Source organism: Ahaetulla prasina, chromosome 1 (genome assembly GCF_028640845.1).
Source record: "Ahaetulla prasina isolate Xishuangbanna chromosome 1, ASM2864084v1, whole genome shotgun sequence".
Lineage (NCBI taxonomy): Eukaryota > Metazoa > Chordata > Lepidosauria > Squamata > Colubridae > Ahaetulla > Ahaetulla prasina.
Genome location: NC_080539.1, coordinates 367634194 through 367777830, shown reverse-complemented (window position 1 = coordinate 367777830; position 143637 = coordinate 367634194). Strand labels below are relative to the sequence as shown.

Genomic DNA, 143637 nt, shown 5'->3' with positions numbered 1-143637 from the left:
TTAGTGCCCAATTAGCCAAGGTTAGGAAAGCCAGGGACATTTAAGAACTAAAACGATACTCAGCTTCTCTCCGTGCAAAATGCCATCTCCAAGTTTCCCAAACTTTCTCCAAGAATTCTCCTTCCCTCTCTGTATGACCAATAAAGTTTGCAGGAAAAACCGGGATCGGGACGCCAGGATTGGGGTTGTGAATTATGTGCAAAAGAGAAACTGGAATGTATAAACATCCTGTTACCTGTTATATTGTAGGAATTTAGCACCCACCCCCCTCCTAGAAGAATGAAATATTTTAGAAAATATTTAAAAAGGCAGAATATATTTCCCTGGATGAGAAATGGAGAAACATGTTTCAAAGACAAAGCAGCTCCCTGCAACTTCCTGCCACCCCCCCCACCTTTGTCAATGGGCAATTAAGGCTTCAGCCAAGCTCACTCAATCCCCCCACCTTCATCAATGGACCATCATTTGCAACACAATAGAACAGAAACTCACCACATGGCAAGGCTCAGGCAAGCTTGAAGGACAACCTACAATGTTAGCTAAGACCCCTAGACCACCCCCTGGGAGTCTGACAACCAATCAGGATACTCTTCCTGTGCCCCAGGAAATTCAAAGCTCAGAGAAAGCATAAAGCCAGGGAGCGCACAGGATCTCAGCCCTTTTCTGTTCAGGAACTCAAGCCATGTGATCCTGACCACCATTAAACCATCTTTCCAAGCAGCCTCCATGTTTCCAGTGTCTTTGTCCCCACTTGGAACTGAACCCAGATGGATATTTCTTCCAACAACATAAAATCCGGTTACCTTCTCCTCTTACACACACACACACACACACAGACATTGGTGTGATCTCTGTGTCTGTGAAATAATGTTAATTCACAACCTATTCCCCATGCATTAAGGGCGCTGAAGGGGAAAAGGAAGGGTTTGACCTATGGAACTGCTGCCTGCCAGAGCTGCTGTGAAGGACATCTGGAGAGAAATCCAGGTGGGGAAAACCTGGAAGGGGGGGCCCTCAGAAGCGGATACCCAATTCGATCCCCTCCTTCCTATCCTTCCTGCTTGACCTTCCCTGAGTTTGGAACTTGGGGGGGGGGGAAGGGGCCATCCCAACCGAGGGAAATCAATTCATTCATCTGCAATTCATTCATCCACACTTCAGAAACCCCACCCCCTCCGTTGCCATAGGAACAACTTCATTTTAAAGGGAGCTGCAATTGCAGCTGCCTTGGCCTGAAACAGGAAAGGAGGAGGGGGTCCGGATTTCCGGGGGTGGGTTGTCCTGCACTCCTCTTGATACCCCCACCCCTCTTTTAACTACATTGTGGTAGGCAGGAAACCCAACAAGGACAATCTCTGGGGGCAGAATTCTGCAGGGAAGGCACATCCAGATGGAAATGTTTGCCCAGAGGGATATTTGTCAACCTTAACATGTGGGGATTTCAACTCCCAGAATTCCCCAGCCAGCATTTACTAGCAAAGGCTGTTAAAAAGAGCCTCTATTTTCATGGCACCTGCCTTTAATTAAAGTGGGGGGGGAAAATCAATAGGCATTGAATCGTTTTCCGTTTAGCTTGTGTTCAAACATCACCTTGCAATCATTTGAGGTTTCCAATATTGGCACCTGGTTTTCAGAGGATCTCGTAACTTTCTTTTGTTAACTTACCTGCCTGAAAGCAATTGTTTTTTTTTATTATTATTACACTGTTATTGGCAATGGGAGTCAGTTTGCCTAATGCAGGGGTGTCAAACTGGGTTTCTTTGAGGGCTGGAACAGCATTGTAATTGGGGGAGACCACCTGAATGGCCTCCTGCAGGCATGCACTCTTCAGTGTCCCATTTAACAGAGTTGGAAGGGACCTTGAAGGTCTTCTAGTCCTGCTTAGGCAGGAAATCCTATGCTACTTCAGACAAATGGTTATCCAACGTCTTCTTAAAAACCTCCAGTGTTGGGAGCATTCACAACTTCTGGAGGGAAGTTGTTCCACTGATCGATTGTTCTAACTGTCAGAAAATTTCTCCTTAGTTCCAGGTTGCTTCTCTCCTTGATTAGTTTCCACCCATTGCTTCTTGTCCTGCGCTCAGGTGCTTTGGAGAATAGTCCACAACTTCCTCAGATGTCATTCCCTTGGGAATCATGATTTTGGCCCAGATTTGGGGCACATTCTGACCCAAAGGTAAGACAAGGACCAGGGCCTGGAAGCTTTATGGATCAAGATCCAAATTTAAAAGAAGGAATTTCCTAACCACCAGAGTTACACCACCAAGAAACAGCCTACGATGGTTTGAGGATTATTGCTTGGGCGGGGTGGGGGAGGGTAGACTAGAAGGTCTTTAAGGTCCCTTCTAGTGATTTTGTCAGACCTGAATTCTAGTTGTGCTGTCGGCCCGAAAGCCAACTGGCTCACTTGGGACCAGTTATTATTTTTAGCAGTGACAACCCTCAAGCTGAAAACTGTAGCCAAGAAAAACTGCATGGACAAACAACTGACAGACCACAAAGAAAATTCTTTCAGTTGGCCTGTGTCGTATTTTTTATTGCAAGGAGATACTGAAGCAGAATTTTTTTTTTAAGCACTCCTAATTAATCAGTGCCTGGCCTTGTTCTGTCTCTCTGCTCTGCAGGACACTAAGCGTTGCAGACTTTAAAAAAAAAAAGGAATTAAAAGGCATTTTATCAAATTGTGTCTGAGTTGAGCTGCGGCTGATGCCTTTTAATAAAGTTGGGAAAAAAGATTCTAACAGGGACACCCCCTGATGCTTGGCTCCTAAGAGGCTACCTAGCTCTATCCTTTGGCTAATAGTGGCTAAATGTTGCACAGGGTCTCTTACCCCTTATACAGGTAGTCCTCGACTTACCACCACAACCAGAGTTTCCATTCCTACAGGCAGGACAGTTGTTAACTGAATCGCACCTGATTTTACAAGCTATTTTGCCATGGTTTTTAAGCAAATCACTGCAAGTTAAGTGAATCACAGCAGGGGTTTCCAACCTTGGTAACTTTAAGGCTGGAGGAATTCAACTCCCAGAATTGTTAAGTGACTGTTGTGGTCCGCCAGCAGCCTGCGGAGCTGACAAGGAGTCGGACAGCGATGAGGTTGAGGAAGAACATGGGCCAGTCCTGGAGGCTGGGGAAGGCCCGGATGAGGGCTCTGCGTCGGAGGCAGAGGTGGGGCCAGGGCCATCGCGAAGTGAGGTGCGGACTCCAGAGCCTCCAGAGACTGATAGTAGTGAGGCAGAGGAACAGGAGGAGCCTGTTCCTAATGCATGCATGAGAAGAGCTGCCAGAAGGCAAGAGCAGCTCAAGCAAAGAGGACGACTTGGGAATAGGGTCAAGAGATGATTGGCCCCTCCCATAAGGCTTAAAAGACCAGCAACAGCGTTTGGGCTCTTTGCCAGAAAACAACATTGACAGCCTTGTCTTGCTGCATTTATTTCTTGTCGGTGTCTTCTGCTTTTGAACTTTTGCCAAGAAAAGCCTTTGGCAGTTTGCTTAATTAGACCAAGGTTGATGATAAGACTGAAGAATTGTGTTAGGAAGAATTTGCTTTGATTTACTTTGGACTACGCTGAGAATGAGTTAATTCTCAGCTGTTCTAATAAAGTTTGTTTTTAAACTGAGTTTACTACTACCTACTTAGGCCTGGGTCACAACAATGACTGTTTAAAATACTATTTAACTTTGAACAGTTGCTAAGCAAATGGTTGTAAGTGAAGGGTCCTTGGTGTTGCTTGTTTTCTTGGAGACGTTTCATTACCCAACTAGGTAACATCATCAGGGCTAGTCGGTTTGAAGACTAGATTAGATTAGATTAACAGAGTTGGAAGGGACCTTGTAGGTGTCAAAGGGAACATTAGGACAGGAACGGTAGGCACACTGCTGCTCTTATGCGCGCCCCTTATAGACCACTTAGGAATGGGGTGAGATCAATAGTAGATAGTCTTTGGTTAAAGATTTGGGGATTTTGGGAAGAGACCACCGAGTCAGGTAGTGCATTCCAGGCATTAATAACACTGTTACTGAAGTCGTATTTTTCTACATTCAAGATCAGAGCCGTTCACTTTAAGTTTAAATCTATTGTGTGCTCGTGTATTGTTGCGATAGAAGCTGAAATAGTCTTCAACAGGAAGGACATTGTAGCAGATGATTCTATGAGTTAAACTCAGGTCATGCCGAAGGCGGCGGAGTTCTAAATTTTCTAAACCCAGGATTTCAAGTCTGGTGGCATAAGGTATTTTGTTGTGATCATCTGCTCCAACCTCCTGCCCGCCCAAGCAGGAGATCCTACACCATATCTGACAAATGGCAGTCCAATCTATTCTTGAAAGCCTCCAGTGATGAAGCACCCACAACTTCCAAAGGCAACTTCTGTTGCCTTTGGTTCCATTAGTTGATTGTTCTCACTGTCAGAAAATTTCTCCTTATTCTTAAATTGAATCTCTCCTTGATCAGCTTCCATCCATTATTCCTTGCCTGGCCTTCAGGTGCTTTGGAAAATAGGTTGACCCCCCCTTCCTCTCTGTGGCAGCCCCTCAAATATTGGAAGACTGCTATCATGTCTCCCCTGGTCCTTCCCTTCACTAGACTAGCCATGCCCAGTTCCTGCAACTGTTCTAGTCTCCAGTCCCCTCATCATCCTGGTTGCTCTTCTCTGCACTCTTTCCAGAGTCTCAACATCTTTTTTTATAGTGGGGTAACCAAAACTGGATGCAGTACTCTAGTCCTGATGATGTTACTTAGTTAGGGTCATGAAATGTCTGCAAGAAAACGAGCACGCTCAGCTAAGCACCAAGGAACCCCTCATTTCAACCCTGAGTTACAAAATTCTCCTTTAAACGGTTGTAAGTCGAGGACTACCTGTACACGTTTCACACATACCACCTCCCGATGGGAAAGCTGCGGGCAATGGGTGGGTGAGATCCTGGTCCTTTCGGAAATAAACCGTGTTTGCTTTCCAGCTGTTGGTTCAGCTGCTGGGTGGAGGTCAGGGGATCTTCTTCCCAGCAGAGCTGGGTGGGGCCCCAATCTTGAGCGTCCCATTCCCAGGCTGGAGGGTGGGGGTGGTGTACAACCCAGCTCTAGTCTCCCCCTCCCACAAGGCGTTTCCACAGAGGAATAACGTCATAGCCACAGAGGTAGGGGGAAGAGCATGAGTCAACAGCCCTTCATGTTTTATTTATTTTATTTATTTATTTATTTTGTCACAACAATATATGTAGGTATCATATAAAAAGATTATATAGTATATAAACACATATATGAGTAAATATAAGGAGGTATAAGCATATATATATATATAGGAAGAAGAAAAGAAAAACAATAGGACAGGAACGGTAGGCACGTTTGTGCGCTTATGCACGCCCCTTATGGTCCTCTTAGGAATGGGGTGAGGTCATTAGTAGAAAGTTTTTGGTTAAAGCTTTTAGGATTATGGGAAGAGACCACAGTCAGGTAAAGTATTCCAAGCACTGATGATTCTGTTACAGAAGTCATATTTTCTGCAATCAAGATTGAAGCGGTTGACATTAAGTTTAAATCTATTAGTTGCTCTAGTATTATTGCAATTAAAACTGAAGTAGTCTTTAACAGGAAGGACATTACAATAGATGATTCTGTGAGTTAAACTTAGGTCTTGTCGAAGGCGACGGAGTTCCAAGTTTTCTAAGCCTAGGATTTCAAGTCTGGTGGGATAAGGTATTTTGTTGTTTTCAGAGGAATGGAGAACTCTTCTTGTGAAATATTTCTGGACACGTTCAATTGTATTGATGTCAGAGATGTGGTGAGGGTTCCAAACAGGCGAGCTGTATTCTAGAATTGGTCTAGCAAATGTTTTATATGCTCTGGTTAGTAGTGTGGTGCTTTTGCGGAAAGGATAGGATTAGGGGTTCTAGGCAGGATCTAAAGTTTGGCTGGAGGGCGATTGGAGACACCTAGCAGCTGTTTTGCCGACTGAGGTACCGCCCTCCGTTCGGGGGCGCTACTATGCTTTGAAGGGATACTTTGCCTCAAGACCCAATGAGGGATGAGTTTGAAGACATGGAGAAGAGCTATGGTGATCAGTTAAGGGCGGGGGGGTCACCAAACGTGGCAACTTTTAAAGACTTGTGGACTTCAGCTCCCCAGAATTCCTCAGCCAGCATGCTTGGACTAAAACTAAGCAAGGTGATCCACCGTAAACTGGTTAATCTTTAAGCCTTTTGACATGCATCTGTCTATATCAGTGTTTTTCAACCTCGGGCACTTTAAGATGGGTGGACTTCAACTCCCAGAATTCCCCAGCCAACATGGCTGGCCTGGCTGAGGAATTCTGGGAGTTGAAGTCCACCCATCTTAAAGCGGCCAAGGTTGAAAAACACTTGTCTAGATAGATAAAATCATGGAGAGGTTTCTGTCTTTGTTTAACTTGTGTGTTGCTTTTCAGAGGAATCTACAAAGGAGTCATAAAACTCCAAATAGCATCTCTATGAAAGGTGGTCACCATCCTGGCTTTTTTGACCTGCCCGATGCCCCTGTGACACAGCTGGCACTTCTTTCAATGAAAATGAACTATGTAAAATAGTTTAAAGCAGGGGCCTCCAACCTTGGTCCCTTTAAGACTTGTGGACTTCAACTCCAAAGCTGGCTGAGGGGACTCTGGGAGTTGAAGTCCACAAGTCTTAAAGGGACCAAGAATGGAGAGCCCTGCTTTAAAGCTAATGGAGATGGAGAGAAGTGATCCACTTGGAGGGGGAAATTGTGAATGAAAATGCTATTCTCAAGTTTCTCAGCTGATTCCACTTTGCCCCAAAACTCCTCAAAATCCCTCTGCAATTCAACAAACCACAGGAGATCCAAGGGGGAAAAAAAACAACTTCTGCATTTGTTCAGTTGACACTTGCTCCAATTGTGTTGCTGTTCAGCTGGTAAGTCATGTGTGACTCTCCGTGACCCCATGGACCACAGCATGCCAGCCCTCCCCACCCCTTCTCCTTTACTGTGTCCTATCTTTGTTGTGTTGGTGACACTATCAAATCATCGATGGCTGCCGTTCCCCTTCTCCTTTTAACCTTCCATCTTTCCCAACATTAGGGTCTTTTCCAAGGAGTCCTTTCTTCTCATTTGGTGGCCAAAATATTTAACAGAATAACAAGAGTTGGAAGGGACCTTGGAGGTCTTCTAGTCCAGCGGTCACCAACTGGTGGTCCATGGACCACTGGTGGTCCATGAGAAAATTTTGGTGGTCCACAAAAAAATGATCTGCAATTTTTTATATGGCCCTAAAGCAGGGGTCCTCAAATTACAGCCCCCTGGGACAGATATGTGCAATGAGCGTTTGTGTTGCTGCAGAGAGTCTCCCCCTTCGGGGTCTTTTTGTGAGGGTTGGAGGGGGGCAGAAATTCCAACTTGGGGTCTGCTTTGACCTCCTGGTCAAAGGCTGGAGGGAAGTGCTGCTGGTGGTGAAGAGCCAGAGGGCCTCGTTCCAGTGGGACTGCATCATGGCCTGGAACTGGCTGACCATCTCAGCCCACTGAGCCTCCAGGCACAGGTACTGGCCTTGCATTCCCGCAGGTCTTCCCTCTGCTTGGAAAGCCTATGCTCCTAGTCCTCAGTGACGTGCTTCTGCTGAGCTTCCTTCTCGATCAGATCCAGTTTGAACTGAGCTGTTTTGCCAACTCTTTCTCCTGGTGGCTGCTTAGCTCCAACAACTGCTTCGGGTTGGGGCCCTAAGGAACCCAGGCGGGGAGGTGAGGAATGGCTGGGAGAGGAGGGGCGAGTAGAGGCTGGCAAGGTGACCCTCGGCGTGAGTGACATGCCCACCTAGTCACATGACCACCTAGCCCCGCCCCACCGGTCATTAGGCAGATCATATTAGTGGTCTGCGGTATTTAAAATTATGAATTTAGTGGTCCCTGAGCTCCAAAAGGTTGGTGACCCGTGTTCTAGTCCAACCCCCTGCTCAGGCAGGAAATTATACCATTTCAAACAAATGGCTATCCGATCTCTTCTTAAAAACCTGCAGTGGTGGAGCACCTACAACTGATTACCGTAATTCTTCTCACTGTCAGGAAATTTCTCCTTAGTTCTAGGTTGCTTCTCTCCCTGATACGTTTCCATCCATTTTATCCTCCAGGTGCTTTGGGGAACAGGTTGACCCTCTCTCCTTTGTGGCAGCTTTTGGAACATTTGAACTTCAGCTTCAGTTTCTATCCTTCCAAAGGACAGCCAAAGTTGATTTCCTTCATTTACTCCAAGCGCCTCCAAAAATTCCAGCAGACTTGATAAGAATCCAGAATCTTTTTTTCCCCCCTCCGTATAGGGGGAAAAAAATACAATTATGGGTTCCTGTCAAACTGGCCAGCTCAGCGAGAAACATCTGGCAAGGCAGCTGTTTTAAAGCTTCCAGGAATCTGCTCCAAATTTAAAGCTTCTGGTTTTAGACTCAGAAGCTGGAGCTTCTCTCTCTTTCACTCTTTCTCTCCCTCCCTGCTAGTATGTCTTTTTCTTTCTCTTTCTCTGCTAGTATCTCTCTCTATATATATATTCTGCTAGTAAGTCTCTCTCTCTCTCTCTCTGCTAGTATGTCTCTTTCTCACTGTTAGTCTCTTTCTCTCTCTTTACTAGTATCTCTCTCTCTATTATCTTTCTGCTAGTATGTCTCTCTTTCTGCTAGTAAGTCTCTCTCTCTCTGCTAGTATGTCTCTTTTTTCTCTACTAGTATCTCTCTCTCTCTCTCTGCTAGTATGTCTCTTTCTCTCTAGTATCTCTTTCTGCTAGTAATCATTTTTATATATATATATTTTCTTCAAGACATGTTGTTTTATCTATGACAATTGTTTGTGTATACTGTTGTGACAAAAAGAAATTTAAAAAAAAGTCTCTCTCTGCTAGCATCTCTCTGCTAGTATCTCTTTCTCTCTATTCTCTTTCTGCTAGTAAGTCTCTCTCTCTCTCTAGTAGTATCTCTCTGCTAGTTACGTCTCTCTATTATCCCTCTTTCTCCTAGTAAGTCTCTCTCTCTCTGCTAGTATCTTTCTATTATCTCTTTCTCTGCTAGTATGTCTCTTTTTTTCTCTGCTAGTCTCTCTCTCTCTGTGCTAGTATGTCTCTTTCTCTCTAGTATCTCTTTCTGCTAGTTAGTATCTCTCTCTCTATTCTCTCTTTCTGCTAGTAAGTCTCTCTCTCTACTAGTATCTCTCTCTCTGCTAGTATGTCTCTTTTTTTCTCTGCTAGTCTCTCTCTCTCTCTCTCTCTCCCCCTCTCTGCTAGTATGTCTCTCTTTCTCTCTAGTCTCTCTTTCTGCTAGTATCTCTTTCTCTCTATTCTCTCTCTCTCTGCTAGTATGTCTTTTTTTCTCTGCTAGTCTCTCTCTCTCTCTCTGCTAGTATGTCTCTCTGCTAGTCTCTCTCTCTCTCTCTCTCCCCCTCTCTGCTAGTATGTCTCTCTTTCTCTCTAGTCTCTCTTTCTGCTAGTATCTCTTTCTCTCTATTCTCTCTCTCTCTGCTAGTATGTCTTTTTTTCTCTGCTAGTCTCTCTCTCTCTCTCTGCTAGTATGTCTCTTTTTTTCTCTGCTAGTCTCTCTCTCTCTCTCTCTCTCTCCCTCTCTGCTAGTATGTCTCTCTTTCTCTCTAGTCTCTCTTTCTGCTAGTATCTTTCTCTCTATTCTCTCTCTCTCTCTGCTAGTATGTCTTTTTTTCTCTGCTAGTCTCTCTCTCTCTCTCTCTCTCTGCTAGTATGTCTCTTTTTTTCTCTGCTAGTCTCTCTCTCTCTCTCTCTCTCTCCCCCTCTCTGCTAGTATGTCTCTCTTTCTCTCTAGTCTCTCTTTCTGCTAGTATCTCTTTCTCTCTATTCTCTCTCTCTCTGCTAGTATGTCTTTTTTTCTCTGCTAGTCTCTCTCTCTCTCTCTCTCTCTCTGCTAGTATGTCTCTTTTTTTCTCTGCGTCTCTCTCTCTCTCTCTCTCCCCCTCTCTGCTAGTATGTCTCTCTTTCTCTCTAGTCTCTCTTTCTGCTAGTATCTCTTTCTCTCTTTTCTCTCTCTGCTAGTATGTCTCTTTTTTTCTCTGCGTCTCTCTCTCTCTCTCTCTCCCCCTCTCTGCTAGTATGTCTCTCTTTCTCTCTAGTCTCTCTTTCTGCTAGTATCTCTTTCTCTCTATTCTCTCTCTCTCTGCTAGTATGTCTTTTTTTCTCTGCTAGTCTCTCTCTCTCTCTCTCTCTCCCTCTCTCTGCTAGTATGTCTCTCTTTCTCTCTAGTCTCTCTTTCTGCTAGTATCTCTTTCTCTCTATTCTCTCTCTCTCTGCTAGTATGTCTCTTTTTTTCTCTGCTAGTCTCTCTCTCTCTCTCTCTCCCCCTCTCTGCTAGTATGTCTCTCTTTCTCTCTAGTCTCTCTTTCTGCTAGTATCTCTTTCTCTCTATTCTCTCTCTCTCTGCTAGTATGTCTTTTTTTCTCTGCTAGTCTCTCTCTCTCTCTCTCTCTCTCTCTGCTAGTATGTCTCTTTTTTTCTCTGCTAGTCTCTCTCTCTCTCTCTCTCTCTCTGCTAGTATGTCTCTTTCTCTCTAGTCTCTTTCTGCTAGTATCTCTTTCTCTCTATTCTCTCTCTCTCTGCTAGTATGTCTTTTTTCTCTGCTAGTCTCTCTCTCTCTCTCTCTCTCTCTGCTAGTATGTCTCTTTTTTTCTCTGCTAGTCTCTCTCTCTCTCTGCTAGTATGTCTCTTTTTTTCTCTGCTAGTCTCTCTCTCTCTCTCTCTCTCCCCCTCTCTGCTAGTATGTCTCTCTTTCTCTCTAGTCCCTCTTTCTGCTAGTATCTCTTTCTCTCTCTCTCTCTGCTAGTATGTCTTTTTTCTCTGCTAGTCTCTCTCTCTCTCTCTCTCTGCTAGTATGTCTCTTTTTTTCTCTGCTAGTCTCTCTCTCTCTCTCCCCCTCTCTGCTAGTATGTCTCTCTTTCTCTCTAGTCTCTCTTTCTGCTAGTATCTCTTTCTCTCTATTCTCTCTCTCTCTGCTAGTATGTCTTTTTTTCTCTGCTAGTCTCTCTCTCTCTCTCTCTCTCTGCTAGTATGTCTCTTTTTTTCTCTGCTAGTCTCTCTCTCTCTCTCTCTCTAGTATGTCTTTTTCTCTAGTCTCTCTTCTGCTAGTCTCTCTCTCTTCTCTCTCTCTGCTAGTATGTCTTTTTCTCTCTGCTAGTCTCTCTCTCTCTCTCTCTCTCTGCTAGTATCTCTCTTCTCTAGTCTCTCTCTCTCTCTCTCTCTCCCCTCTGCTAGTATGTCTCTCTCTTCTCTAGTCTCTTTCTGCTAGTATCTCTTTCTCTATTCTCTCTCTCTCTGCTAGTATGTCTTTTTCTCTCTAGTCTCTCTCTCTCTCTCTCTGCTAGTATGTCTCTTTTCTCTCTCTCTCTCTCTCTCTCCTCTGCTAGTATGTCTCTCTTTCTCTCTAGTCTCTTTCTGCTAGTCTCTCTCTCTATTCTCTCTCTCTGCTAGTATGTCTTTTTCTCTGCTAGTCTCTCTCTCTCTCTCTCTCCCCTCTGCTAGTATGTCTCTTTCTCTAGTCTCTCTTTCTCTATCTCTCTCTCTCTCTATCTCTCTCTCTCTCTCTCTAGTATGTCTTTTCTCTCTCTCTCTCCTCTCTCTGCTAGTATGTCTCTCTCTCTCTCTCTCTTTCTGCTAGTATCTCTTTCTCTCTCTCTCTCTCTGCTAGTATCTCTTCTCTAGTCTCTCTGCTAGTCTCTCTCTCTCTCTCCCTCTCTGCTAGTATGTCTCTCTCTTCTCTCTAGTCTCTTCTCTCTCTCTCTCTCTCTGCTAGTATCTTTCTCTCTTCTCTAGTCTCTCTCTCTCTCTCTCTCTCTCTCTGCTAGTATGTCTCTTTCTCTGCTAGTCTCTCTCTCTCTCTCTCTCCTCTCTGCTAGTATGTCTCTTCTCTCTAGTCTCTTCTGCTAGTATCTCTTCTCTCTCTCTCTCTCTGCTAGTATGTCTTTTTCTCTAGTCTCTCTTCTCTCTCTCTCTGCTAGTATGTCTCTCTCTCTGCTAGTCTCTCTCTCTCTCTCTCCCTCTCTGCTAGTGTCTCTCTTTCTCTCTATCTCTCTCTATCTCTCTCTCTATTCTCTCTCTCTCTGCTAGTATGTCTTTTTTCTGCTAGTCTCTCTCTCTCTCTCTCTGCTAGTATGTCTCTTTTTTTGTCTGCTAGTCTCTCTCTCTCTCTCTCTCTCTCCCTCTCTGCTAGTATGTCTCTCTTTCTCTCTAGTCTCTCTTTCTGCTAGTATCTCTTTCTCTCTATTCTCTCTCTCTCTGCTAGTATGTCTTTTTTTCTCTGCTAGTCTCTCTCTCTGCTACCGGTAGTCTGTCTGTCTGTCTGTCTCTCTCGCCCTCATTCTGTGCGTGTTTGTGTCGTGGGGGGCGGGGGGAGTCAACTCTCCAAGGAAGGAGGTGCCCATGCGCGCGCCCGCACCCCAAACTCCCCCCCCCGCCCCGCACGCGCACACAAAGCATTCCGGGCTCTTGCGTTGCCAGCTGCGTCAACCGAGCAAGCCCTTGACGCACGTACCTGTGGGTCGAGGCTATATATAGACGGCCGGCCTCCCACTCCTCTCTCCCACTTCCCCCCCCCCCCACCACCCCACGGCTGACTAAACAGAACTACCTCAAAGTCAAGGACGGGCGGCTGTCACGTGAGCCCGGCCTGTGTATTTCTCCCGGGTGGGAAGGCAAGAGCCTTCGTTGGCTTGTGGCAGCTGCCTCCCACCTTCCCGGCTTCTTGGAAATGGGGGCGCTTCCCCCCCACCCCACCTTTCCCTCCCCCAGCGCCGCGGCTGGCAAAGCAAAGCAAAGCTTTGGCTAAGGCAGCTGCGGCCAAGGGAAGGGCGCAGTAAGCTGGAGCCTCCCCGGCAGAAGAAGAAGAAGAAGAAGAGGAGGAGGAAAAAATAAATAAAAAAGGGGGAGCTGAAAAGAAGAACTAGGGACAGCTAAAAGAAAAAAGAAAAAAAAAAGAAAAGGAGGCGGGCTGGGTGTGGAAGCTAAGCAGGGTTAGGCGGGGTGAGCGTTTGGATGAGATCCCTGGGGGGAGGCACTTCTGCAGCTGGAAGTCCAAAATCCTCTGGTGAGGACCAGCCAGATCCGAGTTTTGTTGTTGTTGTTAGTTGCGAAGTCGTGTCTGACCCATCGTGACCCCACGAACAATGTTCCTCCAGGCCTTCCTGTCCTCTACCATCCTCTGGAGTCCATCCAAGCTCACGCCCACTGCTTCAGTGACTCCATCCAGCCACCTTGTTCTCTGCCGTCCCCTTCTTCTTTTGCCCTCCATCATTTCCAGCATTCGGCTTTTCTCCAGGGAGTCCTTCCTTTTATTAGGTGGCCAAAGTATTTCAGTTTCATCTTCAGGATCTGGCCTTCTAAAGAGCAGTCAGGGTTGATCTCCTCTAGGACTGACTGGTTGGATCGCCTTGCAGTCCAAGGGATTCGCAGGAGTCTTCTCCAGCACCAGAGTTCAAAGGCCTCCATTCTTTGGTGCTCAGCCTTTTTTATGGTCCAACTTTCAAATCCGATTTAGGAGCTGGAATTGAACTCCAGGGAGAGTTTGCAGCTGGGAATCAACCTTCTAGGATGGGAGGAGAGAAGGAAGGGAGGGAGGTCCTGCTGGACTGGACACTGGTCCTTGTAATCCCCTGCCCCACATGGATGCCAACCAAACTGGGCTTTTTGCAGGGGTTCCTGTGGGAGCGTCATCACTTGAGGCTTTCAAGAAGAGGCTGGGCTGCCGCTTGTCAGAAATGGGGTAGGGTCTCCTGCTTGGGTGGGGGGGTTAGACTAGATGACCTCCAAGGTCCCTTCCAACTGCAGAAAAAATAATTGCTGCCAACCTGCCGTCCATTGAGGACCTGTATATTACACCAATCAAAAAGAGGGCTGTGAAAATATTTATAGACCCCTCACATCCTGGACACAAACTGTAATTCAAGGTGGTGAATAGAATAGAATAGAATAGAATAGAATAGAATAGAATAGAGCTGGAAGGGACCTTGGAGCAGTGGTGGGTTTCAAAATTTTTTACTACCGGTTCTGTGGGTGTGGCTTAGTGGGTGTGGCATGGCTTGGTGGGTGTGGCTTGGTGGGCGTGGCAGGGGAAGGATACTGTAAAAATCTCCATTCCCTCCCTACTCCAGGGGAAGGATACTGTAAAATCCCCATTCCCTCCCTACTCCAGGGTAAGGTTACTGCAAAATCCCCATTTCCTCCCTATCAGCTGGGACTTGGGAGGCAGAGAATCGATGGGGGCGGGGCCAGTCAGAATTTTTACTACCGGTTCTCCGAACCACTCAAAATTTCCGCTACCGGTTCTCCAGAACTGGTCAGAACCTGCTGAAACCCACCTCTGCCTTGGAGCACTGGTGAATCTGAACCCATTTACTACCAGTTTGCTGGCCGCGCATGAGCCAATTGCGCCCTGCATGCTCACATGCACAGTGCGCATCAAATGCAAGCTGTATGCAGTGTGCAGCAAAAGGAGGCTTGGGAAGGTAAGTAGAACAGTTCACGGGGTGTGTGTGTAGTCAGCTGTAGCACGGGTGGGAACCTTTTTAAAAACTTTTAAAAAGCATTTTTTACTACCAGTTCGGGTGAAGAGGGGAGTAAAAAATTGCTTTAAAAAAGTAAGAAAAAGGTTCCAATGATCGCGCAGCACAGCTGTGATCGTTGGAGCCTTTTTTTTTTTTTACTTTTTAAGAGCATTTTTTACTACCTATTCACCAGAACTGGTAGTAAAAAAATGCTTTTAAAAGGTTAAAAAAAGAAGGCTCTGACGATCACAGCTGTGCTGCGCGATCATCAGAACCTTTTTTTAACCTTTTAAAAGCATTTTTTTACTACTGGCTCGGGCAAATAGGTAGTAAAAAATGGCTTTACATTTTTTTAAAAAGGCTCTGGCGATTGCATGGCACAGCTGTGATCATCAGAGCCTTTTAAAAAAAATTTTAAAGCATTTTTTACTACCCATTTGTCCGAGCCGGTAGTAAAAAAATGCCAAAAAAGTAAACAAAAAAAAAAGGTCCAACGATCAGCTGAGCAACGCGCGATAGTCGGAACTTTTACTTTTTAAAGCATTTTTAACTACTGGTTCTAGAGAACCGGTAGTAAAAAAATGCTAAAAAATTTTTTAAAAAAGTTTGGACGATCGCATGTCACTTAGCTGATCGTCTGAACATTTTTTACTACCAGTTCGGGCGAATCGGCCCGAACCAGTAGCATTTCACCCCTGCCTTGGAGGTCTTCTAGTCCAGTCCAATGCTCAAGCAGGAGAACATATACCATATCTATCTATCTATCTATCTATCTATCTATCTATCTATCTATCTATCTATCTATCTATCTATCTATCTATCTATCTATCTATCTATCTATCTATCTAATATTCCTTCCTCCTCCTATTTCCCCCGACAACAACAATCCTGTGAGGTGGAGTGGGCTGAGGGAGAGTAAATGGCCCAAAGTCACCCAACCAGAGTTTCAGGTCTAAGATGGGGCTAGAACTCATAGTCTCCTGATGATTGGCTAAAGTCATCTAGTTGTGAGTAGGGAATTCTGGGAGTTGAAGTCCACTCCACTTTAAGTGGCCAAGTATCTGGAAATGCTGCAATGGTCATAAGTGCGAGGACTGATCAATTTTCCCCTCGACTTTGTCAGAAGGTGGCCGAGAAAGGCTTCTCATCACATGACCATGGGGGTATTGCAATGGTTGTAAATGTGAGGATTGGTCATAAGTCACTTTTTTCAGTACAGGTAGCCCTCAACTTATGACCATAATTGAGCCCAAAATTTCTGTTGCTAAGCGAGGCAGTTGTTAACTGAATTTTCTCCATTTTATGATCTATCTTGCCACAGTTATTAAATGAATCATTGCAGCTGTTAAGTTAATAACACCATTTTTGGGGGATTTGCATAGTTTTTTATTTTTTACCATGTAAAAATTCCATTTTTAAGTAAACAGTGTGTTGTCTGGGTACAAATAGTTTTGAAAAGATAGTAGTCATAATGTTTACCACAATATTCATTACATTAATATTAATTCTATGATAATAAAAATAATAATCATAATATTTACTTCTCTATTTTAACAAATCTCCCTTACTTCATTAATCTTTTTTTTATATTTCCATGTTTCTAACTTCTGTTTTTGTTATCTAACCATTGATAAAATAAATCCCATATCATAAAGTTTTCAATTTGTTCCTTTTCCTTAATTACAAATGTTAATTATTCATTTCTGCATAGTCTAATATTTTTTTTAATCACATTCTCATCTGTGGGGTTCTCTTCACTTTTCCATTGTGCAAATACAATCCTGGCTGCAGCTAATACATGTAAGATCAAATATGTATTCCTCTTTTTATATTTATCCGGTAGAATACCCTACAAAAATATTTCTGGCTTTAAATCAATATGTTGCTTTACCATTTTTTCCAACCATGTATGTATTTTTGTCCAATTTTTTTTGCTTTTGGGCATGTTCACCACATATGATACTACGAAACAGGTATTTGATGGCATTTCCAGCATTTAACCGACATATCCTTCAACATCTTCGCCAACCTTGAGGGCAAGAATTGTCATCTATAAAATATTTTATATAGTTTTTCTTTATATGCAGTTGACATCGTTAATTTGTAATTCCTATCCCAGTTCAGTTGTTAAGTGAATTTGGCTTCCCCATTGACTTTGCTTGTCATAAGGTCACAAAAGGTGATCAAATGCCCCCGGGATACTGCAACCGTCATAAATATGAGTCAATTGCCAACCATCCAAATTTTGCTCATATGACTATAGGGATGCTCCAATAATCTTAAGTGTGACAAACGGTCATAAGTCCCTTTTTTCAGCGTCGTAACTTCAAATGGTCACTTAACAAACTGTTGTATGTCAATGACTAACCTGTACCATTATAATTTCAAATTATCACTAAGCAAATGGTCGTAAGTGGACAACCATTTAAATATGAGCCAGCAGTGTGCTTCAACTGCCAAAAAAGCCAACACAGTTTGCATCAACAGAAGGATAGAATCAAGACCAAGTGAAGTGTTAATACCACTTCATAATGCCTTGGTAAGGCCACACTTGGAATATTGCATCCAGTTTTGGTTGCCATGATATAAAAAAGATGTTGAGACTCTAGAAAGTGTGCAGAGAAGAGCAACAAAGATGATTAGGGGACTGGAGGCTAAAACATATGAACGGTTGCAGGAACTGGGTATGTCTGGTTTAATGAAAAGAAGGACTAAGGGAGGCATGATAGCAATGTTCCAATATCTCAGAGGTTGCCACAAAGAAGAGGGAGTCAAACTATTCTCCAAAGCTCCTGAAGGTAGAACAAGAAGCAATGGGTGGAAACTAATCAAGGAGAGAAGCAACTTAGAATTAAGGAGAAACTTCCTGACAGTGAAAACAATCAGTGGAACAACTTGCCACCAGAAGCTGTGAATGCTCCAACACTGGAAGTTTTTAAGAAGATGTTGGATAACCATTTGTCTGAAGTGACATAGGGTTTCCTGCCTAAGCAGGGGGTTGGACTAGAAGACCTCCAAGGTCCCTTCCAACTCCATTATTCTCTTCTCTTCTCTTCTCTTCTCTTCTCTTCTCTTCTCTTCTCTTCTCATTCTCATTCTCATTCTCATTCTCATTCTTATTCTATGACTATCTGCGATCTTCATTTGTTTTCAGCATTTTCATGACACTCCTTCGCATTTGTTTCCCTGGACAAGCAGGACATCTCGGTCTTTTTATTCTCTGAATGGTGGGAACTCAGATCGGAGGGAGTGGATAGGAAGAAAGTGGGGCAGCCCTCCAACACACTCTCTGCGTCACGGCTGATGTGTGGGCTATGAGATGACTTAGGCATATTCCACATGCTGCCAACGGGCCTGGCGGAGGGTCACACTGGGAGAGAGGGGGACGTTACTGGAAAGGCAGGTGATTCGGGGTGAATGTTCCTTAGCAGCTGCACGCATCCAGCCGTCTGTTCGTTTCCCCCAAAGGACCCAGCTGTAAGGCCAACGGTACCCATAAAAACATTCTCCTCTCGGTGACGAATTGCCAGTCTTTCCACAAGCAAGGAAGGTGGAGGAAGAGTTGTGTTTTTTAATCCCATTTCCCCCCCCCCCCCAAAGCTCTAGAGTTGTCGAAAAGAATGCACTTCTGAGCTTGTGAACAACCGTATGACCTGCCCACCCTCAGCTGCTTCTAAGGGGACGCAACTGGCGGTTTGTGTTGTCTTTGGTCTGTGCCAAACAGCACAGCTTGATTTCGCTGACTGACTTGGAGGCAAAGGTGGGATTCAGCCGGTTCATCCCGGTTTAGGCGAACCGGTAGTGGCAACCTGCAGGTGGGCCCACGCACCCGGCTGGGTGCAATCCCGTCCTATATTGCTGCGTTTTTGATACTGCACGCCTGTGTGGGTGGCGCATGCGAGCGAATTGCCATGTTTTCTGACACCACCCCTGTGCTCGGATGAGTATAACTCATAAAATCATCTGCTACCATGTCCTTCCTGTCGAAGACTACTTCAGCTTCAATCGCAACAATACACGAGCACACAATAGATTTAAGCTTAATGTGAACCGCTCCAATCTCGATTGCAGAAAATATGACTTTAGAAACACAGTTGTTAATGCCTGGAATGCACTACCAGACTCTGTCGTCTCTTCCCAAAATCCCCAAAGCTTTAACCAAAAACTATCTACTATTGACCTCACCCCATTCCTAAGAGGTCTATAAGGGGCGTGCATAAGAGCACCAGCGTGCCTACTGTTCCTGTCCTAATGTTCCATTTGATTGTATCCAATTCGTATGGTTATTTCATGCTTATACTTATATATACTGTTGTGTTTGACAAAATAAATAAATAAATAAATAAGTATATGAAACCCATCTCTGCATGGAGGGGTGGCAGGAAAGGAAGGGAGGAGAAAAGGTTCGTGCAGATGACGAGCAAGGAATAAAGGAAAGGGGGGGGGGGAACAGGAAGAGAAAAGTGTCCTTGTGTCATCCTTTCTAAAGATCTCAGGATAATAGCTTCTTGCGTGCTGTGAGGGTGGCAGGGGGCTATTACGCCAAGAGGACTCTACAATTAAGGCCATCCTCCTCCTCCCCTCCTTCACCCTTTTATGCAGAGTTGGGCTTAGTCATTACAGAGGTGGCAAGATGGAGTTGCAGTTTCTCATTGATATGAATGAGAAACTGCGACCCAAAGTATAAACCAAAGAATGCAGCCCGAGGCTGCCATAAACAAGAGGGATAGAATCAAGATCACGTGCAGCGTTAATACCCACTTTATAAAACGTTGGTAAGGCCACGCTTGGGATACGGCATCCAGTTTTGGTTGCCGTGATATAAAACAGATGTTGAGTCTCTACAAGGAGCGCAGAGAAGAACAGCAAAGATGATTAGGGGGTTGGAGGTGGAAACTTACGAAGAACGGTTGCAGGAACTGAGCATGTTTGGTTTAATGAAAAAGACTACAGGTGACATGATAGCAATGTTCCAATATCTGAGGGGCTGCCATAAAGAATAGAATAGAATAGAATAGAATAGAATTTTTATTGGCCATGTGTGATTGGACACACAAGGAAGAGGAGTATTCTCCAAATCAAGGATCTCCAACCTTGGCAACTTTAAGACTTGTGGACTTCAACTCCCAGAATTCCTCAGCCAGCTTTGCTGAGTCCACAAGTCTTAAAAGTTGCCAAGGTTGGAGGCCAGGGGTGAAATCCAGCAGGTTCTGACAGGTTCTGAAGAACCGGTAGCGGAAATTTTGAGTAGTTCGGAGAACCGGCAAATACCACATCTGGCTGGCCCCAGAGTGGGGTGGGAATGGGGATTTTGCAATACCCTTCCCCTGCCACGCCCACCAAGCCACCCCACGCCCACCAAGCCTTGCCCACAGAACCAGTAGTAAAAAAAAAAAAGAATTCTACCACTGTTGGAGACCCCTGCTCCAAAACACCTGAAGGCAGGACAAGAAGTAAACATGGAAAACTAATTGAGAGAAGCAACCTAGAGCTAAGAATAGAATAGAATAGAATAGAATAGAATAGAATAGAATAGAATAGAATAGAATAGAATTTTTTATTTATTTTTTTTTTAATTTAAAAATAAATTTTACTTATTTTTATTTAAGGAGAAATTTCCTGACAGAATAATTAACCAGTGGAACGACTTGCCTCCAGAAGTGGTGGATGCGCCAACGCTGGAAGTTTTTAAGAAGAGTTTGTCTGAAATGGTATAGGATTTCCTAGTCCTATAGAAGGGGGTTGGACTAGAAGACCTCCAAGGTCCCTTCCAGCTCTTTTATTCTGCTAAACAGCAGCAAAGGAAGTCAAACATTTGCAGGAAGGAAAGCCAACCTCAGGGGCAAAAAATCCAAATGTTCAATCATTCTACCTGAACTATAGGTGTATTCCCCACTCCTGGGAGTTGTCATCTTGACATGTGAACTGTTGCTTCTGTGTTCTGTCCCCCCTCGCCTCCGTCCGAGCGATGAATTAGCCGGCACTATCAGCTCTGGCAGCAAACTAGCGAGCATCTATCAAGTGACTCTGTTATCTCCCTTGATGCCGATGAGTCACCCAGGAACAAACAGTACTTAAGCTAAGCAGTTGATTTGCCTGCTACGAAGTGGCATAGCAGCCCTCGCTGGTTTTATATCATGTGGGGTGTGGCTCCATGACTCAGCACTTCCTAGGCCTGCCCCACCCCTGCTTCTGTTGTTCCCTCCTCTCCTGCCTACGAAACCTAGGGTCCAGCCAGGCCTGATTGCCATCAGCTGGGTCTGGATGTGTGGCCTGGGGGTAGGAAAGAGTCAGGGGACGGAGGCCTCGTTATCTCCTCCACCTGGCCTGCCTCTGGCTCCTGGAACTGAGCCAGGGAAGCCGGTGGTCCCGAGGTAAGTCCTGATGGCCCTTCCCCCTCACTTTCCAAGTCACTTTCTGGCAGGGGGCCCGGCTCGGGGGGGCACAGACACAACATCCTGCTTCAATCCACCTTCCGTTTTAAGAATAGGATTTGCACCTCAATTTTCATGCTGAGCTGGCTGGCCAACCAGCCAACTTTCATGCCCCACCCCCCCACCCCAATCATGTGGTAAACTCTGTTAAAATACAAATCTCAGCCAATTCCTTTGACTGGCTGTTCAAAATGCTTCCAGGCCCCAGCTGTGGAATAAGCTAAGGTCAAGAGTGTAACCAGTTGCCTGTTTTAACCATGATCTCCAATTCATCCTTTGAAATCAAGGACCAGGGAAGAAGCTAGAAACCAGGAGACGGTGAGTTCTAGTCCCGCTGTAGGAAGTTAGCACCCACCCCTCTCCTAGGAAAATGATATATTTTAGGAAATATTAAAAGGGCAGAATATTTCCCCTAAAAGGGAGGCAGAAACTCAGCCCCCCCACCCACCGTTGTCAATGGGCCATTAAAGCCTGGGCCAGTTTATTCTACATAACAAAGATCTACCTCCTTCAGGCAGAGCCATAGTAGGAATTGCCAAAAGCCCATCATCACCCAGCAAGAGTCAACCAACCCTGGGACACAGACAACCTACAAAGTTACCCCTGCATGGCCCCAGGGGAGCCTGACAACCAATCAGAACACAAGCTCAAATTCAAAAGCCCACAGAGGGCATAAAAACCCTCTCCACATCTCTCCCCTTTTTGCCCAGGATCTCAAGCCATGTGACCCTGTTCATCAGTAAACCTGCAAGCAGCTTCCATGTTTCCAGTTTCCCATTTGGAACTGAACCCAGATGGACATTTCTTCCAACATCACCTTAGGCATGAAAGCTAACTGGGTGACCTTGGGGGCCAATCATTCTCTTCTCAACCCACCCCACCTCACAGGGTTGTTGTTGTGGGGAAAAGAGGAGGAGAAAGGCGTATTAGGAAAGTTTACCGCCTTGAGTTATTTATAAAAATAATAATGAAGAATAGAATAGAATAGAATAGAATAGAATAGAATAGAATAGAATAGAATAGAATAGAATAGAATAGAATAGAATTTATTGGCCAAGTATGATTGGACACACAAGGAATTTGTCTTGGTGCATATGCTCTCAGTGTACATAAAAGAAAAATAATAAATACATTTAAAAATGGTCTTCCCCTAAAGAGTTTCAATGGCATTTCCAAATTGCACAGAAAGCAGTAGAAACTGATGGGAACAGTCTGTCTCATTCCCTCATAGAGACCAGCTTGATGCCTTCCAGATGTGCAGGGATTACAACATCCCAAAATTTCGAGCCAGCCACCACCCAGAATACATTTCCTTTTATTACTTTCACTTGATAAGTAGGATTGTTAAAAGTTGCTTTGATTCTTATCTTAACAGGTGACAAGCTAACAATTAAAGAAGTACAGGCATTTTTATTATTATTATTATTATTATTCATAGCCAGGAACACACCTTCTTTAAAATTAATCTCAGGAACACTGGGGTACAGGTTTAAGAGAAGGCTTGGCAGTCCTAGGTTAAATTCTCCTTTTCTGCAGCTTTGAACTAAAATAAGACTTTTAAGCGAGATGCCAGTTTCACGGCTATAGGTAACCCAGGCAGTTGAAAATAAATATGAATATTTAAGTACAGATGGTGTTTTAAGGAGAGGGTTCCCTTCAATTACATTTCCATGTCTTCTGAAATGGAGGCAATGGTGGGTTTCACATTTTTAAACTACCGGTTCTGTGGGTGTGGCTTGGTGGGCGTGGCAGGCTGTGGGCGTGGCTTACTGGGTGTGGCATGGGAAGGATAGTGTAAAATCTCCATTCCCACCCGACTCCAGGGGAAGGTGACTGCAAAATCCCATTTCCTCCCAATCAGCTGGGACTCAGGAGGCAGAGAATAGACGAGGGTGGGGCCAGTCAGAATTTTTACTATCAGTTCTCCGAACTACTCAAAATTTCCGCTATCGGTTCTCCAGAACTGGTCAGAACCTGCTGAAACCCACCTCTGATGGAGGCCATAACAAATGGGTGCAAGATTTGTTACTTGAGGTACCCAATTTGTGAGACCAAGAATGTCATATTGTCTGTCAGGAGTGCAGTAATAGGTAAAGATAAAGGTAAAGGTTCCCCTCGCACATATGTGCTAGTCGTTGCCGACTCTAGGGGGCGGTGCTCATCTCTGTTTCAAAGCCAAAGAGCCAGCGCTGTCCGAAGACGTCTCTGTGGTCATGTGGCCGGCATGACTCAACGCCAAAGGCGCATGGAACGCTGTTACCTTCCCATCAAAGGTGGTCTCTATTTTTTCTACTTGCATTTTTACGTGCTTTTGAAACTGCTAGGTTGGCAGAAGCTGGGACAAGGAACGGGAGCTCACCCCGTTACACAGCAGCACTAGGGATTCGAACCGCTGAGCTGCCGACCTTTCGATTGACAAACTCAACGTCCTAGCCCATGAGCCACCACGTCCCCTAGTGCAGTAATAGGGACGCTCAAATGAAATAATAGGTTTATTTATAACACTGTCCCTAAAACTTGGCCACTTTAAGATGCCGGACGTAGCATGGCTGGCTGGGGAATTCTGGGAGTTGAAATCCACCATGTTAAAGTTGTCAGGTTTGAGGAACATGGATTGATTCATTTGAGTATCAGGCAAATGCTTGGTTGTTGAGTCATTTGAAGCACTTGGAGGACAGAATGTCAGACCACCTTCTTTAGAGGAGAAGTTACAAAAATAAGTATAAATCATTATAGCAGATTCAACCTGCAGGCTCCTCCTCTGAACCAATCTGTGGATAGATGCCCAGCAAAATGGACTTTGCCACAAGAAATGTAAGGGGGGAAAAAGACGTCTTGGTGCAAATCATGCAAAGGTGAGTTTTATCCACCCATTGCAGTTCTGAGGCAGCTTGAACAAGTGAAGAGAGAGATTGAGTAAAGTTTTAAGGACACCCGTCCTGTGAGCCTAACTTAAGTTGCTGTGGTTATGTACAATATCCACACAAGTGAAAATTTCTCCCCAGCCATACTGCCTGTTTCAAAAGGATCTGATCTCATCCTGTCAGTTTCTTTCTCTGCTGTGTCTTGTGTGTGTGTGTGTGAGAGAGAGAGAGAGAGGGAGGGAGGGAGAGAGGGACAGAGGGAGAAACAGAAAGAGAAAAGGAGAAAGAGACAGAAACAGAGAAAGAAAGAAAGAGAAAGACAACGTGAAAGAAAGAAAAGTGAAAGGAAGAGAAAGAAAGAAAAAGAAAGAAAGAAAGACAAAGTGAAAGAGAAAAGTGAAAGGAAGAGAAAGAAAGAAAAAGAAAGAAAGAAAGACAAAGTGAAAGAGAAAAGTGAAAGGAAGAGAAGGAAAGAAAGAAAGAAAGAGAGAGAAAGGGAGGGAGAAAGTGATAGAGAAAGAGAAAAGGAGAGAGAAAGAGAAAGAAAGAACGAGAAAGATGAGAAACAGAAAGAAAAAAGAAAAAAGAAAGAACGGCAGAAAGTGAAAGAGAAAAGGGAAAGAGAGAGAAAGTGAGGAAAAAAAGGGAAGGAGGGAGAAAGTGATAGAGAAAGAGAGAAAAGGAGAGACAAAAAGAGAAAAGAAAGGGAGGGAGGGAGAAAGTGATAGAGAAAGAGAGAAAAGGAGAGACAAAGAGATAAAGAGATAAAGAGAAAGAAAAGAAAGGGAGGGAGGGAGAAAGTGATAAAGGGAGAGAAAAGGAGAGATAAAGAGATAAAGAACGAAAAAGGAGAACTAGATAAAAAAGAGAATGACAAAAAGTGAATGAGAAAAGCAAGAGAAAAAGGGAGGGAAGGAGAAAGTGATAGAGAAAGAGAGAAAAGGAGAGACAAAGAGAGAAAGAAAGAGAGAGAGAGAGAGGAAAGGGAGGGAGGGAGAGATTAGCTCCTGGCTGGTACAAAAAGGCCCCTGTTTGTTTATTCTACGGATGGGGGAAGCAGTGAGGTTCTCCTCCCACCCAGGGAATGTGTGGGTGGGGGGGAAAGAAGGGGGCTGCAGGAGGGGATGGATGGCTCCCATCCACCCTCTGATCTCATCCCTCAAGCATCCCAGACGGGCTTTTCAGCCCTGAGGTTTCGCCTTGGCCTTTTGCAACCTTCCCTCCCTCCAGCCTTGGCAGGAGGACCCAGTGAGGCTAACCTCATAGTCTCCGTCAAGAGGAATCCAGTAGCTGGACTCATACATTTTGTTCAAAGGCAGAAGCTTCTGCAAGCGGCAGCAGCTCCTTTGTAATAAAAATGGTGAGCTGGAAAAAGTGCTACCGGATTCCTTTTACCTAGACACACACACACACACAAACACACTCTCGTTGCCTCTGGCTGACCCCAAAGTGTCTGATTTATCTAATGTTCTGGATGGGAGTTTTCTCCTTAGATTACATGTGAAGGGGCTTGAAATGGTAATTTAAACAGAGAAAGAAAGAAAGAAAAGAAAAGAAAGAAAGAAAGAAAGAAAGAAAGAGAAAGAGGGAGAGCAAGAAAGAAAGAGAGAGAGAGCGCAAGAAAGAAAGAGAGCAAGAAAGAGAAAGAAAGAAAGAAAGAGAAAGAAAGAGAGAGAGAGAGAAAGAGAAAGAAAGAGAAAGAAAGAAAGAGAGAGAAAGAAAGAAAGAAAGAAAGAAAGAAAGAGAAAGAAGGAGGGAGGGAGGAAGGAAGGAAGGAGGGAGGGAGGGAGGGAGGGAGGGAAGGCAAGAAGGAAGGAAGAAAGGAAGGAAGGAAGAAAGAAAGAAAGAAAGAGAAAGAGGGAGAGAAAGTGAGAGAGAGAGAGAAAGAAAGAGAGAAAGAGAGAGAAAGAGAGAGAGAGAGAAGAGAAAGAGAGAGAAAGAGAGAGAGAAAGAAATAGAGAGAGAGAGAGAAAGAAAGAAAGAGAAAGAAGGAGGGAGGGAGGAAGGAAGGAAGGAGGGAGGGAGGGAGGGAAGGCAAGAAGGAAGGAAGAAAGGAAGGAAGGAAGAAAGAAAGAGAAAGGGAGAGAAACTGAGAGAGAGAGAGAAAGAAAGAGACAAAGAGAGAGAAAGAGAGAGAGAGAAAGAGAAAGAGAGAGAGAAAGAAAGAGAGAGAGAGAGAAAGAAAGAAAGAAAGAAGGAGGGAGGGAGGAAGGAAGGAGGGAGGGAGGGAAGGCAAGAAGGAAGGAAGAAAGGAAGGAAGGAAGGAAGAAAGAGAGAAAGAGAGAGAGAAAGTGAGAGAGAGAGAAAGAAAGAGACAAAGAGAGAGAAAGAGAAAGAGAGAGAGAGAGAGAGAGAAAGAAAGAAAGAGAAAGAAGGAGGGAGGGAGGGAGGGAGGAAGGAAGAAGGAGGGAGGAGGGAAGGCAAGGAAGGAAGGAAGGAAGGAAGAAAGAAAGAGAAAGAGGGAGAGAAAGTGAGAGAGAGAGAGAAAGAAAGAGACAAAGAGAGAGAAAGAGAGAGAGACAGAAAGAAAGAGAGAGAGAGAAAGAAAGAAAGAGAAAGAAGGAGGGAGGGAGGGAGGAAGGAATGAAGGAAAATTAGAGGAAGAAGGGAGTGAGGAGAGGACGAAAAGAAGGGAAGAGGGAGGAAGGAAGAAGTGATTTTTTCCCCACTTCTAGACAGATAAAACTGGGACATCTCTGAGGATGATTATGGAACTTCCATGTCGGTTATCTTTATTTTGTATGATTGACCGTTGCTTCACTTTGGGGTTTTGTCATGTAGCTGTTTTCAGTGGTTTTGTAAAGTGCAGAGGGCCAATATAAATAATTAAATAAAATGTCAAAATAAAATAAAATGAATTTTATAAAATAGAATTCAACACTTCAGTGCAACAGCAAATAAACCTAGCAGTTTAGTAGCTATTTTTAAAGTCTTCTCAGAACTTAACCAATAGCTCCTTTAAAGTCCACCCAGGATTAATGCTAAGGTGTTGCATTTTAAATGTCCTCCCCCAACCTAGACTGACCCAACCTCTTCCCCACCATGGTGATCCAGTAACAGACCTAGGAGGGCTTCCCCTTCACCATCTCTTTCCGGTTCTTTTCCACACAACCCATGAAGCTATAGAAAGACCCCCAAAAATGTTTTTTCAAGAGCCAACTAGACTTTCTGGTGTTTTTTTTTTCTTTGAAGACGCTTCGCTTCTCATCCGAGAAGCTTCTTCCGTTCGAACTGAAGAAGCTTCTTGGATGAGAAGCGAAACGTCTTCAAGGGAAAAACCAAGAAAGTCCAATTGCCTTTTGAAAAAGCAGCTTTGGGACATTGGTGGGAATGCTTCTTTCACACAGCCCACCCGATGCTGAATAAAAATCTAATAAATTAATATATATTTTTTAATTTGCATTTATATCCCACCCTTCTCCGAAGACTCAGGGCGGCTTACACTATGTCAAGCAATAGTCTTCATCCATTTGTATATTATATACAAAGTCAACTTATTGCCCCCAACAATCTGGGTCCTCATTTTATCTACCTTATAAAGGATGGAAGGCTGAGTCAACCTTGGGCCTGGTGGGACTTGAACCTGCAGTAATTGCAAGCAGCTGCTGTTAATAATAGACTGCATTAGTCTGTTGAGCCACCAGAGGACCAGGTGCCAATCTAGTCCGTCTGTCCCCCCTCAGCCACAGTAGTTCATTGGTTTTGAACCAAACCCTCCCTTTCAACCCAAGAGCCAATCAGTTGTGCTGGGAAAGATGCTGGACTAGTTCCCCAATCAGCCATGGAAGCTAATTGGCTGACATTGGGCCAGTTCTTCCCTCTCATCCCAAGAGCCAATCACGCGTACTAAGAAAGATGCTGGACTGGGGTGGGTGGGTGGGAGAAGACCGATTCTACTCCCCCTCAGCCATGGAAGCTGATTAGCTGACTTTGTGCCTCTCTGTCACCCCAAAACCAATCAGGTGTACTGGGAAAGATGCTGGGCTGGGGGTTGATTGGCTAACTTTGGGCCAGTCCCTCCCTCAGCCCAGCCTAACCTGATTTGCAGGCTTGTTGGGAGGGTAAATAAAGATATTCTTATACACACACCCCTTCTCAGCTGCCTAACAAATGCATCTACGGTATGCAAAGGTCTCACAACAGAGGTGGTATTCAGCCAGTTCATGCCAGTTCGTACCAGTTTGGGCGAACAGGTAGCAGCGACTGCAGTTTCCTGAGGTTTTCTGGTGCTGTGAGGCAGTGGTGGGTTTCAAATTTTTTTACTACTGGTTCTGTGGGTGTGGCTTGGTGGGTGTGGCATGGCTTGGTGGGCGTGGCTTGGTGGGTGTGGCAGGAGAAGGATACTGTAAAATCTCCATTCCCTCCCCACTCCACGGGAAGGTTACTGCAAAATCCCTATTTCCTCCTGATCAGCTGGGACTTATTTATTTATTTTATTTATTTATTTTGTCACAACATTATATATAAACACATATAATGAAGGAAAACAATAGGACAGGAATGATAGGCACTTTTGTGCACTTATGCACGCCCCTTATAGTCCTCTTAGGAATGGGGTGAGGTCAATGGTAGACAGTTTTTGGTTAAAGATTTTGGGAGTTTGAGAAGGGACCACAGAGTCAGGTAGTGTGTTCCAAGTGTTAACAACTCTGTTACAAAAGTCATATTTTCTGCAATTAAGACTTGAGAGTCTTCTTATACTTGGGAGTATTCTCTGACTTGGGAGGCAGAGAATAGATGGGGGCGGGACCAGTCAGAATTTTTACTGCCGGTTCTCCGAACTACTCAAAATTTCTGCTACCAGTTCTCCAGAACTGGTCAGAACCTGCTGAAACCCACCTCTGCTGTGAGGGTTCTGACACTGTCCTTTTGCATTTTTTCTTATCCATAGCACCTTTCACTTCATCATACCACTATGCATCTGTTTTTATTCCCATTAGCTTCACATGCAGTTCTTTCTTGCGTGTCCACTTCCCCATTCATTCTGTTGGGGGATTAATCTGTTTCTAATATTTTCTCATGCAGGACTCCTACTTTCTCTCCCTGCTGTTATCTCAGATTCTCCCCATTCATTCTCATTTTTTTTTTTTTTTTTTTTGGTCTCAGCATGGTTTAATCACTTTTTCTGTACTTTCCTGCAACCATTTATTCATGTTTCCTGCCTGGGCAGGGGGTTGGACTAGAAGACCTCCAAGGTCCCTTCCAACTCTGTTATTATTATGATGTCACCTAATTCAGGTAGTCCTCCACTTACAACCCTTCATTAGTGACCATTCGAAGTTACAACAGCGCTGAAAACAGTGACCAATGACTGTGATTCAGACTTACGACTGTTGCAGTATCTCCATGGTCACATAATCAAAATTCGGATGCTTGGCAACTGATTTATATTTATGAGAGTTGCAGTGTCCCAGGGTCATGCAATCCTCTTTTGAAACCTCTTGACAAGCAAAGTAAATGGAGAAGCCAGATGCATTTAATAGCCATGTTACTAACTCAACAACTGCAGTGATTCATTTACAAGAAAGTGGCAAGAAAGAAACTATAAACTCAGTTAACAAGTGACTGACTTAGCAACAGAGCTCAATTGTGACTGTAAGTCGAGGACTACCTGTAGGATAATCCCCCACCCTTCCAAAGGTCACATTTCATTCAGAATGTTACGTGTATTTTTTCCTCGACATCCATCCCTAATTTCTTTCATCATCACTATTCAAAGTAGTATAACTTGCAGCTATTGTAGGTTTCCTAATTGCATAATTTTTTTTTTTGTCAATCATATATCAGATAACAGGTAAAAGTATAAACATAATTTGGATACATGAAAAGAGTAAGTAAAAAGGAATATTAGGACCGGGACGGTAGGCATGCAGGTGCGCTTATGCACATCCCTTACAGACCTCTTAGGAATGGGGGTGAGGTCAACAGTAGACAGTTTAAGCTTAAAGTTTTGGGGGTTTGGGGAAGAAACTACTGAGTCAGGTAGTGCATTCCAGGCATTGACCACTCAGTTGCTGAAGTCGTATTTTCTGCAATCGAGTTTGGAGCAGTTTACCTTGAGTTTGTATCTATTATTTGCTCGTGTATTGTTGTGGTTGAAACTGAAGTAGTCATTGTAATGTATCTTTAAAAGTTTTGGCGGGAAAAAAGCACGTTGCTGATTGGTTGAAGCCACCGGCTAAACTGTATATAAGGAGAGGTTTTCCCGGGCACTGGTTGCTGGGTTCACCATATAGTAAAGAGCTGTTGTCACTATCCTGGTCTCCTGCCTCGTTATTGCCCGAATCTAACACTGGCGACGAGGATGGGATCTCGAGGCTAAGAGCGCCAGGAAAAGAGCTGAACTCACCAGGAAGACGCGAACCCAGCAAACAAGGGGCGGAAAGCAGCGATGTCCGGCTACACACCGCCAGCGCCATTCGACCCAGCTAAGGAAAAATGGGGGTCATACATGGCTCGTTTCGAGTGTTTCCTCGAGGCGAACGAACTTCAAGGAGTTTCAGACAACAGGAAACGAGCGTATTTCCTGAGCCACTGCGGTCCAGAAGTTTTCAACACCGCAGAATCCCTGGCTGAGCCAACGCCGGTACAGTCGGTACCGTGGCAAACTCTGCAGACTTTATTGAAAGCCCATTATGCACCAATGCCATCCAAGTATGTGCAACGGTTTGAATTCGGGGAGCGCAGACAGCAAGAGGGCGAGTCCATCAGCGCATACATGGCCGCCCTGAGGAAAGCCTCAAAACATTGCGAGTACCGAGACTTGGATGAGGCATTGCTGGAGCAACTCATCCGCGGGGTCAGGGACATCCGTTTGCGGAGGCGGCTGCTGTCTAAAAGCAACCTAACGCTGGCAAACGCCTTGGACGAAGCCAGGGCTCACGAGATGTCTACCCAAGCGGCGGAAACCCTACAAAAGCAAGTCACACCAACGGCTGGTGCGAAATCAACCCCGGTCCACAATGAAAAGGTCCAGGCCGAATCGGACGGTGAGAAAGAAGAAGGAGTCTTCCACACCGGGAGGCCGGAGAATGAAGACCGCAGCGACTGCGCGAGTTGTGGGGGGCGACACCAGCGACAACAATGCAAATTTAAGGAAGCGACTTGTCGGCGGTGCGAAAGGAAGGGGCACCTAGCACAGGTCTGTCGAGCACCCCAACCTTCCCGCCAAAAATTCAAACTGACCAACCAGAGCGCGGGAACGGCGAAGCAGCCCGTGATTGGTCAGTTTAAAAAAGGCGCGAAGTTGAATCAGACTGTCGTGAGAGTGGGTCACGCATCAACACGCCTAGAGAAAAAAATCTTTACAAAGGCAAAGATTGAGGGGGTGCCTTGCCGATTGGAGGTGGACACCGGCTCATCGATCACGATCATGTCCTGGGACAATCTCGTGAGAGCCCTACCCGCCATCGCAAAGCGCAAGCTGCAACCACAGAAATTAAAGGTACAAGACTACCAAGGGAATCGCATCCCTGTTCGAGGGGTAACGTCCGTCCACGTCGAGTATGGACAATACAAGAAAACTCTGCCCATCACCATCGTCGATGGGACCCTGCCAAGCTTGTTGGGACTGGACTGGTTCCGAGCATTGGGCATGGGAGTGACTGGAGTCTTCAGAAACGAAGTCAACCTCAAAGACGCACTAACGAAAGAATTTGGGGACGTTTTCAGAGACTGCCTGGGCAAGTACACGGGGACCCCTATTTCTTTTAACTTAGACCCCCAAGTTGCCCCTATCCGTCTAAAGGCTAGGAGGGTCCCGTTCGCCCTAAAGCCCAGGATTGACCGGGAACTGGACAAGCTAGTAAACCAGGGAATTCTAGTGCCAGTTGACCATGCTAAGTGGGAGACCCCTATCGTCACCCCAGTCAAACCGGACGGGTCGGTCCGGATTTGCGCTGACTATAAGGCAACGCTTAACAAAGCGTTGCAAAAGAGTGCTTACCCCGTTCCGATGGTACAGCACTTACTGCACTCAATGGGGCAAGCGCAAGTTTTTGCCAAGCTGGACTTGGCCCAAGCCTATCAACAGCTGCCTGTAGATAACAGCACAGCCGAAGCGCAGACAATTGTGACTCACAGAGGGGCTTTTAAGTGTACCCGGTTACAGTTTGGGGTTAGTGTGGCTCCAGGGTTATTTCAGAACCTAATGGAGCGACTATTGCAGGGACTACCGGGGGTGGTACCATACTTTGATGATGTACTGGTATCCGCTGAGAATCTAGAGGAATTAGGGGTAAGGCTGCGAAAAGTTTTGGGCATTTTCCGGTCTGCCGGCCTCACAGTTAAACTGAACAAATGCCAGATCGGGGTTGAATCTGTGGAATTCCTGGGCTACCGGATAGACAGGGAAGGGATTCACCCCACTGAGAGCAAGGTACGGGCCATCAGGAAGGCCCCGGTCCCAAAGAACAAAACGGAGTTACAGGCATTCTTAGGTCTGGTCAACTTCTACGCGGTATTCTTAAGAAATAAGGCAACAGTAGCCGAGACGCTGCATAAATTACTAGCAAAGACGGCTGCATGGTCTTGGGGAAAGGCGGAAGATAGGGCATTCGAAGGGGTAAAGAATCTCCTATCGAGTGATAGCCTCCTTATCCAATACAATGGCACGCTGCCATTAGTGTTAAGCTGCGATGCATCCCCCTATGGGGTGGGGGCTGTGCTCAGCCACAGGTTGCCAAATGGCACAGAAGCCCCTATTGCATATTACTCCCGAACCATGTCATCAACTGAAAGGAATTATAGCCAGCTTGATAAGGAAGCCCTGGCTATAGTCTCCGGAGTAAAGAAATTCCATGAATATGTATTTGGTCGTGATTTCGAAATCATCACGGACCATAGACCTTTGCTAGGCCTGTTGGCAGGTGACCGCCCAACGCCCGTGGCACTTTCGCCCAGACTGACCCGATGGACTATCTTCCTGGCAGCGTATTCTTACAAACTACTACACCGGCCAGGGAAGGAATTAGGGCATGCAGACGCCCTGAGCAGATGCCCGTTACCAGAGACTATCGAAGACCCCACTCCGGGGACACCAGTTCTACTAATTGACTCTTTGGACTCTGGCCCAGTCACATCCAAAGAGGTGGCTCGGGCTTCATACAAGGACATTACAATAAGGACTGTAATTGGTTGGGTACAAAGAGGTTGGCCCGCTGCGCCGGGCGAACGTTTTAAAGAGTTTGTAAAAAAACGTGGGGAACTCTCAGCTCAAGGGGGGTGCCTGCTATGGGGGGATCGAGTGGTGATCCCGGAGAAATTGAGGGAAAAGGTATTGGGGCTCCTTCACGAAGGCCACCCAGGGATCGTGAGAATGAAGGGTCTAGAGAGAAGCTATGTGTGGTGGCCCTTAATGGACACGGAAATTGCTGAAAGGGTAGGAAAATGCCAGGCCTGTCAGGAGTCCAGACCGCTACCCCCAACGGCCCCGATTCGGGAATGGGAGAGACCCCAGGGCCCTTGGTCTAGGATCCATATCGATTTTGCCGGCCCCTTCCACGGCCAAACCTTTCTGGTAGTAGTCGATGCCTACTCCAAATGGCTGGAAATCATTCTCATGAGATCCATGACAGCCGAGGCCGTGATCTCAGTCCTACGGCACCTATTTGTAACCCATGGGTTGCCCGACACTTTAGTCTCCGATAACGGCCCGCAATTCACGGCAACCCAGTTTGAGGGGTACTTGGCAGAGGAGGGCATCCGGCATGTCCTCTCGGCGCCTTTCCACCCTGCGACGAACGGCCTTGCAGAACGTTTCGTTCGGAGCGCAAAGGAAGCATTGTCCAGAATCAAGCCAGGCGATTGGCAAACAAAAATCGATACATTCCTAGCAGTCCAACACAGAACCCCCTGTGTCACAACTGGCCGCAGCCCGGCCGAGCTATTAATGGGTCGGAAGCTTAGGTGCCCACTAGACCGTTTAAACCCAAACTACACACCAGACGGTTACAAAGGGGCATACGGTAAAACAAGAGGGATGGCAACAGGCGACCTAGTGTGGGCACACAACTACAGCGAGGGCCCGACCTGGTTAGCAGGAACAATCCTAGAAATAACAGGACCAAAGTCATATCTAATAGAGTTGGAGGATGGCCGGGTGTGGAAGCGCCACATAGACCAGATAAGAAAACGCATAACAGGTAATACAGAATCAGACGAAACATGCCCTGACTATTCAATGTTGGAATCCACAGCTGACTCAAACCCGGGGCTAACGCGGGACTTATCTGAGTGCCGGGAGGTCCAGCGACGCCAACTGGTTCATCCTGAAGACAGCAGGGAAGACTCTGCAAATAATCCAGGGCCGGATGGCCTAGAGGAGGAGCTGAGAGGAACAAACAGTCCCTCCGGTCAGCTCGACTCACTCCCAGAGAATGAATTGCGCAGGTCTGAAAGAGTCAGGAGACGCCCAGTCTACTTGCGTGATTACGTCGAAAAATAAGACGTAAATTTTATGTAAATATTGGTAAAGTGTTTTCTGGGAGGGAAGGAGTGTAATGTATCTTTAAAAGTTTTGGCGGGAAAAAAGTACGTTGCTGATTGGTTGAAGCCACCGGCTAAACTGTATATAAGGAGAGGTTTTCCCGGGCACTGGTTGCTGGGTTCACCATATAGTAAAGAGCTGTTGTCACTATCCTGGTCTCCTGCCTCGTTATTGCCCGAATCTAACAGTCATTGACGGGTAGGAGATTGTGGTAGATAATTTCATGTACAATGCTTAGTTCAGACTGAAGTCAATGTAGTTCTAAGTTGTCTAAGCCCAAAATTTGGAGTCTGGTGGCATAAGGTATTTTATTGCGGGTAGAGGAGTGGAGGACTCCTCTCATAAAATATCTCTGGACTCTCTCGATTGTATTTATGTTCGATATGCAGTGCGGGTTCCAGACAGATGAGCTGTATTCACCTGCCCGGACGTCACTATGGACGATCTGCACGCGCTCCCGTTGCAAACCGATAGTAAAGGTAAGTAGAACCCACACCTGGCTCCAGCTTCCATGGGAGCTTGTGGCTGAAGGTGTTTTGTTTATGAATAGATTGGCCCACTCTTTCTGAATGGATACCAAATCTCCATTCCAAAAGACCAAAAGTCTCTTCTGCTTGAAGCTGTTTTCCTATGGCAGGAAGACTGTGGCTGCTTTCTGCCTTTAAGACCATGTTTCTCCATTTCTCCTTTGGGGAAATATAATAAGTCTGCCACTTTTTAATATTAAGAATAAAGAATATTTTAATCTGGGGAGGTGGGGCTTCCTATACATCCCACCACTTGCTGCTAATATTAAGGATGGTTTCATTTGGGATAGCCTAGTAAAATTCGCCTCTAGTTAGCATCATCATCATCATCATCATCATCATCATCATCATCATCATCATAATAATAATATTTTATTTTAATTTGTATACCGCCCTGAGTCCTTCGGGAGAAGGGCGGTATACAAATTAAAATAAATTTGTAATGAAACCAATCATGTTTTACTTATAAACTGTTTAGTCTAGTGTGATAGGGATATCAGAAATAGATAGATAGATAGATAGATAGAAAGAAAGAAGAGAGACAGACAGAGAGACAGAGAGATGATAGATAGATAGATAGATAGATAGATAGATAGATAGATAGATAGATAGATAGATGATAAACAGATGATAGATAGATAGATAGATAGATAGATAGATAGATAGATAGATAGATGATAAACAGATGATAGATAGATAGATAGAAGACAGATGATAGATAGATAGAAGACAGATGATAGATAGATAGATAGATAGATAGATAGATAGATAGATAGATAGATAGATAGTAGGTAGATGGTAGATAGATAGATAGATGATAGATAGATAGATAGATAGATAGATAGATAGATAGATAGATAGATAGATAGATAGATAGAAGATAGACAGAGAGACAGACAGAGAGATAGATAGATGAGAGAGAGAGAGAGAGAGGGAGAGATAGTAGGTAATTAGATAGACGTTAGATAGATAGTAGATAGACAGATAGAGAGATGGAAGATAGACAGATAGACAGATGATAGATAGATAGATAGATAGATAGATAGATAGTAGATAGATAGATAGATAGATAGATAGATAGATAGATAGATAGATAGATAGTAGATAGATGGACAGACAGATAGATGGTCGATAGATAGACAGACAGTGTAGATGGATAGATGGATAGATAGATAGATAGAATGTTTACCCAGCCTAATCCAGTCTTGCAAGAATATTCTATAGGAGGTAAATGCACTAAACTGATGCATGTTCAAGCTGCCTTAATATACCTTAGTAAAGAGGTTTAAGCTAAACAATAATGATGGACAACCAATAAATACTTAGCTCTGCCAAATTTATTTATACTGCAGTGGGGTTGTTGTTTTTTCTTTCTTAAAGCCACTGCTCTCCAACTGAAAATGCATTAATCAACCCTTCTCAAACTGGCTTACTGAGGTCAGTAAGACCATCCTTGGCCCCAAGCTTAGAATGTAAAATAACCAGTTAATTGGATCTGCAAAAAGCAGGAGGAGGTCAGGCAGGAAAGCAGGCACGGATTTGTAGTTACATATTTCTAGGGCGGTTCTTCCAGGGGGAAAAAAAATCCAAGATTATTTTGCAGGGATGTTGTCCAACCTTGGCGGCTTTTAAGACGTGTGGACTTCAACTCCCAGAATACCCCACCCACCCACCCGCATGTTGAAATCCACAGGTCTTAAACTTGCCAAGGTTGGACATCCCTGATTTAGAGTGATTAGTGGTTTGTAACCTGGCTATTTTCCACCCCATTTCCCTTAGGTTTTGGTGGGTTGCTATTACCGGTTCGCCCCGGATCGGGCGAACGTGTAGCGGTGGTGGTAGGAGGCTCCACCCACCCGGACGCTTCTGTGCATGCAAACCAGTAGCGACATGTTTTGAAACCTGCCCCTGCACAAGAGGGAAGCAACCTCCTGCACACCAAACTCCAGTTTCTGAACGGTTGTTTTGCTGGAGCTATGAATTCGGGGGGAGGGAGGGGGGCCTTAGGATCACCTCCTTTTCAAGGTGGTTTGAAAACTCCCAGCTCCTGCTTTGCCTGGAACAGCCTGGCATACGCCATGTACTGTGTTCCCTACAGGCAACTCAGCCGCCCACTGGGCGTCTGGCACAGGATGGTTCTCCCATCTCACACTGGCACAGACGCCAGGTGCCTTGTCTGTAAGATCTGACGAGCAGGCCAGTGGGGCGTGGGAGTGGGCATCTCCTCCCCCCTTCCTTCTTTCTCTCTCCAGGCCATTGTTCGGCACGTGAAAAACTGCCTCTTGAAGCTCGTCTCCAACCACCTACACGTGCTCTTAATTTATGTCAATTTTGTATTATTATTATTTGTTCCAATCTCCTGATTTTTTTTTCTCCATAGAGATCCAGCAGGTTTGCACATTTCTCTACTATAATGCGGTGTTTCTTCACTTTGAAAACTTTAAGATGTGTGGACTTCAATGCCCAGAATAGTCACCAAGGTTGAGAAACAGGGCTCTACAGGTAGTCCCAGTACGACCGCAACTGGGATCAGAATTGCCACTGCTGAGCAAGGCAGATCTCATAACATAACATAACATAACAACAGAGTTGGAAGGGACCTTGGAGGCCTTCTAGTCCAACCCCCTGCCCAGGCAGGAAACCCTACACCATCTCAGTCAGATGGTTATCCAACATTTTCTTAAAAATTTCCAGTGTTGGAGCATTCACAACTTCTGAAGGCAAGTCGTTCCACTTATTAATTGTTCTGTCAGGAAATTTCTCCTTAGTTCTAAGTTGCTTCTTTCTTTGATCAGTTTCCACCCATTGCTTCTCGGTCATTTCACCTGAGTCCTTGAGGCTTTGAGGCTTATTCAGGTAGTCCTTGACTTATGACTAGTATTGGAATCAGGCTTTCCATTGTTTAACAATAAAGGAGAATGTTTGTAGCTCAGAGTTGAATGGTAGGGTCCTTGGTGCTCTCTGAGCTTGGTTGTTTTCTTCCAGACGTTTCATGACCCAACTAGGTAATATTATCAGTGCTGAAAGGGAGAGGAGGAGGAGGAGGAGGAGGAGGAGGAGGAGGAGGAGGAGGAGGAGGAGGAGGAGGAGGGGGAGGATTGTGTGGTCCTTGCTGCTCTCTGAGCTTGGTTGTTTTCTTGCAGACGTTTCATGACCCAACTAAGTAACATCATCAGTGCTGCAAGGGAGAGGGGTTTGCAGAGAACAGCAGCAGGAAGAGGATTGTGGGATCCTTGCCGCTCTCTGAGCTTGGTTGTTTTCTATGCAGATGTTTCATGACCCAAACTAGATAACATCATCTGTGCTCACATGTTAACGTAGCGCTGATGATGCTACCTAATTTGAGTAATGAAACACCTGGAAGAGAACAACCTAGTATGGAGAGCACCGAGGACCCCTCATTCCATTGCTAAGCAAAATGGATGTTAAGTGAGTCAAGCCTGATTTTATGAACTTTTTGGGCACAGTTGTTAAGTGAATCATGCAGTCATTAAACAAACCCAGCTTTCCACATTGACTTTGCTTATCAGAAGCTGGTGGAGAGATCGCAGCTGACTCCAGGATGCTGCAACTGTTCTAATTATATTCCAGTTGCCGAAACACTTATAACAGAATAACAGAGTTGGAAGGGACCTTGGAGGCCTTCTAGTCCAACCCCCTGCCCAGGCAGGAAACCCTACACCACTTCAGACAAATGGTTATCCAACATCTTCTTAAAAACTTCCAGTGTTGGAGCATTCACAACTTCTGCAGGCAAGTCGTTCCACTGATTAATTGTTCTAACTGTCAGGAAATTTCTCCTTAGTTCTAGGTTGCTTCTCCCCTTGATTAGTTTCCACCTATTTCTTCTTGTCCTGCCTTCAGGTGCTTTGGAGAATAGCTTGACTCCCTCTTCTTTGTGGTAACTCCTGAGATAATGGAACACTGCTATCGTGTCTCCCCCAGTCCTTCTTTTCATTAAACTAGACATACCCAGTTCCTGCAACCGTTCTTCATATGTTTTAGCCTCCAGTCCCCTAATCATCTTGGTTGCTCTTCTCTGCACTCTTTCTAGAGTCTCAACAACATCTTTTTTACATTCATGGTAACCAAAACTGGAAAGAGGATTCCAAGTGTGGCCTTACAAGGGCATTATAAAGTGGTATTAACACTGCACATGATCTTGATTCTATCCCTCTGTTTATGCAGCCTAGAACTGTGTTGGCTCTTCTGGCAACTGCTGCACATGGCTGGTTCATATTTAAATGATTGTCCACTAGGACTCCAAGATCCCTCTCGCAATTACTTCTACTGAGCGAGGTACCGCATATACCAGGGGTCTCCAACCTTAGTAACTTTAAGGTTTGTGGACTTCAACTCCCAGAGTTCCTCAGCCAGCAAAGCTGGCTGAGGAACTCTGGGAGTTAAAGTCTACAAGCCTTAAAGTTACTAAGGTTGGAGACCCCTGGCATATACTGTACCTGTGCATTTGAAACACTTCTTTTAAACAATGCCTCCTGTCAGTGAGAGGTTGATGTTGGAGGACAAGGTCAAGGTCAACAATCTAGGTCTTGAAACGTGGTCTCGCACTATCTTCTCAGCATGGTCCCAAGAGGCCACTTTGTTGGATGGAGGGTCTGCCCAGGGGAATATTGTGGTCCATGATGTCAAAAGGTACCAGATGAGCCAGAAAAACCAGCAGGGCCGTACTCCATAGATAATAATATAATAATATAACAATAGAGTTGGAAGGGACCTTGGAGGCCTTCTAGTCCAACCCCCTGCCCAGGTAGGAAACCCTACACCATCTCAGACAGATGGTTATCCAACATTTTCTTAAAAATTTCCAGTGTTGGAGCATTCACAACTTCTGCAGGCAAGTCGTTCCACTTATTAATTGTTCTAACTATCAGGAAATTTCTCCTTAGTTCTAAGTTGCTTCTTTTCTTGATCAGTTTCCCCCCATTGCTTCTTGTTCTATCCTCAGGTGCTTTGGAGAATAGTTTGACTCCCTCTTCTTTGTGGCAACTCCTGAGATATTGCTATCATGTCTCCCCTAGTCTTTCTTTTCATTAAACTAGACATACCAAGTTCCTGCAACTGTTCTTCATATGTTTTAGCTCCGGTCCCCTCATCATCTTTGTTGCTCTTCTCTGCACTCTTTCTAGAGTCTCAACATCTTTTTTACATCGTGGCGACCAAAACTGGATGCAATATTCCAAGTGTGGCCTTACCAAGGCATTATAAAGTGGTATTAACACTTCATGCGATCTTGATTCAATCCCTCTGTTTATGCAGCCCAGAACTGTGTTGGCTTTTTTAGCAGCTGCTGCACACGGCTGGCTCATGCTGGATCTAGTTTCCTTTACCAAGGTGACTAAACCCATCTTCTGTATAGCTCCTACTTGAGCATGGGGTTGGACTAGAAGACCTCCAAGATCCCTTCCAGCTCTATTCTGATTGATTGATATCTCAGGATCATATCTCAAAAGAAACTCCAATAGAAATACAGGTAGCCCTTACAATCATTCGCTTAGTTACAATGGCACTCAAAAAGCGACTTATGACTGTTTCTTAAACCATTGTAGAATCCCGATGGTCACATGATCAAAATTCAGACGCTGTGCGACTGACTCACTTTTATGAGCCAGTTTTATGTCTTTTGCAGTGACCTGGAGTCATGTGATCCCCTTTTGTGACCTTCTGACAAGCAAAGCCAATGGGGGAGCCAGATTCACTTAACGATTGTGTTAACAACTTCAGTGATTCACTCAGCAATGGTGGGAAGAAAAGTCGTATAATGAGTCACAACTCACTTAACAGCTGTCTCACTTAGCAACAAAATTTTTGGCCTCAGTTGTGATTGTAAGTCAAGGACTACCTGTACTTTCAGAATACAGGTTTTGTCTGCAGTGGCATTTAACTTTTCACTGTCAAAATCCTGTCCCACTTTTAAAAGTTATGGAGGAACTAAAAGAGGTTTTTTTTTCTATGGGTTATGTTTATTTATTTATTTATTTATTTGCATTTATATCCCACCCTTCTCCAAAGACTCAGGGCGGCTTACACTATGTTAAGCAATAGTCTTCATTCTATTTGTATATTTATATACAAAGTCAACTTATTGCCCCCAACAATTTGGGTCCTCATTTTACCTACCTTATAAAGGATGGAAGGCTGAGTCAACCTTGGGCCTGGTGGGACTTGAACCTGCAGTAATTGCAAGCAGCTGTGTTTTTAACAGACTGTCTTACCAGCCTGAGCCACCAGAGGCCCTTTTAAACATGTTTATGTTTATGTTTATGTTTATCTTTATCTTATCTTATCTTTATATCTTTATCTTTATCTATTTATATTATATTATATTATATTATATTATATTATATTATATTATATTATATTATATTATATTATATTATATTATATTATATTATATTATATTATATTATATTATATTTATTATATTATATTATATTATATTATATTGGACCATAAGAAAGGCTGAAAGGCTGAGCGCCAAAGAATTGAGGCCTTTGAACTCTGGTGCTGGAGAAGACTCCTGCGAGTCCCTTGGACTGCAAGGCGAACAAACAAGTCAGTTCTAGAGGAGTTCAACCCTGACTGCTCTTTAGAAGACCAGATCCTGAAGAGGAAACTCAAATACTTTGGCCACCTAATGAGAAAGAAGGACTCACTGGAGAAGAGCCTAATGCTGGGAAAGATTGAGGGCAAAAGAAGAAGGGGATGACAGAGAACGAGGTGGCTGGATGGAGTCACTGAAGCAGTAGGCATGAGTTTAAATGGACTCCAGAGGATGGTAGAGGACAGGAAAGCCTGGAGGAATGTTGTCCATGGGGTCACGATGGGTCGGACACGACTTCGCAACTAACAACAACAAAAATTTATTTATATATTTATCTGTCTGTCTGTCTGTCTGTCTGTCTATCTATTTATTTATTTATCAAGAATAACATAACATAACATCAGAGTTGGAAGGGACCTTGGAGGCCTTCTAGTCCAACCCCCTGCCCAGGCAGGAAACCCTACACCATCTCAGTCAGATGGTTATCCAACATTTTCTTAAAAATTTCCAGTGTTGGAGCATTCACAACTTCTGAAGGCAAGTCGTTCCACTTATTAATTGTTCTAACTGTCAGGAAATTTCTCCTTAGTTCTAAGTTGCTTCTTTCTTTGACCAGTTTCCACCCATTGCTTCTTGTTCTACCCTCAGGTGCTTTGGTGAACAGCCTGACTCCCTCTTCTTTGTGGCAGCCCCTAAGATATTGGAACACAGCTATCATGTCTCCTCTAGTCCTTCTTTTTGTTAAACTAGACATACCCAGTTCCTGCAACCGTTCTTCATATGTTTTAGCCTCCAGTCCCCTAATCATCTTTGTTGCTCTTCTCTGCACTCTTTCTAGAGTCTCAACATCTTTTTTACATCGTGGCGACCAAAACTGGATGCAATATTCCAAGTGTGGCCTTACCAAGGCATTATAAAGTGGCACTAACACTTCACGTGATCTTGATTCTATCCCTCTGTTTATGCAGCCCAGAACTGTGTTGGCTTTTTTAACAGCTGCTGCACACTGCTGGCTCATATCTAAATGGTTATCCACTAGGACTCCAAGATCCTCTCACAGGTACTACTATTGAGCAAGGTACCACATATACGGTACTGGTGCATTTTGTTTTTGGCCTAAATGTAGAACCTTACTTTTTCACTGTTGAATTTCATTTTGTTAGATAGCGCCCAGTGTTCAAGTCTGTCAAGATCTTTCTGTAACTTGAGCCTATCTTCTGGAATGTTGGCTATTCCTGCCAGCTTGGTGTCATCTGCAAATTTGATGAGTTCCCCATCTATCCCTCGTCCAAGTCATTGATGAAGATGTTGAAGAGTACTGGGCCTAAAACAGAGCCTTGGGGTACTCCACTGCATACTTCCCTCCATGTGGATGTAGTTCCGTTGAGGACTACACGTTGAGTGCGGTTGGTCAGCCAGTTCTGAATCCATCTGGTGGTGGTGCTGTCTAACCCACATTTTCTACTTTATCTAGTAGTAGGTTATGGTCTACTTTATCAAATGCTTTACTGAAGTCCAAGTAAATTATATCGACAGCATTCCTCTGGTCTACTAATTTTGTCATTTTGTCAAAGAATGCGATAAGATTAGTCTGGCATGATCTGTTTTGACAAACCCATGTTGGCTTTTGGTTATTACTTTGTTTGCTTCTAGGTGTTCGTGATTCGTTGCTTGATTATCTTTTCCAGAATCTTCCCGGTATTGAGGTCAGACTGATAGGTCTGTAGTTTCCTGGATCTGTTTTTTTTCCTTTTTTGAAGATGGGAACTACATCAGCTCTTTTCCAGTCCTCTGGCAGCTCCCCTGTGCTCCAGGATCTTTGAAAGATATAGTTCAGTGGTTCTGAGATCACGTCTGCCAGTTCCTTCAGAACCTTGGGGTGTAATCCATCCGGTCCTGGTGATTTGAACTTGTCTAGGGTAGACAGGTGTTCACTTACCATTTTCTTTCCTATTTTAACTTGTGTTTCTAATCTGTTTTTTGTAGTGCTGTTTTTGATAGGTTGGATTGTTTTTTCCATTTTTATAATGTAAAAGTATTGTTGTGGTCTGCTTGCAGCCTGCGGAGCTGGCAACAGAGTCAGACAGCGATGAGGCTGAGGAAGAGTGTGGGCCAGTCCTGGAAGCTGGGGGAAGCCCAGATGAGGGCTCTGCGTCGGAGGCAGAGGTGGGGCCAGGGCCATCGGGGAGTGATGTGCAGACTCCAGAGCCTCCAGAGGCTGACAGTAGTGAGGCAGAGGAACAGGAGGAGCCTGTTCCTAATAGAATAGAATAGAATAGAATAGAATTTTATTGGCCAAGTGTGATTGGACACACAAGGAATTTGTCTTGGTGCATATGCTCTCAGTGTACATAAAAGAAAAGATACGTTCATCAAGGTACAACATTTACAACACAATTGATGATCAATATATCAATATAAATCATAAGGATTGCCAGCAACAAGTTATAGTCATACAGTCATAAGTGGAAAGAGATTGGTGATGGGAACTATGAAACGATTAATAGTAGTGCAGATTCAGTAAATAGTCTGACAGTGTTGAGGGAATTATTTGTTTAGCAGAGTGATGGCCTTCGGGAAAAAACTGTTCTTGTGTCTAGTTGTTCTGGTGTGCAGTGCTCTATAGCGTCGTTTGAGGTAGGAGTTGAAACAGTTTATGTCCAGGATGCGAGGATCTGCAAATATTTTCACGGCTCTCTCCTTGATTCGTGCAGTATACAGGTCCTCAATGGAAGGCAAGTTGGTAGCAATTATTTTTCTGCAGTTCTAATTATCCTCTGAAGTCTGTGTTTTTCTTGTTGGGTTGCAGAACCGAACCAGACAGTTATAGAGGTGCAAATGACAGACTCAATAATTCCTCTGTAGAACTGGATCAGCAGCTCCTTGGGCAGTTTGAGCTTACTGAGTTGGCGCAGAAAGAACATTCTTTGTTGTCCTTTTTAATGATGTTTTGATGTTAGCTGTCCATTTGAGATCTTGCGATATGATAGAACCCAGAAATTTGAAGGTTTCTACTGTTGATACTGTGTTGTCAAGTATTGTGAGAGGTGGAAGTATGGAAGGGTTTTCTCTAAAGTCTACCACCATTTCTACGGTTTTGAGTGTGTTCAGTTCCAGATTGTTTTGGTTGCACCACAAGGCTAGTCGTTCGACCTCTCGTCTATATGCGGATTCGTCATTGTCTCGAATGAGACCAATCACTGTTGTGTCATCTGCGAACTTCAGTAGCTTAACAAATGGATCATTGGAGATGCAGTCATTGGTATACAGAGAGAAGAGGAGTGGGAGAGCACACAGCCTTGGGGGGGCCCTGTGCTAATTGTACAGGTATTTGATGTGATCTTGCTTAGCTTCACCTGCTGCTTCCTGTTTGTTAGGAAGCTTGTGATCCACTTACAAGTCTGTTCCGGTACCTGTAGCTGGTTTAGCTTAGTTAGAAGAATGTCTGGAATGATGGTATTGAATGCTGAACTAAAGTCTACAAAAGGACCCTTGCATAGGTCTTTGGAGACTCAAGATGTTGTAGGATGTAGTGCAGAGCCATATTAACAGCATCATCTGTTGATCTATTTGCTCGGTATGCAAATTGCAAGGGTCTAACAGCGGATCCGTGATGGTTTTCAGGTAGGAAAGCACTAGCCTTTCAAAGGTTTTCATGACTACAGATGTTAGAGCAACTGGTCTGTAGTCATTCAGTTCCTTGATGGTGGGCTTCTTGGCACTGGGATGATGGTAGGCGTTTGAAGCAAGAAGGAACATAGCACATCTCTAGTGATTTATTGAAAATATGGGTGAAGATGGGGCCAATTGGTCAGCACAGACTTTTAAGCAAGAAGGAGTTATCTTGTCTGGGCCTGGAGCTTTTCCTGGCTTTTGTCTGTGAAATAGGTCCTGCACTTCCTTTTGTGTGAACACTAGGGGTTGTGAACCGAAACAAATGGAGTCAGTAGTAGGAGGCCTGGCTGTTGCTGCTGTGTCTGAGCTGGGGGTTGTAAGGATACGTGGCTGTAGTTTCCTTTCAAACCTGCAGTAAAACTCATTCAGGTCATCTGCCAGTTGTTGATTACCTTCAGCCTGGGAAGAAGGTTTGCCATAGCCGGTGATATTTTTAAGAGTTTTCCACATGTTTGCTGGTTCATTTGCTGAGAATTGATTCTTTACCATTTCAGTGTAGCTTCTTTTTGCTGCTCTTATCTCCTTGTTAGTGCATTTCTGGCCTGATTGTACAGCATTTTATCACCTTTTCTGTAGGCTTCCTCTTTGGAATGTCGTAGCTGCTTAAGTTTAGGTGTAAACCAAGGTTTGTTATTACTGTGTATTCGCAAGTTCCTTGTAGGTACACATAGGTCTTCACAGAAGCTGACATATGATGTTACAGTATCTGTGAGTTCATCCAGGTCTGCAGAGGTATCTTTAAAAATATTCCAATCAGTGCAGTCAAAACATGCCTGTAGCTTTAATTCTGATTCCTCCGTCCAGGTTTTCACTGATTTAATTATTGGTTTTATGGTTTTAAGTCTTTGCCTGTAAGCAGGTACAAGGTGAATCATGCAATGATCAGAGTGTCCTACAGCTGCACGTGGTAAAGACCGATAGGCATCTTTTAGTGTTGTGTAGCAGTGGTCTAGAGTATTCTTGCCTCTGGTGGGACAATTGACATGCTGAAAGTATTTTGGTAGTTCTTTCCTTAAGTTTGCCTTGTTTAGATCTCCCAAAACAATGGCCAGTGAATCAGGGTGTTTGGCTTCAGCCTCCATGATTTGGTCAGCTAGAGTTCGTAATGCCTCGTTTACACAGGCTTGTGGTGGGACATAAACAGCAATTAGAATGCACACATGAGAAGAGCTGCCAGAAGGCAAGAGCAGCTCAAGCAAAGAGGATGACTCAGGATTAGGGCCAAGAGATGATTGGCCCCTCCCATAAGGCTTAAAAGACCAACAACGGCGTTTGGGCTCTTTGCCGGAAAACAACATTGATAGCTTGTCTTGTTGCATTTGTTTTGTATCGGTGTCTTCTGAACGTTTGCCAAGAAAGGCCTTTAGCAGTTTGCCTAATTGGGACCAAGGCTGGTGGTAGGACTGAGGAATTTGTGTTGGGACGAATTTGCTTTAGTTGAACGAAGCTGAGAATGAGTTAATTCTCAGCTGTTCTAATAAAGTTTGTTTGTTTTTACACTGATTGAATTTCCTCCTCCCTACTTGGGCCTGGGTCGCAACAAGTAGAAACATAATTTGAATACATGAAAAGGGTAAGTAAAAAGGAATTTTAGGACAAGGACGGTAGGCACGCTGGTGCACTTATGCACGCCCTTTACAGACCTCTTAGGAATGGGGTCAGGTCAACAGTAGACAGTTTAAGGTTAAAGTTTTGGGGGTTTGGTCTTTCTTGTAGGCCAGTTGGGTCTCTTCAGTACTCAGTAAACTTTTATGGTGTCCTACTTTTAGTGCATCTTCTTCACTGCCCTACAGATATTCTCCCAAAGCCGTTTTTTCCTTCTTCAACTGTCTGGTGTACTTGTAACATTCCACACCCACCTATGTTCCTTGGTATGTAGACTGTTGCTGCGTGGATGAAGGGCATGATTCATTGTCATTATTTTTGTGGTTTTCCTATCCAGGGTTTTAAGTTCTGCTTGAGTCCAGTCCACTGTCCCGGTGGTGTATCTAATAACTGGAATTCCTCCAGTGTTAATCGCCTAATGGCATTTCCTCCACTGAATTTGGATGGTGAGATCTTAAAAAGTGGGCAACATTCACTTAGCCAACTGTCTTGCTTGGCCGTGGAAAGTTGGGGCTCCATTGTGGTCGTAAGTCAAGGACTACCTGCATAGCATTTGGTTTGAGAAAGAGTTGAAAATCTTTGTATCTTCTTTTATAATACACTCTTTGCCTTATGACCAGTGGGGAAATGTAAATGTAAATGTAAAATTTGTTGCTACCGGTTCTGTGGGCGTGGCTTGGTGGGCGTGGCTTGGTGGGGTCATGTGACTGGGTGGGCATCACCAACGCTTTTTTTTTTTTACTTTTTAAAAGTATTTTTTACTACCTATTCCCCGGAACAGGTAGTTAAAAATGCTTTAAAAAAGAAAAAAAAGGTTCAGAGAATCACGCGGCACAGCTGATTTGACAGCTGTGCCACGCGAAGGTCGGAATCTTTTTTTTTTACCTTTTTTTTTTACTACCAGTTCGGGTAAATAGATAGTAAAAAATGCTTTTAAAAAGTTTTAAAAAGAGGTTCCGATGATTGTGTGGCACAGTTGTGATTGTCGGAACCTATTTTTTTTTTACTTTTTTAAAGCATTTTTTTACTACCGGTTTGCCCGAACCGGACCGAAGCGGTTGCATTTCAACTCTACTTATGACTGTTAGAATTTGTTAGAATAGAATGAGCTGGTAGGGACCTTGGCGGTCTTCTAGTCCAGGGATCTCCAACCTTGGCAACTTGAGGATTTGTGGACTTCAACTCCCAGAATTCCTCAGCCAGCTTTGCTGGCTGAGGAATTCTGGCAGTTGGAGTCCACAAATCTTCAAGTTGCCAAGGTTGGAGACCCCTGTTCTAGTCCAGCTCCGGTGACTGTCTAAAGACTCTTTTTAAAAACATCTAGTGATGGAGTGATTGTAATAGAGCCCATTATGGTCATTTCTTGTGATGATCATAAAACAGGCCCGAGCCATATGACTGACCCAACTTAATGACCTTTTTTGCAGCGATTGTTAAGCGAACAACCACAGTCTTTAAGCAAACCAATTGTTGGGTGTGGCCTTTTTTTTTGCCAAAACCTGGAAGGAAAGATTATACATTATGGTCACATGACTGTGAGGAACATCAAATGGCCATCAATGTAAACTGATTTCCAAGCAACCCAAATGTGAAACTTTGGAACCTGGCCATAAGTCGTTTTGGGAGTCTGTCGTAACATAGGTTGCTAAGCAGCAAGTCTTAAGTTGAAGTGCAGTGGTGGGTTTTGAATTTTTTTTAGTACCGGTTCTGTGGGCGTGGCTTGGTGGGTGTGGCATGGCTTGGTGGGTGTGGCATGGCTTGGTGGGTGTGGCTTGGCGGGCATGGCAGGGGAAGGACACTGTAAAATCTCCATTCCCTCCCCAATCCAGGGGAAGGATACCGTAAAATCTCCATTCCCTCCCCAATCCAAGGGAAGGATACTGCAAAATCCCCATTTCCTCCCGATCAGCTGGGACTTGGGAGGCAGAGAATAGATAGGGGTGGGGCCAGTCAGAATTTTTACTACCGGTTCTCCGAACTACTCAGAATTTCTGCTACCGGTTCTCTAGAACTGGTCAGAACCTGCTGAAACCCACCTCTGTTGAAGTCGTAGCGTAAAATTATATCCTTTTAAGCCTTAATAAAAAAAAATATGGATTTATAATGAATAAAATCACTCCAGATCCAGTCTCGCAAGGAGAAAAAGAAATCCTAGTATTCTACAGCAATTTTAATGTGGCTTTTTTTGACAAGATGTGACGACAGGACTTTCAGTGACTGGCGCATCCTAAAAAAAAAAAACAGAAAGTGATAAAGTGACAGCCATGTGCGATTTTAAAGCAGGGGTCACCAACCTTTCGTACCTCAGGGACCACTAAATTCATAATTTTAAATCCCACGGATTACTAATGACCAGCTGGGTGGGCGTGGCTAGGTGGTCATGTGACTGGGTGGGCATGGTCAACTTGATGTCACTCAAATCGAGGGGGACCTTGCTGGCCTCTACTCGCCCCTCCCCTACCAGCCACTCATCGCCTGCCCACCTGGGCTCCTTAGGGCCCCAACAGGAAGCAGTTGCTGGAGCTAAGCAGCCACCACGAGAAAGAGTTGGCAAAACAGCTCAGTTCAAATTGGATCTGACCGAGAAGGAGGCTCAGCAGAAGCACCTCACTGAGGACTAGGAGCATAGGCTTTCCAAGCAGAGGGAAGACCTGCGGGAGTACAAGGCCAGGTACCAGCACCTGGAGGCTCAGCGGGCTGAGATGGTCAGCCAGTTCCAGGCCATGATGCAGTCCCATTGGAACAAGGCCCTCCGGCTCTTCGCCACCAGAAGCATTTCCCTCCAGCCTTTACCCAAAGCCGCACACCAGGAGGCCGAAGCAGACCCCAAGTCGGAATTTCTGCCTCCCTCCGACTCACACAAGAAGACCCCAAAGGGGGAGACACTCTGCAGCAACACACACGTTCATTGCACATATTCAGCCCAGTGGCCGTAGTTTGAGGAACCCTGATTTAGTGCAATATAAAAAATGCACATAATTTTTCTGAGGACCACCAAAATTTTCTCGCGGACCACCAGTAGTCCATGGACCACCAGTTGGTGACCTCTGTTCTAAAGGACTTTTACACCTCGGCCGTTATACAGGGAGAAAGAATACGTGCCTCTCTTCTTTGCACGCAAATGCTACGCTCGATGTAGAAAAAGCTGGGGTGGGTGGGTGGTACCACTTGAGATCCTGAAGGACAGTGGAAAAAGCAGTTGGGGCTGTTTGGTTGGATTCTTGCACACCGAGTTGCTAACTGAGCCGGCAGCTTAAGAAAAAAAAAAAAAACAAGAGAAAAGAAGTTGGTGTGAACGCTAGTGGGCGATTTTTAGGTGTCAAGGTGGGCGGCTGCTGGAACAGTTCTGTTCACGCCATGTGCGTGTAAGTGTGTGGAGGCCCACCCACCCACCTAAATAAGACAGTTGTCCCTCCTGCCCGTGTGTGGTGTGCCACAACAGATGGCTGGCACATATTGAGTGTGCCAGTTCAGGGCTTCTTTTGAAAAAAACCAACAACAGTTGTGTTCGGTCCAGCAACTGACCTTTTGCCATGCTGGGCCGTCATGAAACTGTGCAAAATCACTTCTCAATGGAAAGCAGATTTTTTTTCCCCCTCTGGAAGACTCAAGCAGAGGTATATGCAGATATACTGCTCCTGAACATGGACGTTCCCTTCGGGTTTATTTAAATAAATAAATAAATAAATCCCTGAACGTAGAAAGATAGCATATCTCAAAGGCGAAAAGAGGAGGCAGCATAAGGGGAAGTGAAGCTATTCTCCAAAGCACCCGAAGGCAGGACCAGAAGCAATGGATGGAAACTAATCAAGGAGAGAAGCAACCTGGAATTAAGGAGAAATTTCCTGAGAGTTAGAATAATTCATCAGTGGAATGACTTGCCTCCAGAAGTTATGGGTGCTCCAGAGGTTTTTAAGAAGTGATACAATCATTTTATAGGGTCTTGTGCTTGAGAGGTGGTTTGACTAGTCTAGAAGACCTTCAAGGTCCCTTCCAACTCTGTTATTCTGGTTGGATAGCGCTTGGATTTTGCCTGAGCAAGTCTGATTCGCTTTTTTAAAAAGTTTGGGCCAATCCCCAGGAGACTTTGAGTTCTAGTCCCACTTTAGGCATGAAAGCCGGCTGGGTGACCTTGGGCCATTCACTCTTTCTCAGCTGACTCCACCTCACAGGATTGTTGTCTTGGGGGAAAGTAGGAGAAGGAAGGGACGTTGGACATGTTCACTACTTTGAGTAACTTGTAAAAATAATAAGGTGAGATAGAAATAAATAAACATGATTTTTCTCTGTAGAATCGAGAGAGAGAGAGAGAAAGAGAGAGAAAGAGAAGGAGAGAGAGAGAAGTGACAGAGAGAGAGAGAGAGAGAGAGAGAGAGAGAGAGAGAGAAAGAGACAGAGAGAGAGAGAAGTGACAGAGATAGAGAAAGAGAGAGAGAAAGAGAAAAGAGAGAGACAGAGAGAGACAGAGAAAGAAAGACAGAGAGAGAGAAAGAGAGAGACAGAGATAGAAAGAGAGAGAGAGACACACAGAGGAAGAAATAGAGAGAGAGAGAGAGAAAAGAGAAAAGAGAGAGAGACAGAGAGAAAGAAAGAGAGACAGAGAGAGAAAGAGAGAGAGGCACACAGAGAGAAATAGACAGAGAAAAGAGAGAAAGAGAGAGAAAGAGAAAGAGAGACCCAGAGAGAGAGAAAGAGACACACAGAGAGAGAAAGAGAGAGAGAAAGAGAAAAAAGAGAGAAAGAGAGAGACAAAGAGACAGAGAGAAGAGACAGAGAGAGAGAAAGAGAGAAAAGAGAGAGAAAGAAAAGACAAAGAGAGAGAGAGAAAGCGACAGAGAGAGAGAGAGAAAAGAGACAGAGAGAGAAAAGAGACAGAGAAAGAGAAAAGAGAGAGACAGAGAAAGAAAGAGAGAGAGACAGAGAAAGAGAGAGAGGCACACAGAGAGAAATAGACAGAGAAAAGAGAGAAAGAGAGAGAAAGAGAGACCCAGAGAGAGAGAAAGAGACACACAGAGAGAGAAAGAGAGAGAGAAAGAGAAAAAAGAGAGAGAAAAGAAAGAGAGAGAGAAGAGACAGAGAGAGAGAAAGAGAGAAAAGAGAGAGAAAGAAAAGACAAAGAGAGAGAGAGAAAGCGACAGAGACACAGAGAGAAAAGAGACAGAGAGAAATAGAGAGAGAGAGAGAGAGAGAGAGAGAGAATCCCTCTTGTCTCAGCCTCACAGCACCGTTTGTACCCTTGTGCACTGCCGTACAAGCAGAAAACATTCCTTCTCTTGGCATGCACATCCATGTTTGTCTAAGCCGGCCACCGAAACGGATCCCGCCCGAGGCCTCCTACCGCTGGCTTCCCCCAGTGTCCTTTCCCTCCCCCAACCCCCCCCCCCGCAGGCAAATTTGGTGTCGGATAAAGGAGGAGGCCCCGTAGGGTTTGTTCTCTTGGAAATGACGTCAAGAACCAACCGGGCAGGCCGAGTAGATCTCTCTAGGGCGGGGAAGTGTGCGATGAGGATGTGCGTCTGGATGCTGCCGAGGTAGCTCTGCAAACAGCTTCCTCTCCTTTCACACTTTGTTCTCACTTGTCAGCGTCCGCAGCCGCACGTCTAACTGAGGAAGCCCATCAGACAGCCTGTGCAAAACTGAAACACACACACACACACACACACACACACACCCCATTTCTCATGAAGGCAGTGCAATGTTTAATCATTCGAAGCATCGCTCCACTTTGGCTTATCTTGCACACCGGCCTGTGTTTGCATGCCAGGCCAAAGGAAGGGCTGGATTCCCATGCCAGGAACCACCCACTGGCCTTACTTTAAACCTAGTCTCGTGGGCTGTGTGAATACTGAGGGGGAAGCTCGCGTGGAAACCAGTAGGAAAGGTTGCAAACGGTGATCGTGCGACCTGGGGCGCTGCAATGTAACCATAAACTGGACGGGTTTCCTGCCTGAGCCAAGGGGCTGGACTAGAAGACCTCCAAAGCCCCTTCCAACCACAGGTGGTATTCACTTACCTTTGCTACCGGTTGGCAAATGTGAGCATGCGGGGCTCCTCCACACATGCGCAGAGCCTAAAAAACGGGATGTGATGCTATCCAGGAGGGTAGGTGGAGCCTCCCGCCGTCGGTGCTACCGGATTGCGCGATCCGGATAGAGCCGACTGACTTTCACCACTGCTCCCGACTCTGTTATTGTGTATTCTCTTCAAGTGCTTGGATACAATTGTGTGACTACGATAGCCAGAACTCCTCAGAGTCCATTGCAAAGTGTCCCAATGTTGATCACATGACCGTGGGGATGCTAGAGCGGCCATACGTGTGAGGATGTCACACTTATGTCACTTTTTTCCAGTGCTGTTGTAACTTTGAATGGATGTAAATTGAGGATTACCTGTAGTTAGGGCGCCAAAGAGGGACATTGTTACTGTCCTGCCTATGTTTGTGGAAGGTCGCACGTGGATCTGGTAGGACTCTGGACTGAATGGGCCTTTGACTTGATCCTATGCAGGATATTTGGAGATCTTTTGGGAAGCGTCATGAAAGCTGCCCAAAGTACCTTGGACTGTGGAACATGGAACTTGGTGGAGAATATAAAAAGGGAGCTGGTCTCTGTCTCCTGCTGCCAGTAGTTAAACAACCCCATTTTGCAACTCAGAATCTTGGGAAGATTCCGGCTCTTTGTTAGGAAATAGATATCATACATTACAAAGATCACTTGGAGGTGGAAGAAACCTCTAACATAATTTACCGGATTCCCTTCATGGATTCCTCCTGGGACTATGTTGGGCAGACGGGGAGAAAACTAACCCCCAGATTGCAAGAACACGAGTGAGCGATTAGACAAGGCAACTCAAATTCATTGGTAGCCTCCCACTGCAACGAACAAGGACACACATTCAGTGTCGCAGCTACTAAAATTGTTGGCCGAGCAGGGACAAAAATAGCCAGGGAAATGATTGAAGCCTGGGAAACGGGCCCCTTGTCAGTCAATAGGAATGCTGATTTATCACCAGTTTACCAGGTACTTAGGAGCTGAGGGCACAGCAGCACAAGAAACAACAACCAATGACCTGGTCCTGGTCCTGGTCCTGGTGACGGACTCCGATTGGATTCTGCAACAGTATCCTGGGACATGTATATTTGCCTTCACTCGGGAAATAGACACCTTAGCAAATATAGAACTTTGCTTTATTGATATAGGACAGTGTGTCCCAACCTTGGCAACTTTAAAATGTCTGGATTTCAACTATTGCAATTGACTAATGGGGATTTTGTCAATGCCGATTGTGTTCAAGAGGTATTCCAGATGTTTTGGGATCGCACCCAATGTGCCTATCACTATCGGTGTTATCTTTGTTGTTCTTTTGCCACATTCTTATTTATTATATTATATTATTGATTATTTAGTTATTATTATTTTGTTGATTGTAATAATCCTTCTTCTCGGCCAGAGTGGGCTTGGCGTTGTCTTCTTTCAAACACCTGGATGTCTTTCTGGATGACATCAAGAAGTCAAGAAGGAGGTTAGACGTTTAATACTTAAGGGGCCTCTGGTGGCTCAGATTGCTAAGACAGTCTGTTACTAACACAGCTGCTTGCAATTACTGCAAGTTCAAGTCCCACCAGGCCCGAGGTTGACTCAGCCTTCCATCCTTTATAAGGTAGGTAAAATGAGGACCCAGATTGTTGGGGGCAATAAGTTGACTTTATATATAATATACAAATGGATGAAGACTATTGCTTAACATAGTGTAAGCCGCCCTGAGTCTTCAGAGAAGGGCGGGATATAAATGCAAATAAATAAAATAAAATAAATAAATAAAATAATACATCATGTGAGTGCAGAAGTTTCATATTTCCTAATAACAGAGTTGGAAGGGACCTTGGAGGTCTTCTAATCCAACCCCCTGCCCGGGCAGGAAACCCTACACCATTTCAGACAAATGGTTATCCAACATTTTCTTAAAAATTTCCCATGTTGGAGCATTCACAACTTCTGCAGGCAAGTTGTTCCACTGGTTAATTGTTCTAACTGCCAGGAAATTTCTCCTTAGTTCTGAGTTACTTCTCTCCTTGATTAGTTTCCACCCATTGCTTCTTGTCCTGCCTTCAGGTGCTTTGGAGAATAGCTTGATTCCCTCTTCTTTGTGGCAGCCCCTGAGATATTGGAACACTGCTATCATGTCTCCCCTCGTCCTTCTTTTCATTAAACTAGACATTCTTAAAGCCTAAACTCAATGGAGGAAATGCCATCAAGGCAATTAATCCCTGGGCAATTCCAGTCATTAGATACACGCAGTGGTGGGCTGCAATCAGTTGAACAACCGGTTCTGTGAGCGCATGCTTTGCGTGCACAAACGCTGTTCAAAATACAGCAATTTGAAGCTGTACCTTCTAAGTAAGGCAGCCTTGGTAAGTGGAACAGCGGAGGCGCAGAAATAAGCTATGCTGTGCCAGAAAGAAAGAAATATAGGACAGGATAGGGCAGGGGCGGGTGGACGGGGCCAGCTGATCGTCGGAACTACCGGTTTGCCCGAACTGGTCTGAACCAACGGCAGCCCACCACTGGATGCATATCTGGAGTAGTGGACTGGACTAGGGGTGATATTCGCTTCACACTACCGGTTCGCAAATGTGAGCGTGCTGTGCATGCTCAGAGCCTTCCGCCCATGCGCGGAGCGTCAAAAATGGGACGGATGGGTGGAGCATCCTGCAGCCGGCTGCTACCGGTTTGCCCGAACTGGATAGTACCGGCTGAATACCACCACTGGACTGGACTGAAGCAGAACTCAAAGGAGAGGATAGGAAGACCAGAAAAAAAACAATGACAATGAATCACGCCCTTCGTTCAGCAGTGACATTGATGAGGAACAATCAAGGGAACATAGGTGGGCGTGGAATGTTGCAAGCACACCAGACAGTTGAAGAAGAAGAAAAAGGGCATTGGAAGAATATCCGAAGGGCAGTGAAGGAGATGGACTGAAGCTAGTATATCAATTAGGAATGATCACTGAATACCAAAGAGGCCAAGCTGACCTACAGAATGACAAAATAAACAACAGAAAAGAGACACCAAAAGGCAACAGATTGCTTGGCCAAGACATTTAAAAAAAAAAAAATCCGAGCAAGTAAAGTAGATAATAACAAGATCTGGCAATGGCTAAGAGGAGGGAAGTTGAAGAAACAGGCCGAGGGGGCTAATCCTGGCTTCACTAGACCAGGGGTCTCCAACCTTGGTCCCTTTAAGACTTGTGGACTTCAACTCCCAGAGTCCCTCAGCCAGCTTTGGAACTCTGGGAGTTGAAGTCCACAAGTCTTAAAGGGACCAAGGTTGAAGACTCCTGTTCTAGAGAGTATTTTCTGAAGATGGGCTTCAGCATGAGTCCGAAAGATCAGAAGATTAAACCTCTGGTCCTGTTAACCGACCCATATTGGATCCTGCAACATTATCCCAGGGAGCCATATATTCATCTTCATTCGTCTGGATGTATTTCCTCGCTTTCTCTTCGTGAGAAGCAGGGAGTGGCTTGTCCGAAGATGTTTTTTCTGGCTGAGGAACTCTGGTAGTTGAAGTCCACAAGTCTTAAAGGGACCAAGGTTGGAGACCCCTGCACTTTGTTGTTGTTGTTACTTGCGAAGTCATGTCTGACCCATGGACAACGTTCCTCCAGGCCTTCCTGTCCTCTACCAACCTCTGGAGTCCATTTAAACTCATGCCTACTGCTTCAGTGACTCCATCCAGCCACCTCGTTCTCTGTCGTCCTCTTCTTCTTTTGCCCTCAATCTTCCCCAGCATTAGGCTCTTCTCCAGTGAGTCCTTCCTTCTCATTAGGTGGCCAAAGTATTTCAGTTTCATCTTCAGGATCTGGCCTTCTAAAGAGCAGTCAGGGTTGATCTCCTGCACTAGACTACATCAAGCCTTAGGAACAATGCATACAAAGCCAGAATGGGAGAAGATAGCAACAGACAGCTAGTGCCACCTTTGCGAAGCAGCTGAAGAAACAGTGGAGCAGGTGTTTCTTCTAGGGCAGAGGGTGGGGAATTATGGCCCTTTTATGACTTGTGGACTTCAACTCCCATGCTGTGCTCAGGAATTCTGGGAGTTGAAGTCCATAAGTCATAAAAGGGCTGTAATTCCCCACCTCTGTTTTAGGGAATTTGACTGCTAGGGAACTAGGGGAGATAAGATAGCAGCGTTCCAGTATTTGAGGGGCTGCCACCCTCAAAGCACCTAAAGGCAGGACAAGAAGCAATGGATGGAAACTAATAAATGGGAGAAGTAACCTGGAATTAAGGAGAACTTTCCTGACAGTGAGAACAATTAATCAGTGGAACAACTTGCCTCCAGAGGTTGTGAATGCTCCAACACTGGAAGCTTCTAAGAAGAGATTGGATAACCACTTGTCTGAAGTGGTGTAGAGTTTCCTGCCTAAGCAGAGGGTTGGACTAGAAGACCTCCAAGGTCCCTTCTAACTCCGTTATTCTATTTCCTAATGGTGAGAACAGTGGAAAGGCTTGCCTTCAGAATGGGTTGCCTTCAGGAGTTGTGGATGCCCCATCACTGGACACTTTCAAGAAAAGATTGCAACCTTAAACACTCAAAGAGCCATTTGGACCCATTTCCCACAGAAAAGAAAACACTGGGAGCCACAAAACCCTTCCTGTGCCTGACTATTTCCTGAGCGGCCGCAAAACTAAAATATGTAGTTGAATTAAACGTTCTGTTTTCTTCTGAAACTTTTCTTGGATTTATCCATGGTTGACCTACCAGGGGTTGAAAAGCTCAATAAATTGCGTGCCGGCGGGTGTTACACATTGATGGTTGTGACACATATTTTGAGTGACAGGGAGTCACAGCAGAGGGGTGAAAGAGCCACATGCAGCTCCAGAGCTGCAGGTTGCTGAGCCCTGGACTAGACAGCTGTTTGTCTGAAATGGTATAGACCATAGACTCTCCTGCTCGAGCAGCAGGTTGGACTAGATGACCTCCAAAATCCCTTCCAACTCTGTTATTCTTATGTTCTAATGTTCTTTGTACCCGATTAGCTGCTGCAAGAAGATCGCACATACTGGATACGAACAGCAGTATGACAAAATACCAGTAGCAACACTGGAACATTGGAAGATTTGCAAAATATACAATTTGCCTGTAAGACAGAACTGGTAGGACCATAAAATAGAGCCAGTAATATAAAACAAACAAGCTAAAATGCTCCGGGACTTTGGAATTCAAAGCAGTAAGCATCTGCCACATGACACCGCAGACTTAACAATTGTCACTAAGAAAGCCAAAGTCTGCTTAGTGGACTGGGCAGTACCTGGAGACAGCAAAAGAGAAGAGAAGGAATTGGAGAAAATCACAAAATACAAAGACCTAGGAATAGAACAACTGTGGCATAAGAAAGCAAAGATTGGCATTGACGAAACCCCCATCAGTCAATTACTTGAAACAGCTTACATCCTGTGATGAATGTTATTTAATATTATTAAATAACAATATCCCAGGGGAATTGGGAAGGACTTGATAGGTGAATAAAAATCCCAAATCCAGTTTGAACATCTAGCTGAGTGTGCCACGAACCACAATAATAATACAATCCCAATAATTCAGTTGTTGTGTCTTGCCTGCTCTCACCGCAGCCGGGGTCTGCTTATCTGCTTCCGAACGCTGAAGAATGTCCTTCCGGCCCCAGCCCTGGCTCCATGCCCAGACAGGCTGAGGAGGGGGCATCTCCCAGCCCCAGCCCTGGCTCCATGCCTAAGCGGGCTGCAGAGGAGGGAGCACCCCCCGGCCCCAGCCCTGGCTCCATGCCCAGGCAAACGGAGCAGCTAGACCCCTCCCCCTCCTCCACAGCATGTGAGCCTGAGGAAAGTTTATTTCCAACAGCTGCTGACTGGAGTGACCCTCGCATCAGAAGACTGGATAGGCAGAGGCAACAGAAGGAAGGGAGGGGCAGGCCTTAATGAGTGCTGAGTCATGGAGCCACACCCCATGGCCTATATAAAGGATCTGCTTTCTGGCAGTCTCTGAGTCAGGCAAAGTCGAACTTATCTTGCTGAAGTCACTTTCTGGTCTCCTGCCTGCCTTGAGGACTTTGCTAGGACTTTGGGCAGAGCTGCAGAGGCAAGCCTGATTCGGATTTCCCTGACCCGGCCGTCAGCGGAGGAGTGGGACACGACATCAGTGTTGCATACTTTGGAATCGAAAAGCACAAGGTTTTTCTGCTTAAGTAATAAAAAGAAACCATTACTGCAATTTTTAAAATGTGAAAAACAAAACCAAACCCGACAGCAGCCCACAAAAGGCACGTTTTCGCAATCACGGCTCCTTTAAGAACTGTTTTGTTTCTATTTTCTTGGAAGCGTGGAAGTTTCCGTCAGCAGAGGCTTTCAAGTAGTTAGAAAAGAGGGCAAACTCATCTCGTAAACCAATGGTTTTATACCGCATGCGAGAGATAGCCGAGACATTTGCTGGCTGCCTTTAAACAAAAAACAAAAAAAACTAGGGAAGTTTGCTCAGCCTGATTTTCGGTCTGAACGGGGCCTTGGAACTTAGAGCAGCGCACCTGTTGCAGATTTTAAGTGGGGCTTAAAAATCTGCGTAGGACGGATTGTGTTTGTGGGTGTGAAAATGCACGTGGGCGGATGCGCTTCCTTCTGAAAAGCAGAAGGAAGAACAGCCAGTAGCAAGAAAAGAGAAGAACAAACATTTCTCTCAATGGTGGGTGACACTCTCGTTCTCTCAAGTAGGTAGGCTTTGGGTCAGAGGTCAAGACACCACCACCCCGAAATTAAGGGGAACAAGATTACCCCATATCAGAAGGAGTGAAGCAACAAATCTTACCAGCTAAGCGCACCACCCATTCGAAAGAATACTGAGAACATCTGTAACCATAGAATAAGAGGTAATTTTGCACTTGGGTAATGTGTGGCTGTGAGAGTTGGACCATAAGGGAGCCTGAGCATTGAAGAAATTGATGCTATCGAATTGTGGAGCTGGAGAAGACTCTTCAGAATCTCTCGGACTCAGGGGTGGGATTCAGCCGGTTCGGACCGGTTCGGGCGAACCGGATGCTAATTTTACATCTGATTCGCTGAACCGGGAGTTGTAAGGACTGGCTGGCCCTGCCTACCCTGCCCGTCTCTCCCAGGAATCTCCACACGGCTCGTTTTGGATCCCAGGTAGGTGCGGGGCCCGCGTGTAGGCTCTGTTAGGGTGAAAACCGGGCCTCCTGGAAGGTCCGGAAGTCTGGAAACGGGCCTGTTTCAAGCCTCTGGAGGGTCTCCAGAGCCCAGGGAAGGCCATTTTCGCCCTCCCGGAGGCTCGAGAAAAGCCTCCGGAGCCTGTGGAGGGTGAAAACACTCCCCCTCACCCCGTGGTGCAGGTGGCTGAGTAGGCCACGCCCCCATGGCCACATCCACCCAGCAACAGGGCAGAGGACCGGTTGCTAAAATTTTTCAATCCCACCCCTGCTTGGATTGCAAGGAGATCCAGTCAGTCATTCCTGAAGGAAATCAACTCCGACGGAATCCTAAAGCTGAAGCACAAATACTTTGGCCATCCGATGAGAAGAGCGAACTCACTGGAAAAGGCTCTGATGTTGGGAAAGATTGAAGGCAAAAGGAAGAGGACAGAACAAGACAGGTCAGGACAGGACAGGACAGAACAGAACAGAATTCTTTATTAGCCAAGTGGTATTGGACACACACAGGGAATTTGTCTCTCTGGTGCATAAGCTCTCAGTACATGCAAGATAAGTGCTAAATCCTGATCATAATCACAAAAGACAACCATAAATCATTAGATACAACACTCAGTGATAGTCATAAGATACTAAATAAATCAACGTAAGTCATAAGATACAAACAACAAGTTATAGTCATGCTAAAGGAATAGATAAGAGAAAAATGAGAAGGATAATAGCAACAATAATAATGGTTATTATTGGTTAGATGGTAGCATCGTGAGGTTTGCCCCATTTTACTTTTCTTGTCACATTTGTTAAGTGAATCACTGCCGTTGTTAAATTAGTAACAGTGGTTATTAAGTGAATCTGGCCTCCCAATTGACTTTCCTTGTCAGAAGATTGCAAAATATGATCACATGACCCCGGGACATTGCAACCGTCATAAATATGAACCAGTTGTTAAGCATCCGAATGTAATATCACGTGACCATAGGGATGCTACAACGGGTGTAAGTGTGAAAAATGGTCATAAGTCGCTTTTTTTCAGTGCTGTTGTAACTTTGAATGGTCACTAAGTGAACTTTTGTAAGTTGAGGATGACCTGCTGTCCATGGGAATCTGAAGAGTTAGACACGATTTAGTGACTGAACAACAACTTATAATTATAAGTAGTCCTTGACTTACAACTATTTGTTTAGTGACCATTCAAAATTAAAAGAGCACTGAAAAAAAGTGATTTGCAGCCATCCTTGAGCTTACGACCATTGAAACATTCCCATGGTCACATGATCATAATTCAAGTGATGGTCACAGCATCCTGAGGTCATATGACCTCTGTTTGTGACCTTCCCAAATGGCTTCCCACAAGCAAAATCAATGGGGAAGCCTTATTTGCTTAAGGACCACTTGATTCACTTAAAACTGCAGCGGTTCATTTAAAGACCATGGCTGAAAAGATTGTAAAATCGGGTGTGACTTATTTAACAACCACCTTGCTTAGCAATGGAAATTCTGGACCCAACTAGCAATGGAAATTCTGGACCCAACTGTGGTCATAAATTGAGGATTACTATAAAGAACATTGGAAATTGTTTCTTTCTATTTCTTTCCATTCTATCTTTTTGCATGTTTAGTTTTTTTCTTTGTTTTCTTTTTCTTTCCTTTCTTTATGCTATATTTGTTTTTTTCTTAGTTTTTAATCTCCTTTTTAAATTTGTTTAAATTTAGTTTTAATTTAAGTTTAAAACTTAAATTTAAGTTTTAAAAATAAAATAAACAAGGAAAGAAAGAAAAAAGAAAGGACGAAAGGAAAGAAAGAAAAAGGAAGGAGAGAAGGAAGGAAGGGAAGGAAAGAAAGAAAAAGGAAGGACAAAAGAGGAAGGAAGGAAGAAAGAAGAAAGAAGAAAGGAAGGAAGGAAAGGAAGGAAAGAAAGAAAAAGGAAGAAGGAAGGAAGGAAGAAAGAAAGAAAGAAAGAAAGAAAGAGAAAGAAAGAAAGAAAGAAAGAAAGAAAGAAAGAAAGAAAGAAAGAAAGAAAGAAAGACTATTAAGAGCTGCAGTGTTGCAGTGGTTAGAGTGCAGTACTTCAGACTCCTTCTGCTGACTGCCGGCTGCCTGCAATTTGGCAGTTCGAATCTCACCAGACTCAAGGTTGACTCAGCCTTCCGTCCTTCCAAGGTGAGTAAAATGAGGACCCAGATTGTTGGGGGCAAGAGGCTGACTCTGTAAACCGCTTAGAGGGGGCTGTAAAGCCCTGTGAAGTGGTATATAAGACTAAGTGCTATTGCTTTTAAACCCAGAGTTCAGCATTATCCAACTATACCCCTGCCTCAGTTTCCTCTCCAATGCTCTTCCGTGTTGTTGTTTTTTTCAGGTTTCTGGCCCAACCATTTTTTTCCTGGCCCAACTTTTTTGACAGCTGCCTGCGAGGGAGAAAAGCAGAAAAACGAAACGCTTAAAACCCGTGCGGTGACGTGCTTCAGTGCTGACTGAGGCGATTCTGAAGGCAGGCCCAAGAACCGCGCTTGCACGAAAAGGTGACAGTTTTCGTTTCCTGCTCCCCGTGAGGACTTCCCAGCTCTTGCAGAAAGCACCTTTGACTCCTCCGGGGGCCTTTGCAAGCAGCCGATTCTGAGGGAACTGAAGTCATCTGCGAACTTCATCTCGGGGGCCTTTCTCCCCCTCCCCAAAGAGTCAGCAGAAGAGTGAAACGGAGCCTGAATTTTGATTTTTGCCGTCCTAAGGGCCAACTGCTGCGGGGTGTGTGTGTCAGGGGTGAAATGCTGCCGGTTCGGACTCGATCACCCAATCTGGTAGCGATGGCGGCAGGTGGTTCGGAGAACCGGTAGCAAAAATCCCTCACCCCCCTCCCCGCCCATGCCCAGCTGAGCCGCGCGATCATCAGAGGTGTGTTTTTTTTTCTTTTTACTTTTAAAAGCATTTTTTCTTTGGCCGAAAAAATGCTTTTAAAAGTTAAAAAAAAAAAGCCTCTGATGATTGCACAGCTCAGCTGGGATCGCCAGAGCCTTTTAAAAGCATTTTTTTCTACAACCTCTTCGGCCGAAGAGGTTGTAAAAAAATGCTTTTAAAAGGTTCCGGCGATCAGGCAACTCAGCTGGGATTGTCAGACTCTTTTAAACGTATTTTTTCTACAACCTCTTCGGCGGAAGAGGTTGTAGAAAAAAATGCTTTTAAAAGTAAAAAAAAAGCCTCTGATGATCGTGCGACTCAGCTGGGATCGCCAGAGCCTTTTAAAAGCATTTTTTCTACAACGTCTTCGGCCAAAGAGGTTGTAAAAAAAATGCTTTTAAAAGTTAAAAAAAAAAGATGGCTACGCCTACCCAGTCACATTACCCCACCACCACCAAGCCATGCCCACAGAACCCGTAGTAACAAATTTTACATTTCACTACTGGTGTGTGTGTGTGTGTATTTGTCTCCTCATCCGAGGGAGGCAAAACGGGGGTGGGGGGTGGATTCGAGACGAAAGAAAGAGATTTTTTGCCAGCCAAGGCTTGTTTTGTGGTGATTCGATCTGGAGAAGCTTGTTGTCAGTTACTGTTTTGATAGTAATAAAAAGCGGTGGGGGTTGCTTCCCAGCAGTCAGAGGAAACTCAACAACCCTGCGGTTTTCCTTTCTCGTTTCTTTTTTTCTTTTTAGAATGAAACACACATGTGGGCGCGAGAAAAGGAAGCTCTTTTTCTCACCCTTGGCTTGTGGAACTGCCCACCACTAGCGAGTCCTGATAACTGAACTTCCGATCACCCATTTATTTACGGCGGGTGCAGCGACTCAGGGTCACATGATCCGCCATGTGTGCCCTTCCCAGCCGGCTTCCGACGAGCAAAGTCAAAGGGGGGGGAGGAGCCAGATTCGCTTAACAACTGCATGATTCGTTTAACAACCACAGAGCCTTGCTTAACAACAGTGCCCAAAAGGCTGTAAAATCAGGCCCAGTTCACTTAACAGCCGCCTTGCTTAGCAAGGGAAACTCTAGCCCCAACTGTGATCATAAGTTGAGGACAACTTGTATAGGTAGTCCTTGACTTACAACAGCTCGCTTAGTGGCTGTTTGACGTTACAACGGCATTGACAAAGTGGCTTATGACTATTTTTCACACTTACGACCGTTGCGGCATCCCCATGGCGTGTGATTTATATTCGGATGCTTGACAACTGAATTCACATTTACGACGGTTGCCGTGTCCCCGGGGGTCACGCGATTCCCTTTGGGCGACCTTCCGACAAGCAAAGTCAGCGGGGGGGAACCGGATTCCCTTAACAACCTTGTTGTTAACTGAACTAACTGCCGTGATTCGCTTAACAAACACGGCGAGGAAAGTTGTAAGAAACTCAACTGGGCAGATTTCTCGCGTAGCCACAGAAAACTGGGGCTCCCTTGTGGTCGTAAGTCGAGGACGCCGCCCTGGACTACTGCCTCCATGAGAACTAGAAGACACGCCCGCCCCCAAGTTGCCGACCTGCGGGTGTGAGTTGTGTAACACCTTCCCTCAAATCTCGTCCTGCAGATCAGGTTCTTTAGAGATAGCTGGGTTTTTGTGTCAATGGCCGGAGGCAACAACTGCAGGCAGGAGGGTTTTTTTCTTGTCATTTTTCAAAACAAGGTTGGTACGAGTCAAAGCGATGATGAGGAGGAGGAGGAAGAGAGTGACATCCTTCTGTAGGGGGACTGGTTAAAAAAAGGTCACCCAGCAGTCAGAAAACAGGTTAGGCCACTTCCAGCTTCAGATGTGTGGGACCGAAGACCGAGCGGTGACAGAGTTTACTCAAAACCCGCATAAGGCAATTCCCCGCAGGGTGAGATCTAGCTGGGAGGGGTTCCTCCTTAACCAGAAGGAAAGGTGACTAAAAAGCTTCATTGCAGCTACCAAGCCAGCCTGCTCTGTCTCAGACAAGCGTCCTTTGCGACAAGCTGCCGGCTTGGCCGCATTATCTACCCCTGGGGTGTTTTTTTCCTGGCTCCGAAGAGGCTGACGTTGAATTTTCCCACAATCCCGATAGCAAGTTACATTGGCGGCATTTCGGAGATTAAAACGGGACCCTTGGGCCGCTACTAGCGGTGCGCCATTGATTTTTTCTATAAATGCCTATAAAGGACAGGTTGCCCCCGAGGCATGGTGGGCAGCAGCTTCCAGGACCCCTCTCCAGTGGTAAAAATCCAATTTTTTTTTACTACCGGTTCTGTGGGCGGAGCTTGCTTGGCATGGTTGGCTCGGTGGGTGTGGCAGGGGAAGGATACTGCAAAGTCTTCATTTCTACCCTACTCCAGGGGAAGGATATTGCAAAATCCCCATTTCCACCCCATTCTGGGACCAGCCAGAAGTTGTAGTTGCCGGTTCTCCGAACTATTCAAAATCTCTGCTACCGTTTCTCCAGAACCTGTCAGAACCTGTTGGATTTCACCCCTGCCCCTCTCTCTCTTTTCCACACAGGGCCCTGGGGATAGCCTGAGCAAACTGGTGGGTTTTAAACTGCGGGTTTTTAACTTTAAAAACGGCCATGCAGTAAACACGGGCCCTTGGCCAAGCTGTGACCATGGGATGCGGTGACCGTCGTAAGTGCAAGGCATAAACATAAAGTCACTTTTTCCAGTGCCCCTGAGGCTTCAAATGGGCATGAAACAAGTGGTCGTAAGTCAAGGACTACCTCAGGACAGGGGTGAAATCCAGCAGGTTCTGATAGGTTCTGGAGAACCGGGAGCGGAAATTTTGAGTAGTTTGGAGAACCGGCAACTACCACCTCCAGTTGGCCCCAGAGAGGGGTGGGAATGGAGATTTTGCAATATCCTTCCCGTCCACGCCCACTAAGCCACACCACACCCACAGAACCGGTAGTAAAAAAATTGGATTTCACTACTGCCTCAGGAGGTGCCGGTCTGTTGGAGTTTAACACAAGGTTAAACTCTAGTTTCTGATTTTCATAAACGGCTGAGTTTGCCTTTCTTCTTCCTCTTCTCCTCCTCCTCCTCTTCTTTTCCTCCTCCTTCTCCACCTTCTCCATCTCCTCCCTTTCCCCTCCTCCTCCTCCCCTTCTTCCTCCTCTTCCTCTTCCTCTCCTCCTCCTCTTCCCCTTCTTCCTCCCTCCTCCTCTCCTCCTCCTCCTCCTCCTCCCCCTCCTCCCCTTCTTCCCGCTCTTTCTCTCCCCTCCTCCTCCTTCTCCATCTTCTCTTCCTCTCCTCCTCCTCCTCCTCCTTTTTCTTCCTCCTCCTCCTCCCTTCTTCCTCCTCTTCCCTTCCTCTCTTCCTCCTCCCCTCCTCTTCCTCTCCTCCTCCTCCTCCCCTCCTTCTTTCTCTTCCTCCTCCTTTCTCTTTCCCTCCTCCTCCCTTCCTCCTCCTCTTCCCTTCCTCTCTTCCTCCTCCCCTCCTCTTCCTCTCCTCCTCCTCCTCCTCCTTCTTTCTCTTTCCCTCCTCCTCCTCCCTTCTTCCTCCTCTTTCTCTTCCTCTCCTCCTCCTTCTCCACCCCTCTTCCTCTCCTCTTCCTCCTCCTCTCCTCCTCTTTCTCTTCCTCCTCCTCCTCCCTTCTCCTCTTCCTCTTCCTCTCCTCCTCCTCCTCCACCTCCTCTTCCTCTCCTCCTCCTCCCCTCCTCCCCCTTTTCTCTTTCCCTTCCTCCTCCTCCTTCTCCTCCACCTCCTCTTCCTCTCCTCCTCCTCCTCCTCCTTCTCTGTTTCCCTCTCCTTCTCCTCTTCCCCCTCCCCCCTCTTCCTCCTCCTTCTTTCTCTTGAATTCAGCTGCTCTGGATTTCATGCAGCCTTTGTGTCTCTCCTGCTCGTAAGAGGCGGGGACGAAGTTTTGTCGAAATAACCCGAGAGAGCCACAGCGCACCATTTCCCAACCTCTGAAACCTTCTGTAGTTCACGGAGGGCAAGTAGCGAACGTTGAGCCCCTGGCAACCAAAGCGAGGAAATATGGCTGTCTTCAATTTCCCAGAAGAAGAGCTGTGGCTGCTCTTCCTGCCCTCATCCTCCACGCTGCTTTCAGATTTCATGTGTTGCCTTGTCCCACCCACAGCCCTCTGCCTGAGGCCTCTGGTGAGGAGCGCAGGGGAAGAGAAACGACTCTCTGGGTTTCACACTCTCTGGGTCTTCCTTCTCTTTCTTTCTCTTAACATAACATAACGTAACATAACAAAATAACAACAGAGTTGGAAGGGACCTTGGAGGCCTTCTAGTCCAACCCCCTGCCCAGGCAGGAAACCCTACACCATTTCAGACAAATGGCTATCCAACATTTTCTTAAACATTTCCAGTGTTGGAGCATTCACAACTTCTGCAGGCAAGTCGTTCCACTGATCGATTGTTCTAACTGTCAGGAAATTTCTCCTTAGTTCTAAGTTGCTTCTCTCCTTGATCAGTTTCCACCCATTGCTTCTTGTTCTATCCTCAGGTGCTTTGGAGAATAGCTCAACTCCCTCTTCTTTGTGGCAGCCCCTGAGATATTGGAACACTGCTATCATGTCTCCCCTAGTCCTTCTTTTCATTAAACTAGACATACCCAGTTCCTGCAACTGTTCTTCATATGGCTTAGGACCCGGGTACTTACGAGACCGCCTGCTGCTATCCTATGCCTCCCACCGACCCGTACGCTCTCATAGAGAGGGTCTCCTCAGGGTGCCGTCCGCCAAACAGTGTCGGCTGGCGGCCCCCAGGAGTAGGGCCTTCTCTGTGGGAGCATCGACGCTCTGGAATGAACTCCCCCCCGGTCTACGTCAAGTGCCTGATCTTCGGACCTTCCGTCGTGAGCTAAAAACATATTTATTCATTCAAGCGGGACTGGCATAAATGGATTGATTTTAAATTGGGTTTTATTAGTATTTTAAATTTTAAATTCATTTTAATTCTGAGCCATTTAGTAATTTTATATTTTAAATCTGTTTTAATTGTATATATTTTGTATTTTACTCTGGCTGTACACCGCCCTGAGTCCTTCGGGAGAAGGGCGGTATAAAAATTTAATAAATAAATAAATAAATAAATATGTTTTAGCCTCCAGTCGACTAACCTTCCACCGCTGGATCTCCTCTTACGAGCAGCCAAAAGAATCCCTGTTCCAGGTGCACCTGGGATTCCAGCTATGCCACACTGCCAGGAAAGGATCTGCTCTTGACATCGAGTTAAAGTGCAAGATCTTTGGGCACTATGTGGACTTTTCTTCCTACTTCCTACTCAGCAAAAATAATAACCAATGGGGTCTTCTCAGGGGTGGGCTGCTGGGTGGGCTGCTGGGGGTTCGCAGGGGTTCAGGAGAACCTCTAGCTAAGATTCTGTGCAGTTTGGAGAACCCCCAAATCCCACTCCTGGCTGGACCCACCCACCCCGCCCCTCCCAGGAGTCCCCACGCGGCCCATTTTGAATGCAGGTAAGTGCAGGGTATGCGTGGAGGCTCGGGGAGGGCGAAAAACGGCCCTACCAGAAGTTTGGGAAGGTCAGAAACTGGCCCGTTTCCAGCCTCCAGAGTGCCTCCAGAGCCTGGGGAGGCTGTTTTCACGAGGAAAGCATCTGGAGCCCGGGGAGGGCAAAAACGCCCCCCTCACTGTAGTGCAGGAGGCTGACTAGGCCACATCCACCATAGCCACGCCCACCCAGCAACCGAACAGAGAATTCCTTGCTAAAGTTTTTGAAGCCCACCCCTGCCAAGGGGTCTTCTGCCCCCTTGAATGATGTGTAAACATATTCCGGTAGACTTTGTCTAGTTTTGCTCTTTCTAATTCAGTGTTTCCCAACCTTGGCATCTTTAAGATAGGTGGACTTCAACTCCCGGAATTCCCCAGCCAGCCACATCTTAAAGCTGGCGAGGTTGAGAAACTACTTGCAATGTCCCAAAGGGAAGGAAAAAATAACAACAACGCTGTGCCTATTGTCTGCATTATCTGATTATATGTCCTTCTACCTTAATGATCCCCAAATATTTTTTTATTTAAAAGAGAAGTAAGAGAGCTGTTTCAGGGGCCTAATATACCTCCCGCCCTCATAAAACGGTCACGCCTCTCCATGGTCATGTGACCTGCACGTTGGGCAGGTCAGCAGATTGGTCCGTGGTCACATGACTGCGACGCGCAAGGGGGTTGGCTGGCTTTCAGCGGAAAACGGTCGTCAAAATGAACAAGTTCGCTTAACAACTGCTGTGTTTGCTTAACAACCGCTGCGAAAATGAGCCAAAAATTACTTCCAGTCATGTAGACCAGAGGTCTCCAACCTTGGCAACTTTAAGACTTGTGGACTTCAACTCCCAGAATTTTTCAGCCAGCAGAGCTGAAGAATCACCTGTCTGGAACCCATACCACATCTCTGACATTAATAAAACTGAACGTGTCCAGAAATATTTTACAAGAAGAGTTCTCCGCTCCTCTGTAAACAACAAAATACCTTATACCACCAGACTTGAAATCCTGGGATTAGAAAACTTAGAACTCCGCCGACTCCGACAAGACCTGTGTTTAACACAGAGAATCATCTATTGCAATGTCCTTCCTGTTAAAGCAGTGGTTCTCAACCTTTATAGTGCTGCGACCCCTTTAATACAATTCCCCACGATTTGGTGACCCCTTTAATAAAATTCCCCACAATGTGGCGACCCCAACCGTAAAATTATTTTCGTTTTGAATTTATCGCGCCTGAAGCCGTATTGGCTAGCGGTCTGAACTGCTTGCGATTGCCTTGAGGACGGAGGCATTAAAGCAGAGACTCCTCCCCTATTAAATTTATTGCACCTGAAGCCAGATTAGGCTAGCGATTGGGAGTGATTGTAGCTGGCTTGAGAGGGAGACATCAGAGCAAAGATTTCTCTCTTTTTTAATTTATCGTGCTTGAAGCCGAATTCGGCTAGCGATTTGAACAACCTGCAGCTGGCTTGTGGAGTCAACCATTGGAGCGCGATTCTTCGACTCGCAAGTATACTTCCCATATTTCCAATGGTCTTAGGCGACCACTGGCAAATCGTCATTCGACCCCCAAGAGGGTCGCGACCCACAGGTTGAGAACCGCTGTGTTAAAGACTACTTCAGCTTCAATTGCAATAATACAAGGGCAAACAATAGATTCAAACTTAATGTTAACCGCTTCAATCTTGATTGCAGAAAATATGACTTTTGTAATAGAGTTGTTAATGCTTGGAATACACTACCTGACTCTGTGGTCTCTTCTCAAACTCCCAAAAGCTTCAACCAAAAACTGTCTACCATTGACCTCACCCCATTCCTAAGAGGACTATAAGGGGTGTGCATAAGTGCACAAAAGTGCCTACCGTTCCTGTCCTATTCTTTTCTTTCATTGTATGTGCTTGTATATAATGTTGTGACAAATTAAAAAAAAAAAGTTGCCAAGGTTGGAGACTCCTGATGTAGACACCTTGATCTACATCATAATGACTTACGACTGGATTTCTCATGGTCATAAGTCAAGGACTACTTGTACCTATCGTCCAGGAATAATTAAAATCAACCTATTACTGTAATGTTTGAAAGGATCCTCAGCCAGCAGTCAAAAAGGCCGTGTTTGTACAATTTACTACACCACAGATAATAGCTTAACGTATTTATCCAACTGCCCAGGTTCCCACAGGGAACCACCCTGGCTAGGCGGATGCACCTCAACTGAACCACAAATTACTCAACCAGGTTTGGGACGAGGATGTTTCGCAAATGAACCTGAACTGCGCCCCTGATAGTACTTTTGTGGGACTGCCATGACACACATTGAACTCGGTGACTTAAAGCCACCGACTTGGCTACGTTTCAAAAGACGTGAATCATGAACAGATCAAACAGGCTGGTTCCACACAATCCGTTAAGGCAGGGGGGGTCTGCAAACTTGGCTCTTTTAAGACTTGGTGGACTTCAACTCCCAGCAAAGCTGGCTGAGGAACTCTGGGAGTTGAAGTCCACAAGTCTTAAAAGAGCCGAGTTTGCAGACCCCCTGCGTTAAGGCACCAAAAAACATTGTGCAGTTTTTAACAGAGGACTTGCAACAGTTCGTTTAACGACCGTGTGAAGTTGCAGCAGAACCGGAAAAAAAGTGACACGGCCATTTTCCACATAACCATGGTAGCGTCTCCATGGTCACGTGATCCAAACTGAGATGCTTTGCCATTACTCGTATTTATGCCGTGCCCAGGGGTGGGGGTGGGATCATGTTATTCCCCTTTTGCGACTTTCTGACAAGCGAGGTCGATGAGGAAGCCAGAGTCCCTTTAACAACCGTGTTACTACCTGAACCATTGCACTGATTCACTTAACAACGGTGGCAAGAAAGATTTTAAAATGGGCCAAAACTCACTTGACAACTGTCTCATTCGGTGACAGTTGTGCGCAACAATTTTGTGCTCAATGGTGGTCGTAAATCAAGGAGTACCCGAACCTCCAGCAGCATGGATATCCTGCAGTAAATCTGAAAGACTGGCTGCTGAGAGGCAATAATGAATCAGAATCAGAATAGAACTAGAAGGGACCTAGGAGATCTTCTAGTCCAGCCCCTTGCTGAATAGAATAGAATAGAATAGAATAGAATAGAATAGAATAGAATAGAATAGAATAGAATAGAATAGAATAGAATAGAATCTTTATTGGCCAAGTGTGATTGGACACACAAGGAATTTGTCTTTGGTGCATAGGCTCTCGGTGTACATAAAAGACACCTTCATCAAGGTACAACACTTATAACACTTAATGACAGTCATAGGGTACAAATTTAACACTTAATGATATAACACTTAATGATTTTTTTAAAATTTGCATTTATATCCCTCCCTTCTCCGAAGACTCAGGGCGGCTTACACTATGTTAGCAATAGTCTTCATCCATTTGTATATTTATATACAAAGTCAACTTATCGCCCCCAACAATCTGGGTCCTCATTTTACCTACCTTATAAAGGATGGAAGGCTGAGTCTACCTTGGGCCTGGTGGGACTAGAACCGGCAGTAATTGCAAGCAGCTGTGTTAATAACAGACTGTCTTACCAGTCTGAGCCACAGAGGCTCAGAGGATAATCATAGGCTACAAATAAGCAATCAGGAAAGCAGGAGATCCTATACCAGTGATGGCTAACCTTTTCTGGATGGATTGCCCAAAGCGCGCATGTGCCCGAACCCCCCCCCCAAAATGCATGCACATGTGGCCCCTGCATGCGACCCACCTCCTGCCCCCATGCATGCGTGCATAGCCCCCATGCACGTGCCCTGCCCCCCTGTGCATGCACACTTGGGCCCACCGCACATGCCACACACCCTGTGCATGTACGACAGAGACCCAGCAACCAGCTGGCTGCCGGGAGGGACGCGTGCATGAGTGGCAGAGCTGAACTGGGGCAACGGCTCGTGTGCTCACATAAGGGGGCGCTGCGTGCCACCTGTGGCACACGTGCCATAGGTTCGCCATCACGATCCTATCCCATTTCAGACAAGTGGCTGTCCAGTCTCTTCTTAAAAACCTCCAGTAATGAAGCACCCACAACATCTGAAGGCAAGCTGTTCCATTGGTTAATTGTCCTCACCCTTAGGAAGTGTCTCCTCAATTCCAGGTTGCATCTCTCTTTGATTAGTTTCCACCCATTGTTTCTTCTCCTGCCCTCTGGTGCTTTGGAGAATAAATTGACCCCCTTCTTCTTTATGACGGCCTCTCAAATACTGGAGAACCACTATCTGTGGGGTAGACATCACAGGTTAATTCTAGTCCCTTTGGGGTTGAGTAAGCTAGAGCTGAAATCCCGGACTTAATTAGGGATACCAGATTTCCCGAAAAGACACAAACTGGAGAATCGTTAAGAAAGGTCAGCGAGATTGTAGGGGACATCTGGAAAATGTCTTTTCTCTGCAGGGAGCAAAAAAAGGGAGGGAATCTGTTTCACCAAGCAAAGAAGGGAAAGTCTGATAGCTGTCCTCAAATATTTATGTACTTCTCAAATTTCTAGGCCAGCGTTTCCTAACCTTCGACCATTTTAAGATGGGTGGACTTCAACTCCCAGAATACCCCAGGTAGCAGCTGGAATCCAGCCATCTTAAAATGGTTAAAGCCCACTGCAACTACATTGCAAAAAAGGCTCTAAGAGTTGTAAACCTAATCTTGCGTGGCTTCTTCTCCAAAAACACTACACTACTAACCAGAGCATATAAAACATTTGCTAGACCAATTCTTGAATACAGCTCACCTGTCTGGAACCCTTACCACATCTCTGACATCAATACAATTGAACGTGTCCAGAAATATTTTACAAGAAGGGTTCTCCACTCCTCTGAATACAACAAAATATCTTATGCCACCAGACTTGAAATCCTGGGTTTAGAAAATTTAGAACTACGCCGCCTTCGACATGACCTGAGTTTAACTCATAGAATCATCTATTACAATGTCCTTCCTGTCGAAGACTACTTCAGCTTCAATTGCAACAATACACGAGCACACAGATTTAAGCTTAATGTTAACCGCTCCAATCTTGATTGAAGAAAATATGACTTCAGTAACAGAGTTGTTAATGCTTGGAATAAACTACCGGACTCTGTGGTCTCTCCCCAAAATCCCCAAAGCTTCAACCAAAAACTGTCTACTATTGACCTCACCCCATTTCTAAGAGGTCTGTAAGGGGCGTGCATAAGAGCACAAGTGTGCCTACCGTTCCTGTCCTATTGTTTCCTTTCGTTATAGGCGTGCATAAAAGTACAAACGTGCCTACCGTTCCTGTCCTATTGTTTTTCTTTTCTTCTTCCTATATATATATATATATGCTTATGCCTCCTAATATTTACTCATATATATATTTATATACTATATAATCTTTTTGTACGATACTTATATATATTGTTGTGACAATATATATATATATATATATATATATATATATATGTTTTCTGAGGTTTTCACGGGTGTTTGTATGTAGGTCTTTGGTTATTCGGGTTTTCTCCCGCGTAAAATTGGAAGTGTCTTGCCAACGTTTCGACGAAGTCTCATTCGTCATCTTCAGGCTTCAGCTTCGTACTTCTGGGAGCAGTGTGTGATTGCAGCTGTTTCTTCCTTTTTAACTGCTAGTGGGGGTTTGAACTGATTGGGTGGGAGCTTGGCTGTGCTCTGATTGGATGGAGGTTTTTTTGTGCTCTAATTGGATGGGGGTGTGTCCTGTTTGGGTGGGGGTTTCAGAGCACAAAAAAAACACGAAGCTGAAGAAGCACGAAGCTGAAGAAGCACGAAGCTGAAGCCTGAAGATGACGAATGAGACTTCGTCGAAACGTCGCCAAGACACTTCCAATCTTACACGGGAGAAAACCCGAACAACCAAAGACCTATATACAAACACCCGTGAAAACCTCAGAAAACAAATATATATATATATATATATATATATATATATTTGTTTTCTGAGATTTTTGCGGGTGTTTGTATGTAGGTCTTTGGTTATTCGGGTTTTCTCCCGCGTAAAATTGGAAGTGTCTTGGCAACGTGGGTGGGAGCTTGGCTGTGCTCTGATTGGCTGGGGGTGTGTCCTGTGTTGGTGGGGGCTTGGTTGTGCTCAGATTAGTCTGAGTTGCAGGGGGATTTGAGCTGGTGAGCTGCATTGCTGTTGTTTGGCTTCGTGTTTGTGGTCGTGCTACATCTTCATAGTGGGTGTCTGTCTACTGTATGTATGGATTGGAGGGGTTTGAAATGGCTAATGTTGCAGCTGCGGTCTGGCTTCTGGTCCTTGGTCGTGCTTCCTGATCAGTGTGGGTCTGGGTCTGCTTTCTGGGTGGATGTGTGGTGGTGACATCCTGTGTGGACCTTGTGAGTGTTGGTCTGGTGTCATTCCTCGTGTTAGGGACTCGTTTGTCAATAAGGGCGGGTTTTCAAATGGCTGGTAGGCGGGAGGTATCATCTTGTTTGTTCATGCTGTGTGGGCGTTTTTCTATCTCGATGGCTTCTCTGATTATTCTGTCGTTAAAGTGTTCAGTTTTGGCGATAGTTCTGGTCTTTTTAAAGTCAATATCGTGTCCTTTGGCTTTAAGGTGTTGGACCAGGGAAGAAGTTGGTTCCTCTTTTTTGACTGAGTTCTTGTGTTCTTCAATGCGTGTACTTATTCTTCTGTTGGTTTGTCCGATGTATGTGGTGGGGCAGGCGGTGCATGGGATTTCATATACTCCTTGATTTTCTAACTCAATTTTGTCTTTGGGGTTTCGTAGGATGGTGGATATTTTTTGGTTTGTACAGAATGCTGTCTTGATGTTATGTTTGTGGAGGATCTTGCTGATTCTGTCTGTGGTGCCTTTTATATATGGGAGGAGGGCTGTGCCGTTTTCTTGTTCTCTGTCTTGGATTTTAGTGGGGGGTTCTTTTTGGATTAGTTTGGTAATCTTATTTCTCTGGAATCCATTGGATGTTAGTACGTTTGTGAGAGTGTGTAGTTCGGTTTTTAGGTGTTGTTCGTCAGCTAAGCATTTTGTTCTAGAGATGAGTGTCTTGGCTACGGAGTTGATCTGTGCTGGGTGGTGGTGTGAGAGTGCATGCAGATAGCGGTTTGTGTGTGTTTTCTTCTGGTAGATGGTGTGTCCTAGGGAGCCATTGGGTTTCTTGTAGACTAAGACATCTAGGAAGGGAAGTTGGTTGTTAACTTCTGTTTCCATGGTGAACTGTATTTTGGGGTGTAGGCTATTGAGGTGTGTGAGGAAGTTGTCAAGTTTTTCTTTCCCATGTGGCCAGATTATGAAGGTGTCGTCTACATATCTGAGCCAGAGTTTGGGTTTGTGATCAGATTTTTCTAGTGCTTGGGTTTCAAAGTGTTCCATGTAGAGGTTGGCAATGACAGGTGAGAGGGGTGATCCCATGGGTGCTCCTTCTGTTTGTTTGTATTTTTGTCCGTTATAGATGAAGTATGTGTTGGATAGGCAGTGGTTGGTCAGAGCACAAAAAAAACCCCATCCAATCAGAGCACAGCCAAGCTCCCACCCAATCAGTTCAAACCCCCACTAGCAGTTAAAAAGGAAGAAACAGCTGCAATCACACATTGCTCCCAGAAGCACGAAGCTGAAGCTTGAAGATGACGAATGAGACTTCATCGAAACGTCGCCAAGACACTTCCAATTTTACGCGGGAGAAAACCCGAATAACCAAAGACCTACATATATATATATATATATATATATATATATATATATATATATATATATATATATATATATATATATATATATATATATGCTTATATATTGTATAGTTATTACATGCTTATGCTTATATAGACTCTGTGACAAAATAAAATAAGAAAGAAAGAAAGAAAGAAAGAAAGAAAGAAAGAAAGAAAGAAAGAAAGAAAGAAAGAAAGAAAGAAAGAAAGTTGAGAGACATTGTTCTGGGCCAGGGGTCTGCAAACTTGGCTCTTTTAAGACTTGTGGACTTCAACTCTCAGAGTTCCTCAGCCAGCTTTTTGCAGACATTAAAACACCAGAAAACCATAACTGGGGGAAAAAAAATAACAGGCAGGGTTCCCTTTCCTTTTATGATTTTTCTCTTGCTTATCTGCCATTCCCATCTCTTCATGCCAGGGGACTCCAATCTCGGCCATTTTGAGACTTGTGGACTTCAACTCCCAGAATTTTAAGACTTGTGGACTTCAACTCTGAGAGTCGAAGTCCACAAGTCTTAAAAGAGCCAAGTTTGCAGACCCCTATTCTGGGAAGGTGGACATCATGCAAACCTCTAAAGATGCTGTTCCAGAGGTTCAGAGAACAAGGCCTCCCTCTCAGTGGTGGGATCCTTCCGGTTTAACAACCAATTTGGTGATTATGCCCTTTGCCGCGCGTGTGCACAGTTCAACAAAAAAAAAATCACCTTCTGTGTTACAGCTTGGGAATTAAAACAGCGGAAGTGTGGCAAGCTGCTCTACCGTGCTAATCAACTGTGAAAATAAAGGTAAGTAAAGCGCAGGGGCTGGCAGCCTGGCCCACCTGATCGTTGGAGCTACTGGCTTGCTCCCAGCTGATCGTTGGAGCTACCGGTTCATGCGAACCGATCCGAACCAGTAGAATCCTACCCCTGCTCCCTCTTACATGAGATGACTTAATTTACAGGACCAGAAAAGAGCTAACTTGGTTATATCTTACATGGTGGGCAGAACCCACCAATGTTCCTGTGATAATTCATAGTACCGGTTGAGTTATAACCATTAATTTAGTGTCAGCGCTGAAAAAAGTGACTCGTGACCATTTCTCCCACAACCGTTGCAACATCTCCATGGTCACATGATCAAAATTTGGATGCTTGGCAACTGGCATGTATTTATGACAGTTGTAGTGTCCCAGTATTATATGATCACCTTGTTGTGACCAAGGCCCAAGTAGTGATTACCAAACACAATTAGTCCTGAACAAACATCTAGGTTGGATTACTGCAATGCTCTCTACATGGGGCTGCCCTTGAGGTGCACCCGGAGGCTACAGTTAGTCCAGAATGCGGCTGCGCAAGTGGTAACGGGAGCCGCTCGTGGCTCCCACGTAACACCACTACTCCGTAGCCTGCACTGGCTTCCTGTGGTTTTCTGGGTGTGCTTCAAGATTTTGGTTACCACCTTTAAAGCGCTCCATGGCTTAGGACCCGGGTACTTACGAGACCGCCTGCTGTTACCTTATGCCTCCCACCGACCCGTACGCTCTCACAGAGAGGGTCTCCTCAGGGTGCCGTCTGCCAAACAGTGTCGGCTGGCGGCCCCCAGGAGCAGGGCCTTCTCTGTGGGGGCACCGACACTCTGGAACGAACTTCCCCCTGGCTTACGTCAAGTGCCTGATCTTCGGACCTTCCGTCGTGAGCTCAAAACACACCTATTTATTCAAGCAGGACTGGCATAATAGTGTCAAATTTTAATTTGGGGCTTTATTAATATTTTTAAAATTTTAAAACTAAATTTTAACCGGGTTTTATTATTTATATGTCTATTTTAAATATTTGGCCTATTTAATAAGTTTTTTAGATTAATGTTTTACTTTGTATATTTATGTGTTTTTTATATGGCTGTACACCGCCCTGAGTCCCTAGGGAGATAAAAGTATGAATAAATAAATAAATAAATAAATAAATAAACATATTTTATTAAAATAGCTGAGAATTAATTCATTCTCAGCTTAGTCCAAAACAAATTCTTCATAAACAGTCCTTCGGCCTTATCACCAACCTTTGTTGTCTTTGGCAACCTGCCAAAGGCTTTTCTTGGCAAAAACTCCACAAAGTTCAAGAGACAGTGACAAGAAGCAATGGAATCAACGTTGCTTTTCCATAAAGAACCCAAAGGCTCGTTATTGCTCTTCTAAGCCTTATGGGAGGGGCCAATCATCTCCTGGCCTTACTCCTGAGTCGTCCTTTTTTCTTCAGCTGCTCTTGCCTTCTGGCACTTCTTCTCATGCGTGCACTAGGAACAGGCTCCTCCTGTTCCTCTGCCTCTCTGCTGTCCATCTCTGAAGGCTTCGGAGTCTGCGCATCGCTCCCAGATGGTCCTAGACCCATCTCTGCCTCTGACGCAGAACCCTCGTCCGGGCCTTCCCCTGACTCCAGGACTGACCCATTGTCCTCCCCACCTCCTCACTGTCTGACTCTGCTGCCAGCTCTGCAGGCTGCTGGCGGACCACAACACACCTTTTCCAACCATCTGATGAGCAAACTCAATAGGGAAGCTTTACAACTGTGTGACTAACGTAACAACAGCAGTGATTCACCCCAAAGGGACTTTCTGGTTTTTCTTTGAAGACGTTTCACTTCTCATCCAAGAGGCTTCCTCAGCTCTGAGAGAAAGTTCAGTTGCCTCTTGACAAAGCGCCATGACCTGGATGACTGAGAATCCCCATAGACATGCAGTGATTCACTTAACAACGGTGGCAAGAAAGGCCGCACAATAGGGCCAAACTCACTTAACAACTATCTCAGCACCAAAAATTTGGGGTTCAGTTGTGGTCTTAAGCACCGAAGAAACTCTGTGATTTTTTGATAGGAATCAAAAACAACTTGAGGGCATGTAAATCCATCGATCAAAATCTGGGAGCTTGGAGAACAGATGACGGACAGCCCTTCCTTGCCTTGAAAGTTTGCCAGCCAGCAAAAATAAAAAAAAATTGTCTAGGTTCACTTGTCGGACTAATCAATGGCTTAACAACCCCGATTGGTTGATTGATCTTCAATGACTTGCATTAACGCAGAATGCGAAGGTTTTTTCAAAAAAATTTTTTTTATTGAGCTTTAATATTGATTATGTAAATAAACACAATGTAAATATATGTATTTAGCAGAAGAATTGAACAAAAGTAGAGAATATGTATGTCGATAAAGAAGGCTGTGAAAGTAGCATATATTAATTGTTATGTATGTCTTGTTTTTTACTGTGTTTTTGTCCTTGTTCCCCCCCCCCCCCGTTTTTAAAGGTAAAAAGCTCAATAAAAATTAAGAATGCTAAGTTTTATTTGCATTTAAACACACACACACACACACACACACACACACACACGAGAGAGAGAGTTTGCAAGCCACAGTGGTCCAGTTGACAGATTTCCCAAAGATATGGTAGAACCCTGGACTTACTGGAGAAGAGCCGAATGCTGGGAAAGATTGAGGGCAAAAGAAGAAGGGGACGACAGAGAACGAGGTGGCTGGATGGAGTCACTGAAGCAGTAGGCATGAGTTTAAATGGACTCCAAAGGATGGTAGAGGACAGGAAGGCCTGGAGGAACGTTGTCCAGGGGGTCGCGATGGGTCGGACATGACTTTGCAACTAACAACAACAACAACAACAACAACAAAACAAGCAGAAAAAATAATTGCTACCAACCTGCTTTCCATTGAGGATCTGTATACTGCACGAATCAAGAAGAGGGCCGTGAAAATATTTGCAGATCCCTCGCATCCTGGACATAAACTGTTTCAACTCCTACCCTCAAAACGACGCTATAGAGCACTGCACACCAGAACAACTAGACACAAGAACAGTTTTTTCCCGAAGGCCATCACTCTGCTAAACAAATAATTCCCTCAACACTGTCAGACTATTTACTGAATCTGCACTACTATTAATCTTCTCATAGTTCCCATCACCAATCTCTTTCCACTTATGACTGTATGACTATAACTTGTTGCTGGCAATCCTTATGATTTATATTGATATATTGACCATCAATTGTGTTGTAAATGTTGTACCTTGATGAACGTATCTTTTCTTTTATGTACACTGAGAGCATATGCACCAAGACAAATTCCTTGTGTGTCCAATCACACTTGGCCAATAAAAATTCTATTCTATTCTATTCTAAAATGGTAGATCCCGGTGTTACGAGACCCTCTCCACGCCTGGGATCAGATGATGGGAGGACGTGCCTCAGGGCAGAGTTCTGATCCATCCCTGGTGTCCTTGATTTTTTTCAGCAGACTCAGAAAAGCAATTATGAGACAGTTATGCTTGCCTCCTGGGCGTGCGGGTAACGCCATTTCCCCGTTCGGTAGGAATCAGCACTCCTTCATCCTCCTGTTTTTGCCTTCCTGGCAGCCTGGCTTAATTAGATAAAAAACCCAGGAGCAAAATTGCTATCGTGCAAACCTCCCAGCAAATAGAAAAACAGCTCGAAATATATATATATATATATATATATTTTCTTCGTCCTTTCGTGTAGAGGAGACTGGTGCTCTCTGAGCCCAGTTGTTTTCTTGCCAACCAAAAAGGTGCTTTTTCTGGAGGCAACTGGACTTTTCTTGTTTGTTTTTTTTTCTTCGAAAACGTTTCGCTTCTCATCCAAGAAGCTTCTTCAGCTCTGCCAGGATGGTGGGGAATGGAAGGATTTATATTCCTTGCAGACAGCTGGTCGTTTGCATCCTTTTTTGCAGTTGAGGCCACTTGGAGGTTTATCTGTCTCCACAAGGTCACCTGAGTAGCGCAAATGTTCCTATAATCTGCAGTTTTTCTCTGGGAATCCTTCCATTCCACACCATTTAGTCAGAGCTGAAGAAGCTTCGTGGATGAGAAGCAAAACATCTTCAAAGAAAAAACAAGAAAAGTCCAGTTGCCTCCTGAAAAAGCACCTTTGGGACAAATATGACCTGGATGACTGAGATTCTCCATAGATTTCTTTTCTTTGAAGACGTTTCATGACCCAAACTAGGTAACATCATCAATGTTAGTAACTGATGATGTTGTTACCTAGTTTGTGTCATGAAACGTCTTCAAGCAAACAAGGGTGCGCAACTTGGGCGTTCTCCTGGATGGACGGCTGTCGTTTTGAAGACCAGTTGGCGGCCGTCTCCAGGAGAGCTTTTTACCAGGTTCGCCTGGTTCGCCAGTTGCGCCCCTTCCTTGACCGGGATGCCTTATGCACAGTCACTCACGCTCTTGTCACTTCTCGTCTGGGTTATTGCAATGCTCTCTACATGGGGCTACCCCTGAAGTGCACTCGGAGGCTTCAGTTAGTCCAGAATGCAGCTGCGCGGGTGATTGAGGGAGCCACACGTTGCTCCCGGGTAACATCTCTCCTGCGCAGTCTGCACTGGCTACCTGTGGTCTTTCGGGTGCGCTTCAAGGTGTTGGTTACCACCTTTAAAGCGCTCCATGGCTTAGGGCCCGGGTAGTTACGGGACCGCCTGCTGTTACCTTCTGCCTCCCACTGACCCGTACGCTCACACAGAGAGGGTCTTCTCAGGGTGCCGTCCGCCAAGCAATGTCGGTTGGCAGCCCCCAGGGGAAGGGCCTTCTCTGTTGGAGCACCTACTCTCTGGAACGAACTTCCCCCTGGTTTGCGTCAATTACCTGACCTTCGGACCTTTCGCTGTGAATTGAAAATGTACTTGTTTATTCAAGCGGGACTGGCTTAATTTTTAAATTTTTAAAATTTTTAAATTTTTCACATTTTAATAATTTTAATCGGGGTATTTTATTTATGGGTCAAATTTGACGGTTTTAATTTTTGGCCATTTATAGAATACGTTATTTTAACTGTGGTTTTAATTTGTATATTGTACTGTTTTAATCTGGCTGTACACCGCCCTGAGTCCTTCGGGAGAAGGGCGGTATAAAAATCTAAATAATAAATAAATAAATAAATAAATAAATAAATAAATAAATAAATAAATAAATAAAACCAAGCTCAGAGAACACAAAGGACCCTTCATTTCAGTAATGAAATCAATTTTTTTTTAACTACCGGTTCTGTGGGCGTGGCTTGGTGGGCGTGGTGTGGCTTGCTGGGCGTGGCAGGGGAAGGATACTGCAAAATCTCCATTCCCACCCCACTCCAGGGGAAGGATACTGCAAAATCTCTATTCCCTCCCCACTCCAGGGGAAGGATACTGCAAAATCTCCATTCCCTCCCCACTCCAGGGGAAGGATACTGCAAAATCTCCATTCCCTCACCACTCCAGGGAAGGATATTGCAAAATCTCCATTCTCTCCCCACCCCTGGGGGAAGGATATTGCAAAATCTCCATTCCTAGCCCACCCTGGTGCCAGCCAGAGGCGGTATTTGCCGGTTTTCCGAACTGCTCAAAATTTCCGCTACCAGTTCTTCAGAACCTGCTGGATTTCACCCCTGCTTCATTTCAACACTGAACTACAAATATTCTCCTTCATTGGGATTCCAAAGGTTTTCACATGAGGCGGGGGGGAGGGGGAGAACCAAGCGGGTCAGGGGTCCAGCAGCCTTCCAGTGACTTGCCATGTTAACATGTAAACAGGCCTTTCCAAGAATCCGGAAACAGCCCCAGGAGAGCTTAAAAAGAGTTTGAGGAGGGCTGGGAAATTGAAAGTCGCCTGACCAGAAGGGAGCTCTGTTTCTGGGCTTCTGTTTCTACAGGGGCAGCTGAGATCTGACCTAAAATTATTCCAGCTTGCTCATTGGAAAAACATTATGGACTAGAAACTTGCTTTTGAGAAAGAGCCCAAAGCTGAACTTTGAATCGAAAGAGGAAAATGGTCCCTCACCTTCTAGCCATTTTACCATGCCATAGATCTAAAGAGCTCTTTTCCATGATTTTCTGGGTATTGGCTCTTCTATTATTATTATTTTTAACCAGGGATGCTATCACACCAACCTTTGAAGGGAGGGGAACATCCAAACGATTTCATTCCAGGAACCACTCATGGCTAATGTCTTTAGGAGGAGGAGAAGTCTCCTTTCCCCTGTTTTTAATTGCGCTTGTCTCGTTTCCACTCCCTTGGAAAGGGTAGGGAAACAGTCGCAGAGCATGAGATCAGACAGGGAAACCAAAGCTTAACAGAGTTGTGCAATGCAAAGGTTAGCAGGGGAAAAGGCTTCATGCAGCAGCGTCATAAAAGGAAAAATGCAGAAAGAAGAGAGGAGGGGAGGGAGGAGGAGGAGGAAAAGAAGAGGAGGAGGAGGAGGAGGAGGAGCAAGAGGGTACAAGAAAGGAGAGGAGAAAGAGAAAAGGAGGGGGAGGAGGAAGAGGAGAAGGAAAAGGAGAAAGAGGGGAGGAGAAAAAGGGAAAGAAGAGGAGAAGGAGGAGGAGGAAAGAAGTGAAAAAGATGGGGAGAAGGAAAAGGAGAAAGAGGGGAGGAGCAAGAGGGGAGAAGAAAGGAGAGGAGAAAGAGAAAAGGAAGGGGGAAGATAGGAACAGGAGGAAGAAGAGAAGGAAAAGGAAGAAGAGGGGAGGAGAAAATGGGAAAGAAGAGAAGAGGGAGGAGGAGGAGGAAAGAAGAGAAAAAGGAGGGGAGGAGAAGAAAGAGGAGAAGGAGCAAGAGGGGAGAAGAAAGGAGAGGAGAAAGAGAAAAGGAGGAGGAACAGGAGGAGGAAGAGTAGAAGGAAAAAGAGGAAGAGGGGAGGAGAAAAAGGGAAAGAAGGAGAGGGAGGAGTAGGAGGAGGAGGAAGGAAGAGAAAAAGGAGGGGGAGGAGGAGAAGGAAGAGGGGAGAAGAAGAAAAGGAGAGGAGAAAGAGAACAGGAGGAGGAAGAAGAGAAGGAGTATGAAGAGGGGAAGAGAAAAAGGGAAAGGAGAAGAGGATGGGGAGAAGAAAGAAAATGAGGCGGGGAGGAGGAGGAGGTCCAGGCAGCCAATTGTCACTTTCTAGAGGTTCACAAATCCCTGGATTCACGCCCATCACCTTCAGTTCTAATGGAGAAAGAGAAGGAAGTGACAGCAGGAAGATATTTCTCCAGCAGAAGGGTCACTTAAGTAGAAAACCTTTGTATTTCAAAAAGGACAAGAGGGGAACATATATTTTTTGGGGGGAATCATCACCTTTGTCTCCTGCAAGAAGAAACCACTCAACCCATGGTGTATTGGTAACTAGCAGGTTCCACAATGATAAGCCTATCACTCTTTTAGAACAGGGGTCTCCAACCTTGGCCACTTTAAGACTTGTGGACTTCAACTCCCAGAATTCCTCAGCCAGCTTTGCTGGCTGAGGGATTCTGGAAGTTGAAGTCCACAAGTCTTAAAGTGGCCAAGGTTGGAGACCCCTGTCTTAGAAGATGGATAGTCCTGTCAGGAGGATGAGGTCAAGAAAAAAAATTAAGGCCAAATCAAACAATGACCAATTAAGGGTTCACCCACCAGATATTCTGGAGCCAGACTGGGCGTGCTGGTGGGTGACATGGACCAGGAGGGAAAGGATGGGCAGGAACCCATCAGCCGCTACCTTGGAATTACCCCCCATAAAACAGTGCAAGAGCAACAGCTTTGCTCACCAAAATAGGGTATTTTAGTACTGACAACACGATATCAAGCACAACGTGAGGACCAGAGGAAAGTATATAATAGTAACTGTGAGAGGGATCTCGGAGTCCTAGTGGACAACCATTTAGATACGAGCCAGCAGTGTGCAGCAGCTGCCAAAAAAGCCAACACAGTTCTGGGCTGCATAAACAGAGGGATAGAATCAAGATCATGTGAAGTGTTAATACCACTTTATAATGCCTTGGTAAGGCCACACTTGGAATACTGCATTCAGTTTTGGTCGCCATGATGTAAAAAAAGATGTTGACGCTCTAGAAAGAGTGCAGAGAAGAGCAACAAAGATGATTAGGGGACTGGAGGATAAAACATATGAACGGTTGCAGAAACTCGGTGTGCCTAATTTAATGAAAAGAAGGACTAGGGGAGACATGATAGCAGTGTTCCAATATCTCAGGGGTTGCCACAAAGAAGAGGGAGTCGGGCTGTTCTCCAAAGCACCTGAGGGCAGGACAAGAAGCAATGGGTGGAAACTAATCAAGGAGAGATGCAACTAAGAACTAAGGAGAAATTTCCTGACAGAACAATTAATCAGTGGAACAACTTGCCTGCGGAAGTTGTGAATGCTCCAACACTGGAAATTTTTAAGAAAATGTTGGATAACCATTTGTCTGAAATGGTGTAGGGTTTCCTGCCTGGGCAGGGGGTTGGACTAGAAGACCTCCAAGGTCCCTTCCAACTCTGTTGTTGTTGTTGTCTCCAAGGTCCCTTCCAACTCTGTTGTTGTTGTTGTCTCCAAGGTCCCTTCCAACTCTGTTGTTGTTGTTGTTGTTGTTATATTTACTTGGCTACCAGGAAGATTCCCCAGAGGGGCTTAGATTTCAGCCAATCAAGTGCAAGAATGGATCAGACTTCCATTTTGAGTCCAGACCAAAGTCTAAAACTCCAGAGCTCCCATTTCCAACACTAGTTGGAAATTACAAATATATTGGAAATTAAGAGCTAATTTGGTCAAGTAACTAAGGCACCAGGCTAGAAACCAGGAGATGGCGAGTTCTAGTCCCATCTTAACCACGAAAGCTGGCTGGGTGACTTTGAACCAATCACTAGGAGGTGGCGAGTCCTAGTCCCGTCTTAGGCATGATAGCTGGCTGGATGACTTTGAACTAATCACTAGGAGGTGGCGAGTTCTAGTACCGTCTTAGGCACGAAAGCCAGCTGAGTGACTGTACCATCTCTCTCGCTTAACCCAACTCGTCTCAAAGGGCTGTTGTGGGGAAAATTGAAGGTTATTTTCACCACCTTGAGTTATTTATAAAAAAATAAAGGTGGGATGTAAAGAAATAAAAAAACAAACATAAATATCTGAATCATTTATGTACACTGAGCGCATATGCACCAAGACAAATTCCTTGTGTGTCCAATCACACTTGGCCAATAAAAAAATTCTATTCTATTCTATTCTATCATCGGTGGGAAACTTGTAGGAAAGGAAGTTTGTTTCCAGATCACATATGTTTTCCTTATCATATGCAGGACAGAAAACTGGAAATGAGGCACATTGTCTCAAATACACTTATGCTTGTGAGTTTGTGAACAAACCAAACCACAGAAAAACAACTGGAGTTAAAAATGATCTTTCGCTCACTTTCCCAGAGTTTAATTTTATACCAAAATGAAAGAGAATCATTTAGGCTACAACCCATGTGTGGCTCAAGCAATCTTTATTTTGTGTTTATTATTTTTTAAACCATTTTAAAAGTTTTTTTTTTTAATACAGGTAACTTAAATGAGGTGATAAAACAAGTCTATGCGTTTTCCCCTTGCGCCCCCCCAACATTCTTTCAAATCACACATACAGGAGGATCTTTAATTTTTTTTTTTAAATAATGCTTCTGGGATTCATTTTTGCTGTTACCTAAACAGTTGATCCCTCCAGGTGACAAGTGGGAAAAAAAATGGATGAATTAGGGAGGGGCAAGAAGTAAGGAAATATACACTCACACACCATACAAAAAGTAGTACATTTAAATACACACTTTAAAAAAAAACATTTTAAAAACCTTTTTTTTAAAAAAAAAATCCCACTACAGCATCACATACAAAGGAAATTTCACATCTAGGGGAAAGAAAAAAAAAGTGTAATGACACAATTTAACCAGAGGGGGAGTGGTTGCCCACTTCCCTTAGTTGGCAAGAAAGTTCCAGAAAGGGATGCAAATTTTTGGTGGCCGCAGAGGGTGGGGAAGGTGAATAGCTGTGCAATTGTCATAAAATACAAGCAAAACATGAGATGAAGGGGTTACCCTGGACCTTTTGCTAAACACAAGGTTGGGGCGACCAACAGGAGAGAAATATAAATGGAATCATTTGGAAGCAACAACCTGACATCACGCACACACCCCAAAATTTGTTTCAAAACCTTATTTGGATGAGCGCTCCCCCAACACTTCTGCAATCCATCCAAATGTGTTGGAGCTATCCAGATGTGTTGCTGCACCTCATTGGAGCAGCTGGCCAACACATCTGGAGAATGCCAAGTGATTTTCCATTCTCTACTGCAGGAGTCTCCAACCTTGGTCCCTTTTAAGACTTGTGGACTTCAACTCCCAGCAAAGCTGGCTGAGGAACTCTGGGAGTTGAAGTCCACAAGTCTTAAAGGGACCAAGGTTGAAGACCCCCGCTCTTAACAAGTTTTCCTTTTAAGAACTTTCTGGAACTGTCATTAACCTGCAAAGGAGAAAAGGCCACGCCTTCAACCTGACTTCTAACCATGAAATGCTGCAAAATTGTAGCCAAACTCAAAATGCAAAGTTTGCCTCCCCCGCCCCTCTTAGAGACCCTATTTCCTTCCCCCCCATGACGTTGAGTGGTGAACTGAAAACCAAGTTTAATTAAACTGTTTATAAACTTCTTAGATAGCCAGAAGAGTTGACTAGTTGCTAATCACAAATCTCCACAGAGTTGACAAGATGGGAGGAAACCGAAACGTTAACGGACACAGAACAGAACGGCACGTAGTTCGAACAGGCAAGAATATTTTCACTGAGCTGCAAAAAAGTTGTGTGCATTTTTCCCCTCCCAAAAGGGGAAAACTGAGAATATCCCAGCTTCAACTTCCCAAGAGGACACCCCCCCCTTTTGTTTTGTTTTTGAGAATGCCTCTCTTGGTCTTGCGCTTTAAGGCACCAACCACTGAAAAAAAATGATCATTTCAAGAGCAGGTGCAAATTTGGCACAAACGAAAAGAGAAGAGACGAGAGGGAAGATAGTGGAGCAATTGATAGGAAAAACTTTTTTTTTTAAAGGCATTTGCTTCAGAAATTTATTCTTGTTTTGATTACCCCCTTTTTTAAAAAAGGGGAATTAACATTGGGTACTTAGTAGTGTTACAAACTTCTAGGCTGAGGATGAAGCTAGCTATGGATGGAGAAGTTTCTCTACCCATCCCAACATTTCTCTGGTTACCTGAACTATGGAAAAGGTTTGCATAAAACAGGAGTCTCCAACCTTGGCCATTTTAAGACTTGTGCTGCCAGAGTTGAAGTCCACAAGTCTTAAAATTCTGGGAGTTGAAGTCCACAAGTCTCAAAATGGCCAAGATTGGAGTCCCCTGGCATGAAGAGATGGGAATGGTGGATAAGCAAGAGAAAAATGATAAAAGGAAAGGGAACCCTGCCTGTTATTTTTTTTCCCCCCAGTTATGGTTTTCTGGTGTTTTAATGTCTGCAAAAATCCACTTGAACAACTTTAATGAAAACTCAAAATGAAACAGAAGGCTGAAGAAGAAGAAAAAAAGGGAGCACTTTCCAGCTTTTGACCTTTTCAAGTAGCCAAAACAGCCTGGATGGATGGACCAAAAATGGCTCAGATGTTTAAAGGAAGAGGCGATGGGAGAACTTGTTCTAGCTTCATCCCTGGTCCATTGTGAAAAATGCAATCCAGCATTTTAAGAGGGGATAAGTCACCCAACCACTTCGGTCACAAGGCAAGTCAGGAATTGCCTATTTGCTCTTAGAAAGACCTAACAAACTTATTGTGACCTTCTCTTCTCATAAATCTAAGTTTATTGTAGGTTGGGGAACCTAGAAAGAAATTCATGGGAAATGTAGTTGTTAAAAATGATTCGTCAAAGATCCAGCTATGAGTCACCATTACGACCTCTGGCCTCATTTTCAGGGAGAGCTGCGGTATTTTTATGAACATATAAATTCACGTCATGACCTAGAGACGCTTAGCCAGGGATCCTCCTTGTTAGGTTTTCATAACAGATGGGACTTGGCAGATTAAATCTTTATATTTCAAAAGTTGGATCTATGGATGATCCCAAGTTATTCTCCACACGGTCTTTTCTTTGAAACTCAAAGCATCACACACACAAACACACACACATATATCCACAAAAGTACTTGTGGCTGCTAGGTCTGCAAAGAAGAATGAGAACTAATTTTCTATTGCCTATGAAAAATTACTGGCTCAGATCATCGTCAATCAGCAAATTAAAAAAAACAACCCAAAACCCACCACCCTAGCATTTAAGTTTCCAGAGATTACTTTTGTGTCCCTTAATTAAAAAATTAAAAAAAACCACAAAGCTAATTTAAAAAAAAAAAGGGATGAGAACAAGGACTTGGTCTCTGTAACCAGAGGGTGTAGTTTGGACTCCTGCGCGTGCGTATATATGCCTTGGCAACATGGCCTCTGAGAACGGACAGAGCGCCTGGGTTTTTTCATGGAGGGTATGGGAAGCAGGATCAAGGATGACGGCCATTTTTTTAGGGGCTAAACTAGAGGCATTGAAAACCCCCTCAGCAGCTACCCAACATGGATGAGGTAAACACAAAAGGGGACCAGGTGAGAATTCTGCCACAGGGAGAACCAAGGGGCCAAAGATTAGGGTTGATTTTGGGTGCAGTTGGCAAAAAAACAGAAATAGCACAAACTTTTTTTTTTAAATTAAAAAAAAAAACGCCTTTCTAGCTGGTCCAATGGTGCCCCAGAATGGTAGGTTTTAAATCTTACTCTCCCCTCTGCCTAGCTCGTAACAGACTTCGTTGGTTCTTTAAAAACAAAAACAAAAAACCAGGCAAGATCCCCTCTTTTAAGTTTAATGCACAGATTTTTTTTATATAAAAAAAACTGCAGTAACTTGCATTCACATTGCATTCACAAAGTGGAGAGAGACGAAAAGCCCTCAAATGGAGGGCATACAGTATTCCTTCACCCTGTGTCCCCCACTCCATATCCCCTCTCACTCCTCTATTGTTTGAGGACCCACCCACCCCAAATTTGAGGGTTTCGGGTCTCCCAGCCCCTCTTCCCACCCCCTTACCCGCACGAATCACACCTTTTTAAAATGCCCGTGGCGGAAAACATCCTTGGAAGTGAGTAGGGGAGAGCAGTGGGGTCTCTTAAGGGGAGATCGGACAGGTCAAGAATAATTCAGAAATGCTACATATCCAGGAAGGGAAAGAAACACGCACAGATAAACGTGTGCAAACACACACACACACACACACACACACACACACACACACACACACAAGCATACACCCTCATTTCTTTTCTTTCTTTGTTTTTCGACCCACCCACCCTCCATCGGGGCCCTCCCTTAATCTGAAGAATGCACAGCGCTTCCCGTTACACAAAAGTCACCCAAATAAAAAATAATAATAATAATTTTTTTTAAAAAAAAAAAAAGAGGAGGAAGCATTCCGAGACAACCCTGCCTCTAGTTTCAAACACACATCACACACCCCTTTGTCAATGCTCGGGTGGAGAGGAAGCAGCTTTTCAGCCCACGCAAACCGTTGGTGGGTTCGCCCCTTCCTCTTTGGCCCTCCGATCCCCAATGATAAAAGTAAAATTAGGAAGTCAGAAGGTTAAAAGTCTTCTCGCTCTCTCCGTTCAATCCATGATCGGTCCGGCTTTTCCCTCTACACATTTTTTTTTTCTAAGGCAGCCACTGAAGTTTCTTCTCTCTCCGAAATCAAAGTAAGCCCCCCCCCCCAAGAAGTGTGTTTGCCATCTTTTGCTTTCCGAATTGTCTCTCGCTCGCCTTGCTTTGCCCCCCAAGCTGTTTCAGTTCTTAAAATAAAAGCAGAACAGTGTTTTTTTTTTGAAAATAGAAAATACTGTTCCAAGGCTGGGCTGATCCATTTCGGTGCAGCTGAAGACGAGGTCCACTCAACGCAATCCACAGCAATCCAGTCTTGTGTTAGAATCAAGCACCCAAAAACTTTGCTCTCACGGACCAAAAAAATGTATTATTATTATTATTATTATTATTATTATTATTACTAAATGGTCTTTCGGTTCTTTTTTTTTTCCCCCAACACTCCCTTGCCCCACCCCTTCCCACCCCAAAAGATGCCATTTCCGCTACCCAAGGTTTATTATTTTTTATGCTACGACAAATTCCGATTTCATGTCCGCTTTGACTTCGGGTTTCCAAACCGAATCTTCGAAGTCCAGATCAAGGCTGCCTTCGCTGGAAACGCTGCTGTTGCTGCTGGTGCGGCCGGATTTTCGATTGGGCAGCCAGTGGTAAGGGGCTCGGGCGTCCCGCCTTGCCTTCCGGCGCAGCCTTTTTTGCTGCATCAAAAGCTGCAGGCGTTCCACTTTGCAGCGGGTGGCACGGTTCTCCGTCTGCCGCAAGCGGTCGCCTAAAAGCAGGGAGACACAGAGAAACGAAGGTTATTAAGGGGAGAAGTTGAGATGGAATCAAATCACTCATTCAGCTGTGAAAAAGTTGGTTTTTATATAGGGGTCCCGGATATGAATCCACTGTTTTTTTTACCTTATACTCGCAGGACTGACCGAAAAAAAAATTGACTAGTTAGTCCTTGATTTACAACCATTTGTTTAGTGGCTGTTCAAAATAGCAAGGGCACTTTGATTTACACCTTGATCCTCATACTTAGGAGTCCATCATGACAGGGTCACATAATTAGAACTTGGGTACTGGGCAAGTCTGTATTTATGAGGGTTGAACCATCTGGGGGGGGAGGGGGTGTTGATTGCTATTTGCAACCTTCTGACAAAGTTAATGAGGGAAGCCGGATTTGTGATTCATTTGACAGCTGTGGCAAAAGACGTTACAAAAAAAATCGGATGTGGCTCACTTAAGAATTGCTTTGCTTAGCAATGCAAATTCTGGTTCCAACTGTGGTCATAAGTCGAGGACTACCTATATGTGTCATGAAGGCAGTGTTGGCTGCTAGGTAGACCTGATCCAGGGCGAGTTGTCCCCAGTCTCCCCTTAATGGTGCCTTAATGGTGCATTCACCCATCCCAGATCAAGTTCATTCACCACGTGCTTCACATCAGGAAGTAAAATAATGCAAACAGAAATCTCTTGGTTTTAATCATCCCCACTCATTGCCCAAGCAATAGAAACCACACACAGAAAACGAAAAAAATAAATCAATTGTTTTTCTTCCTGTGCACCAGGTGTGCCTCCTTTGGAGAGGGGGGGATGGGAAGACATAAAATACTTCCTGTCAGTTCTAAATTTTTGTTCTCGCAACAACCCAGCAATGTAGGCTAGCTGTTGGCCTGATCTTCCACGAAACCTCACATTTGACAACACTAAAGGGGTTACCTAATTTGGCTAATAAAACATCTGCAAGAAAACAGCCAACCTCAGAGAGAGAGAGAGAGAGAGAGAGAGAGAGCGCACCAGGACCCTTCTCATTCAACCCTGAGCTACAAATATATTCTCTTTGACTCTGAAATGTCTTTTGCACCCAGCTACGGCTCAAAGGCAAGCGGACGAATGACGCAATTTAAGAAAGGTTGCAAAACTTAAAAGGCTACGCCTTGTGTAAACAGCCTGGGAAGGCAGGGTGAAGAGATGCTGCCTAGGGGACGGTCAAAGAAAAGAGAGGGCCTAAGCCCAGGGGTGTCAAACTCGATTCCATTGAGGGCCACATCAGGGTTGTGTTTGATCTTGGGGGGATGGGTGGATTGGGCATGGTCAGGGTGGACGGGGCCAGCTCGATGTCACTCATGTCAAGGGCGCCTGTAGTGGCCCGAGCGCTCTGCCAGCAAAAACGGGCTCCCGAGTTCCGTTTTCAGCTGCCACGGTCTCCTGCAGCGAAAAGGGAGCTAATTCAAGCAAAATAAATAAAACGTACCAAACGCCCTGCCACTAACTACAGGTAGTCCCTCATCTTACAACCATCCGTTTAGTGACCGTTCAAAGTTACAAGGGCACTGAAGAAAGGGACTTATGACCAGGTCCTCACACTTATGACCGTCACAACGTCCCCACGGTCGCACGATCGACTTTCATTTTCCCCTTCCGACAAGCAAAGTCAATTGAGGAAGTTAGGATCTGCTAAGTTGTGATTCACTTCACAACTGCATAGATTTGCTTAACCACCTTGGGGGGGGCGCGGGGGAACCAAGGACATAAAATCGGGTGTGACTCGCTTAACTGCCTTGCTTAGTAGTGGAAATTCTGGCTCCAACTGTGGTTTTAAGTTGAGGACTACATGCGTGAACTGCTGAAGGAGAGTTACAAAAGTGAGTTTTTGTTTTTGGCTTCCCTCACCAGCATCATAGGCCTATCTTGGCTGACCACTACCCTTCCTTGGATATATTGGATAACTAAGTTAATAATCAGGCCACTTTCTTCCCCCCCAAGACCCTGGTCTGTCCTGTGAGATTCTCCCCTCCCATGCCCTTAAAGGCCCACTAGGCCACTCAGCCACGGGAGGGGCTTCATCTAAGTCACAGTTTCCATGGCAACAGAGTCAGGATGCTGAAACAGCAGGTAAACAATGGTGCTGGACATTCGTTCCGACCCATTCCCAGGTTTAGATGGCTGCCCGCTTTTAAACAAAAACCAAAGTTCCCAGCTTCTGAAACAGAGGACGCTTTTTGGAAAGAGAATTCCTCTTTTATTTCTTCTTCTTCGCCTCCTCGCTTTAGCAGGCCGTGGGTGGGCGAACAATTGAACGTTTACAAAAATGAGACAGAAAAAAGTGGCGCCCACTCAAACAAGACTTGGCCATGGCTTTTTCTTTCCCAGGGTCTCCTGTGTCAATGACCCCAGGGGCACCAGGGCGAAAGAATATATATATTTTGCTCCTAGAAGCATGAAGCTGTAAACACCAGCCTGAAGATGACGAATGAGACTTCATCGAAACGTAGCCAAGACGCTTCCAATTTTACGCGGGAGAAAACCCGAATAACCAAAGACCTACGTGTGTGTGTGTGTGTGTGTGTGTGTGTGTGTGTGTGTGTGTGTAGGTCTTGGCATATTCGGATCTTTTCCCGTGTAAGGTTGAAAGTATCTCGCCAAGATACTCTCAACCTTACACGGGAAAAGACCCGAATATGCCAAGACCTACATACCTATACCTGTGAAAACTACGAAAACATCCGTGTAAGATTGGAAGTGTCTTGGTGACATTTCGACGAAGTCTCATTCGCCATCTTCAGGCTTCAGCTTCGTGCTTCTGGGAGCAATGTGTGATCGCAGCCGTTTCTTCCTTTTAACTGCTAGTGGGGGTTTGAACTGATTGGGTGGGATATTGGCTGTGCCCTGATTGGATGGGGTTTTTTTTGTGCTCTGATTGGCTGGGGGTGTGTCCTGTTTGGGTGGGGGCTTGGTTGTGCTCAGATTAGTCTGAGTTGCAGGGGGATTTGAGCTGGTGAGTTGCATTGCTGTTGTTTGGCTTCGAAGCGGGAGAAAACCCGAATAACCAAAGACCTACATATACATACATACATACATACATACATACATACATACATACATACATACATACATATATATATAAAGTTAAGGCAGAAAGGTTTTGCTAAAAAGCTAAAACCTGAAATAACAGGGCACCACTTCTTATTCTGACGTGATCAGTAGCCTACGACTTAACAACAATTCATTTAGTGACCATTCAAAGTTACAAAAAGCGACTTATGACTCTTTTATACACTTAAAGACCGTTGCAGCAATCTCATGGTCATATGATCAAAATTCAGGCTCATGGCAACTGACTCGTAGTTATGACGGTTGCACTATCCCCGGAGTGACCACCTTTTTGAGACCTTCTGACAAGCAAAAGTCAACGGGGAAGACAGATTCACTTAACAACCGGCTCACACACATACGCTGTAGCGATTCACTTAACGACTGTGGTAAGAAAGGTCGTAAACTGGGGCGAAACTGCTCATCACAGAAATTTTGGAATCAATTTACGGTCGTAAGTCAAGGGCCACCTGAATTTAAACCTCAAGAGTTTTGCTCGAAAGCTGAGCACCATTCGTTTTATGCCGCCCATTATTTAAACCTTGTTTTCTCTCCCCAGAATCAGGAAAAAAGAGGAAACACGCATGAGAGAGGAAGGTCATGCTTTGGAAGGCCCGAAAGTAGCCGAGCATGTTAAGAATTAACTAGCTGATCTCATGCCCTAAAGCGTAGAAGGGCATTTTTAATCTGCACTGGTCGCAGGCAGGGACAGAAGCTGGAGGCGGCATTTATTTTGGAGGAATTCACCCGAAAAGACCACAAGTTTGCAAACACCCCCCGGAGAGAAAAACTTGACTCGGTGGACAGGCTGAGGAAAGTAGTGGGGATTCATTCTCTCCATCGACATTTTATTTTTTTTTTTTTTTTTTTTTTTTTTTTTTTTTTTAACAGTTCCTACCCGATGTCTTTTTTTTATTAAAAGAGTTTTAAAAAAAACAAAAACATTTTCCCCCTTTTTTCCCCCTCCCTCCCAAAAAAAAAAAAAAACAAAACATCCCCCTCCCTCCCCCACCCCCGGCTTCCCGGGTCAATCACAAGGTAAAGTCCAATCCAAATAACCACATCCAAAGCTTTTCGTCTCCCAACCCCCTCCCCATTACATAAAATAACTTTCTAATTATTCAAAGGCAATCTGATTCTCCATCGACATTTTAATTTAGGGGTGGGGAAGGATGGCTCGCTCGTGACTTGTGGACTTCAACTCCCAGAATTCCTGAGCCTGCTATGCTATGCTATCCTGGCTCAGGAATTCTGGGAATTGAAGTCTGTAAGTCACAAAGGGGCCGTCATCGTTCCCCACCTCTGCTTTTAATTGGATTGCTTTTTTTCTCCCCTCCCGCAAGAAACTCTAGAAATAGATCTCTAATTTCCCTTGGCCTCTACCACAAGCCTGCAAGGTAGACCAGGATGAGACTCTGCCAGACCCCAGTCAGTTTTACGGTGGACGGGAGGGATTTGAACCGGGTTCTCCTCAATCTTAATCTAGCCCGGTCATGCAGTGTTCCCAAATTGGGCCTTTCTGTGAGGGGAGTGGACTTCAACTCCCAGAATTCTCAGCCACGGCCCATCTGACTAGGGGATTCTGGGAGTTGAAGTCCAAACATCTGGCAGTTAGCCAGGTTGGGAAATACTGTAACATCCCCAGGAATTGGAAAACTGAGACAATGCTACCAGTCCTTTTGCTTTGGAAAATTACTACAGCGATGGAGTAGCAGCAGCAACAGCGATATTCAAATGTCCAGACTACAAGTGGCCCGAACTACTATTCCCATCATGCTTTTGAACATTAAAGTAGGGGCCCTAGGCACATATAAGCCGATGATTCTCAAATCGAATCAATCAGTTGAACTGAACTGTATTCAATTCAAATCTTTATTATAGCCAAAGATCAGCGCAAAGTTGAGCCAATGGTTAGAAACAAAACAAAGAAAAAAAAATAGCATAATCTGAGAAATAATTAACTAGAACAATTAATCAATGGAACAACTTGAATCCAGAAGTTGTGGGTGCTCCAACACACATCTTAAAGAGGAGATTGGACAGCCATTTGTCTGAAATGGAATAGGGTTTCCTGCTTGAGTAGGGGGTTGGACTAGAAGACCTCCAAGGTCCCTTCCAACTCTGTTATTCTGAGAGAAGCCGATTCTCTTCCTGACTTGAAATACCTCCTGATCAGCTCAAATTCTCAGAACTGCTACAAAACCTTCCTACCAGTCTTCCTGCAGATACAGCCCTCCCCCCAAATCAACCTCCCACCACTGGGCCAGGCCCTTCTCTTTTGTCAAATCTCTTTGTACAGTCATTCCAAGCATTTTTACACCCCTCAAGTAAAAGCATTCCAGGCCTTTGCACATCACTGAGTGCAATTATCTCCCGGGTCTCTTTTCTGAGAAGACCCTTCCCCCCCACCAATCCCTAAGTGTGCAAAAGAAACGGATGACACACAGATAACACACCGATTCGTGTGTTCTTCTGCCTATTCCTTCACTCCCTCCACTGTATGTTGCAGGATTTGGGCAACGAGCCAAAGACCCTGCCCTGTTTCATTTCGGTAACTCTTCTCACCAGAGGACTAACCTAACAACTGCATCCCTTAGTGGCGGAAGATCTGGTCCCAATTGTGGCCGTTTTTAACGTCCTCGAGGGCTACATGTAGTTTATTGAAGCAGAGCTGGGGGATGTTCCTCTCATTTTGTACACAGAGTGCAAATATCTGGCATTTGTGTGTGTGTGTAGGGGGGAAGCCTCTGGATTTGGGGTTCCCCCCCAAAGCCTCCGTATTGCTGTAGTGCTTAGCCTGAGGAAAATAACCACACCTTTGAGCAAAGGTCCCAGTCTCACATCTCCTGAAAAAGGCTCCTGAGTTTGCCTGGGAAAAAAATTAAATGCAGGACTGGAAGGGAGAAGTTAGCTATATTTGAGGGAGGGAGGAAACAAATCACATTTGGATGTCAACAGGCTATGGGGTGGGGGAGTCACTGCCTCCTTTCTTACCAAGTAAATATCTAATTGGGAAATGTTAACTTTCCCCTTTCTGAAAGCAACCCAGGCTGATGATTGACAGTGAACCCCTTCAAAACGATTTCAGAATGGCTAAAGAGCACCGCGCCGCACTCTGCCTATGCTCAGAGGGGGCCTCTTCCGCACGCTTACTTTCCTCTGCATGGTAGAAGCAGTGGAAAAGCAGATACCAGTAAAGGAAGCGAAAGAAAGTGGAAAGTTTAAAAAAAAAAAAAGAACAAGAAAGGGAGCTTTGTATCCTTAATTTGTGTCTATGAAAAATGCAATTCGCCCCAAGGACTGACCCTTCCCCTTCCCCACCCCCACCCAACCCGCCCAATATTATGAAGGGAGCGGGTATAGAGCACTCTTCCACCCCCCCACAGAGCTGGTCTGTGCATCTCTCCCACTTGGCTGTCGACAACTGCCCAAACAGTGTGCGTGTTACAAAGTGCTCAATGCAGCATTTGTGATTTCAAAACCTCCTTTCTCTAGCTTCCCTCTTGCTTCCTTCCGTCCCTTCCCCATTCATTCTGGGGCCCTTTGTTTGGGGAAGAGAAATACTCTGTGTGTGTGTGTGTGTTTGTGTGTGTGCGCGCCTGCGTGCACCAATGCTGTGGGAGGGCGGGTGGGGGGGAGCAGTAGGAACCAGAGACGAAGCAGCATTCGAGATGCCAGGGCTGAAAGAAGCAAAGGAAGCATGCAACACAACCGCACTTCCTTTGCAGCACCCATTAAAAAAATGTGGCTCCCCCCCCCTCCCACTTGTGACCGTTTGCGTTTGGGGTTTCAGGCAGGTGGCACCTGCTGGCTTCATCAGCTGGGCATCTCCCTCGTGGACTTTTGCTTTTTTTTTTTTTATATATATAAAATTGCCGTGCCAAGGATCGTCCCTCCGTGGTTGCCAACCTCCCAGGCGACGGGAGTGACGTCCTAGCTCAGCCGATGTGCGTGCGCGCCGAGGAGGAATCCGACGGCTTTGGTGCATGAGAAGGGAAGGGGGGAGGGAGGTGGGGAAAGGAAGGGCTGTGTGTTCCCAGAAAACGGGGAGGAGGAAGGAAAAAGAGGAGGAAGGGATGGGAAGTGGAGGCTGCCGGTTCCTTGGAGCAGCCTTGAAAGGCAGACAGCCTCCTCCGTGGCAGCCTTCGTAGGTTGGAGTGACCCTGCTGCGGGAATAGCAGAGCCGGAAAAAAGGGAGGACACTAAGCACTAAGCCAGGTTCTGACGTAAGCAGGCAAGAGGCTCCGGCCTTCGCTGGCTCCAGCTGGTTCCTCAAGCAAGGGAGATGGTTGGCAGGGGATCTCAAGATCTCTCTCTTGACTTGACAGAGGGTGAGCCAGTCCAGACAGCCTTAGAAACCAGCAAGCGAGTGTTGCAATATCCAGCACACGGCCTGATTCATGAGGGCAAGGGAAGGCGCAATGGTTTCTCACCCAACCCCTTCTCACTATGGGTGCAGGGGCTCAGCGTCCATTCCTCGCCTCTTGAATTCAGACATAATACAGGCAGTCCTTGACTTACAATCACACTTGAGAATCACACGCCCCCGTTAAAGACCTTGGAGTTTTCATATCAAATGATCTAAATGCCAAAGCCCACTGCAACTACATAGCAAAAAAGGCTCTGAGAGTTGTAAACCTAATCTTGTGTAGCTTCTTCTCCAAAAACTCTACACTACTAACCAGAGCATACAAAACATTTGCTAGGCCTATTCTTGAATACAGCTCACCTGTCTGGAACCCATACCACATTTCTGACATCAACACAATTGAACATGTCCAGAAATATTTTACAAGAAGAGTTCTCCGCTCCTCTGAAAACAACAAAATACCTTATGCCACCAGACTTGAAATCCTGGGTTTAGAAAATTTAGAACTCCGCCGACTCCGACAAGACTGTGCTTAACTCATAGAATCATCTATTGCAATGTCCTTCCTGTTGAAGACTATTTCAGCTTCAATCGCAATAATACAAGAGCAAACAATAGATTTAAACTTAATGTTAACCGCTTTAATCTTGATTGCAGAAAATATGACTTCTGCAACAGAGTTATTAACACTTGGAACATACTACATGACTCTGTGGTCTCTTCTCAAAATCCCAAAAGCTTTAACCAAAAGCTGTCTACTATTGACCTCACCCCATTCCTAAGAGGCCTGTAAGGGGCGTGCATAAGAGCACCAGCATGCCACTACCGTTCCTGTCCTATTGTTTCCTTTCATTATATCAAATTAATATAGTTATTGCATACTTTTTCTCATATATATGCTTATATCATATGTAGTTATTTTATGTTGATGCTTGTGTATATTGTTGTGACAAAATAAAAAAAAATTTCCATTGCTAAGCAAGTTTGGTGTTAAGTGAATTGCTCTCGATTTTATGACCTTTTTTTTTTTGCCACGTTTCTTTTGCTAAGGGAATCGCAATTTAAGAAATTGCACACTGGTTTATTGAGCAAATCTGGCTTCCCCCATTGACTCTGCTTCTTGGAAGCGGGCTGGGAAGGTCACATATGGAGACCACATGACCCCCACAGTGCTGCAACTGCCAAAAAGGACAAGTTTGGTTGCCACGCAGCCAAATTTTGATAATCTGACGGCGAGGATTTTGCAACCGTCGTAAGTCCGAGGACTGGTCACGTCACTTGTTTCAGTTGTAAATTTGAACGTTCATTAAGTGAATGGTTGCAAGTCAAGGACTGTCTGTAGCGGTTAAAGCGTTGTTTTCTCAACCTGGGCCAGTTTGAGATGGGTGGCCAACTACTCCCAGAATTCCTCAGCCAGCCTCGTTTGCTGACTGGGGAATTTTGGGAATTGAAGTCCACATATTATAATAATAACAACAACAACAACAACAACAACAACAACAGAGTTGGAAGGGACCTTGGAGGCCTTCTAGTCCAACCCCCTGCCCAGGCAGGAAACCCTACACCATCTCAGTCAGATGGTTATCCAACATTTTCTTAAAAATTTCCAGTGTTGGAGCATTCACAACTTCTGCAGGCAAGTCGTTACACTTATTAATTGTTCTAACTGTCAGGAAATTTCTCCTTAGTTCTAAATTGCTTTTTTCCTTGATCAGTTTCCACCCATTGCTTCTTGTTCTACCCTCAGGTACTTTGGAGAACAGCCCGACTCCCTCTTCTTTATGGCAGCCCCTGAGATATTGGAACACTGCTATCATGTCTCCCCTAGTCCTTCTTTTTATTAAACTAGACATACCCAGTTCCTGCAACTGTTCTTCATATGTTTTAGCCTCCAGTCCCCTAATCATCTTGGTTGCTCTTCTCTGCACTCTTTCTAGAGTCTCAGCATCTTTTTTACATCGCGGTGACCAAAACTGAATGCAATATTCCAAGTGTGGCCTTACCAAGGCATTATAAAGTGGCACTAACACTTTATAAGACCTTGATTCTATTCCTCTGTTTATGCAGCCCAGAACTGTGTTGGCTTTTTTAGCAGCTGCTGCACGCAGCTGGCTCATATCCAAATGATCGTCCACTAGGACTCCAAGATCCCTCTCACTACTATTGAGCAAGGTACCACATATATGGTACCTGTGCATTTTGTTTTAAAGTGGCCCATGTTAAGGTGCTAAGTCAAGTTCAGTGGTCTCTCCGTTATGGTTCATTTTGCTGGGTTTCCTAATAGTTACTAATATTTTTCTTGTTTTGGACAGCTATCCAACACCATGCAGCCAAAACAATAATGGAGAAGGCTCTACAAGGAGTTTTCTTAGGAAACAGATTTAACAATATTTGAAGGGCTGCCACAAAGTGGGGGGGGAGGGGGTTTCAGCCTATTTTCCAAAGCACCAGAAGGCAAGACAAGAAGCAATGGATGGAAACTGAATGAAGAGAGAAGCAACTTAGAACTAAGGAGAAACTTCCTGACAGTAAGAACAATTAATAATAACAGAACAGAATAACAGAGTTGGAAGGGACCTTGGAGGTCTTCTAGTCCAACCCCCTGCCCAGGCAGGAAACCCTATACCATTTCAGACAAATGTTTATCCAACCTCTTCTTAAAAACTGCCAGTGTTGGAGCATTCACAACTTCTGGTGTCGTTCAGTGGAACAAGTTGCCTTCAACACTGAAGACTTTTGAGAAAGGACTGGACAACCGTTTGTCAAAAATGGTATAGGGCCGTGATGGCGAACCTATGGCACGCGTGCCACCTATCAGTGGGCACATGAGCTTAGCTCTGGCACGCACCAGCGATTTTCAGGCCTTCTGGGCCCACCAGAAGTAGGAAAACAGGTTGTGGTGGTGGGGAAGGCCCATTTTTCTCCCTCAACTGGCTAACCCTAACCCCCCCCCGACTCCTAGAAAGGCTCTAGAGCCAGGTGAAAGAAAAACGGGCCTACTGGGTCATCATGTGCCAGGATGCTAAAAGGGCAAGTAGGTTTTGAAATCTGGTGTAGAAGACTCAGGAATACTATAGACCAGGAGTCTCCCACCTTGACAACTTTTAAGACTTATGGACTTCAACTCCCAGAATTCCTCAGCCAGCTTTGCTGGGTGAGAGACCCCTGCTATAGACAGCCAGGAAAAAAGAAGAATGGATCATCAAACAAGTCCATTCAGAATTCACACTCGAAGCACAAATGACCAGGCTCAAATTAGTCTACTTTGGACACATGATGGCGAAGACTAATGGACCAAGAAGAGCCAAAACCAACTTGATGGCACATAATGAATCTACACCCGTTTGTTTCTCAACAGCAGCAACTTGAAGATGGGTTGACTTCAACTACCAGAATTCCCTAGCTAGCTATGCTGACCGGAGAATTCTGGGAGTTGAAGTCCACCCATTTTCAAGCTGCCCAAGGTTGAGAAACACCATCTTCACAACACTAAAACTTATGAATGCTAAATACTGTGGCCAGTTCAGGTTTTTCAAAACCGGGTAGACCCCAACACTGAATCCCAGGGCCAACAGTAGCTATCGAGATGGATTTAGATGTGCAAATATTTTGAACACAATCAGGGGTAAAATCCAAAATTTTTCCCTACCGGTTCTGTGGGCATAGGTTGGTGGGCGTGGCAAGGGAAGGATATTGCAAAATCTCCATTCCCACTCCACTCCAGGGGAAGGTTACTGCAAAATCTCCATTCCCTCCCCTCCTGGGGGAAGGATATTGCAAAATCTCCATTCCCACTCCACTCTGGTGGTATTTGCCGGTTCTCCGAACTACTCAAAAGAACCTGTCAGAACCTGCTGGATTTCACCCCTGTGATTAATGTCCTCTAGATAGGCTGGGACTACAACTCCCATACTTTCTTTCAAATTCAGCCTCTGACATCAAGGAACCTTAAAGGAGATGCTCCTTGCAAGAGCCTTCTGGATCTGCCTTTTTCAACCAAATACATCTATTATTATTATTATTATTATTATTATTATTATTATTATTATTATTATTATTTATGGTACTTGCCTCTCCATTCCCAAACTCACGCCATGCCAAGGAAAATAAAAAATAAAAGCCATATTCCACTTCCACTGGAAAAGATGCACACAAACACTCACACAGGAGGAGGGAAGGGAAGTATGAATGGGACAAAGACTGTTTTCACATATACAAACACATTGGTGGAGGAAGGGTGGGAGTCATTGACCAATATGCACTGAGTGTATTGGTTATGCGTGAAAAGTACAGTTATCATTTTTCCACTAATCAGCAGGCAGTCTATTTACATATGCAAATTCAAAGTTGATAAAATAGTAATCAAATGTCTTAGAGGGAAGAAACATTCAAGGTCTCTTGGGCAGGCAATGGGTTAATCCCATCTGTTAGCAAAAGCAAATAATTTATTGTTCCATTATGCTTCAGGGTGCTAGTGACCTAGGCCTTACTAGGTTGATAGATGGAATACCTTAAGATAGTTGCAAAAAATTCATCACAGACAGAGCTCAGGTGTGGCTCTAAACCAACATACTGGCTGGGGATTTCTGGGATTTGAGAATTGAGTTGAGAAACATGCTCTAAACCAGGATTTATTTAATGTCCGAGTTCATACCATATATAAGTCACATTTAATTCCTGACTACAAGAACAAACATATCCTAGCAGTTTTCTCAGCGGTGATATAGAAGAAGATGATTTTCATTCCTCAGCAGGAAATCTAGTTTTGAATTTCCTGGTGGCCTCTTTTCCCCAAGAACTAATCAACCCAGGCTGCGCTTTTGGACTTCAGCCAAGGCCAATCTGATAAACAGGAGGAAGTATTGGGCTGATCTTGAAGGAAATGTAGGTCTGCTTTGATTTCACAGCTCCTTCATTGCATTTTGGGCCGGAGTGGATTATGGGGGTGGAGGCTTTGCATGTCTGCAGGAAGAGCTGACATTTGGGGGTAGGACCAAAGCAAGACACTGACACATGCCAGAATACCCAAAAAGCAAACAAACATAAAAAACACCTATACTTAAAAGCAAAAACAAATAACTTTTCATCAATCAAGACCACACCAAGACAGTATTTCTCAATCTTAGCAACTTGTGAGATGTCTGGACTTCAACTCCCAGAATTCCTCAGCAAGCATGCTGGAATTCTGGGAGCAGGAAGTCCAGACATCTTCAAATTGCCAAGGTGGAGAAACATCACACAAAGGGCTAGACAAGCCGATCTAGAAGACCAAGATCACATGCCCTAGATGAGGAGTCTCTAACCTTGGCAACTTGAAGACTTGTGGACTTCAACTCCGAGTTCCTCAGCCAGCAAAGCTGGCTGAGGAATTCTGGGAGTTAAAATCCACAAGTCTTCAAGATGCCATGGTTACAGATCCCAGCCCTTGATCACAAACTATCCTACCTCACAGGGTTGTATCCTGCCACAATTACTCATGACAGGAAGAAAGTTAATTGCATGCTTTAGAAAAAGATTCGGCTGTGAGAATCATAACCTGCGGAGGCGATTGTTATTTTCCAGGAATGGAAGTGACGCAATACCTGTCCAAGGATTCTGAGAATGAGGTCATACCTCTGGAAAAATTAATCATAAATTCCTCGTTGTCCTTATCGTTATTTTTTAAGCTACAGCTAAAAAAAGACCTGAAGTACAATATACCGGTAATTTGCAATATTCTACTACTGTGGTGATGGCGAACCTATGGCACGCCTGCTACTACTTGTAGCTATCTACTTGTCCTACTTGCCAGCTTCTTTTCATTGTGGACATGCCGGCCAGCTGGTCTTGGCGGGTGCCGGAAAATGGCCCGAAAAACAGCCAAAAAAAAACACCAAACAGGCCGTTTTTGGGCTGTTTTCCAAACTATTTTTGGCTCAAAAAAAACAACCTGAAAAATGGTTCTGAAAATGGCCCAAAAACAGGCATGTGTGTGCCAGTCAGCTGGTCTTCGGGTTTCTGGTGCTCCGGCATGCGTGAAGATCAGCTGGCTGGCGCAGAAACCCAAAGATCAGCTGGCTGGCGCACTCTAGCACACATACATGCGCCCACATTTCGGTTTGGGCACTCGGTGTTGAAAAGGTTCACCATCACTGCACTACTGCATAGTCAGGGATCCTTTTTGCTCATTTCAGATAGAGTACACCTACTGCTTGCTGTCATTCTCACAAATGTTTTACCATGGCTAAGGCAATCAGCCACCTCCTCATGAATGTATCATGGTGATAAACAATCTATGGTTTACTGAGCCCCTTCCTCCTTCAGGGCATCCTGCAACTGAGCCGCGGTGTGGCTCAGGCTGTAAGAAGCCTGTTATTAAACACAGCTGCCTGCAATTACTGCAGGTTCAAGTCCCACCAGGCCCAAGGTTGACTCAGCCTTCCATCCTTTATAAAGTAGGTAAAATGAGGACCCAGATTGTTGGGGGTGCAATAAGTTGACTTTGTATATAAATATACAAATAGAATGAGACTATTGCCTTACACAATGTAAGCCGCCCTGAGTCTTCGGAGAAGGGCGAGATATAAATGTAAATAAAAAAAAAAACTTCCGGGCCTTTTTTAGATTTCCCAAAAAAACCCCCCAAAAAAACCCAACCAAAAAAACCAAAACAAAACCCAGCCATAAACTTCTTTGGCAAAGGATTAAAAAAGCACAAATCAGGGAAAAAAAACCACCATTACATCAGGAATAACACTGGCTTATACAGGGAAGCCCTCTTTTTCCGCCTTTCAGACAATTTTTCTGGATGAGTAACAACAAATCACACCAATTCTAGTCTGCCTGAGGAATTCAGCATACGAATCCAATTAAATCATTCAGAAAAGTTCACTGCAACTTAAGTTTCTTTGGCAGCCTATTCATCTCAGTTGCCCAATGTCACGGTGCTGGAAATCCAAACGCAAGAGCAGCACGGCTGAAAACAAATGGCTAAACGTTCTAACTGAAATCAGACTCTCTTTAAACCAGGATTCCCCCAAACTCTTTTTTTCAACCCTGCATGCAACCCAGTGTCAGGCCTGGAAACCATACTAGACTTTAGGGTTCCAGACGCTGCCATATTTTTCCCCTGAGGGGAAGAAGTGGGGTTGAGGGGTATGGTAACATTCTTCAAGCGGTCAAGGTTGGATGGTGTTCACATCTGCAGGAGGAGTGGCGGGTTCGAATGAACTGGGAGAACGTGGGACCATGTGACCAGCAAAGGGGTTAGCGGGGTGGGACTCTTGGGGTTTGTATAACTGGGAAAAGAATCCGGAAGTTCAGTTTTGGAATTTCACTCATCGTGTGCCAGTTTCCTTATGCTAGTAAAGAACTCTGAAAGACAATGGCTTCTGAGTTTTTTTTATGCAGAAGAGGTTTTTCTGGAACCTTGACACCCAGTTCATCATCCCCTTTGAGGGGATTGTTCATCGACACCCCCACACCAAAACATTTATTACATGAAAACAACTTAATAAACAACAACTTTAATAGTACTACAAATAATAATACTGCTAATCCTCAACTTATGGCCATAATTGGGATACCAGAACTCCTGTCACTAAGTGAGACAGACGTTAAAGTGAGTCTCACCCAATTTTACAATTTTTCTTTTAGTGAATGTGGCTTCCCCCGCTGATTGGGGGAACATTCGCTAGGAAGGCTGATATTAATTATAAACCACCCAGAGTTACTTTTCAGGGTGAGATGAGTGGCATAAAAATTTAATAAATAAATGGGGATCACATGACACCCCCCCACCCCCAGGCCACTGCCTGAATTGTGATCAGGGGATGCTGTGACGGTTAAGTATGAAGAACAGTCGTAAGTCACTTTATTCAGTACTATCGTAACTTTGAACAGTCGTTAAACGAATGGTCGTAAGTGGAGGAATACTTATAATACTGTAACAAGAATAATACTGGATATTCCGTTGATGCTGCTCTAAACTCCTGCGGAATTAGGACAGTCCCAACATTAAGCCATCATTGACCCTGCCCTCTTTGCACATGCCCCTCCCAAGAATAAGACCCGCCCCAAGCCCCACCTACTGGAAGGACCTTCTGCCCTGCTCAGAGACTAGACAGCAAAAAACAGCTGGTTTCTCCACTTCCCTGAAAGACCGAGAAAGGTGGGGAAGGGGGACACAAGGAAAAGGACCCCAAAATCAGGTTTGTGAACTCACCGGTGGGCTTGCAGGTGGCTGCTTGGCTCGGACACTGGACCCCCATGTGCAAGGGCTGGTTAGCAGCAGCTGCCGTTCTTTCTGAGGTAGTGTGGTTGTTGAGATCCAGGGAAGGGGTGGACAAGGAGCACTGCGTCTGGCACCGCAGCTGCGTCAGCGACTGGGGCATGCCCTGGTAGTGCCGCGTGGCACTCAGGAGGTCGTTGAGGATCTGCAGGATGGTGCCGATGTCTCGGCGCGGCCGGCCGCTGCTGTCTTGGCAGTTGGGGTGCAAAGTGCCTGCAGGGTGGAAGGAGAAGTAGGAGAGGTTGTAGCAGCGCATAAAATCTATTTTTTGGGGGGGGAGAACAGCAGTATTGGTTTATAGCAGTGTTTTTCAACCTTAGGCACTTGAAGCTGTGTGTGGACTTCAACTCCCAGAATTCCCCGGCCAGCAGAGCCTCCTAAAATTCCCCAGCCGGCAAATTCAGAGCTGGCTGGGGAATTCTGGGAGTTGAAGTCCACACATAGCTTCAAGTGCCTAAGGTTGAAAAACACCGCTATATCTAATGTTTAATCTCTCTTGTGGCTTTTCCAACAAGCCAAGGTGCTAGTCCTGCAGGGGAAGGATCAGCAAACTTTCTTCTCTTTAAGGAGCCAGATCCTGCCCTTCCTTCATGTCTGTTAAGCACAGCCGACCCTTGTCCAAGGCTATTATTCAACTTTTTTGTAACAGAAGGCAATACATGCAACTATTTTTTTTTAAGCCAAGTACATTCGCCTCATGTTTCAGACTCTACAGAAAAAAGTTTTTTTTTTTAAAAAAAAGGATGAAAAGACAGTTTTGAAACCTGTAAAAGACTGCATTTATCATGGATGGATTATTGTGCGCTCAGGACTAATGGTGACCTTGAGCATTATTTTCTACAAGCTGAACGAGGTCTGCAGCCATCAGCAGACAATGAGTTCCACAGGTTGGAGCGGGAGGTTGAAAAGCAAAAAAATTCAATTAGCGTAAAGTAAGGACAACCCATCAGATATGGTTGCTGTATTTCCTGGGAGAGTATTGACCCAGGCAAAGCATTGGAAATTTAATTGGTTTCTTTATCTTATCCAGTATTTCTCAACTGTGGCGATTTTAAGATGGGTGGACTTCAACTCCCAGAATTCCCCAGCCAGCTTTGCTGGCTGGGGAATTCTGGGAGTTGAAGTCCATCCATCTTAAAATCGCCATGGTAACACTGATCGAATCAGAGAGAGCCCTGTGGAAGTCTGAAGCCTGCATGTATTACCTTCTACCCGCATTTCCTCTTATGGGGCAGGCACAGAAATGTAACGCAAGACGTACCAGAAAACGTTCCCGAAAAAACCCCAGGGGCGTGGTTAACAAAGCTTTCTATCACAGCGCCGTGTTTCCGGGTCCGAGAGGCCTGAGTGGGGCTGCTGCTGGGCGAACTTTTACTTCTTGAGGCGCAGTCTACCTGCAAAAGCCAAAGAACAAGATGCTAAGCAGGGCTGGAGATTTGCGTGAACCTTCCCAAACCCCATTTCAGACAAGGTGTCACGATCCCAAAAAGTCTGAAGCCAGTCTTCCTGCTCTTCTCAGGTGCCTTTTTTTTTTTTTTTTTGGAGGCAGATGGAAAAAAACAGAACAGGAAACCTGAAGCTCTAAGCTTCTTCCTTGCTGCTCTGTCCCCCTCGCCTCAGTCCAAGCGATGACTTAATTAGCCGGCAACTATCAGCTTCTGGCAGCAAACTAGCGAGCGTCTGCCAAGTGTCTCTGTTATCTCCCTTGATGCCGATGAGTCAAGCAGGAACAAACAGTACTTCAGCTCTAGTTAAGCAGTTGATTTGCTCGCCACGAAGTGGTATAGCAGCCCTTGCTGCTTTTATACCCTGTGGGATGTGGCTCCGTGACTCAGCACTTCCTAGGCCTGCCCCACCCCTGCTTCTGTTGTTCCCGCCTCTCCTGCCTACGAAACCTAGGGTCCAACCAAGCCTGATTGCCCTCAGCCGGGTCTGGAGGCGTGGCCTGGGGGGGAAGAGTCAGGGGACGGAGGCCTCGTTATCTCCTCCACCTGGCCTGTCTCTGGCTCCTGGAGCTGAGCCAGGGAAGCCGGTGCTCCAGAGGTAAGTCCTGATGGCTCTTCCCCCTCACTTTCCGAGTCACTTTCTGGCAGGGACCCCAGCTCGGGGGGCGCAGACACAACCCTTGGACAAAGATGACGGTGGGCCAGAAACCTTGTGATGTTCATCTTCAAGGACAGCATCTTCATGAGGCTCCCCTCCTCTGAGACATCTGGAGAGGAACCTAATTTTCCTGCTCCTTGCCAGAAAGATATTTTTATTAAGCAAAGGCTACTCTTTGTTTTTCCTTCTCCTTCCGGATCAATTTTCCTTTACACATGAAAGGTCTCAGTCCCCAAACTCGCATGAAAAAGGACCAAGTGGCAGAGTTGTTGGGATACGAGATGGCCGGCAAATACATTTTATAAATAAATAAACGATGAAAACGGGGAAGACTCTTTTCTACAAACCTACAAGGTTTGGAGAGTTGCGGCCATCCCATCCCAACCCAATCGAATTTGGTGGCGCCTTCCTGATATATTGGGACTGCATTTCCCAGAATTCTGAGGCAGACCTCTTAAAATGGTGGGCTGGCTGGGGAATTCTGGGAACGGTGGAACTGCAGGTTTGAAAAGGGCGACTGAGTCCAGAGTACACTTACAGACCACACAACTTACGAAGAGCAATGCCTAGCTATGAATCTCTAGGAGGGAGATTATGTCACAAAAAATTGTGTGTGTGTCAAAAGAACCTGGATTATAAGGTGATTTCTCAACCATATGCCTAGGCTTACAGTGCGGATGCAATAGAATCACTTGGCAGTGAGATGGTTAGCATGTACATTTTAATAATAATAATAATAATAATAATAATAATAATAATAATAATAATAATAATAATAATAATAATAATAATAATAATAATAATAATAATAATAATAAAGCTGCTCCAACTTTCTCGTGAGATAAAAAGCTAACAAATACAGAGAGTTAAGACTCTCCCTAATCCTGGCCCCAGTTCCTTCTCTTCTCTGCCTTGCATCCATTAATGATAAAAAGTAAAATGCTAAACCTTTTTAAAAATCCAGAAAGCAATGCATCACAATTGCTCATAGCAGAAATCTCCCAATGCATGTAGGTATTATTTTTCGGTTTACGGGAAGGTGGAAGGAGACCTAATGACTAATTCTACCCCTTGTAACCTGTTTTATTTATTATTTTTTACAAACAATTCAAGGTGGCAAACATTTCCAACACCCCTTGAGGTGGGCTGGACCAAGAGTGAGTGACTGGCCCAAAGTGATCCAGCTAGCTTCCATGCTAAAGATGGGACTAGAACTCACAGTCACTAGGTGATTGGCTCGAAGTCACCCAGAGAGTTTTGAGGCCTAAGCTTTGCTGGCTGAGGAACTCTGGGAGTTGAAGTCCACAAGTCTTAAATGAGCCAAGTTTGAAGACCCCTGGACTAAACTAGTATTCTCTGTTTCCTGGTGATTGGCCCGAAGTCACCTATTTGATTTTCATGCCTAAGGCTGAACTAGAACTCTTTGTCTCCTGGTTTCAAAGCTAACGCCTTAAAAGCTGCCATGGGTCAGGACTCCACACCAAAAAGTCAGGCTTCATCCTTTCTGCTCGTGCTCAACCCTTGTTGGTTTCAACACCCCACCAAGCATCCCAGGACTGACCTCTGAACATGAAGACATGACGCTGCCGCTCCCCCCTCCGTTGACCGTCTGTGCGCTGGTCCCGTGTGAATGGAACATCCCTGCCGTGACGGGGGTCGGGTTAGCGGTGGTACAGTAGAGAGGCATAGTCTGCATTGGCGATGGAGAAGCAGCAGGACTGGGCATAGGGCTTGGTGGGCAAGCGGGTGCCGTGGGGAGCCGGGCAAAAGTCGGGGAGGAGGTGGGAGTGCTCCCAGGAAGGGTGCGGCAACCGGAGGCAGCTGGTCCAGCCGCCGACACCGGCGTAGGGGCCGTGGCGCCTCCAGCTTGTTCTCCGCGGCTGGCAATCACGTGGCGGTGCTGGAGCTGCCCGCTGTTCTGCTGAGCTGCCAGCTGCAGCTGGACAAACATCATGTGATCGCCCACCCGCAGGGCAAGGGTCAGGGGTGACCTCCCGGACAGGAAGTCGTTTACCTGGAAAAGAGAACAGCAGGTGGAGTGGTTAGATCAGATGGCTGATTTTAAGCCAGGAGTTTCAAACTGGGCACAAACTTATTCCTGGATCCCCCAGACAAGTGGTAGATGGAAATTAGTGCTACCTGGGGCAGGATTAGATTAAATTAAACAAATAATTAAACCTTAAGTTACAACACTACACCCGCAAATGCTATAGAGGCAGTCCTTGACTTATGACCATTCACTTAGTGATATTTCGAACTCACCACTGATCTGAAAAAAGGCATTTGCTACTCAGAGTTTTAGACACCCCCCTCCCACCAGACAAGTGGTAGATGGAAATTAGTTTGAGACCGTCAGACTCTGTCCACCATCGCATGACCAAACCTTGGGCACTCAACCGAGCCACATTTACATCCATTTGCAATGTCGAGCAGTAATATGACTGTGTTTTAGAATGTTTTTCCAAAAACCGACACTTAACTTCTAGTGTTCAACAAAACCGCACCTATAGTGAACCACTGGTTCGTTTAACGACAGTGAAATTTGCTTTATGACTGCAGCATTTGCTTAACAGCTGCCACAAAAAAAGTCATAAAATCAAGTTGGTCCCAGGACGAACCCGTTTTATGACTGTCGTGACCTACTACCATAATGGGGAGACTCCATTGTGGTCGTAGGTCAAGGACCAACTGCACCTGAAAATGTGTCTAAAATTTCTTGGTCCTTTCTTAGGAGACAGGGGGCTTTGGCACTCTATGCTCTATGCTTAACGGGCCTGTGGGAACACTTCATCATTTGCTATGAAAAGCAAATGTAGTATTAGTATTTTTTATTATTTCAGGTTGTCTTTGGTGCAGGGGTCTCCAACCTTGGCATCTTTAAGACTTGTGGACTTCAACTCCCAGAGTTCCTTCGCCAGCAAAGCTGGCGGAGGAAATCTGGGAGTTGAAGTCCACAAGTCTTAAAGATGCCACGGTTGGAGACCCCTGCTTTGGTGCACTGCTAGCATAATCATCAAACTAAGAGACGCATCACCCAGATATCTTAAAGTTGCTGTTATTGCGTCAAGGCTTGCCTTGATGCAGCGAGATTGGTGACAATAAACAAATAATAACATAAAATGAAAAAGGGTTCAAGAAAACACAAGCCCCTGGTCAAAGTTGTCTTTCTAGACCAGCGGTGGGGAATTAAGGCCCCTTGATGACCTGTGGACTTCAACTCCCAGAATTCCTGAGCCAGCCGGCTCAGGAATTCTGGGAGTTGAAGTCCACAGGTCATCAAGGGGCCTTAATTCCCCACCCCTGTGAGTGGAGAACAAGAGGCCAAAAGAGAATTAAAGATGTTTCTCTTTTCCTTGATTTCTCTGGCAATGCCCAGATTTAGAGACAGACCATGATATACCCCACAGAGCCTTCAGAACAGGAGGGGGCCTAGCAAATGGAAACTTCCTAGGAAATACCAGAGCAGTCAATATTTGCTGAACCAGATGGGGCCTGTAGTTGAAGGGTGGCGGGTTTTTTTTTGTTTTTTTAGTAAAAGAAAACAAAAAAATAGGCAGAGCTGGACTGGCAAGCTGTCTTTTGACATCAGAACTGAGGTATTACAGAAGAGGAGAAGCCATCTTCAAACCAAACTTTTCATAGGGCGGCCTCCCCAAATCTGGGGAGGGGGAAAAGGCCACAAGGGCTGACTTGGGCACCGAGGGCTGATGCTACTGGTATGGATGCGTCCCTCTGTCTGTTTATCTATCTCTTTAGGCACTGCCACCCGTTGTGTAAAGGGACTGGGAAAAGTATGCCGAAAAGGGCTTTGGCACCATCCAGCCAGTCCTGATCCCGTCTGCATGCAAGCAAGCCAGCCTTACAGCAGTTGCGCCACTTTTTCCAACCCTACGTGCACCCAGCAAGCGGCTAGATCTCATGGAGGACGCCACGTCCTTCAGCAGCGCCACGCACACGAGAGAGAGAGAGATGGAGGACAAACAAGGACCACAAATGATGCACGAGCCCTCTGGAAGGTGCCAGATGGCAACCTCCGGCTTCCGAAAAAACAAAGCAGACCGAGAAAAAAAGGACCTGGCCCGCCTCGTTGACGGAGAATCACCCGTCTGCACGCAACTCCCTTGCTTCCTGTCAATGCGCCGATCAGCAACAAACATCCCCCCCCCATCTCATCTTCCTTCGCCTCTGCAAAAAACGTCAGCAGAATGAGAGCGGGGGGGGGGCGGGGGGGGCGGGGGGGAGAGAGAAAGGAAAAGGAAAGGCGGCCGGATTATGCAAGTTATCCATGCCTCCAGCTCAAAGCACCCGTTGCAAAACCTTCTCTCACTTCTGCCTTTCTAGCCTTCCTCTTCCCCCTCCCCCCCCCCCACAACCCTTGCGCCTCACTGTGAAGACGGAAGCACGGAGGATGGGAGGGAGGGTGGGAGGGTGGGAGCTCGAGGAAGGTGGCGGCCGGCCGGCCGTGCACAGCAGAGCATCTACAGGAGGAAGAGGTGGGTGGGGAGGTGAGTTTCGGACACTTCGAAGGTAGGAAAAAAAATTGGGGTGGGGGAAGCAAGCAAAGCCACTTGAGTAGGACTTTTGAAGAAAAGAAACTCTTTTCTAATATACATATAAAACAGAGTGGGAGGACGCTAGAGAAAAACCTAAGTCCTATTCTACCAAGAGGTCGTCTGAGCATGTGCAGAGGACACCCTTCCTTGCAAAAGGAAGGGGGATTGCATAATTTACACCTCTGCTCCTTCCTTTCCATGTTATTATCCCAACTTGAAAGGTGCATGCTTTTTTGAGATTCAAGGACTCAAAGCACCGCTTAATTTCTGGGTAAGCAATAATCCTTCTTTAAACAGACCGACTTCCATTACTCCCCCCGGGCTTTAAAATCCACAGCAAGGTTAATCACAAAGGATTGCAGGATCCAGTAAGGTCTTTTGCAATACTTAACCAGGAGTGGAGCCTTCATTTACAGGAGCATTCTATCCCCGAACGCTAAGCAGATGCTTAAAGAGAGATGAGGCTTTTCAAAATACGTCAAGATGGATGGAAGACTCTGGGAAGTCAAATGAAGCCGAGATCACAAGCAGCATCAAGAGTTTAGATTTCCTTGTGGATCTAAAAGGCATTAATGGGAGTAGAACAGTGAACCCTAAACTCGATCCCAATAGGGTGCGGAATCGCGATGGAAAAAAAAATATATCTCCAATTTGGCGCTCCTGCAGGAATGCCAGACTACAATGCCCATTGCCCTTAGCCGGTCAGCAGAGTTGATGGAAATAATAATCCAGTACAACTTGGGGGCACCAGGTTGGAGAAAGCGATTCCCAAATTCTATTTTCTGCAATCCAAATCTTCATATTTTTTTTTTATTAAGTGCCATCAATGCTTACGGTAATCTATCTCTCCTGTGCTTACACAAGGGGAAAATGGGCCCAAAACAGCCTTAAATGGGACCGGCAGATTAAAGTGTCAAGGAGCTAACAAAGACCCCCCCCTCAAAAAAAAAAGTACCCCCATGGGCTGCAGCCCTTGGAACAGTAACTGGGGATACCACTGTTGGTCTGCGCCAGCCAGGAGATTCCTGGGCCTTAAACCTCAGGTCTCCAACACTGGTTACCCTGAAAGTTGGGAGCATCAGTTAAAACCTTTATTTTAAAAAAAATAAAATTAAAAAAAATCTGCAGCCTTTTCTTTATGCTACCAGTCACGAAATCCCTGATCGGCCGGAGTCACAAAAGGCTCCCTTAACCAGCAGGCTGCCTTGCCTGCAGTCACGACATTCGCACTCAGCTCCCCGTGCGCAAGGCGCCCGCCCGCCCCCACTGGCGGCATCTCAAGACCGCTGGGCACCCACCCAAGACGCAAAAGTGGTTAAAAAGAAAGAGAAGGGAGGGAGGAGGGAGCTCCTTTAAGGAGAACAAGAGCACCAGCTGCACAAAGACCCCTCCCCCTCCCCCCCCTCTCCATCTTCATACATGTATGCATGTCGTTTTGATGTGCTTCGGCCCTCTCCCTCCCTTCCCCTCCCTCTCTGGAATTCCCTCTTCTTGGTGCCTGAATGCAAATCATTCCTTTGTTCTCCCAGCACAGATGGTAATTACCATATGCAAAAAAAAAACACAAAAACCACACACCACCAGCCAGAACGGTTTGATTGACTGGGGGGGGGTCCTTGGCTGGGCACCCCCCTCCCCCTCCCCCCCCATTTGCTCTCAGCGCTTCTTTGTCTCCTTGGTTGCCAAACAGCACAGATCTTATTAAAAAATAAATTTCAGAATGGGAAGCAGGTTAGGATACCGGGAAGGGGAAAAGCCCAGGGTTAGGTTTCCAGACTGCCTCCTCCTTTTTCCGGATCTTGGACAAACTGCAGCAGGGGGCCCGCCTTGCAGGGAAGGCTGCCAAGGGAAACAGCCCCTCCCCCCCCAGCAGCCACCCCACACAAAGGGGAAAAGGCACGGCCGACTTTTAAGGGGTCTGGAACTTCCAACTCCCCCAGAATTGCTGGGGAATTCTGGGAGTTGAAGTCCCAGACCTCTTAAAACAGGGGTCTCCAACCTTGGCAACTTTAAGCCTGATGGACTTCAACTCCTAGAATTCTAGGAGTTGAAGTCCATCAGGCTTAAAGTTGCCAAGGTTGGAGACCCCTGTCTTAAAAGTTGCCAAGGTTGAAAAAAAACAACGGCTCAAGATCCACCCAAATCTTCTTTCTCCAATCTAAGCCAAAGGAGCTTAAAAGCTCCTGCCTCCAAACCCAGAAGGGATCACGGAAATCTCTCCCAAACAATCTGCCCCAAGACTTGAACCTCACAATCCCCCCTTTCCACACCCCAGCACAGGAACTAAATCCAGATCGCTCGGAGATCTCGCCTCCTGCTTCTGGAGAGCTAGCCATCTTAAGACCTCCATCCGTTCCCCCCCCCCCCCCACACACACTTCCTTGCCCGCTTGAGGATCAGGCTGGCATCTTTCTCTCGGACCGTGCCAAGAAGGGGAAGGAGGAAGGAAAGAGGAAAATCCTTCCCATCCCTTCTGGTCTCATCCAGATCCCTTTGACGTCAAGAGACCAATCTTCGGTTAGCCCCCAGACACCTCTCCCCTCCTTCTTTTGTGGGATGACTCACTCAGCCTCAGCGTCAGCCCCCCTCCCCCCACAAAAAAAGTGGAACACTCCGTGACCAGGCCCTGGCGTGCCACAGGATTCTTGGCAGCACCAACGTGTCCTTTCCAAAGATGCTCGCCTCCCCCTCTTAAGGACACGGGATGGATGAGCAGGGAGGGGAAACGTTGTCACCTTCGCTTCCAACACCCCACAATTTGCACACCAAACCTTGGGAGGCTCAAAGAGGTCGCAAAATGGGAGCCTCTTCTGTCCGGGGCAAATCAATAACCAGCCTGGTTTGATTCAGGCAGCCCTTTAAGGAGGGACCTCCAAAGATATCTAGACCACCCTCTTGCTTGGCGTAATGTCCACTAAAACACTATGGACCCCCAGGCTACCCAGCCTGGGGTTTTGAAAAGGGGATATGCCGCGTATCAACCTAGAGTTTGACCGCTCTTAGCTTCAACAAATCCACCCTAATCCCACACCAGGCTTTCATTCTCTGTAGGTATAATTCCCAAGATTTTCATGCAGAACGGGGTGGGGTGGGGTGCTAGAGATCATTTAAAAAGGCCCATCTGAGGAGGATTTGGGCTGCAAGAGCAGAGTTTCAGAAGAGAGAGAAAAAGCACAAATGATAATAATCACCGAACTGGAAAAATAAGTCCTTGAGGTCATCTAGTCTGACCCCCTGCCCAAAGGGGAGAGAATGTCAAAGAACAACTCTGGGCCTCTTCAGGAAAGGAAAGACAACTCCTTTCAGAGACAGGCATATTGAAAAACACTGGGAAGCCTTTACAAATGTAAAAATATTTTTTTTAAAAAAAAACACCTTTTTCCTATTGATCAGATTCCTGCCCTATAACTAAAACAGAACAGGTCTTGTTTCTCTTAGGTGTGACAAACTCTTTAAACGTTTGGACACACATACTCATAGCCCTTTCATGCTTTCCTCCCCCCACCCCACCCCTCCCCTGCCTTGCCAACATATGTCGTCCTCCACTTAGGATCACCTGTTCCAACTACCATTTGAAATTATGACGGAACTTGGGGGAAAAAAAACCCACAGTGATTTATGATCAGTCATCACACCACCGCCATGTCCCAACAGTCGCATAATCACAATTTGGGAAGTTGGCAACCGGCATATTATATTTACAACCGTTGCTGTGTCCAGAGGTCATGCGGGTCACCATTTGTGACCTTCCCAACAAAGCAAAACCAATAGGGAAGCTCGATTCTCTCTCTTAACAGCCGGAGGATGGGGAATTCTGGGAGTTGAAATCCAGACATCTATAAAGTTACTGAGATTGAGAAACGCTGCTGGGGGGGTGGCGTCTAATCAAAGAGGAAGAAAATCCGGAGCAAAGTTTCATTGAATTAGAAAACAAAGTCCAAGCTTCCAAAACCAAGAGAGATAAATTCAGATTAGACTCCAATTTTTCTCCTCCCCCCCCCCCACCGCCACCTCCGTGGCATTCAACCACGCCTGGCCTAAGTTAACCGTGGCTTCTTTCCGGGCTGTGGGTGGTGGCATTGTAAACACAGAATGAGCTGGGCTTGATAATCTCCTTGGCAGCAATGTGCCCGGCTTCATTTCATAACCAGGAATGCCCTCCGGTCTCAGATGATACCCCCCCTACTCCACCCCCGATCCCAGCATCCACAGCCAGGAGAAACAATGGGATTTGTAATACAACCGGGAAATCAGCAGGGGCTACTGGTTGTTTCTTAAGTTGAATAAATGGGGCAAAAAAGAAAGAGCCCTCCTAAGACAGGGGTCTCCAACCTTGGTCCCTTTAAGACTTGTGGACTTCAACTCCCAGAGTTCCTCAGCCAGCTGGCTGAGGAACTCTGGGAGTTGAAGTCCACAAGTCTTAAAGGGACCAAGGTTGGAGACCCCTGTCCTAAGAAACCCTTCTTGCTTTTCTTCTTATCCATCCCTTGGTGGGGCTGAGGGATTCTGGGAGTTGAAGTCCCACAAGTCTTAAAAGTTGCCAAGTTTGGAGAACCCCTGTTTTTAAAGTATCAGCCATGGGTTGTGGGGGGGAGGGGTCAATAAAAAAAATAAATAAAGCATTTTTACTAGAGGTGGGTGGGTTTAATTCCAAAAGTGTCTTTCCATTTCCCTTTGAAATGTTGACCCATAAAACATCTGCATGTGTCTCGTTGGCCAGTGAGGACCCAGAGGTTAGGAACAAAAATGGTACTGGCAACTTTTAGTTTTTTGTAATGCTTCTTCTACTCCCCCCTGTACAATTTCTTGAGAAATAAGCCATGCCAAGTCCTTTCCAAAGCCCAGAACTGTTACAGCAGGGGTCTCCAACCTTGGCAACTTTAAGACTTGTGGACTTCAACTCCCAGAATTCCTCTGCCAGCAAAGCTTGTGGACTTGGCAACTTTTAAGACTTGTGGACTTCAACTTCCAGAATTCCTCAGCCAGCAAAGCTTCTGGGAGTTGAAGTCCACAAGTCTTAAAGTTGCCAAGTTCGGACACCCTTGTGTTACAGATCAATTCACAGACCACTGTGCCCGCTCATATCGTCTCTTCCCTCCTCATTGCTTCTTCCTTTCATCTCCTTGCCTTTCAGAATGTTAACTTTAAAAAAAAAACTTCCTGCTTTCAAATATTATTGATTCATAAACTCATAAGGCTGGAAGGGACCTTAGAGGTCTTCTAGTCCAACCCCTTGCTCAAGATGGAAGCCACATCAAACCCCACTGCCATAAATTGCCCTTTCTTTTGGCTATCCTCGTCTCGTGGGCCCGTTCTCGCTCCTGAAAATATGCTAGGGTGTGTGTGCAAAGAGGAAGGAATGCGCCAATAACAAAGGCAATTTAATCAGAGCCCGAGCTGTCACAAACAGAAGGCCAGCTAGCAAGTCACTCTTCCCCACTCTTTAGTATCCTTCCCTCCCCCAGCCTCATTATCTATTTCCTCCAAAAGGTCTCTGTATCCCATCCAATCCTTCCTTTTCTGCAGTCTAAGTACAATAAACTTAACTGACTTCCGTAGCCCTCCTTCCACCCTCCCTCTCTTGTCTGTCAACTGGATGCAACCGTGATCCTGCCCCCCCTCCTCGCCCCTCAAGGGAACTCTGCAATCCCTTAACATCTCTTGCAACTCAATGGTTTTTTTTTTAATTGCAAAAGAACAGGAAGGGATGTTATGTTGGGTTAAAAAAAAATTAGAAGAGTCACATGCAACAAGGGAAGGGGCAGAATTAAGTGAAGGAAAAGTGGGAAGGGAAGAAGCCTTTTCTGATGTGTTTAGAGTAGAGTAGAGCAGAGTAGAGTAGAGTAGAATAGAATAGAATAGAACTGAGTAGAGTACAGTAGAATAGAATATGGAATGGAATAGAATAGAATATGAAGTAGTAGAGTATAGTAGAGTAGAACTGAGTAGAGTAGAGTAGAGTAGAATAGAATAGAGTAGAGTAGAGTTGAGTAGAGTAGAGTTGAGTAGAGTAGAGTAGAATAGAGTAGAGAACAACAGAATTGAATAGAGTAGAGTAGAGTAGAGTAGAATAGAATAAAATAGAAAACAGAGTTGGAAGGGACCTTGGAGGTCTTCTAGTCCAACCCCCTGCTTAGGCAGGAGACCCTACACCACTTCAGACAAATGATTATCCAACATTTTCTTAAAAGATTCCAGTGTTGGAGCAACCACAACTTCTGGAGGCAAGTTGTCCCACTGATTAATTGTTCTCACTGTCAAGACATTTCTCCTTAGTTCTAAGTTGCTTCTCTCCTTGATTAGTTTCCACCCATTGCTTCTTGTCCTGCCCTCAGGTGTTTTGAAGAACAGCTTGACTCCTTCTTTGTGGCAGCCACTGAGATATTGGAAGATTGCTTTGCTAAGGGGGGGAGAGGAGGAGGGCTGGGGACAGAAGTGAAGGATGCAAAGCTTTTCAGAGATAGGGAGGAGGAAATGAGCAAACACGCAATTAAAATGCAAGGACTGTTGAGACAGCCTATGCAAGAATGTTAAGGGAGTTCCGCTTCAATAGGGGGTGAGGGAAGTAAACCTTGATTCCTATAGCTATTTTCCCAGGATGGAGATAGCTAAGGAATAATGCTATTATCTGGCTGGAGAAAACCCTATTTGTTCAAAGCTCCTTGGCGAAGCAACTTTTCCAAAAGACTTCCTTAAATAAACCGGCCTTCGCCAAACTCCACATTTGTGATCAAGCACACCATGAACCTTCTCATTCATAATACAGGTAGTCCCCGACTTACGACCACAACGGAGCTAAGTGAGACATTGGTTAAGTGAGCTTTGCCCCACTGTACGGCCTTTGTTTGCCGCACGATTGTTAAGTGAATCCCTGCCCTTGTTAAATGAGTCATGCGGATGGTGAAGTGAATCCCGTGGACTTTGCTTGCCGGGTGGTTTGCAAAAGCCTGACCCCGGGACATTGCAACCGTCGTAAGTACGAGTCAAGTCACCAAAGATCTGAATGTGGGGTCACGTCACCGTGGGGGAACGCTGTGATGGTTGCAAGTGTGAAAAAGACAAGTCGTAAGTCACATTTGCCCTGTGATGTTTTCACTTCGAATGGTCATTAAATGAACTGTTTTTAAGTCGAGGACTACCTGTTATCCATTCATCGCTATAATCGATCAGTGGAGATAGATCTAGAGGAGTTAAAAATCAGACAGATTTGGAGGTGGGTTTTTTTTTTTTTTAAGAGTTAAAAACAGAGTCTAATGACCGAAGATCAGGAAGGATGAGCAAAGACAACAGAAATTAAAATCAAGTGGAAGTTGCTTAAGTCAATCTGTCTACAGTTCTGCAAAGGAGAATCAAAACAGAATTAGAGCACCCTGGGCTCCCCAAATAGAGAGCGCAAGAACCCAGCCAAAAACTTAAAGCACTCAACTAGCATGGAGGAGACAACCAACTCAACGGGCCTGCTCTCTTACTACAACTCCCAGAGTTCCTCTCTTAGCACGCTACCTGGGGAATTCTAGAAACTCTTGGCATACAACTAGGGCAGGGGTGTTCAAACTTGGCAACTTTAAGACTTGTGGACTTCAACTCCTGGCAAAGCTGGCTGAGGAATTCTGGGAGTTGAAGTCCACAAGTCGCCAAGTCCACAAGCTTTGCTGGCTGAGGAATTCTGGGAGTTGAAGTCCAGAAGTCTTAAAATTTGGACACCCCTGAACTAGAGTATCAAGTAGAGGATAGGTTTTTTTTATTACTATTATAATAATAAATAAAAGTATAACAGAACTGAATAATAAATACAAGAGAAGAGCAACTACTTAGATAGAAGGGAAATGGGCTAAACCCACCAATCTTCCCATGGACTAGAATCTTGACAAGAGATCATTTTGCTTTGTTTCTGACAAATTTAGACTAAGAGGAACCAATCCTGGTGTCCTCTCAATGTTTTGCTTTGTGGCCTGAGGTGCCAAACTACTTGGGACTCCTAGGAATTGTAGTCCAAACTTCTACAGCAGTGTTGCTCAACTTCAGCTGCTGGAGTTCTGGGAGTTCTGGGATCTTTTTTTTGTAGGGACTCCTGCATCTCTCTTTCTCTTAAACATGGAAGAATTGGCCCAAACAAGAGTCTTTAAAAAAGAGAACAGACAATTTATCGGTATCTACCTGAGTCGCATCTTACCTGAGTTTCAGTTAAACTTTCTAATGCTTGCATCACCGACTGTTCTGGCCTAGATGCTTGAGACTGTGGAAGAAGAGAAGAGAGGAAGTTTAGGTTTCTGAATTTCCTGCCCCCCCCCCCCGAGTGACCTTTTTAAGCCCCTAGAGGGCTAAAAAAAAAACACCCCCAAAAACAACTTACCATCAAGCCAGCTTCCACCGTGGGTACCAAAGTCAGCTTGCTCCCTTCTCCGACCCCCAAATCTTGCAGCTTGCCTGAATTCAGACGACTGGAGGAATTGGAAAAGCAAGGAACAGGAAAGAAAAAAAAAGTGAAGACTTTTAAGTTTACAAGGTCAGAAGGAGCCACACCAATGCCCAAAAAAAACCCCAAAAAACAAAAAACACTTCCTCAAACATTTTTAAAGAACTGCAACTGCTATAAAGGCAGGAAAAGGAAAAGAAAACAAAAACCAACAAACAAACAGCATGGGGTTGCTAAGGAGGTTGTGATTAAAATAAATAAATAAATAAATAAATAAATAAATAAATAAATAAATAAATAAATAAATAAATAAATAAATAAATAGAGGGCTGCTGTTGCTTTTATTATTATTAAAATGGTTTCCCGGGGCCAAAATTAGTTCTTCTGATCTCTAATAAAGAGGCAGCCACCAAGAGATCTCTCTCTTTTTTTTAATTTTTCATTTTCTCCCTCCCACCAAACAGGCGCTCCACTTTCCTCTCCTTATGTAAACATAATATTATAAGTCTGTCTCTTCCCTCTGCTGCCCCCAGGAGAGAGAAGGGCTGTGATTCTGCAGGCATTTCTCCAAGATGGGGGGGGGGGGAGATCCCTTGCTTTTTCTAACTGACTACCAGTTCCAGACAATCCAATTGACAGATCTGGGAAGCTAAGGAAGGTTAAAAAAAAAGAGGGAGTGGGGGAGAAAAATCAGATAAAGAATCCCATCAGGAGCTATTGAATATTTTTGGTGGTTATTGGGTGGGTGGAGGGTCTAGAAGAAAGAGGCTTGAAGGTGGGTGGATTTTATTTTAATTTTTCCACTCTGATTCTCTCTAAAAGGATGGTGGGGAAGACAGCTTTGGGAACAGATCCCCGATTAAAAAAAAAAAAAAAAAACCCCGGAACCCGGCTCATCGTTTACCATTATTCCAAAAATCAGAATATTTCCCTAAAAAGCTGTGTACTGATAACTTTGAACTTCTTAATCGCCAGAAAGGCTGGGAGATTAAAATGACTTCATTTTTTTTTATTAAAAAAAAAAAGCTAGATTTGATAAGATTTTAGATCTTCTTTTAGGGTCATAAGCTCAGAGGGCTGGGAAAAGGAGTAAAGGAAGTGTGGGGGGGGCTTGGAAGATTTTGGGGCCCTAGTGCAGCCAAGAGAGTGGATTGTACAAAGACAAGGCTATTTTGCATCTTAAGGACTGATCAGTTCTGCATTCGCTGCTAACAAAGCTAAAGGGGGGGGTGGATTTACTTAAACAAAGAGAGTGGCTCAGACACTCCAGATAGCCCTGTCCTCCCCCACCCTCAAACCAAACCCTTCCCTCTTTCCCCCCCACTCCACCTCACAAAGGATATTCAAGTCAGCCCCAGCTAGCCGCCTCTGTGCCTCCAAGATTTCTCTAGAGATTCCACCCCCCCCCCAGGAAATGTTTTATTTATTTAAAAAAAAAGCAGTTAGAAGGTCTATGTAAGAGGTGGCCTGCACCCGTGTGCATGCAAGCGTGAATGTGTGTGTAGGTGGGCAATTTCTCTCTATGCACTTGCACGCTACCCAAATTCAACCTTCAGAACAAAGGACACCTCCAAGGGAAAGGAGACAAGAGGACAGAAAGGGAATCGGAAGCCCCAATAAATTTCTTTTTTTTTTTTGGAGGGAGGGAGGCGGGGGGAGGGAAGGGCTTGCTTAAAGAGGATTGTCTTTATTTTCCTAGCCTTCCTCTCTTCCTTCATCTTCAGCAAAGCTGCCAGCGCAAATTCTGACCCTGAGATCCGGATCAATAGATATTAATATTTCTTCCCCAGCAGTGAGAAAGAGTGGAGGTGGGGGGGTTAGGGGGAGGTTGAATGGGAAGGGGAGTGCCAACTCTTGCCAATTAAGACTACTCAGCATGTTATTTATGGGGAGGGGGGGCTACACGCCACTCTTTACAAACGCCTTCTGAGGTTTGTTTGGATGTTTTTTTTAAACAAGGGAATAAATGGAGGAATAAGGTATTTTGCAGAACCCTCCACAAAAGAGGTTCAAGCTATATTTTTTTCTCTTCTGCCTAAGTCCTCCATATAAACTCCCTCTGGCTATTTTATGATATATGCCTGGGTGTCAAAAATGAATCCTACCGCAACCCTCCCTCCCTCCCTCTCTCTCTATCACTCTGCTAAACAAATAATTCCCTCAACACTGTCAAACTATTTACTAAATCTGCACTACTATTAATCTTCTCATCGTTCCCATCACCAATCTCTTTCCACTTATGACTGTATGACTGTAACTTTGTTGCTGGTAATCCTTATGATTTACATTGAGATATTGACCGTCAATTGTGTTGTAAATGTTGTACCTTGATGAAGGTATCTTTTCTTTTATGTACAATGAGAGCATATGCACCAATCACACTTGGCCAATAAAAAATTCTATTCTATTCTGTAGAGATACATGGATTCTTATCTAAACGGTATTCCACAATTAGCATATTTCCAACATTTTTGGGGGGGGGGGTAAAGAAAAAAGAAAAGATATATAATGACAGGCATGCACCAAGGTTTCTGCAGGCGTTCACCCGCAATCCCCAAGAAAAAGTTGAAGGCAGTTAGTTGCAGGAGTGTAGCCTAGAGATTGTTATATGTTCTACTTTTCTCCATACACTTCGCGGGAAGTTTGGTAGGCTGCTGTTCCAAAACACCCAGAAAAAGCCCGGAATATTGCCCGAATCTCACCCGAAACCTCAAAGAGAGTCTCCCCCCCACCAGGTGCTAAAAGCAGCTAAAAACAGCTTTTAATTAAGGTCTCTCCCAATTTAAAAAGGAAAAAGAAAGAAAGAAACAGGTTAAAATGCTGACTTCCCACTATCTTCTAACACCCCCCCCCCAAAAAAGGTCTTTATTTCCAAAGGGTGAGAAATGCATGAAAGATTCCACACAGAGAGAGAAAAATAAAGAGACACCCACAAGGCAGAGACAGAAGAGTGAATACCTTTCTTTATGCAAGAGAGCCAGCCGCTCCTTGGGGACTTTAAGCCTCTGAGACAGCCTCCTCTTCAGACCTTCCACCGTCTCTTCCACGGGGAGAGAGAGCTCATACCGGGCCCCGGTGGTCGTGTGAATGAAAACATTCATAGGAGGGTCACTCTGGACGGTGTCGCAGGCTGGGGGTCCCCGGCTGCAGCTCCTGGGGGTGGGTTGGTGGTCCATTCGATTCACCTGGGTTGGGGGGGGAGGGAGGAAAGGGGGGAAGGAGGAGGAGGAGGCAGAGATGAGGCCACGAAGCTGGTAGACGAGGCTGCCCCGCAGACAAAGGAGGGCCGTTTCCCCCCGCCGCGCTTACACGACCCTGAGCGACCGACTCCGTCTCCTCTCTCCCTCTCCCTCTCTTCTTTCAGTCTCTCTCTTCTTTCTTTCTTTCTTTCTCTCTCTCTCTTCTTTCTTTCTTTCTCTCTCCCTTCTTTTTTTTTTCTCTCTCTCTCTCTCTCACCCACCCACCCCCATCCTTCCTCCGCCTCCCTCGGCCGGCCGCAAATTCAAGTACAACTAAGGTCTTCGGATCTCTCTCCCTCTTTTTTTTTTTTTTAAATTAAAGTTCCGCTCCGCCAAGTCTCCTTGCGCAGAGATCGCGGAGAAGGGGAAAGGGGCGTCTTTTGTCCTTTCACGACCCCTCTTCCCCCCTCTCGTCCCGAAAGCTCACTTATTCCTCCTCCAACCCCGGATTCTTAAGAGGGACAAAAAAAAAAAAAAAGGATAACGGGTTCTCCTAGATTTCCCCGCCCCCAACTCCATCCCACCCACACCCAAATAATACTATCTATCTATCTACCTTCTTAACCGAAATGCAGCAGGGGAGGTTTAAAAAAATAAATAATAATAATAATCGGGGGGGGGGGGGGAAGGAAAAAAAAAAAACCCAAAGGAGGAAAGAAAAGAAAAGCAAGACCCGCGCCGGGCTAGCTTGGCTTCCCCACCTGGGCTTTGAACCCGTGGCCAAACGCACGCACCCACCGAGCAGCGAAGCAGCCGGCTCCCGCCGCCGCGCCGCTGCTGCTGCCGCTGCCGGAGTCTGGTGTGAAACTAACCCAGTGCCGGGAAGACACAGGCGAAGGGAGGGGAGATGAAAGAGGCGGAGGAGGAGAAGAAGGAGGAGGAGGAGGAGAAAAAAAAAAGTTAGAATGTATCAACGTTCTAAATGGGCGGAGCGACTTTCCCCCTCCCCATTCATTCTTTACTCCTTTTTCTCTCTCTCTCTCTCTCTCTCTCTCGGCCAGAAAGCCAGCCAGCCCCGCCGCAGCCAATCGGAGCTCTCCTCCCCGCTCAGACGCCAGCCCGGCCGACCAATGGGCGTCGCTTCGCGGCTCTGCCCCCACGTGGAAGGAGACCGGATGCTTCGCCTCGCCGCCTCTTCTCTCCTCCCCCCCCCCCGCGCGCCCCGCCAGCGATCAAGCAAGAGTGGGCGGGGCTTTGAGTGCCAGAATGGAGTTTTTTCCTCCGCCCACACGCTTCTGCGAAGCCAGCCCCCGTATTTCCTCGCCCTCCGCCTTCCCCCCCCCGGCTCTTTTTTTTTTTTTTTTAAAGGGCCATTCATGATGTATTATTTCTACAACAAAGAGCTTGATAAAAAAAAGAAAAAGAAAAAGGGAACGATACGGCGTTTGGGAGTTTTGTTTTTTTCTTCTTTTCATCCAGACGGAGAAGATGCGTAGACTATAGAAAAACGGAGGGATCGCAATTCGGGGTGCGGAGGGTGGGGGGGGGGGAGAAATGCAATTAAAAGAGGCAGCAGGAGGGTTGATTCAAAACGTCACAATTCGGCTTTCTTAATTTAAATTGTTTGGCTTTCCCCCCCCCCCCCCCAAAAAAAAAATCGTGTTTTTTTAAGAAACGCTGCCGTAGCTTTTGCATGTATTCTTTTTAAGGCGGGATTTCATTTGGGATTTCTTATGATTTATACTGATATTGTTTCCTGATTGCTTAATTGTAGCCTATGACTATCATTAAGTGTTGTATCATTAAGTGTTAAATTTGTTCCGTATGACTATCATTAAGAGTACCTTGATGAAGGTATCTTTTCTTTTATGTACACTGAGAGCGTATGCACTAAGACAAATTCCTTGTGGGTCCAATCGCGTTTGGCCAATAAAGAATTCTAGTCTAGTCTAGTCTATCTCTACTCTTATTCCTTATTCTATTCTATTCTATTCTATTCTATTCTATTCTATTCTATTCTATTCTATTCTATTCTATTCTATTCTATCTCTACTCTTATTCCTTATTCTATTCTATTCTATTCTATTCTATTCTATTCTATTCTATTCTATCTCTACTCTTATTCCTTATTCTATTCTATTCTATCTCTACTCTTATTCCTTATTCTATTCTATTCTATTCTATTCTATTCTATTCTATTCTATTCTATTCTATTCTATCTCTCTTGGGCCGCGGTGTAGCTCAGGCTGTAAGAAGCCTGTTATTAAACACAGCTGCTTGCAATTACTGCAGGCTCGAGTCCCACCAGGCCCAAGGTTGACTCAGCCTTCTATCCTTTATAAGGTAGGTAAAATGAGGACCCAGATTGTTGGGGGGGCAATAAGTTGACTTTGTATATAAATATACAAATAGAATGAGACTATTGCCTTACACAATGTATGCCGCCCTGAGTCTTCGGAGAAGGGCGGGATATAAATGTAAATAAATGTAAATAAATAAAAAATAAAAAAATACTCTTATTCCTTATTCTATTCTACTCTACTCTACCCTTATTCCTTATTCCCTATTCTATTCTATTCTATTTTATTCTATTCTATTCTTTGGCTGTTAGGATTGATTCTTCTTTCAGCTGAAACAAATGCTGGGCTATTTACTCGCCCCTTCTTCTCGGGGAAGGAGCTTTGACTGTTCCCCAGAGCTTACTCAAAAGTAAATGTGACCCCTATTTATGTTTCCTACCTCCACACTATCTGTCTGGGCGTAAAAGAGGCGTAAAAACGGGCAGGAATCAACCAGATAACTTGAGCAGGCTAATTGTCGGGGTGGGGGGGTGGGGGGTGTTGGTAAGGAACAGGCGGGGCTAAAAACTTGAATGGGGCAACCCAAATAGTTAGCATGTTGTTAGTCACGATAGAATTAATAGAATAGAATAGAATTCTTTATTGGCCAAGTGTGGTTGGACGCACAAGGAATTTGTCCTTGGTGCATAAGCTCTCAGTGTACATAAAAGATACCTTCATCAAGGGACAACTCTTACAACACTTAATGATAGTCATAGGGTACAAATTTAACACTTAATGATACAACACTTAATGATAGTCCTAGGCTACAATTAAGCAATTAATACAAAATCCCAAAGGATTTCAATTGATCGAAGTCTCATTAAATGTGTTTTTTTTTAAAAGACGGATGAGAAAAACACAAACCCTGTACTCCTTGTTCTGTAGTAATCTCGCTTTTCTTTGGATAACTAGAAATGCTTCACACCTGAGAGGCATAATTTGTAGGGTAGATAGCTTTGTATAGCATAGGGATACAATTTACAGGTAATCCTCAACTTACCACCATTCGCTTAGTGACTGAAGTTATCTATGGCACTGTGAAAAAAGGAACTTATAACTGGTCCTCACACTTATGACCCCCCCCCCAGCATCGCCATGGTCACATGATCAAAAAAACCAGGCACTTGGCATGGGGCATGTAATGACATGGTTATAGCATCCTGAGGTCATGTGATCATTTGTGACCTTTCTGGTGGGTTTCGGACACGCAAAGTCAGTGGGGGATGCCAGATTCGCTTAATGACCATGTGAATTCAATAACAACGGCATCATTTTGCTTAACAACTTTGGCAAAAAGGTGGTAAAATTGGGGCGCAGCTCACTTAACAATAGCCTGACTTTAGCAATGGAAATTCTGGTGCCAAGTGTCGTAAGTTGAGGACTACCTATGTAGATTGTGATTTTACAGTAGGCATCTAGCCATTCGGAACTGACCGACTATGTCACACAGATCAGACCCATGATATTTGAGGCTTCTGTGATTGCTTTCTGCCCCTACCCTATCTTATTTGGGGGAGGGGAGGAAATAGGTAGTATTCCAGTATTTGAGGGGCTGCTACAAAAAAGAGGGGGGGGTTTCCAACTTATTTTCCAAAGCACCAAAAGGCAAAACAAGAAACAATGGATAGAAACTAAATCAAGGTGAGAAGCAACCTAGAATTGAGGAGAAACTTCCTAACGGTGAGAACAATTAACCAGTGGAACAGCTTGCCACTAGAAGTTGTAGGTGCTTCATCGCTGGAGGTTTTCAAGAAGAGACTGGACAGCTACTTGTCTCAAATTGTGTAGGGTCTCCTGCCTGAGCAAAGGGTTGGGCTAGAAGACCTCCAAGGTGCCCTTTCCAGCTCTATTCTGATAGATAGGCCAACTGTCTAGATTGGCCAGCATATACAAGGCACTGATGATAAAAACCTCTAAACCTGAGTTTCAATATACCTTTTTTTTTTGCTCAGCACATCAAGAATAAGAGAATTCTTTTCTTAGTTTCCTAATACACAAACCCACCAAACAGAGCACCCCCCCCCAACTTCACTGCATCCCCAAAACTGTTTGCTCAGGTGGTGAACAAGAACTGGAAATTTTAAAAAAAATCTAAATTCCCTTTGGAGAAGGCAGGAAACAGGCAGAAATGGCTTGCATGCTCAGCTTCTTTAACACCAGCAAAAGTAAAAAAATCCCATCTGTCTGGAGAAAAATGTTCAAATAGTATAGTTCTTCGGTGTCACAAACAGGAAGAAAAAAAAATAAAAATCACTGGTGCCATAATCCGCTTTCTTGGGTTCTCACATCCAGACATGTCAGGATTTAAACTCTTCCAAATTCTTCCCTCCACATCCAGAAGTATTTGAGGGGCTGCCACCAAGAGGACAGGCTCAACCTATTCTCCAACGCATCAGAGGGCAGGACAAGAAACAATGGTTGGAAACTAACCAAGGAGAGAAGCAAGCTGGAATTAAGGAGAAACTTCCTAACAGTGAAGACAATCAACCAGTGGAACAGCTTGCCACCAGAAATCGTGGGTGCTTCATCTCTGGAGGTTTTAGAGAACAGTCTTCTAGACCAGAGGTCTCCAACCTTGGTCCCTTTAAGACTTGTGGACTTCAACTCCCAGAGTTCCTCAGCCAGCAAAGCTCTGGGAGTCTGTGGACTCTGGGAGTTGAAGTCCACAAGTCTTAAAGGGACCAAGGTTGGAGACCCCTGTTCTAGACAGTCACTTATCTAAACTGGAATAGGCTCTCCTGCTTGAGGCAGAAGGCTGGACTAGAAGACCTCCAAGGTCCCTTCCAACTCATTCTGTTATATTTCTATTTCTATTTGATCAAGGTTTGAGAAACAACGACACAATATGATGTTTCAGCCTTATACTTGGCAGGCTGATCATAATCCCCCAAAGTTTGGATGCTGCTCTATGGTTTTGAATCAAGCATGGTGGGCAGACTACGGTTTCAACAAACCATAATTAAGCAAACCCTGGTTTAGAAGTGGTGCTCGCCACCTTCCCAGGTCTTTGTGTCTTTGCAAGGAGGTCCATCGAGAGCGACGGTTTACCCAAGAAGGAAAAGGATATATTGACTGAGCAGGCAGTTGGACCAGGGGTGAAATCCAGCAGGTTGTGGAGAACCGGTAGCAGAAATTTTGAGTAGTTCAGAGAACCGGCAAATGCCACCTCTGGCTGGCCCCAGGGTGGGGTGGGAATGGAGATTTTGCAGTATCCTTCCCCCAAGGAATGGGGAGGGAATGGAGATTTTGCAGTATCCTTCCACCTGGAGTGGGGAGGGAATGGAGATTTTGCAGTATCCTTCCCCCTGGAGTGGGGAGGGAATGGAGATTTTGCAATATTCTTCCCCTGGAGTGAGGCAGGAATGGATATTTTGCAGTATCCTTCCCCCAGGAATGGGGAGGGAATGGATATTTTGCAATATCCTTCCCCTGGAGTGGGGTGGGAACGGGGATTTTGCAGTATCCTTCCCCTGCCACGGCCCACCAAGCCACGGCCACAGAACCGGTAGTAAAAAAAATTGGATTTCACCACTGGGTTGGACTAGAAGACCTCTAAGGTCCCTTCCAGCCCTACGACTCTATGTTCTAATCGCTTGCGCTGTCCCTTAGTTTGCAAGGTTTCAGCCGTGGTTCCTGGCCTTGGGGAGCGAACGGCAGGAAAAAAAAAAACAGGATCCAGCTAGAAATCTCCCTGCCAAGCCTGGCAACCAGAAGGACAACACCCTGGCTTCTGACCAGTCCAGCCACATAATTTGGCCCTTGTGCCAATCATATTCCGAGGACATACCTAAGTGGGTTGGTCACTCCAGAGGGGAAGTGATTTATCTTCCTGGTTCTCACTTCCCTTGCAAACAAAGATGCAAATACAAACACCTGGTTTGTTTTTTTAAAAAAATGATTATCTAATTTATTTGCCGCAGTTTGAAACAACTTTGAGCGACTCTCAGTTAACTTAAGACTCTGAGTTTAAAAAAAATTCCCAGGGCCCTAACCAAATAAAAATTCTGGGGGAAACAGAATTTTCCCGCTCGCTCTTTCGTCTCTACACAAAAAAAGGGCATTCAACAAAGATGGGTTTCAGCAGGTTCTGACTAGTACTGGAGAACCGGTAGCGAAAATTTTGAGTAGTTCGGAAAACCGGTAGTAAAAATTCTGACTGGCCCCACCCCCATCGAGTCCCAACTGATCGGGAGGGAATGGGGAGTTTGCAGTAACCTTCTCCTGCCACGCCCACAGAACCGGTAGTAAAAAAATTTGAAACCCACCACTGCATTCAACCGCCAAATCTCGCATAAAAAACGGACACCTGGCTCATAGCACGTATTCTCGTGCTCTGGTGAGCTATAGGTAGTCCTCGACTTGCAACCATACGTTTAGTGAATTCAAAGTTACAATGCCACTAAAAAAAGTGACTACAACCCGTTCTCACACTTGCGGTCGTGAATCAAAATTCACCCTCCTACTCTGTGCCCATGGGGTAAAAAAAACAAAAAACGAGGGGAAATGGCCTGACTTTATTGTTATTTCAGCTTCCTTTTTAGGGGGTATCAAGGAGTGAAAACAAGGCACGGATATATATGAAGAAGGGTTGCAGGAATTGGATATGGCCAGTCTAGAGAAAAGAAGGATTAGGGGTAACGTGATAGCAGTATTCCAGTATTTGAGGGGCTGCCACAAAGAAGAGGGGGTCAAATTATTCTCCAAAGCACCAGAAGGCAGGACAAGAAACAATGGACGGAAATGAATCAAGGAGAGAAGTAACCTGGAATTAAGGAGAAACTTTCTAACAGTGAGAAGAATTAACCAGTGGAACAGCTTGCCACCAGAAATCGTGGGTGCTTCATCAACTGGAGGCTTTTATGAAAAGACTGGACAGCCACCTGTCTGAAATGACATAGGGTCTCCTGCTTGAGCAGAAGGTTGGGCTAGAAGACCTCTAAGGTCCCTTCCAACTCTACTCCGATTGAAACTGGCATACTGGCTAGTTAGCAAAAGTTAACCAAGAGGAATGCTAACCATGTTTAAGATGGGGTGGAAGTGCAGCTGCGTGGTCAATCAACCAGTTAAGCTTCTTAGCATATTGTGGTTTGCTGTGTCCTGATTTAGCATAATTATGAGCTGAAAATGAATTACAATCATTTGTAAACCATGACTGACAGCTTACTGCGGTGTTTCTCAACCGTGGGGCAGGTTGTAGTTAACGTGGATTTCAGCTCCCAGAATTCTAGGAGTCGAAATCCACACATCTTCAAGCCGCCAAGGTTTGAGAAAGACTGGCGTGGTATGAGGCGTGAATCTAGCTATTTTTTTTCAGCAGGCCATAATTTTTAACAGATCACGGCTTAACCCATTGCCCTGGCATGATGTATTCAATGTGATAGCAACGTGAGCAAAAGACTATCAGAAAATATGAAGCGGCCATGAGTTCTTGATGACTGGAGATAGGGCTGATGCTTCATTTATGATTTGGGAAGTTTTTATTATCCGCCGCGTGACCAAGTATCTGAAGACTAACCCGCAACCCCAAACTGAACTGAATCAGTGAGAAAATGCCTTGAAGATATCAGGGAAAATTCTTTGAACTGAATGCCTAACGTACAATTCTGATTAAAATCAGAAATAGCACTAACGCTTAGACTTATATACTGCTTCTTTAATGTTTTACACTAAGTGGTTTACAGAGTCAGCATATTGCCCCCAACAATCTATGCAGACTTAAAACAAGAGACCAAGGAAACCATAGCTAGATTCCTGTTTTATAGTAAGTCATACTGTGGTTTGTTCAGTTCCTGCTTAAAAGTGATGTGTGGATCAGATCACCTCCAAGAGATTGTTATCTTGTCAAAGGCTTTCTAGACAAGTCATCACGTGGTAAAAACAATAGTCTTGCGAATGTTAAAAGCTAAGCAAGAAAAAAATAACAACAGATGGATTATAGACCAGGGGTCTCCAACCTTGGCAACTTTAAGACTTGTGGACTTCAACTCCCAGAATTCCTCTGGGCGTTGAAGTCCACAAGTCTTAAAGTTGCCAAGGTTGGAGAGCCCTGTTATAGACCAACTTCAGATTATCTTGAAAGATTTTGGGCTGTGTGGAGAATAATAGCAGAAGAGGTGGGGGAGGAAAACAATGTAGGGGATACAGATAGAAATAATTATGTATGGAAAGTTGGATTCTTGGTGCCCTCTGAACTTGGTTGTTTTCTTGCAGACAGTTCATTACCAAACTAGGTTACATCATCACTGCTGGTACATCTAAGGCAGGGGTGTTCAAACTTGGCCCCTTGAAGAGTAGTGGACTTCAACTCCCAGAATTCCCCAGCCAGCACGAACTATAAATATGAGCAAGTTGCTGGCTGGGGAATTCTGGGAGTTGAAGTCCACCACTCTTCAAAGGGCCAAGTTTGGACATCCCTGGTCTTAAGGGACTGATTCTGTTTTTATTGCAAAAAGCCAATAGGGGAATGCTTTATCCACTTTGGGAACTTTTGAGAGGTGGGGACTTCAACTCCCAGAATTCCCCAGAACGCCCAGCTACCCAGTCAATTCAGGGCCAGGTGATTCTGGGGGTTGAAGTCCCCATCTCTTAAAAAATTGCCAAGACTGAGCCACACTGCTATAAGGCTTCGGCCTGCTTTCTGCGCTAATCGGACTACAGATGTTCTGTATTATGTACCGCCGCTTTAAGGTGTGGGGAAGCCAAAAGGGGGTATTGTGAAGAATGAGTCAGCAAAGCAAGAGCGCCCTCTGCTGGGAGAAACTCAAATAGTCAGGGAACAATAGGATTGAGCGAAAGAAGAGAGAATCCAAGGAGGTGAATGGTTTTGAGCAGGGGTCTCCAACCTTGGCAACTTTAAGCCTGGAGGACTTCAACTCCCAGAATGCCCCAGCCAGCTTTGCTGGCTGGGGCTTTCTGGAAGTTGAAGTCCACCAGGCTTAAAGTTGCCAAGGTTGGAGACCCCTGGTTTTGAGGATGGCAGGATAGGATGGGGGTGGGAGGTCGAGGAGAGAAGCTCTTCTTGAAAACTTATTTTCTGGAGGGCTCAGGAGGGGCTGCACCCATGTTAAACTGCAACCTTTCCTGCCGGTTTGTCTGAAAGACCTCAGTGAGGCCAGGGTGGGCTTTGGAGCTCCGATGGTGGGGTTGAAGAAACTTCACTTCAAATTTCGGGAGAGGCAGAAATATTTTCTCTTTTCTCTGTCCCTGTGCAAAGAGCATTCCCGCTAACCAATCTTCGATGAAAACATCCAACTGTTCTTGTTTATAGCAGTCCTCTAGCTCTGGAAAGATACAGGCAATCCTAGACTTGCAAAAAACATCAGTTCAGCAACCGTACAAAGTTCCAAGCCATTGGGGGGGGAAAAAAAGGACTTCGGACCACTCCTCACGCTTACAACCGTCGCAGCATTCCCCACAAATGCGTGATCAAAATTCGAGCGCTTGGAAACCGGTATGTATTTAACCGCACGAGGTCACGTGATCACTCTCTCTGTGCTGGCTTCCAAAACAAGGGAACTCAATAGAGCAGTGGTCACCAACCAGTGGTCCGTGGACCACTGGTGGTCCACGAGAAAATTTTGGTGGTCCATAGAAAAATTATTTGCATTTTTATATTGCACTAAATACTATTTATCTTTTTAAAAAATTCATATTAGTGGTCCGCAGGATTTAAAATTATGAATTTAGTGGTCCCTGAGGTCCGAAAGGTTGGTGACCCCTGCAATAGAGTTTGAAAAGCTGGCTTTGCTTAATGACCGCAAGGTTCACTTAACAACCACAATGATTCACTTAATAACTGGGGGGAAGGGAAGGTTGTAAATCGGGTGTGATTCCCTTAACAACCGCCTTGCTTAGCAATGGGAATTCTAGTACTGCACACCAGAAAACTAGACACAAGAACAGTTTTTCCCCGAAGGCCATCACTCTGCTAAACAAATAATTCCCTCAACACTGTCAAACTATTTACTAAGTCTGCATTACTATTAATCTTCTCATCGTTCCTATCACCAATCTCTTTCCACTTATGACTGTATGACTGTAACTTTGTTGCTGGTAATCCGTATGATTTATATTGATCTATTGACCATCATTTGTGTTGTAAGTGTTGTACCTTGATGAACGTATCTTTTCTTTTATGTACACTGAGAGCGTATGCACCAAAGACAAATTCCTTGTGTGTCCAATCACACTTGGCCAATAAAAAATTCTATTCTATTCTATTCTAGTACCAATTGGGGTTGTAAGTCACGGTCTACCACTACCTGCGGTTTAGCCACTGCTGTCTTTGGTTGTGTGAGGTCCCTCCCTTCCCCAAAGTGGCACAGGAAGGGAAATGTGCCATTAAAGGGACACCCTCCAAGGCCAAAGGGTCAATAACAACTAAATATTATTCCTCCTTCATTTGCATAAAAGGCAAACTTAGGGCAGGGGTCTGCAAACTTGGCTCTTTTAAAACTTGTGGACTTCAACTCCCAGAGTTCCTCAGCCAGCTGGCTGAGGAACTCTGGGAGTTGAAGTCCACAAGTCTTAAAAGAGCCAAGTTTGCAGACCCCTGATTTAGGGCAATCAAAGGTTTTATGTCTTTTTTCAGTGTTTGGGATACCCCAAAGCTTGGAGGCTTCTGCCACCAAGCTAACCTTCTAAGTTTCAACTGGTCAGGAAAAGAACAGGATTCAACGTGTCTGGGTTGTGTGTTTGGAGGGCGTATTAATTGCAGCTGACTTTTTAATTCAACATAATCTCTCACGGAGGGCATTCCCCTCCTCTCCCCTCCCCTTCCTTTTGAAGCAGGGCCTTCCGCGTCTCATCCGAAGGCCCCCAGTGGGAGCACCAAGCACCCACTACTCCTGCTTGTAAAGGAAAAAGTAGAAAGCGTCCCAGTTCAAAATTTCAAAAGGCCTGCATGCCGTTCCCCGGGGGGGGCCCTGCAAAACTAGACTGGAAATTTTCCAGCCCCGCTGCATTTTTTCCAAGTGAGATGGGATGGACAGGGCTGCAAGCTCACACCCCTTCCGCACCAGCAACGTAAGCCTGCAAGGTGATTTATTTTCAAACCAAGGAAAAATAAAAGTCAGCTACAGGCTTTCTGGTCTACAGAACCCTAGTAAGCAGTTGAACGATGGGTGGGTGAGTGAATGTATGTCCCCTCCCCAAGCCACCCTCCGGACAAAATAGGGGCAGAAATGTCAAAGCAAAAGGCAAAAAGTGAAAGGAGAAAACCCTTTGCCATTTGCAAATCCGAAGCGCTATTCCCGTTTTTTTTTCTTTTTCCTTCTTTTCACGAAAAGGAGCAACGCTAACATTTCAGGAGTTTTCCAGGGTCCTTCCATCAATCTGTTTTGGGGGATGTGGGTAGATTCCGCTTCGTAAACCCAGACCTGCAAACTCGCACGGTTTACGGAGTGAGAAAGACACAATGCCTCGGTCCTGCACGCAGGAATAATCCAAGAGACCAAAAGTTTGCCCGCGCCTCACCAAATTCACAATTCTTTTGAGAATCAAGGGGGAAAAAAAATAAGTTTTTTTTTTTTTACTGGCCTCTGCAACCTACCCTGAACAAATAATCTGGATCTGGAATCTGGATTACTTTGCAATGCATCCCTACCTACCGACCCGTACGCTCTCACAGGGAGGGACTCCTCAGGGTGCCGTCAGCCAGACAGTACCGGCTGGCGACGCCCAGGGGAAGGGCCTTTTCTGTGGGGGCTCCCACCCTCTGGAACGAACTTCCCCCAGGACTTCGCCAACTTCCTGACCTTCGAACCTTTCGCCGCGAGCTTAAGACACATCTATTTATCTGCGCAGGACTGGACTAGAATTTTAAATTTTAAATTTGGTTTTAATGGGGTTTTACTATTTTATTGTGGTTTTAATATTCGGCCGTATTTAATAAGTTTTTTAAATTGGGGTTTTAACTTGTATTTATATGTATGTTTTACTTGGCTGTAAACCGCCCTGAGTCCCTTGGGAGATAGGGCGGTATAAAAATATGATTAAATAAATAAATAAATAAATAAATAAATAAATAAATAAATACCCAGTCCTCAAAGGACAGTAGTTTCCCACCCTCCATCACCGCCCATAGAGAAGTTCTGGGCCCTCCTTACAAGCCAGCATTTTGCCCACGGAAAGACCTCTCCCTTTTAACTGGGGCATTGCAAACGAAGCGGGCAGAGAAGAAGAGCTCGGGACTGGGTGACTCAGGCAGGCAAGCTCTGATGGCCTGAGATTCCTTCCTCCCCACCTCCCCTCCTCCCAGCCTCTGCCAATGCACAGGGTGTTGCGCGTGGCCGAGTTTAATTTTCTGAATGCTTCAGTGACACATCTTTGGATTCAGCCACCTTCCCACTTCCAGCAGCCTCCTCCTCTCGCCGGCGCCAAAGCATGCCTTCAATCTCCCACCCCGCCTTCCGGGATTCGGAGAGATGGGGGACTCACCACCCAAACTGCCTTCCCCCCCCCGCCCCCCGCTTCTTCCATCAGGAAGGCAAAACCACCCTGAGCTTCCCCAAGGACACCCAAGTGGGTGGCCGGCGAAGCGGTGACTGGAAGGAGAAGGAACAGAAAAGCTGCTGTAGATCCAGCCCAGAGGCAGAGAGGAGGGCGGTATGGAAGGGGGGGGAGGGGGGTTTAAAGGTGGGGAGGAGAAGAAGAGGAGGAGGAGGAAGAGGAGGAGAAGAGAGGCAGTTTGCTGAAAGATGGCCTCCCTGCCCACGAATTCAAAACCTCATGAACGAAGGCAAATAAATATACGGATAATGTTCCAGGATCCATTCTGGGACGGTCACTGGGCCCAGTTCACACATCCGAGTGAGAGCGAAAACTTCGCTGTGGATGGTCCCGGTGGGTGACCGACCCAGATTGGATCCTCCTGCGTCATCGGAACCAGTTCCGAGTCCACAAAGTTCATTCTTTCCTGCTCCTGGATTGGGGAAGAATATAAAGTATCCCCGTGTTTTGTTTTTTCCCTGAGCATGTTCAGAGTACAGATCCTTTCACCAGAGAATAAACAAAAGACGCTCCCGCACACACCCAGGTCTCTAGGTCAGAAGCCATGCGGGAGAATAGCGCAATTAATATGCGTGTGTGTGTTTGCGCGTTAATCTATTTGCTTAGAAGGAGGCATCGGACTCTGGTCCACCCACGCTGCACTCCTACCATATCACGGGAGTTTCTGGGAAACCTGAAAACGGGAGTGGGAGAGAGAGAAAGAAAGAGAAAAAAGAAAGGTGGGATAGGAGAAGAGCAGGGATCAATTTTTCCTGCAAGTGGGTTTGGGGGTGGGGGGGTGGGGGGAAGAAGGATGAATGGAAGAGGACCTGACAATGCAACAAAGGAAAAGTGGGGGGGACAGGGTGGGCGCCAGACATGGGGATTAAGCCAGATCCTGCCGACGTGGGCAAAAATCAATGGGAGCAGAAGCTGGGAGCTGCCCCACCTCTCCAAGGGAGAGTGCTTGCATTGTCTTTGGGCAGGGGAAAGAAAAAAAAAGCGGTCGGATAAATGAATGGGATTCCCTCAAAGGGAGGCATAGATTCTACCCCAACAGATATCATCACATTCTGGGTAATATTAGATGTATGTTTCCAAAAGCTGTGTTATCTTGCTTTTCTCGCTAGGAAAGGAGAAAGGAAAAACACAGGACTGTCTCATCTTTCTGGCTTCTCTTGGACTTGTATAAATGCCCCATATTCCCCCCCCCCAAAAAAATCAGGACAGGGGAGTTTTGTTAAAAAAAGAAAGAAAGAAAGAAAAAGTCCTTACGATATTCAGAAACGGATTGGGAAGAGTTGGAAAAGTTAAGAGGGCCATCCATACCACAAGCCAAGGGAGTCTCTTTTGAGGGAGGTCCTTCAAGGCAGGCTAAAAGTCTATGGAAATTCTTAAATCATCCCAGATCAGGGATCTCCAACCTTGGCAACTTTAAGCCTGGAGGATTTCAACTCCCAGATTTCCCCAGCCAGCAAAGCTGGCTGGGGAATACTGGGAGTTGAAGTCCTCCAGGCTTAAAGTTACCAAGGTTGGAGACCCCTGATCCAGATCATGGTTGTCCCAAAGGTGTTTTTCCAAAAAAGGCAACTGGATTTCCTTGGGTTTTTTTTCCCCCTCCTTGAAAACATTTCACTTCTCATCCAAGAAGCTTCTTCAGTTCTAACTGGAGCAGGCCCTTTTCTCTAGTTTTTTTCCTTTCCTTCCCCCCCACAGCAAATTAGTAATTCAGGAAAGGCTTCCTAACCCTTTACAGATGTTCACAGGTACACCCAGAGAGAATTCAAGGCGCTAAGAAAGAAAAGCCAAGCCAGATGGACTTAAAATGCCAACCTCCCCTCTTCCCAGTACGGCCCGATTCTGTTTAAATTAAAGCACGGCACCTATTCTAATTATTTCTTCGTTGTCCAGTTAAAACCATAAAGTTTGGTTCAGAGAGAACATCTGGTTGGTTGAGACCAAAAAATATATATGCTTCCCCCCCCCCCCAAAGGCTGGAGAGACACATAAAGCTTCGTTCACGGTCACGCTGGCCCATCCTTGCTCTTATCGGCCTCTGAAAACCCACATCTGTTTTATGTCCACAGGGATTTTTCTGGGCCACTGTACTGATTTTTTTTTCTTCCCTGGAAAAGGGTGTGGAAAAGTGAGGGGGGGGAGGGAATCTTTCTTGGATTAAAAAAAGGAGAGAAAAAACAGCACACATTTTTCCCCCTCTCACCCGCAAAACTCGAAGACCTAATTCTATATTAATTCGGTGGGAATAAGCCCCAGGATGGGGGGGTCACATCCTGAGACAGCCTAGGCTTGTTTAATCCGGATTGAATCCTCCCCGAGAACCATAAACTGGACCTAACTCTCCAAGGCAGGTGCCACCCTAAGATACAAAGATTACCAATGACCGATCCGATTTGATTTGATTTTTTAACCTGCTTCTTCCAGCACCGCCCGATTTATTATTATTATTGTGACAAGGATCTCTCTCGATCTAGTAGGGCCAGCAAGTCTTCAGCGGGACAAAACAGATCTAACTCAAGAGGAAGCGTCCCTACTCTTAAACGTATAAAGGGGGCTTCTAATACAGGTTGTGGCTTTCAAACAGCTTTGGGGAAAGTAGTTTTGGACGGGTCTTCTACTCAGTGCTCGGCTCTCCTGGGTTGAGTGGGATTTTTACTCCGAAGTAAAAAGAAAGACCGCAACTCGGCCAGAGAGGGAGGAAAGAAAGAAAGAAGGAAGGAAGGAAGGAAGGAAGGAAGGAAGGAAGGAAGGAAAGAAAGAAAGAAAGAAAGAAAGAAAGAAAGAAAGAAAGAAAGAAAGAAAGAGGAAAGGGAGAGAGGGAGAGAAGGAAGGAAGGAAGGAAGGAAGGAAGGAAGGAAGGAGTAGCACTTATATACCGCTTCACAGTGCTTTTACAGCCCTCTCTAAGCGGTTTAGAGTCAGCCTCTTGCCCCCAACAATCTGGGTCCTCATTTTACCCACCTCGGAAGGATGGAAGGCTGAGTCAACCTTGAGCTGGTCAGAATCGAACTGCTGACAGTGGGCAGAGGGAAGGAAGGAAGGAAGGAAGGAAGGAAGGAAGGAAGGAAGGAAGGAAAGACCCCTCCCGATCATCTACCCTATCAAAGAAGGATCGCCCAGCTGGTTCCGACCCGATCTCTTTGCTTCCCACGGGACAGAGCTGGCCCCTCGTCTCCTCCGCGTAACGTGGGAACCGAAGCCCGGCTAAACCCAAGTGCGAGGGACAGACTCGCGTTCCCAGGACCGAGAGCCGCCGCGGGTCTCTTTATTTTTGGGGGTGGGGGGCAACTCCGAAACGCTTCCAAAAAAGGGGACTCACCGATGCCGTCAGACGCCTCTCCGCCGGACCGATCCCGAATCCTAAACCAAACCCAAACCGGAATTCGAATCAAGTGGAACAATCTACAATCCGATAATAATGTCCTCCTGTCGGCAGAAATCAAAGAGGGTATCCTCGCTCCGGACAAAGACGGGGAGCTCTTTTCTTGAAGCGCCGGCAAAAGATCCGTCAAACGGGAGGAGGAGGCGACGAGGCAAAACCCGGGCGATGGTCGTGGGAAAGCGGCGGCGGCGGCAGGGCAGGCGAGGCTCTCTTGCTCTTTGCAAGCAGCAGCAGAAGCAGCAGCAGCCGCCGCCTGCGCTGCCCGGTTCGCCAAAGGTGTCCGGCTGCCAGCCCCGGTGGCTTTTTTAATGTTTCAGGGAGGTGCTCCAAAAAGTTTTTTTTTTTTTTTTAATCCCACACACGCGCCCGCGTGCGGGCGCCCGAGCGCACGCACGCGCACAAGGAGGCTGGGTGGGGCTTGCAAAGGAGGAGGAGGAGGAGGAGGTGGGGAGGGAGGGAAAAAGAGAGAGAGAGAGAGTAAAAAAAGATCCAACTCAAGGGAAGAGAAGGCGGGGGAGTGGGGGGGAGGATGGATGGGGCCAAGCAAGCGCTTCTTCCCGAAGGCTGCAAAGTCAGCACCGGGGGAATTTGCCCGCTGACGTCACGCCGCCAACTTCGCCGGCGGTCGCGGGCGGCAAAAAGCGAGGCGAGGGGCGAGCTCGGGCCGGGGAGGCTGCTTGCGCTTCGACCCGGGTGGGGTGGGATGGGGGGGGGGTAACAGTAACAGAGTTGGAAGGGACCTTGGAGGTCATCTAGTCCAACCCCCTGCTCTCGCGCAGGAGACCTGTACTAGGGATTCGAACTGCCGAACTGGCCGACCTTTCTGATAGACAAGTTCAGATCGCCCCGGGCTCGGCAACGGGAGCAGATCGCCTATTCTCCACACAAACACACACACACACCCCACCGCCACTTTTGCAGTTCCGACCGCCGGGGCTTTTTGCGGGATGAGCTTTTGCTCAGACTTAGGCTTTCCCGGACCTATTAGGGTCGCAAAGCGAAGCTTGGAGACGAGGGGCGGGAGGGGTAAGGTGTGCGATCGTCCCGGGCGCGCTGGCGGGTACCCGATATCGCCTCTTTTCCTCCCGTTTTGGAGCTCCGTCCGCCGGAGCTTTTGCGGGATGGCCAGCTCAGCAGTGGCTTTTCCCGACCCCATTAGGGTCGCAAAGCGAGGCTTCGAGATTTGGGGACGGGGTGGGGTTAAACTGCACGATCGCCCCGGACCCCATCGCCTTTTTCCCCCTCCCTTTTGAAGCTCCGTCCGCCGGGGCTTTTGCGGGATGGCCAGCTCAAACTTAGGCTTTTCCCGACCCCCTTAAAGTCGCAAAGCGGGACTTGGAGATTAGGGGTTAGGGTTAGCCACGGGTACGGCGGCGGGACCCGATCTCCTCTTCCCGCCCCCCCTCTCTTTTGCAGCTCCGCCCGTCGGAGCTTTTGCCAGATGGCAAGCCAACCTTAGGCTCCCCCCCCTCCAGCCCCGACCTTTTAAGGTCGCAAAGCGAGGCTGGGATATTAGTGACGGGAGGGGATTAAACTGTGCGATCGCCCCGGGCTCATCGGCGGGACCCGATCGCCTCTTTCTTCCCTCCCCCTCCTCCCCCACGCCTTTGCAGCTCCGCCGGACGGGGCTTTTGCGGAACGGCCACCTCAGCCTTGGTTTTCCTCGACCCCATTAGGGTCGTAAAGCGAGACTTGGAGATTAGGGAGCGGGAGAGGCGAGCCGAACAGCCCGGGAAACGCTTCCAGGCTCGCTCTGGGCCCCGTGGGCTGCAGACGTATTTATGCAACAGGCTCTTAGTTTCTGGCCAGAGCCAACGGTGTGCATCCCCAAAGGAGTTAATGCGGTAAATAGGTGTAGCAGGGGGTTGTGTGAAGGCAGCCAGTGAGGATGTGAGGCTTTCAGTGGCTCAGTAAAGGACTGTATGAATGGGTAAAATCCAAGGCTGCAGCTATTTCTGAGTTTACGCAGTCTTGCCAATTGCTCCGATGAATGGGTCACTTCTTTCCAAAAATTAGGCTGCATCCTGAAGAGGCTCATCCCTCCACTTTTAGTTTATTTCTTAAACCAGGATCAAACGAATTCACACAGCCCAAACAACCTCAAAACAGTTGCTAAATGACGGATCATAAGTGGAGGACTGCCTATATTTATAAACACCTCTTAGAAAAATTCCCAAATATTAAAAAGTGAGGATGCGAATTTTAGCATCCAGGAGAAGAGAAGCCCAAAATCCAAGTATAAAAGAAATGATATTAAATTTAATATTCTGTTGGCCTCATTTTTGTGC

The 143637-nt window shown here is 45.4% G+C and overlaps 1 protein-coding gene across 3 annotated transcripts; it reads right to left on the bottom strand.

Moving 5' to 3' along the window:
• Positions 1-86194: 86194 nt before the first annotated feature.
• Positions 86195-141702, bottom strand: MIDN (midnolin). 3 transcript variants are annotated; one of them, XM_058163528.1, is made up of 9 exons: positions 141287-141702; positions 125918-125986; positions 124899-125125; positions 121878-121965; positions 121698-121760; positions 110533-110985; positions 108130-108262; positions 106803-107081; positions 86195-91138 (listed from the first exon to the last, which is right to left on the bottom strand). In XM_058163528.1, exons 3-9 carry the CDS (start codon positions 125114-125116, stop codon positions 90876-90878), a joined length of 1497 nt encoding a protein of 498 aa, XP_058019511.1. In that variant the 5' UTR covers positions 125117-125125; positions 125918-125986; positions 141287-141702; the 3' UTR covers positions 86195-90875. The 3 variants fall into 3 exon arrangements, with proteins under 3 accessions (XP_058019511.1, XP_058019509.1, XP_058019510.1); XM_058163526.1 differs by having other exon boundaries at positions 125881-125986; positions 141287-141700; XM_058163527.1 differs by lacking the exon at positions 125918-125986 and having other exon boundaries at positions 141287-141701.
• Between the last annotated feature and the right edge of the window lie 1935 nt (positions 141703-143637).

Bases quoted from the DNA above. Each gene is read 5' to 3' on its own strand.
- MIDN (XM_058163528.1), bottom strand. From the start codon at position 125,116: ATGGACCACCAACCCACCCCCAGGAGCTGCAGCCGGGGACCCCCAGCC. The intron at 108,263-110,532 runs GTCAGTCCTGGG...TGGCTTTTGCAG, and splicing joins TCATGTCTTCATGTTCAGAG to GTAGACTGCGCCTCAAGAAG. The intron at 91,139-106,802 runs GTGAGTTCACAA...CCCTGCTTTTAG, and splicing joins AGCCACCTGCAAGCCCACCG to GCGACCGCTTGCGGCAGACG.